The 144,179-nt window shown below is 46.8% G+C and overlaps 1 protein-coding gene and 1 non-coding gene across 3 annotated transcripts; both read right to left on the bottom strand.

Moving 5' to 3' along the window:
* Positions 1-40,075: 40,075 nt before the first annotated feature.
* On the bottom strand, positions 40,076-96,742 carry acadm (acyl-CoA dehydrogenase medium chain). Of its 2 annotated transcripts, XM_078219022.1 has the most exons (13): positions 96,591-96,693; positions 95,347-95,661; positions 85,645-85,750; positions 80,525-80,622; positions 71,436-71,505; positions 68,161-68,261; positions 59,414-59,494; positions 59,185-59,315; positions 53,069-53,177; positions 52,637-52,777; positions 51,500-51,595; positions 45,337-45,585; positions 40,076-40,467 (listed from the first exon to the last, which is right to left on the bottom strand). In XM_078219022.1, the coding sequence occupies exons 2-13, from the start codon at positions 95,347-95,349 to the stop codon at positions 40,396-40,398; spliced, it is 1,257 nt and encodes a 418-aa protein (XP_078075148.1). In that variant the 5' UTR covers positions 95,350-95,661; positions 96,591-96,693; the 3' UTR covers positions 40,076-40,395. The 2 variants fall into 2 exon arrangements, with proteins under 2 accessions (XP_078075148.1, XP_078075147.1); XM_078219021.1 differs by lacking the exon at positions 95,347-95,661 and having other exon boundaries at positions 96,591-96,742.
* On the bottom strand, positions 68,603-68,690 carry trnay-gua (transfer RNA tyrosine (anticodon GUA)). The gene is given in 2 exon segments: positions 68,603-68,638; positions 68,654-68,690. It is a non-coding gene; the product is annotated as a tRNA-Tyr (tRNA).
* Positions 96,743-144,179: the final 47,437 nt, after the last annotated feature.

The following is a 144,179-nucleotide window of genomic DNA, read 5'->3' on the forward strand; positions in this document are numbered from 1 at the left end:
AAGGTCCTGTACAGTTGCAGCATAACCCCACGGCTCTTAAACTCCAACCCCCTGTTAATAAAAGCTAACACACTATATGCCTTCTTCACAGCTCTATCCACTTGAGTGGCAACCTTTAGAGATCTGTGGATATGGACCCCAAGATCTCTCTGTTCCTCCACAGTCTTCAGAACCCTACCTTTGACCCTGTAATCCACATTTAAATTAGTCCTACCAAAATGAATCACCTCACATTTATCAGGGTTAAACTCCATTTGCCATTTTTCAGCCCAGCTTTGCATCCTATCTATGTCTCTTTGCAGCCTACAACAGCCCTCCACCTCATCCACTACTCCACCAATCTTGGTGTCATCAGCAAATTTACAGATCCACCCTTCAGCCCCCTCCTCTAAGTCATTAATAAAAATCACAAAGAGCAGAGGACCAAGCACTGATCCCTGCGGCACTCCGCTCGCAACCTGCCTCCAGTCCGAAAATTTTCCATCCACCACCACCCTCTGTCTTCGATCAGATAGCCAGTTACCTATCCAATCGGCCAACTTTCCCTCTATCCCACACCTCCTTACTTTCATCATAAGCCGACCATGGGGGACCTTATCAAACGCCTTACTAAAATCCATGTATATGACATCAACCGCCCTACCTTCATCAACACACCTAGTTACCTCCTCAAAAAATTCTATCAAATTTGTGAGGCACGATTTGCCCTTCACAAATCCGTGCTGACTATCCCGGATTAATCCGCATCTTTCTAAATGGTCGTAAATCCCATCCCTAAGGACCTTTTCCATCAATTTACCAACCACCGAAGTAAGACTAACCGGTCTATAATTACCAGGGTCATTTCTATTCCCTTTCTTAAACAGAGGAACAACATTTGCCACTCTCCAGTCCTCTGGCACCATCCCCGTGGACAGTGAGGACCCAAAGATCAAAGCCAAAGGCTCTGCAATCTCATCCCTCGCCTCCCAAAGAATCCTAGGATACATTTCATCAGACCCAGGGGACTTATCGACCTTCAGTTTATTTAAAACTGCCAATACATCCTCCCTCCGAACATCTATTTCCTCCAGCCTATTAGCCTGTAACACCTTCTCTTCCTGAAAAACATGGCCCCTCTCCTTGGTGAACACTGAAGAAAAGTATTCATTCATCACCTCGCCTATCTCTACTGATTCCATACACAAGTTCCCACCACTGTCCTTGACCGGCCCTAACCTCACCCTGGTCATTCTTTTATTCCTCACATAAGAGTAAAAAGCCTTGGGGTTTTCCTTGATCCGACCCGCCAAGGACTTCTCATGTCCCCTCCTAGCTCTCCTCAGCCCCTTTTTCAGCGATGTGATCCATCAGCCTTTGGAATAGGACTGGTGTCCAAAAGGTAACCTTGAAAGAGACCTTTATGAGTAATGATGGTAAGCGATGGTTGAGATTTAGTGGCTACATTCATCTGTAAACATGTTTATGAAAGATAAATCTTACTAAATTTCTGCTCACCTGATAATCCAGCAAACATATTTTCAATTAAAGGAAGCAGATATTAATCAGCACACAACACTAGATTTACGATTGTTTTAAAATCATCACAAATATGAACTGAACCATTTGGTTTCGTGACAGGTACGATGAGGGTAACCCAGTCACTCATTGTAACCAGCTCTAACACACCAGTTCTAACAAATCGTACTAACTCTTCTTCAACCTTGGAACAAATTGAACATGGCACCGCTCTTGGTTTGAGACATTTTGGTTGACTATTAGGCTTTATCTTGAGTTTCACTTGAACTCCCTTCATTGAACCCAGTGTCTCTTCAAATGCACTCTTTTATTTATCCAGAAGGTGCTGTAGATCTGTTTTGACTCCAACCAATCTGTTGACATCACTCCAGTTAAATGTAATCTTCTCCAAGTAAGATCTCCCAATTTGAAGTGAAAAATGACCACAGACCACATGGAGAGACAACTCCACTCTTTGTCCACTCAACACTACCTTGACCATAATGTAACCTTTTAACGGCACAATCTCTTCCATATATGTCCTTAAAATCACACCAGCTGGTTTTAAAGGGAAATGCTTCTTCTGTGGCAATGTAGTCTCAGGAATTAATGATACAGCAGAATCATTATCAACCTCCATCCTAATATGTTGTACACTTAACTTCAGAATCACTCAGAATCAATGTGATTCACTCTATATGGATAAGACATTCAGTCAGAGCTCTTCATCATATTTCTGGACATTCTCTTCTTCACAGTTGTAATTATTTTCCTCCATGTTGTAAATTCTTTTTGTAGAATACGACTTGTTCTTCTCCTTGAACGTACCCAGAGTCTTCTTCTGAATATTCTCCTTGGGGAAGCCGGTTGATCCCCAACAAGCTATTGCAATGTGACCCATTTTGCCACATTTCTTGCCTTGACTATCCTTGCTCCAATATTTACTCACCGAATGGCCAATTTGAGCACATCTGTGTCATGCTTGTTTCTGTTTTGACTTCTTATTGGTAGTTACCAACTTGTGGATCTTCATTCCTGCAGCAAGTTGTGAAGCCTCTTTAGCAGCCAGTTCCATCCACACTGCGATTTCTACTGTTGTCTTTAAAGTCAAAGCACATTCAGTAAGCAATCCTCTTTGGATAGCCTCATTTTGAGGTCCACAAACTAGGCGATCTCGAAGAATATCTTCGAACAACTCATCAAACTCGCAATGTTGTGCCAGCCTATTTAAGGTTGCCACAAACTGAGCACTGCTTTCACCTTCCATTTGATTCCTTTGGTGGAACCTGACCCGTTCTGCGATGGTCAGTGGCTTTGGCGAGTGATGCTCCTCAAGGAACTTTGTCAAGTCATGGCAAGTTTTGGTTCCTGGCTTTGTTGGATGAATTAAGGTCTGGAGCAAATTAGAACATAGAACATAGAAAAACTACAGCACAAACAGGCCCTTCGGCCCACAAGTTGCACCGGTCATGTCCCTACCTACCTAGGCCTATACATAGGCTTACCTATAACCCTCAATCCTATTAAGTCCCATGTACTCATCCAGAAGTCTCTTAAAAGACCCTATCGAGTTTGCCTCCACCACCATTGACGGCAGCCGATTCCACTCACCCACCACCCTCTGAGTGAAAAAATAACCCCTGACATCTCCCCAGCACCTTAAACCTGTGTCCTCTCGTAGCAGCCATTTCTACCCTGGGAAAAAGCCTCTGAGAATCCACCCGATCTATACCTCTCAACATCTTGTACACCTCTATCAGGTCACCTCTCATCCTTCGTCTCTCCAAGGAGAAAAGACCAAGCTCCCTCAACCTATCCTCATAAGGCATGCCAACCAATCCAGGCAACATCCTTGTAAATCTTCTCTGCACCCTATCAATAATTTCTACATCCTTCTTGTAATGAGGCGACCAGAACTGAGCACAGTACTCGAAGTGGGGTTTGACGAGGGTTTTATAAAGCTGCATCATTATCTCCCGACTCCTAAACTCAATCCCTCGATTGATGAAGGCCAGCACACCATACGCCTTCTTAACCACCTCCTCTACCTACGAGGATGATTTAAGAGTCCTATGGACCCGGACCCCAAGGTCCTTCTGATCCTCTACACTGCTAAGAGTCTTACCCTTGATATTATACTCCTTCATCCCATTTGACCTGCCAAAATGGACCACTACACATTTATCCGGGTTGAAGTCCATCTGCCACTTCTCCGCCCAGTCTTGCATCCTATCTATGTCACGCTGCAGCTTCTGACATCCCTCCAAACTATCCACAACACCACCAACCTTCGTGTCATCGGCAAACTTACCAACCCATCCCTCCACTTCCTCATCCAGGTCATTTATGAAAATGACAAACAGCAAGGGTCCCAGAACAGATCCCTGGTGCACACCACTGGTGACCGACCTCCATTCAGAAAAAGACCCATCTACAACCACTCTCTGCCTTCTGCAGGCAAGCCAGTTCTGGATCCACAAGGCAACAGTCCCTTGGATCGCATGCCCTCTCACTTTCTCGAGAAGTCTTGCATGGGGGACCTTATCGAACGCCTTGCTGAAGTCCATGTAAACCACATCTACCGCTTTTCCTTCATCAACGTGTTTAGTCACATTTTCAAAGAACTCCACCAGGCTCGTAAGGCACGATTTGCCTTTGACAAAGCCATGTTCATAAATCCTGTCCCTCAGGATCTTCTCCATCAACTTACCAACCACTGAGGTTAGACTCACCGGTCAGTAATTTCCTGGGCTATCCCTATTCCCCTTCTTGAAAATAGGAACCACATCCGCAATCCTCCAATCCTCCGGAACCTCTCCCGTCTCCATCGACGACGCAAAGATCATCGCCAGAGGCTCTGCAATCTCTTTCCTCGCCTCCCACAGTAACCTGGGGTACATCCCATCCGGTCCCGGCGACTTATCTATCTTGATGCTATTCAAAATTTCCAACACATCCTCTTTCTTAATGTCGACAAACTCAGTCTTCTCAGTCCGCCGCAATCCTGTAGTACAACCACCCAGGTCTTTTTCCACCGTGAATACCGAGGTAAAGTATTCATTAAGCACCTCTGCTATTTCTTCCGGTTCCGTACAGACTTTCTCACCCGTCACATTTTATAGGTCCTATTCCTTCACATCTCATCCTTTTACTCTTCACATATTTATAGAACGCCTTAGGGTTCTCCTTAATCTTACCTGCCAAGGCCTTCTCGTGACCCCTTCTGGCTCTCCTAATTTCCTTCTTAAGTCCCTTCCTACAAGCCGTATACTCATCTAGATCCCCATCATCGCCTAGCTCTCTGAACCTATTGTACGCTTTCCTTTTCCTTTTGACTAGGTTCAGCACAGCTTTCGTGCACCACGGTTCCCATAACCTATCAAACCATTGATGGTTTTACTTTCTATTCTACCAAAAAAAGCTGGTATGAGCAACTCATTTGCAATTTTTAAATATTGAAACCACTCTATGTAGGAACTCCATGATTCATTTTCTTCATTGACACGTCCCATGATCCTATTTGGCCTCTTGCAGGCAACTAGCAACTCAATATATATTTTTACTGTCTTCCCAGAACTTTTTAATCTGGAGTCTGTTGACTTGTTGCATTCTTAATTTTCAAATGGCCCCAGCCGTACCACAGAGAATCCACTCTTGTTAAGTGTGCCAGATACTGCCCAGAACCATCCTTCACTGATCAGAAAAAAAGTCCCTCTTAATACCACACAGAGCTTTTTCTTATTTGTGTTCCTGCACTGACACTTCAATCTTTAAACCTGTTGTTGCTTCCGCCCAGCCTTCTTATATTGGAAGTGTGAGGATTTCGTCTCGACCTGAGGATGTTCTCAATCAAACAAAATCCCCACTCGTCGCCAATTTTCTTTTTCTAAGACCTGCTGAGATTTTCCAGCATTTTCTGTTTTTGTTTCTTTTTCTAATGTTCTGACGATGAAAGGAGTTGTGGAATTTAACAAAAAGATGTGGTTTGCACATATAGCTTCCAACTAACAACAACAGGTTTATTCTGGGAGCTCTGACCTGTACAGAGTACAAACTACAGCCTGTGCAAACACCCCAATGACATCACCATCAAATCATGTGATCAGCTCTTGGCACGATGGCCCAGTGGTTAGCACTGCTGCCTCACAGTGCCAGGGACCAGGGTTCAATTCCTGGCTTGAGTCACTGTCTGTGTGGAGTTTGCACATTCTCCCCGTGTCTGTGTGGGTTTCCTCCGGGTGCTCCGGTTTCCTCCCACAGTCTGAAAGACGTGCCGGTTAGATGCATTGGCCGTGCTGAATTCTCCCTCAGTGTAAAATGTGAAATTGTCCATCTTGGCAGGAAGAAGAAAAAAGTAGCATTTTATCTCAATAGAGAGAGATTACAGAGTTTTTAAAAATCCTTCCCTCTTCATCATCTGTATCCCAATCATTTATGGTATGAACTAAACTTATTTACACAATCAACTATAGGGCCTGTGATAAATCTATCCTGGATAACTGTCAATGTAAAGTTTATTTATTAGTCACAAGTAAGGCTTACATTAACCATGAAGTTACTGTGAAATTCCCCTAAGGAAGGGACAGTGAGGGACAGTGCAGAGCAGCTGGAGATGGTTAATAAGATGCCTAGGTAGTCATGACATCTTCATGTCAATCTACTCACTCGGAACTAAATAACATTTTGCACAATTACTGGATTCTACAGATGAGAGAGGATAGTCCCACCACTGTCAAAATTTCTGGCGAGACACGTGGCACAGCGGTTAGCATTGCTGCCTCACAGCGCCAGGGGCCCGGGTTCGATTCCCGGCTTGGGTCATTGTCAGTGTGGAGTCTGCAAGTTCTCCCCGTGATTGCGTGGGTTTCCTCCGGGTGCTCCGGTTTCCTCCCACAGTCCAAAAGACGTGTTGGTCAGGTGCATTGGCCATGCTAAATTCTCCCTCAGTGTACCCGAACAGGCGCTGGAGTGTGGCGACTAGGGGATTTTCACAGTAACTTCATTGCAGTGATAATGTAAGCCTGCTTGTGACACTAATGAATAAATTTTACTTTACTTCACTTAAAGCAATTTGCAAATACTTAAATACATAACATAGTCAGAGGGGGAATGGGTGACCACCAATCAGAGGAAGGGAGGCAGGCAAGGAGCAAGGAAAGCCCCAGAGTGCATCTCACTCAAGAACCAATTTTCTGTGTTGGAAAATGATGAGCGTGATAGTTTCTCTGTTTCCTCAGAAGGAACTCTTCAGAAATACAGATACGAAAATACAACAAAACTTACTCCAACTTATAAATCAAAGAAAGGCTTTAATAAAGAAACATCATTACTCCAAACTTGGGGCCTCACCCTGGGCCACTCCAAGCTCCCCACAATTCTACATAGTTCCTTATTTATAGTGAGTCAGCTGGTCAGCTGACTATTACATCACTCTGCAATTGGTTCCATGGTTTACTGGGTCAGCTGCGCCTTACATCTTGCTCCCATTGGTCACATTACATCCAATACAAAGTTGTCACCGCTTACATTCCAACACCCTTTGGGGATACAGCCCCAGTTCATGGCACTGTGGGTGACTCGGCTGTACAAGAGGGGGCAGGAGTAAGAGTGAATGAGCAGTAATGATCGGAGACTTGATAGTGAGGGGAGCAGATAAGCATTTCTCCAGCTGCAGACGTGACTCCAGGATGGTGTGTTGCCTCCCTGCTGCCAGGGTCAAGGATGTCACTTAAGAGCTGCAGAACATTTGGAAGAACTTGTGGTTCACAATAGTACCAACGACATCGACAGAAAGAGGGATGAGGTCCTGCAGCGAGACTTTAGGGAGCTGGGGAGGCGATGGCCTCATGCTTTTATCACTAGACTATTAATCCAGAAACTCAGCTAATATTCTGGGGACCTGAGTTCGAATCCCACCACGGCAGATGGTGGAGTTTGAATTCAATAAAAAATATCTGGAATTAAGAATCTACTGATGACCATGAAACCATTGTGAATTGTTGGAAATACCCATCTGATTCACTGTTTCCTTTAGGGAAGGAAATCTGCCATCCTTACCTGGTCTGGCCTACATGTGGCTCCAGAGCCACAGCAATGTGGTTGACTCTCAACTGCCCTCTGAGATGGCCTCGCAAACCATTCAGTTTCAAGGGCAATTAGGGATGGGCAATATATGCTGGCCAGCCAGCGACACCCATGTCCCACGAATGAATAAATAAAAAGATAGCAGATTGAAAAGCAGGACTTTAAAGTTTGTAATCATTGGATTACTCCCGGTGCCATGTGCCAGTGAGTATAAGAATAGGAGGATAGAGCAGATGAATGTGTGGCTGAAGAAATGGTGCAGGCAGGAGAGCTTTAGTTTATTTATTAGTGTCACAAGTAGGCGTACATTAACACTGCAATGAAGTTACTGTGAAAATCCCCAGTCGCCACACTCCGGTGCCTGTTCGGGTACACTGAGGGAGAATTTAGCATGGCCAATGCACCTAACCAGTCTTTTGGACAGTGGGAGGAAACGGGAGCACCCGGAGGAAACCCACACAGACACAGGGAGAACGTGCAGACTCCACACAGACAGTGACCCAGTCCGGGAATCGAACCTGGGTCCCTGGCGCTGTGAGACAGCAGTGCTAACCACTGTGCCACCGTGCCGCCCAGTTTCCTGGATCAGTGGGTCCATTTCTGGAGAAGGTGGGGCCTGTACAAGTTGGACAGCTTGCACCTGAATTGGAATCCTTGCATGGAGGTTTCTAGTGCTGTTGGAGGGAGTGGGGGAGTGGGGGGTCGGGGGAGTGGGGGGTCGGGGGGGGGGCGGCGGGGGGTTGTTAACCTTTGACTGGGGAATGAGTCCCAGTGTGGAGGTACAGTAGGGGGTAATGCAGAGCCAAATATAGAAGAAAGACCAAGTCAGTCTGGAAGGCAGAGTGACGATAGACAAGTTAACGCACAGGGGAATACGACAAGGCTGAATGACATTTATTTTAATGCAGGCAGTGTTACGGGTAAGGCAGATGAACTGAGGAGTGTGATATTATTGCTGTCACAGAAACATAGAACCAGAGAAAATTACAGCTCAGAAACAGGCGTTTTGGCCCTTCTTGTCTGTGCCGAACCATTTTATGCCTAGTCCCACTGACCTGCACTTGGACCATATCCCTCCACACCCCTCTCATCAATGAGCCCGTCCAAGTTTTTCTTAAATGTTAAAAGTGACTCCGCATTTACCACTTTATCCGGCAGCTCATTCCACACTCCCACCACTCTCTGCGTGAAGAAGCCCCCCCTAATATTCCCTTTCAACTTTTCTTCTTTCACCCTTAACCCATGCCCTCTGGTTTTTTTCTCCCCTAGCCTCATCGGAAAAAGCCTGCTTGCATTCACTCTATCTATACCCATCAAAATCTTATACACCTCTATCAAATCTCCCCTCAATCTTCTACACTCCAGGGAATAAAGTCCCAACCAATTCAATCTCTCTCTGTAACTCAGCTTCTCAAGTCCCGGCAACATCCTTGTGAGCCTTCTCTGCACTCTTTCAACCTTATTTACATCCTTCCTGTAACTAGGTGACCAAAACTGTACACAATACTCCAAATTCGGCCTCACCAATGCCTTATATAACCTTATCATAACACTCCAACTTTTATACTCAATACTCCAATTTATAAAGGCCAATGTACCAAAGGCACTCTTTACGACCCTATCCACCTGTGACGTCACATTTGGGGAATTCTGTACCTGTATTCCCAGATCCATCTGTTCAACTGCACTCTCCAGAGTCCTACCATTTACCCTGTACGTTCTTCTTTGGTTTGTCCTTCCAAAGTGCAATATCTCATACTTGTCTGCGTTAAATTCCATTTGCCATTTTTCAGCCCATTTTTCTAGTTGGTCCAAATCCTTCTGCAAGCTTTGAAAACCTTCCTCACTGTACACTACACCTCCAATCTTTGTATCATCAGCAAACTTGCTGATCCAATTTACCACATTATCATCCAGATCATTGATATAGATGACAAACAACAATGGACCCAACACCGATCCCTGCGGCACACCACTAGTCACAGGTCTCCACTCAGAGAAGCAATCCTCCACAACCACTCTCTGGCTTCTTCCATTGAGCCAGTGTCTTATCCAATTTACTACCTCCCCATGTATACCTAGCGACTGAACCTTCCTAACTAACCTCCCATGAGGGACCTTGTCAAAGACCTTGCTGAAATCCAGGTAGACAACATCCACCGCCTTCCCTTCATCCACTTTCCTGGTAACCTCCTCAAAAAACTCTAATAGATTGGTCAAACATGACCTACCACGCACAAAGCCATGTTGACTCTCCCTAATAAGTCCCTGTCTATCCAAATATTTGTAGATCCTATCCCGTATCACACCTTCCAATAACTTGCCCACCACCGACGTCAAACTTACTGGCCTATAATTTCCTGGATTTCTTTTGGAACCTTTTTTAAACAACGGAACAACATGAGCCACCCTCCAATCATCCGGCACCTCCCCTGTGAATACTGACATTTTAAATATGTCTGCCAGGGCCCCTGCAAGTTCAACACTAGCTTCCCTCAAGGTCCGTGGGAATGCCGTGGGTATATCACAAAGCACAGATACAGCTTTGCTACTGAGCGGTATTTACAAATACATTAACTGCTGTATTCGAAACACTGCAGGCAATTTACACAACTTCCCACAAACAGCCCTTCGAAAATAACTGGCTTCATTATATTCACCGATGTGGTCTGACAGGTCCACCTGGCCCAGAGAGAGCGAGAGAGAGGAACATTACTGCAGCCTTGGCCTCCAAGAAGTTGGTGGCCCTCACGGACAGGAAAAGGCTCCGGTCACACAGGCCAGCCCCCTCTGTATCGCCTCTATCCTGAACGTTGCCGCTAAGTAAACTGGATTTAATTCCCACAGACACAGCCAGCATCTGTACCTAGACCTGGTGTGTTTCACTGTAAATCTACCTCTGATTATGAGGGACATAGATTGGGTAGAAAGGAAAAAACTTTTCTCCTTAGCAGAGGGGTCAATAATCCTAGGGCGGCACGGTGGCACAGTGGTTAGCACTGCTGCCTCACGGCGCCAGGGATCCGGGTTCAATTCCGGCCTTGGGTCATTGTGTGGAGTCTGCATGTTCTCCCCGTGTCTGCGTGGGTTTTCTCCGGGTGCTCCGGTTTCCTCCCACAGTCCAAAGACGTGCGGGTTAGGTTGATTGGCCTTGCTAAATTGCCCCTACTGTCAGAGGGGTTAGGAGGGTAAATATGGGGGGTTAAGGCGATGGGACTGGGTGGGATTGTTGTCAGTGCAAGTTCGATGGGCCAAATGGTCTCCTACACTGTAGATTCTATGATTCGATGATTTAAGGTCAGGGGTGGGAGATTTTGAGGAAAAACACCTTCACCCAGAGGGTGGTGGGAATCTGGAACTCACTGAGTGAAAGGGTGGTAGAGGCGGGAACCCACACAACATTTAGAATCATAGAATCATAGAAACCCTACAGTGCAGAAGGAGGCCATTCAACCCATCGAGTCTGCACTGACAACAATCCAACCCAGGCTCTTTCCCCGTAACATAAGAACTAGGAACAAGAGTAGGCCATCTGGTCCCTCGAGCCTGCTCCGCCATTCAATAAGATCATGGCTGACCTTTGCATGGACTCAGCTCCACTTACCCGCCCGCTAACCATAACCCTTAATTCCTTTACTGTTCAAAAATGTATCGATCCTTGCCTTAAAAACATTCAATGAGGGAGCCTCAACTGCTTCACTGGGCAGGGAATTCCACAGATTCACAACCCTTTGTGTGAAGAAGTTCCTCCTCAACTCAGTCCTAAATCTGCTCCCCCTTATTTTGAGGCTATGTCCCCTAGTCTAGTTTCACCTGCCAGTGGAAACAACTTCCCTGCTTCTATCTTATCTATTCCCTTCATAATCTTATATGTTTCTATAAGATCTCCCCTCATTCTTCGGAATTCCAGTGAATATAGCCCCAGTCTCTCTATATTAGCCAACCCTCTCAACTCCGGAATCAACCTAGTGAATCTCCGCTGCACCCCCTCCAGTGCCAGTATATCCTTTCTCAAGTAAGGAGACCAAAACTGTGCACAGTACTCCAGGTGTGGCCTCACCAGCACCTTATACAGCTGCAACATAACCTCGCTGTTTTTAAACTCCATCCCTCTAGCAATGAAGGACAAAATTCCATTTGCCTTCTTAATTACTTGCTGCACCTGCAACCCAACTCCTTGAGATTCCTGCACAAGGACACCCAGGTCCCTCTGCACAGCAGCATGCTGCAATTTTTTACTATTTAAATAATAGTCCATTTTGCTGTTGCTCCTACCAAAATGGATGACCTTACATTTACCAACATTGTACTCCATCTGCCAGACCCTCGCCCACTCACTTAGATTATCAATATCCCTTTGCAGACTTTCAGCGTCCTCTGCACACTTTGCTCTTCCACCCATCTTAGTGTCATCTGTGAATTTTGACACACTACACTTGGTCCCCAACTCCAAATCATCTGTGTAAATCGTAAACAATTGCGGTCCCAACACTGATCCCTGAGGCACACCACTAGTCACTGATCGCCAACCAGAAAAACACCCATTTACCCCCACTCTTTGCTTTCTGTTAGTTAACCAATCCTCTATCCATGCTAATACATCACCCGTAACACTGTGCACCTTTATCTTATGTAGCAGTCTTTGGTGCGGCAGCTTGTCAAATGCCCTCTGGAAATCCAGATACACCACATCCACAGGTTCCCCATTGTCCACTGCCAATGTAATGTTCTCAAATAATTCCACCAAATTAGTCAAACATGACCTGCCCTTCATGAATCCATGATGCGTCTTCCCAATGGGACAATTTATATCCACATATTTACTCAGTTAATCCCTCTAACCTTCGCATCCAGTTAGATGAGTGCTTGAAATACCATAGCACAGAAGACTACGGACCAAGTGCTGGGAAATAGGATTAGAATAGGTAGGTATTTGGTGGCTGGCACAGACATGATGGGCCAAATGTCCTCTTTCTATGCTGTAAAAACTCTGACTATCGCTGCTGATATAATTTTGACAGAAGAAAATATTTATTAAACAAGAGAAGTGTATTATGTTACACCACTCCTTCACCCTGGCTATACCTTTACAGATATATAAAGATGGCCTTGATCTTATTGAATACAAAGTCTGGTCGAGGGGCCGAATGGCCTACTCCTGCTCCTACCTCTCACTTCTTCAGAAAAGCTGTCACTGGGCCACGTGGAAGATGTTGGGACAGGTGAGAAAAATCTTGGTGAAAGATTTGGGTTGTAAGGCAAGAATCGCACTGAGGCAGCAGCGAGGCTTTCGACACGGACAAGGTGGGAGATAGGAATGTCTGTTGTTGATACAGGCACCAGAACAGGCGTGTGGTTCATGCAGTAAAGATCGAATGAGATAAAACATTAAAGACAAGCACAATAAATGATGGAAGTTAATCCTTATGCTGAAAGATCGTGACTGGAATAACAGGATACACACAGATTGTGATGACATATGGTACTCGCAAATGCCCTGCAGGATTTATGACAATATCCTGTAATACCCCAATAAGGAGGTATGACCCAACACGCAGGGATGTGGTGAGCCCACGACATTCCAACCTGCAATCCAAACTTCCTAATTACAGGGAGAGGTTTTAATCGGAACTCCTGAAGGAACTCCTGAAGGAAGCTCCAGGGTCCCGGGTTCGATTCCCGGCTCGGGTCACTGTCTGTGTGGAGTTTGCACATTCTCCTCGTGTCTGCGTGGGTTTCCTCCGGGTGCTCCGGTTTCCTCCCACAGTCCAAAGATGTGCGGGTTAGGTTGATTGGCCTGGTTAAAAATTGCCCCTTAGAGTCCATAGATGCGTAGGTTAGCGGGATTAGCGGGTAAATATGTGGGGGTAGGGCCTGGGTGGGATTGTGGTCGGTGCAGACTCGATGGGCCGAATGGCCTCCTTCTGCACTGTAGGGTTTCTATGATTTCTATGAAGTCCCCAGAGCTATTTAAATCCAAAATCCTCATTCAAAATAAACTGTGTTGTCAGCACAGTGAGGCACCCACTCACTCAAACAGCAAACATCTGCCCCTTGAATAATTTCTGGTGGGTGTAAAGAGGTTCAAAGCTCTGGAATCGTTGAAGAAACAGTGGAGAGGAAATGGATGCAGCGATTGAAATCGGCCAGTTGAGTCCAAAACCCATTGACTCTGTCTACACTTCCCACTGCCCCGGCAAAGCAGCCAGCATAATCAAGGACCCCACGCACCCCGGACATTCTCTCTTCCACCTTCTTTCTTCGGGAAAAAGATACAAAAGTCTGAGGTCACGTACCAACCGACTCAAGAGCAGCTTCTTCCCTGCCGTTGTCAAACTTTTGAATGGAGTTACCTCACATTAAGTTGATCTTTCTCTATACCCTAGCTATGACTGTAACACCACATTCTGCACTCTCTCCTTTCCTTCTCTATGAACGGTATGCTTTGTCTGTGTAGCACGCAAGAAACAATACTTTTCACTGTATGTTAATACACGTGACAATAATAAATCAAATAAAAACCCATCTTTATCTGTTCCCACATTGTATTGGGAACTGGAGGAAGCCATTCAGCCCCTCGAATCTGCTCTATCACTGAGACCAGAGATTATCTGCACCTCAATTCCATTGACTCACCTTTGCTCCACATCTTCTAATGCCCTCAACCAACAGAAATCTGTCCATTGCAGTTTTGAAATTTCAATTTCGAATCCCGGGATTTTATTGCAGGGGCACAAGTTCCATATTTCCGCATCCCTTTGTGTGAGGAAGTGCTTCAGGCATCACACTCAATGGCCTGGTTCTCGTTTTAAGGTTTGCCTTGATGGAACCTGCCCCCACCACAGTGTGTTCCCAGGTCCTAACCACCTGCTACGTAAAAAGCTTTGTCTCATTTCACCTCCAGTTCTTTGGCTTTAAATTGGTGCCCTCTGGTTCTCAAACCTCAGAGAGGATCACCAAGGTGTACAGAATATTGGGAAAGATAGATAGCACTGAGCAGTCTCTTCTCATGAAGTACAAATTGTTGTCCCCTTTATATTTGGCATTCTTGCAAATTATCCTGATGTGTGCAAGACAAAAAACTTTGACAAGATGTCTTTTTTCTGTAATACTCAAGAATAGGAGGTGTACGAGGCAAATCTTTTCACACAGAGGGGGGTGGGTGCCTGGAACTCGCTGCCGGGGGAGGTAGTGGAAGCGGATACGGTAGTGACTTTTAAAGGGTGTCTTGACAAGTACATGAATAGGATGGGAATAGAGGGATATGGTCCCCGGAAGGGTAGGGGGTTTTAGTTAAGTCAGGCAGCATGGTCGGTGCAGGCTTGGAGGGCCGAAGGGCCTGTTCCTGTGCTGTAATTTTCTTTGTTCTTTGTTCTAATAGGGAATAATAAGTTAATAGGTGGGCTGACAGTAAAGGAGAAAGTAATAAAGTCTGAATCAAGGTTACTGTGCATGTTTATGAAGTAAGAGTGTTAACAACACCAGGTTAAAGTCCAACAGGTTTATAGAACCATAGAAAATTACAGCTCAGAATCAGGCCTTTTGGCCCTTCTTGTCTGTGCCGAACCATTTTATGCCTAGTCCCACTGACCTGCACTTGGACCATATCCCTCCACACCCCTCTCATCCATGAACCCGTCCAAGTTTTTCTTAAATGTTAAAAGTGACCCCGCATTTACCACTTTATCCGGCTGCTCATTCCACACTCCCACCACTCTCTGCGTGAAGAAGCCCCTCCTAATATTCCCTTTAAACTTTTTCTCCTTTCACCCTTAACCCATGCCTTCTGGCTTTTTTCTCCCCTAGCCTCAGCAGAAAAAGCCTGCTTGCATTCACTCTATCTATACCCATCAAAATCTTATACACCTCGATCAAATCTCCCCTCAATCTTCTACGCTCCAGGGAATAAAGTCCCTGCAAGCTTTGAAAACCTTCCTCACTGTCCACTACACCTCCAATCTTTGTATCATCAGCAAACTTGCTGATCCAATTGACCACATTATCATCCAGATCATTGATATAGATGACAAACAACAATGGACCCAACACCGATCCCTGCAGCACACCACTCGTCACAGGCCTCCACTCAGAGAAGCAATCCTCCACAACCACTCTCTGGCTTCTTCCATTGAGCCAGTGTCTTATCCAATTTACTACCTCCCCATGTATACCTAGCGACTGAACCTTCCTAACTAAGCTCCCATGAGGGACCTTGTCAAAGGCCTTGCTGAAATCCAGGTAGACAACATCCACCGCCTTCCCTTCATCCACTTTCTTGGTAACCTCCTCGAAAAACTCTAATAGATTGGTCAAACATGACCTACCACGCACAAAGCCATGTTGACTCTCCCTAATAAGTCTCTGTCTATCCAAATATTTGTAGATCCTATCCTTTATCACACCTTCCAATAACTTGCCCACCACCGACGTCAAACTTACTGGCCGATAATTTCCCGGATTTCTTTTGGAACCTTTTTTAAACAACGGAACAACATGAGCCACCCTCCAATCATCCGGCACCTCCCCCGTGAATACTGACATTTTAAATATGTCTGCCAGGGCCCCTGCAAGTTCAACACTAGCTTCCCTCAAGGTCCGTGGGAATACCCTGTCCGGTCCTGGGGATTTATCCACTCTGATTTGCCTCAAGACAGCGAGCACCTCCTCTCCTTTAATCTGTAAAGGTTCCATGGCCTCCCTACCAGTTTGCCCTATTTCCGTAGACTCCATGCCCGTTTCCTCAGTAAATACGGATGCAAAAAAACCATTTAGTATCTCCCCCATCTCTTTTGGTTCCATACACAGTCTACCACTCTGGTCTTCAAGAGGACCAATTTTATCCCTCACTATCCTTTTGCTCCTAACATACCTATAGAAGCTCTTTGGATTTTCCTTCACTCTGTCTGCCAAAGCAACCTCATGTCTTCTTTTAGCCCTCCTGATTTCCCTCTTAAGTAGCTTCTTGCACTTTTTATACTCCTCGAGCATCTGATCTGTTCCTTACTGCCTGTACATTTCATACAACTCTCTCTTCCTCTTAATCAGTGTTACAATCTCCCTCGAGAACCAAGGTTCCTTATTCCTATTTACTTTGCCTTTAATCCTGACAGGAACATACAAACTCTGCACTCTCAAAATTTCTCCTTTGAAGGCCTCCCACTTTCCATTTACATCCTTACCAGAGAACAGCCTGTGCCAATCCACACTTCCCAGATCCCTTCTCATTTCATCAAATTTGGCCTTTTTCCAGTTCAGAACTTCAACCCGAGGACCAGATCTATCCTTATCCACGATCAGGTTGAAACTAATGGCATTATGATCACTGGATCCAAAGTGTTCCCTCACACTCACATCCATCACCTGCCCTAACTCATTTCCCAATAGGAGATCCAATATCGCATCCTCTCTAGTTGGCACCTCTATATACTGATGTAGAAAATTCTCCTGAACACATTTTACAAACTCTACCCCGTCTAAACCTTTAACAGTATGCGAGTCCCAATCTATATGTGGAAAATTAAAATCCCCTACTATCACAACTTTGTGTTTCTTGCAGTTGTCAGCTATCTCTCCGCTGATTTGCTACTCCAATTCTCGCTGACTATTGGGTGGTCTATAATACAAGCCCATTAATGTGGTCATACCTTTCCTGTTTCTCAGCTCCACCCATAGGGCCTTTGTAGACAAGCTCCCTAATCTATCCTGCCTGAGTACCGCTGTAACATTTTCCCTCACCAACAATGCCACCCCCCCACCTTTTATCCCTCTGCCTCTATCCCGCCTGAAACATTGGAACCCTGGAACATTGAGCTGCCAGTCCTGCCCCTCCTGTAGCCAAGTTTCACTAATGGCTATTATGTCATATTTCCATGTGTCTATCCACGCCTTCAGCTCATCTGCCTTCCCCACAATACTCCTGGCATTGAAATAGACACACCTCAAAAGATTATTTCCACCACACTCTACCCTTCCATTTGTGATTTTGCTTGAACTAACCTGTCTTTTTACCCCTGCTCCACTATCTGCTCTGGCACTCTGGTTCCCACCCCCCTGCAAACCTAGTTTAAACGCTCCCCAATAACACTAGCAAATCTCCCTGCAAGTATATTGGTCCCCTTGTAGTTTAGGTGTAACCCGTCTCTCTTGTACAGGTCCCACCTGCCCCAGAAGAGGTCCCAATGATCCAAGAATTGGAAACCCTGCCCCCTGCACCAGTTCCTCAGCCACGTGTTCATCCGCCCAAGCATCCTACTCCTGCCCTCACTGGCATGTGGCTCAGGTAGCAATCCTGAGATTACTACCCTCGGGGTCCTGCTTTTTAACTTCCTTCCAAGCTCTTTGTACTCACTCTTTAGGACCTCCTCACTCTTCCTTCCCGCGTCATTGGTACCGATGTGTACCACGACATCTGGCTGATCATCTTCCCACTTTAGAACGCTGTGCACGCGATCAGAGACATCGCTGACCTTGGCACCTGGGAGGCAACAAACCATGCGGGAGTCTCTGTCCCGACCACAGAACCTCCGGTCTGTACCTCTGACCATTGAGTCCCCTATCACTACTGCTCTCCTCTTCTTCATCCCACCCTTTTGCGCTGTAGAACCAGACTCAGTATCAGAGTTCCGGCTGTCACAGCTTGTCCCAGGTAAAGCATCTCCCACAACAGTATCCAATTCAGTATACCTGTTGTGGAGGGGTATGGCCACAGGGGAACCCTGCTCTGTCTGTCCTTTCACACTGCCATTTCCTCTCCTTACAGTAACCCAATTTCCTGTGCTCTGCTGCTTAGGTGTAACTATCTCCCTAAAGCTACTGTCTATAAACTCCTCATTCTCCCGAATTAGATGGAGGTCATCAAGCTCCGTCTCCAGTTCCCTAACACGCTTTGCTAGCAGCTGCAGCTGAATGCATCTTTTGCAGGTGCTGTCGTCAGGGATACCGGAGGTCTCCCTGATCTCCCACATCCTGCAAGAGGAGCATTCCAACATCTTGCCTGGCATATTTTTTTTACTCTGGGGAAATACAGATTTGGTAGCAAATACCATTAGCTTTCGGAGCGCTGCTCCTTCGTCAGATGGAGTGGAAATCTGCTCTCAAACAGGGCACAGAGACACAAAATCAAGTTACAGAATACTGTATACTCCATCTGACACAGTATTCTGTGACTTGATTTTGTGTCTCTGTGCCCTGTTTGAGAGCAGATTTCCACTCCATCTGACGAAGGAGCAGCGCTCCGAAAGCTAATGGTATTTGCTACCAAATAAACCTGTTGGACTTTAACCTGGTGTTGTTAAAACTCTTACTGTGTTTACCCCAGTCCAATGCCGGCATCTCCATATCATGTTTATGAATGCAGGGAATGTGGTAAATAAGATGGTTGAATCACAGAAGCAGATGGCATTGTGAAAATATGACACTGTGGCAATAACACAGATCAGGATCAAGGAAACGCAGGACTGGGTGTTAAGTGAACTGGTGAACTGGTGCAGCAACAATAATCTCTCCCTCAATGTCAACAAAATGAAGGAGATTGTCATCGACTTCAGGAAGCGTAAAGGAGAACATGCCCCTGTCTACATCAACGGGGACAAAGTAGAAAGGGTCGAGAGCTTCAAGTTTTTAGGTGTCCAGATCACCACCAACCTGTCCTGGTCCCTCCACGCTGACACTATAGTTAAGAAAGCCCACCAACGCCTCTACTTTCTCAGAAGACTAAGGAAATTTGGCATATCAGCTACGACTCTCACCAACTTTTACAGATGCACCGTAGAAAGCATTCTTTCTGTTTGTATCACAGCTTGGTGTGGGCTCCTGCTCTGCCCAAGACCGCAAGGAACTACAAAAGGTCGTGAATGTAGCCCAGTCCATCACGCAAACCAGCCTCCCATCCATTGACTCTGTCTACACTTCCCGCTGCCTCAGCAAAGCAGCCAGCATAATCAAGGACTCCACGCACCCCGGACATTCTCTCTTCCACCTTCTTCCGTCGGGGAAGAGATACAAAAGTCTGAGGCCATGTACCAACCGACTCAAGAACAGCTTCTTCCCTGCTGCCGTCAGACTTTTGAATGGACCTACCTCGCATTAAGTTGATCTTTCTCTACACCCTAGCTATGACTGTAACACTACATTCTGCACTCTCTCCTTTCCTTCTCTGTGAACGGTATGCTTTGTCTGTATAGCGCACAAGAAACAGTACTTTTCACTATCTGTTAATACATGTGACAATAATAAATCAATTCGAAAAAAAGAATTCCTGAGATGTTCAGAAAAGATAGGAAATGAGGAGGGTTGGCGGTATTGGTTAAGGAGAACATTGCAGTTCTGGAGAAATAGAATGTTCCAGGGGTTTCAAGGACAGAATCAGTTTGATCAGAGCTAAGGAACAAAAAGAGTGCAAATACATTGCTCGGTGAAGTTTATAAACTGCCAACCAGTGAGGAGGATGTAGTGGAATAAATTTGCAAGGGAACCACAGAGAGATGCACACATTATGAGGTAGTTATAATGGGGGCTTTATTTATTCATATATGACTTGGAGTGTACTGGTGTAAACCTATAAAATACTTTAAGGGCTATCATAGAATCCTACAGTGCAGAAGGAGGCCATTCAGCCCATCAAGTCTGCATCGGCCACAATTCCATCCAGACCCTATCCCTATAACCCCATGCATTTACCCTAGCTCGTCCCCCTGACACTAAGAGGCAATTTAACATGGTCAATCCACCTAACCCGGATATCTTTGGACTGTGGGAGGAAACTGGAACACCCGGAGGAAATCCGTACAGACAAGGGGAGAATGTGCAGACTCTGTACAGACAGTGACCCAAGTCAGAAATTGAACCTGGGTCCCTGGTGCTGTGAGGCAGTGGTGCTGCCACACTGGTTAGCACTGCTGCCTCACAGTGCCAGGGAACAGGGTTCGATTCCTGGCTTGGGTCACTGTCTGTGCGGAGTCTGCACGTTCTCTCCGTGTCTGCGTGGGTTTCCTTCAGGTGCTCCGGTTTCCTCCCACAGTCTGAAAGACGTGCTGGTTAGGGTGCATTGACCCGAGCAGGCACTGGAGTGTGGCGACTAGGGGAATTTCACAATATCTTCATTGCAGTGTTAATGTAAACCTTACTTGTGACTAATAAATAAACTTTTTAACTTTTTAACTTAAACTTTTGTGCCACCATAGACAGGGTAGATGCAGGTAAGGTGTTTCCCTTGGTTGGGGGAGTCTAGAACCAGGGGGCACAATTTCAAACTAAGGGGGAAGTTTGAGATGAAGTGAAATGTCTTTACTCAGAGGGTTGTGAATCTTCGGAATTCTCTACCCCAATGAGCTGTGAAAGCTCCGTCATTGAGTAGGTTTACAGCAGAGGTTGACAATGTCTAAATTCCAATGACATAAAGGGAAAGGGGGATGGTGTGTAGGGAACAGGCATTGAGTTGGATGATCAGCCATGATCATAATGAATGGCAGAACAGGCTCGATGGGCTGAATGGCCTCCTCCCATGTCCCATGTTCTAAAAGCTGGAAAAGGTAAGAGTTCCTAGAGTGCGTTCAGGAAAATCGTCTTCAACAGTATGTTCCTAGTCCAACGAGTAAGGATACACTGTTGGACCTGGTTCTTGGGAATGAGGTAGGCCAACTCGGTCAAGTGTTGGTAGCAGAACATTGATAGGGCGGTGATCATCGTCTCACAAGGTTCAGGATGACTGGAAAAGAACAAAGAGCCATCCAGAGTTAGAATAATCAACTCGAGGAAAGCCAACTTCAACTTGGGGTAAGAACAGAGCTGGGCTGGGTCAAATAAATTGGAGGTAAAGGCCAGCAGGGAGAAATGGTCACTCAACAATGGGCTGCCTTCACAGGAGAAGTAACTCGGGTGCTGTCGAGGTAGATTCCCTCGAAAGGGAAAGGTCGGGCAAACAAATCCAGAACTCCCTGAATGGAAAAGGAGATAGAAAATAAAATTCAGAACAAAATCTTCTGCTTAGAAGAACCCAACAAATGGATATTGATAAGTTAGGAGAATGGGCAAAATGTGGCAGACGGAGTTTAACATGGATAAGTGTGAAGTTTGTTAGCAAAAATGGGAAGGCGACTTATTATCTAAATGGGGAGACACCATCCCCCTTTCCCTTTATGTCATTGGAATTTAGACATTGTCAACCTCTGCTGTAAACCTACTCAATGACGGAGCTTCCACAGCTCATTGGGGTAGAGAATTCCGAAGATTCACAACCCTCTGAGTAAAGACATTTCACTTCATCTCAAACTTCCCCCTTAGTTTGAAATTGTGCCCCAACTTGCAGGTTGAGTCCGTAATTAAGAAAGCAAATGTAATGTTGTCATTTATCTCAAGAGGCTTGGAATACAAAAGCAGGGATGTACTTCTGAGGCTTTATAAAGCACTGGTTAGGCCCCATTTGGAGTACTGTGAGCAATTTTGGGCCCCACACCTCAGGAAGGACATACTGGCACTGGAGCGGGTCCAGCGGAGATTCACACGGATGATCCCAGGAATGGTAGGCCTGACATACGATGAACGTCTGAGGATCGTGGGATTATATTCATTGGAGTTTAGGAGGTTGAGGGGAGATCTGATAGAAACTTACAAGATAATGAACGGCTTAGATAGGATGGACGTAGGGAAGTTGTTTCCATTAACAGGGGAGACTAGGACGCGGGGGCACAGCCTTAGAATAAAAGGGAGTCACTTTAGAACAGAGATGAGGAGAAATTTCTTCAGCCAGAGAGTGGTGGGTCTGTGGAATTCATTGCCACAGAGGGCTGTGGAGGCCGAGATGTTGAGCGTCTTCAAGACAGAAATTGATAAATTCTTGATTTCTCGAGGAATTAAGGGCTATGGGGAGAGAGCGGGTAAATGGAGTTGAAATCAACCATGATTGAATGGTGGAGTGGACTCGATGGGCCGAATGGCCTTACTTCCGCTCCTATGTCTTATGGTCTTACGGTTCTAGACTCCCCCAACTCCGGTGCAGAGGGATCTGGGTGTCCTCGTTCATGAGTCACAGAAAATAGCATGCAGGTGCAGCAGATAATAAAGAATGTGAATGGAATGTTGGCATTTATAGCTAAAGGAATAGAATATAACGGTAAGGAAGTATTGCTGCAACTATACAAGGCATTGGTGAGGCCGCACCTGGAGTATTGCACACAGTTTTGGTCCCCTTATTTGAGGAAAGATGTAGTGACATTGGAGGCAGTTCAGAGGAGGTTCACTAGATTGATTCCAGAGATGAGGGGTTTGTCGTATGAAGAGAGATTGAACAGTTTAGGCCGATACTCTCTGGAATTTAGAAGAATGAGGGGAGATCAAATTGAGGTATACAAGATGATAAAAGGTATGGATAAAGTAGACGTGGAGCGGATGCTTCCTCGTGTGGGGCATTCTAGGATGAGAGGTCACAGTCTTAGGATAAGGGGCAGCAAATTTAAAACAGAGTTGAGGAGAAACGACTTCTCCCAAAGGGTTGTGAATCTGTGGAATTTGCTACCCCAGAGTGCGGTGGATGCTGGGAGAGTGAGTAAATTTAAGGAAGAGTTAGACAGATTTTTAATTGGTAATGGGTTGAAGGGTTATGGGGAGAAGGCAGGAAAATGGGGATGAGGAGCATATCAGCCAGGATTGAATGGCGGAGCAGACTCGATGGGCCGAATGGGCTAATTCTGTTCCGATATTTTATAAACTTATGAAATTATGACAGATGTCAGGTAAAGGACACAATAGAGAACCAGACTGGATATAAAGGGCAGAATATTCCCATCCCACCCATTATGGGAATCATAGCATGCGGGACACAGACCGTGCAAAGGTCCGTTGAACTTGGGTGAGTTTTTCCTGCCTTCGGGCAAGTGCAGCTGGAAAATCCCATCCAGAATGTTTAGAGGAGAGGTGAAAACAAACTGAGAAGCTAAGAGGGAGGATGAACAGAAACTGGCAGCTAATTTAACAAAATCCCAAAGTTCCTGATAGTTATATAACTAGTAAAAGGCTGGTAAAAGGAGCAGAGGGGCTGATTAGGGACCAACGAGGAGATTTACACATGGAGGCTGAGGTATACAATTAATACTTTGCATCCATCTTTACCAAGGAAGCAGATGCTACCCAGACAACGGTGAAAGAGAAAATAACTCAGATACGAGGAGGTTTATAATTGATAAGGAGGAGATATTGGATAGGTTACTAATCTTAATAAGGCACTGGGACCGGATGAGACATATCCAAGGATACTGAGGGAAGTGAATGTAGAAATTGCAGGGACACTGACCATAACCCTTCAGTCTTCTTTAGCATCAGGGGAGTGCCAGAGAACTGGGGAATTGCAAATATTATACCCTCATTCAAAAAAGGGCATAAGGATAAACCCAGCAATTACAGGCCAGTCAGCCTCACTTTATTGGTGTAGAAACTTCAAGAAATAATTATCCTGGACAAAATTAATAATCATGTGGCCAAATGTAGATTAATTAAGGAAACACAGGATGGATTTGTTTAGGGACAATCATGTTTCACTAACTTGCTGGAGAGTTTTAGGACGAAACAGAGAGGGTCGGTGAGGGTAATGCTGTTGATGTGGTGTGCATGGACTTTCAGAAGACATTCGATACAGTGCCACACAACAGACGTGTTAGAAAAGTTACAGTTCATAGAATAAAAGAGACAGTAGCAACACGGAAACAAAACTGGCTGAGTGACAGGAAGCGGCGTAATGGTCAATAGATTTTTTTGGGGAGGGAGGAAGGTTTGTAATGGAGATCCCACAGGAGTCAGAGTTGGGAATCTTACTTTTCCTGATGTATATTAATGGCCTTGATGTACAGAGGACAATTTTAAAGTTTGCGGACAATACAAAACTTGGAAGCATTGTGAACTGTGAGGAGGATGGTGGAGAACTTCAAACAGACCCAGACAGGGTGGAGTGGGCTGACAGGCGACAGGTGAAGTTCATTGCGGGGAAATGTGAAGTGATTGATTTTGAAAGGGAGAACATGGAGAGGTAATACAAAATAAAGGGGACAATTCTAAAGGAAGTGCAGGAACAGAGGGACCTAGCGGTCACCCATCTATCTACCTCCACCTTGGGTGTGACCACAGTGCTAAAACTCTTCATTCTCCAAAGTGCATCCAACTGCTGCTCCAACCTATCCATGCGGTCTGTAGGGAGCTGCAATTGGGTGCACTTCCTGCAGATGTTTGTTCTATTTTAGTGTAATCTTCAATCTGTTGATCAGAACTCTGACCTCAAGGACTGCGATAGCTCACCAAAGAGGTTTGTTCATTTGCACTGTTAAGAATTCAGAAGCCGACAGTCAGTGTGCAATACCATCACATGCCTCCGGATGTCCCTGTTGTACATCATAACACAGTAAGAAGTTTAACAACACCAGGTTAAAGTCCAACAGGTTTATTTGGTAGCAAAAGCCACACAAGCTTTCGAGGCTCTGAGCCCCTTCTTCAGGTGAGTGGGAATTCTGTTCACAAACAGAACTTATAAGACACAGACTCAATTTACATGAATAATGGTTGGAATGCGAATACTTACAACTAATCCAGTCTTTAAGAAACAAAACAATGGGAGTGGAGAGAGCATCAAGACAGGCTAAAAAGATGTGTATTGTCTCCAGACAAGACAGCCAGTGAAACTCTGCAGGTCCACGCAACTGTGGGAGTTACAAATAGTGTGACATAAATTCTGATTCTAGGATCGCATGATAAAGACTCAGGAGGAAAAAAGCAGAAATATTTATGTGAAATAGTGTGACATAAACCCAATATCCCGGTTGAGGCCGTCCTTGTGTGTGCGGAACCTGGCTATCAGTTTCTGCTCCGCGACTCTGCGCTGTCGTGTGTCGCGAAGGCGACATAACCACATCATAACCACATCAATACTCGTGTGAGTGAAACATGACCAGAATTTTCACACAAACTTCTGAAAAGTAGGCCATTCGGTCCCTCAGACCAGCTCCGCCATTCAATAAGATCTTCAACTCATCATTAAATGAGGGAATAAGCCTCCTCCTGTCCATTTGTTCCCAGCATCCAGTTTTTACCAATTATACTCTCATCTGTAGAATCCAGTAATTGTGTGAAATGTTATTTAATGAATAACTCTGCATCTTGTTAACCTTCTCCAGCTGTCTACCTCACATTGACAATTATCCAGGATAGATTTATCACAGGCCCTGTAGCTGATTGATGTGTTGATGAATATCCTTCATGCCATAAACGATTGGGATACAGATGATGGAGAGGAAAGGATTTTTAAAAACTCTGTAATCTCTCTCTATTGAGATAAAATGCTACTATTTTCTTCTTCCTGTCAAGATGGACAAGTTCACACTTTATGCCGATTTGCCAGATCTTTGTCCACGGTAGCTGGGACCTGAATATACCAGGGTACGTGACATTGAGGAAGGACAGGAGGCTGGGGAAAGCTGGTGGGGTAGCTCTGTTAATTAAAGTAAGCATTGGCACTGTCGTGAGCAATGATTTTACTTCGAAAGATTAAGATGTAGAATCAGTTTGGGTGGAACTAAGAAACAGCAAGGGGCAGAAAAGATTGGTGGGAGTTGTTTACAAGTCGCCAAACATCAGTGGCAACGTAAATCACAGTATAACTCAGGAAATTAGAGGTGCATCCAACAAAGGTAATCTTGAGGAATTTCAATCGACATATAGCCTGGGCAAACCCAATTTACAAAAGGGAAATCACGCTTGACGAATCTATTGATTTGGGCGGCTCGGTGGCAGAGTGGTTAGCACTGCTGCCTCACAGCACCAGAGACCCGGGTTCAATTCCTGGCTCGGGTCACTGTCTGTGTGGAGTTTGCACATTCTCCTCGTGTCTGCGTGTGTTTCCTCCGGATGCTCCGGTTTCCTCCCACAGTCTGAAAGTCGTGCTGATTAGGGTGCATCGACCCGAACAGGCGCTGGAATGTGGCGACTCGGGGAATTTCACAGTAACTTAATTGCAGTGTTAATGTCCTTACAAGCCTTACTTGAGACTAATACTTTAACTTTGGAATTCTTTGAGGATGTAACTAGTACACTTGACCATGGAGAACCAGTGGATGTGATTTATTTAGACTTTCAGAAGGGTTTCGACAAGATCTCACATAACAGACTACTATGTAAAGTTAAAGCAGATGGGATTGCAGATGTCTTGAGATGGATAGAAAGCTGGTTAGCAGATAGGAAACAAAGAATTGGCATAAATGGGTCCCTTTTCTGATTGGCAGTCAGTGACTAGTGGGGTTCCACAGGGATCTGTGCTAGGACCCCAACTGTTACTATAGAACCCTACAGTGCAGAAGGAGGCCATTCGGCCCATCGAGTCTGCACCGACCACAATCCCACCCAGGCCCTACCCCCACATATTTACCCGCTAATCCCTCTAACCTATGCCTCTCAGGGGCAATTTTAACCTGGCCAATCAACCTAACCCGCACATCTTTGGACTGTGGGAGGAAACCGGAGCACCCGGAGGAAACCCACACAGACACGAGGAGAATGTGCAAACTCCACACAGACAGTGACCCAAGCCGGGAATCGAACTCGGGACCCTGGAGCTGTGAAGCAGCAGTGCTAACCACTGTGCTACCGTGCCGCCCCGTTCACATTATATATTAATGATTTGGAAGAGGGAGCTGAATGTATTATCTCCAAATTTGCAGATGATACAAAGTTGGGTGGGAGAGTGAGCTGTGAGGAGGATGCAGAGATGCTTCAGCGTGATTTGGACAGGCTGAGTGTGTGGGTATCTGCATGGCAAATGCAGTATAATGTGGTTAAATGTGAGGTTATCCACTTTGGGAGCAATAATAGGAAGACAGATTATTATTTGAATGGGTGTAAATTGCGAGGGGTGGATACTCAGCAAGACCTTGGTGTCCTCATGCATCAGTTGCTGAAAGTAAGCGTGCAGGTACAGCAGGCAGTAAAGAAGGCAAATGGTATGTTGGCCTTCACAGTGAGAGGATTTGAGTATCGGGATAGGGATGTTTTGCTGCAATTGTACAGGGTGTTGGTGAGGCCACACCTGGAGTATTGTGTGCAGTTTTGGTTCTGAGGAAGGATGTTCTTGCTATAGAGGGAGCACAGCGAAGGTTTACCAGGCTGATTCCTGGGATGGCAGGTCTGTCACGTGAGGAGAGACTAAATCAGTTAGGATTATATTCACTGGAGTTTAGAAGAGTGAGAGGGGATCTCATAGAAACTTAGAAAATTCTAACAGGGTTAGACAGGGTAGATTCAGAAAGAATGTTCCCGATAGTGGGGGAGCCCAGAACTAGGGGTCATAGTTTGAGGATAAGGGGTAAACCCTTTAGAACTGGGGAGAGTCACAGAACAAAGAGATCTAGGGGTACACATTCATAACTCCTTGAAAGTGGAGTCACAGGTGAACAGAGTGGTGAAGAAGACATTCGGCATGCTTGGTTTCATCGGTCAGAACATTGAATGGAGGAGTTGGGACGTCTTGTTGAAGTTGTACAAGACATTGGTAAGGCCACACTTGGAATACTGTGTGCAGTTCTGGTCACCCTATTATAGAAAGGATATTATTAAACTAGAAAGAGTGCAGAAGAGATTTACTAGGATGCTACCGGGACTTGATGGATTGAGTTATAAGGAGAGGCTGAATAGACTGAGACTTTTTTCTCTGGAGTGTAGGAGGCTGAGGGGTGATCTTATAGAGGCCTATAAAATAATGAGGGGCACAGATCAGCTAGATAGTCAATATCTTTTCCCAAAGGTAGGGGAGTCTAAAACTAGAGGGCATAGGTTTAAGGTGAGAGGGGAGAGATACAAAAGGGTCCAGAGGGGCAATTTTTTCACACAGAGGGTGGTGAGTGTCTGGAACAAGCTGCCAGAGGTAGTAGTAGAGGCGGGTACAATTTTATCTTTTAAAAAGCATTTAGATAGTTACATGGGTAAGATGGGTATAGAGGGATATGGGCCAAATGCGGGCAATTGGGATTAGCTTAGGGTTTTTTAAAAAAGAAAGGGTAGCATGGACAAGATGGGCCGAAGGGCCTGTTTCCATGCTGTAAACCTCTATGATTCTATGACTCTGTAACTGAGGTGAGGAGAAATTTCTTCACCCAGAGGGTGGTGAATGTGTGGAATTCACCGCCACAGAAAATGGTTGAGGCCAAAATGTGTGATTTCAAGAAGAAATTAGATTTCGCTCTTGGGGCTAAAGGGATCAAGGGATATGGGGGAGAAGGGGTGATCAGGATATTGAATTTGATGATCTAAATGAATGGTGGGGCAGGCTTGAAGGGCCGAATGGCCTCCTCCTGCTTCTGGTTTTCACATGTCTATGATTCAGAGCATGTTAGAATTCTGCAAAGGAGAACATGAAAAAGGTGGCGGAAAGGTAAATAGAATGAGTGTAAACGAGTGATAAACAAAAATAAACTGTAACAGCTTCCATCGGTAAGAAAGAAGCAAAAAGGAACAAAATACAAAGAAAATTACAGCACAGGGACAGGCCCTTCGGCCCTCCAAGCCTGCACCGTCTGACTGAACTAAACCCCCTGACCCTTCCGGGGACCATATCCCTCTATTTCCATTCTATTCATAGAATCATAAATATAATCATAAAATCCTACAGTGCAGAAGGAGGCCATTTGGCCCATCGAGTCTGCACTGGCCACAATCCCACCCAGGCCCTATCCCCATAACCCCATGTATTTACCCTGCTAGTCCCCCTGACACTAAGGGGTAATTTATCATGGCCAATCCACCAATCCCGCACATCTTTGGACTGTGGGAGGAAAACGGAGCACCCGGAGGAAACCCACGCAGACACGGGAAGAATGTACAAACTCCACACAGACAGTGACCCGAGCCGGGACTTGAACCTGGGTCCCTGGAGCTGTGAGGCAGCAGTGCTAACCACTGTGCCACCGAGCCGCTTCATGTATTTGTCAAGACATCCCTTAAAACTCACTATCGTATCTGCTTCCGCTACCTCCCCCAGCAGCGAGTTCCAGGCACCCACCATCCTCCGTGTAAAAACTTGCCTCGTACATCTCTTTTAAACCTTGCCCCTCGCACCTTAAACCTTTGCCCCCTAGTAATTGACTCTTCCACCCTGGGAAAAAGCTTCTGACTATCCACTCTGTCCATGCCCCTCATAATCTTGCAGACTTCTATCAGGTCACCCCTCAACCTCTGTCGTTCCAGTGAGAACAAACCAAGTTTCTCCAACCTCTCCTCATAGCTAATGCCCTCCATACCAGGCAACATCCTGGTATATCTTTTCTGTACCCTCTCCAAAGCCTCCACATCCTTCTGGTAGTGTGGCGACTAGGATTGAACACTATTGAACAAAAGGTTAAATCTCAGGGGATAAAAGGTGAGCTAGCTAGATGGGTGGAGAACTGGCTTAGCCATAGAAGACAGAGGGTAACAGTGGAAGGGTCTTTTTCCGGTTGGAGGTCTGTGACTAGTGGTGTTCCGCAGGGCTCTGTACTGGGACCTCTGCTGTTTGTGATATATATATAAATGATTTGGAGGAAGATGTAGCTCGTGTGATCTTTGCGGATGACACAAAGATTGCTGGAGTTGCGGATAGTGATGAACATTGTCAGAGAATACAGCAGGATATAGATAGGCTGGAACATTGGGCGGAGAAATGGCAGATGGAATTTAATCCAGGTAAATGCGAAGTGATGCATTTCGGTAGATCTAATGTAAGGGGGAGCTATACAATAAATGGCAGAACCTTCAGGAGTATAGACACACAGAGGGACCTGGGTGTACAAGTCCACAGATCCTTAAAGGTGGCAACACAGGTGGAGAGGGTGGTGAAGAAGGCATATGGCATGCTTGCCTTTATTGGACGGGGCATAGAATATAAAAGTTGGCATATGATGTTGCGGCTGTATAGAACGTTGGTTAGGCCACATTTGGAATACTGCGTCCAGTTCTGGTCGCCACACTACCAGAAGGACATGAAGGCTTTGGAGAGAGTGCAGAAAAGGTTTACCAGGATGTTGCCTGGTATGGAGGGTCTCAGCTATGAGGAGAGATTGGGTAAACTGGGGATGTTCTCCCTGGAAAGACGGAGGATGAGGGACGACCTAATAGAGGTGTATAAAATTATGAAGGGCATAGATAGGGTGAACAGTGGGAAGATTTTTCCCAGGTCGGAGGTGACGAACACAAGGGGTCACAGGTTCAAGGTGAGGGGGGCAAGGTTCAACACAGATGTCAGGGGGACGTATTTTACACAGAGGGTGGTGGGGGCCTGGAATGCACTCCCAAGCAAGGTGATTGAGGTGAACATGCTGGGATCGTTTAAGGCTTATCTAGATAGCCATATGAACAGACTGGGAATAGAGGGATACAAACGAATGGTCTAGTTGGGCACATGAGCGGCGCAGGTTTGGAGGGCCGAAGGGCCTGTTCCTGTGCTGTATTGTTCTTTGTTCTTTATATCCCAAGTGCGGCCTAAATAACGTTCTATAAAGCTGCAACATGACTTTTAACATGCCATTAGCTTTCGGAGCGCTGCTCCAAATCCACTCCATCTGAGGAAGGAGCAGCGCTCCAAAAGCTAATGGCATTTGCTACCAAATAAACCTGTTGGACTTTAACCTGGTGTTGTTAAAACTCTTACTGTGTTTACCCCAGTCCAACGCCGGCATCTCCACTTCTTTGACCGAGCCAGTTTTGTATCCATCTTGCCAGCTCACCTCTGATCCCATGCGATTTTACCTTCTGCACCAGTCTGCCATGAGGGCCTGGGCAAAGGCCTTACTGAAGTCCATGTAGACAACATCCACTGCTCTACCCTCATCAATCATCTTCGTCATTTCCTCGAAAAACTTGATCAAGTTACTGTGACACGACCTCCCTTTCACAAAATCACATTGCCTTTCACTAATACGTCCACTTATTTCCAAGTGGGAATAAATCCTGTCTCGAAGAATCCTCTCCAATAATTTCCCTACCACTGATGTAAGGCTCATCAGCCTGTAATTACCTGGATTATTCTTGCTACCCTTCTTAAACAAAGGAACAACATTGGCTATTCTCCAATCCTCTGAGACCTCCCCTGTGGCCAGTGAGGATACAAACATTTCTCTCAAGGCCTCAACAATTTCCTCCCTTGCCTCTCTCAGTATTCTGGGGTATATCCCATCAGGCCCTGGGGATTTGTCTACCTTAATGTTTCTCAAGAACCCCAATACCTCCTCCTTTTAGATCTCAACATGACGCAAACTATCTACACACCCTTTCCCAGACTCATCATCCACCAAGTCCTTCTCTTTCGTGAATACTGACGCAAAGTACTCATTTAATACCTCGCCCATTTCCTCTGGCTCCACGCATAGATTCCCTCCCCTGTCCTTGAGTGGGCCAACCCTCTCCCTGGCTACCCTCTTGCTCTTTATATATGTAGAAAAAAACCTTAGGATTTTCCTTAATCCTGCTGGCCAATGACTTTTAGTGACCCCTTTTAGCCATCCTTACTCCTTGCTTAAGTTTCTTTCTACTTTCCTTGTATTCCACACTTGCTTCGTGTGTTCCCAGCTTCCTAGCTTTGACAAATGCTTCCTTTTTCTCTTTGTCTAGGCTCACAATATCTCTCATTATCCAAGGTTCCTGAAACTTGCCATACTTATCCTTCATCCTTACAGGAATGTGCCGGTCCTAAATCCCTATCAATTTACACTTGAAAGCCTCCCACATGCCAGATGTTGATTTGCCCTCAAACATCTGCCCCCAATCTACATTCTTCAGTTCAAAGAACAAAGAACAGTACAGCACAGGAAACAGGCCCTTCGGCCCTCCAAGCCTGTGCCACTCCTTGGTCCAACTAGACCAATAGTTTGTATCCCTCCATTCCCAGGCTGCTCATGTGACTATCCAGGTAAGTCTTAAACAATGTCAGCGTGCCTGCCTCCACCACCCTACTTGGCAGCGCATTCCAGGCCCCCACCACCCTCTGTGTAAAAAACATCCCTCTAATATCTGAGTTATACTTCGCCCCTCTCACCTTGAGCCCGTGACCCCTCGTGAACGTCATTTCTGATCTGGGAAAAAGCTTCCCACCGTTCACCCTATCTATCCCCTTCATAATCTTGTACACCTCTATTAGATCTCCCCTCATTCTCCGTCTTTCCAGGGAGAACAACCCCAGTTTACCCAATCTCTCCTCATAGCTAAGACCCTCCATACCAGGCAACATCCTGGTAAACCTTCTCTGCACTCTCTCTAACGCCTCCACGTCCTTCTGGTAGTGCGGCGACCAGAACTGGACGCAGTACTCCAAATGTGGCCTAACCAGCGTTCCTGTCTAATATTGTTGTAATTAGCCTTCCCCTTGTTTAGCACCTTAGCTTGAGGACTACACTCATCTTTATCCATCAGTACCTTAAAGCTTACTGAATTGTGGTCACTGTTCCCAAACTGCTCCCCTACTGAAACGTCGACCATTATGAGCCTTGTCAAAAAGGATACAGAGGCTTTCGTGAGGTCTAAAATCCAGAAAATTATAGGCCAATGAGCCTTAGATCAGTAGTAGGCAAATTATTGGAAAAGATTCCTGGGACAAGACTTACTCACATTTGGAAACAAATAGACTTACTAGTGATAGACAGCATTGTTTTGTGAAGGGGAGGTCGTGCCACACTAATTTGATTGAGTTTTTCAAGGAAGTGACGAAGATGATAGATGAGGAAAAGGCAGTGGATGTTGTATACATGGACTTCAGTAAAACTTTTGACAAGGGACCTCTTGGTAGACTGGTACAAAAGGTGAAGTCACACGGGACCAGAGGAGAGCTAGCAAGATGGATACAGAACTGGCTTGGCCATAGAAGACAGTAGAGGGGTGCTTTTCTGAATGGAAGGCTGTGACTAGTGGTGTTCCACAGGGATCAGTTCTGGGATCTTTGTTGTTCGTAGTATATATAAATGATTTGGAGGAAAATGTAGCTGGTCTGATTAGTAAGTTTGCAGACGACACAAAAATTGGTGGAATTGCGGATAGTGAAGAGGATTGTCAGAGGATACAGTAAGATATAGACCAATTGGAGACTTGGGCGGAGAAATGGCAGATGGAGTTTAACTCGGACAAATGTCAGGTAATGCATTTTGGAAGGTCCAATGCATGTAGGAATTATACAGTAAATGATAGAACCTTTAGGAGTATTGACAGGCAGAGAGATCTGGGCGTACATGTCCACCAATCACTGAAAGTGGCAACGCAGGTGGATAAGGTAGTCAAGAAAGCATAGGGCATGCTTACCTTCATCGGTCGGGGCATTGAGTATAAAATTTGGCAGGTCTTGCTGCAGCTGTACAGAACCTTAGTTAGGCCTCATTTGGAATATTGTGTACAATTCTGGTCACCACACTACCAGAAGGATGTGGATGCTTTGGAGAAGGTACAGAAGAGGCTGATCAGGATTTTGCCTGGTCTGGAGGGTATTAGCTGCGAGGAGAGGTTGGAGAAACTCGGTTTGTTCTCACTGGAACAACGGAGGTTGAGGGGTGACCTGATCGAGGTTTACAAGATTATGAGTGGCATGGACAGAGTGGATAGTCAGATGCTCTTTCCTAGGGTAGAAAATTCAAGTATTAGGGGACATAGGTTTAAGGTGTGTGGGGAAAAGTTTAGAGGAGATGTGCGGGGCAAGTTTTTTTAAAACAGAGGGTGGTGAATGTCTGGAACTACTGCCCAGGGAAGTGGTGGGAGCAGGTTCAAATCCTGCCATGGTGGGACCCGGGTTCAAATCCTGCCACGGCAGATGGTGGAAGTTGAATTCAATAAAAAAAATCTGGAATTAAGAATCTACTGATGACCATGAAACCATTGTCGATTGTCGGAAAAACTCATCTGGTTCACTCATGTTCTTTAGGGAAGGAAATCTGCCCTCCTTACCTGGTCTGGCCTACATGTGACTCCAGATCCACAGCAATGTGGTTGACTCTCAGTTGCCCTCCAAGGGCAACTAGGAATGGACAATAAATGCTGGCCCAGCCAGCGATGCCCATGTCCCACAAATGAATTTTTAAAAAGGTGCGATAGCGGCATTTAAGGGGTAACCAGACGAATACATGAATAGGATGGGAATGGAAGGATAAGGAATCTAAGTGCATATGGTTTTAATTTAGGCAGGCATCATGATCGATGCAGGCTTCGAGGGCTGAAGGGCCTGTTCCTGTGCTGTACTTTGTTCTTTGACTTAGAACTGGTTAAGGGACTGAATGATGTGGAGATGCCGGTGTTGGACTGGGGTGAACACAGTAAGAAGTCTCACAACACCAGGTTAAAGTCCAACAGGTTTATTTGGTAGCAAAAGCCACTAGCTTTCGGAGCATAGAAATCATAGAAACCCTACAGCACAGAAAGAGGCCATTCGGCCCATCGAGTCTGCACCGACCACAATCCCACCCAGGCCCATATCCCTACATATTTGCCCACTAATCCCTCTAACCTACACATCTCAGGACACTAAGGGCAATTTTAGCATGACCAATCAACCTAACCCGCACATCTTTGGACTGTGGGAGGAAACCGGAGCACCCGGAGGAAACCCACGCAGACACGAGGAGAATGTGCAAACTCCACACAGGCAGTGACCCAAGCCGGGAATCGAACCCAGGTCCCTGGAGCTGTAAAGCAGCAGTGTTAACCACTGTGCTACCATGCCGCCCTGTTCACTTCTGTGCCGACTTCTGTTCACATACAGGGCATATAAAGACACAAACTCAATTTACAAAATAATGGTTGGAATGCGAGTCTTTACAGGGAATCAATTCTTAAAGGTACAGACAATGTGAGTGGAGAGAGGGTTAAGCACAGGTTAAAGAATGTGTATTGTCTCCAGCCAGGACAGTTAGTGAGATTTTGCAAGCCCAGACAAGTCGTGGGGGTTACAGATATTGTGACATGAACCCAAGATCCCGGTTGAGGCCGTCCTCATGTGTGCAGAACTTGGCTATCAGTTTCTGCTCAGCGACTCTGCGCTGTCGTGTGTCGTGAATGCCGCCTTGGAGAACACTTACCCGAAGATCAGAGGCCGAATGCCCATGACCGCTGAAGTGTTCCCCAACAGGAAGACAACACTCTTGCCTGGTGATTGTCGAGCGGTGTTCATTCATCCGTTGTCCTAGCATCTGCATGGTCTCCCCAATGTACCATGCCTCGGGACATCCTTTCCTGCAGCGTATCAGGTAGACAACGTTGGCCGAGTTGCAAGAGTAGGTACCGTGTACCTGGTGGATGGTGTTCTCACATGAGATGATGGCATCCGTGTCGATGATCCGGCACGTCTTGCAGAGGTTGCTGTGGCAGGGTTGTGTGTTGTCGTGGTCACTGTTCTCCTGAAGGCTGGGTAGCTTGCTGCGGACAATGGTCTGTTTGAGGTTGTGCGGTTGTTTGAAGGCAAGTGGGGGTGTGGGGATGGCCTTGGCGAGATGTTCGTCTTCATCAATAACATGTTGAAGGCTCTGGAGAAGATGTCATAGCTTCTCCGCTCCAGGGAAGTACTGGACGACGTAGGGTACTCTGTCCGCCGTGTCCCGTGTTTGTCTTCTGAGGAAGTCGGTGTGGCTTTTCACTGTGGCGCATCGGAACTGTTGATCGATGAGTCGAGCGCCATATCCTGTTCTTATGAGGGCATCTTTCAGCGTCTGGAGGTGTCTGTTGCGATCCTCCTCATCCGAGCAGATCCTGTGTATACGGAGGGCTTGTCCGTAGGGGATGGCTTCTTTAAGTGTTTAGGGTGGAAGCTGGAGAAGTGGAGCATCGTGAGGTTATCCGTGGGCTTGCGGTACAGTGAGGTGCTGAGGTGACCGTCCTTAATGGAGATGCGTGTGTCCAAGAATGCAACCGATTCCGGAGAGTAGTCCATGGTGAGTCTGATGGTGGGATGGAACTTGTTGATGTCATCATATAGTTGTTTCAGTGATTGTTCACCATGACTCCAAAGGAAGAAAATGTCATCGATGTATCTAGTGTATAGCATCGGTTGAAGGTCCTGTGCGGTGAAGAGGTCTTATTCAAACCTGTGCATGAAGATGTTGGCATATTGAGGTGCGAATTTCGTCCCCATGGCTGTTCTGTGTGTCTGGATGAAGAACTGGTTGTTGAAGGTGAAGACATTGTGGTCCAGGAGGAAGCGGATGAGTTGTAAAATTGCATCTGGAGATTGGCAGTTGTTGGCGTTGAGTACTGAGGCAGTTGCAGCAATGCCATCGTCATGGGGGATGCTGGTGTAGAGTGCCGAGACCTCAATTGTGACGAGGAGTGCTCCTGGTTCAACTGCTCCACGTGTGCCGAGTTTCTGTAGGAAGTCCGTCGTGTCGTGACAAAAGCTGGGGGTTCTTTATACAATGGGTTTCAGGATGCCCTCGACATAGCCGGAGAGGTTCTCGCACAGGGTCCCATTGCCCGATACGATGGGACGGCCGGGTGTGTTTGCCTTGTGTATCTTCGGGAGGCAGTAGAGATCTCCAACCCGGGGAGTACGTGGGATGAGAGCACGGAGGGTGCTCTGAAGGTCGGGATGAAAGGACTTGATCAGTCTGTTGAGTTGACGGGTGTGTTCTTTGGTCGGATCTGCGGGTAACTGTCTGTAGTGTTCCTCGTTGTTCAGTTGTCAATATACTTCTTTGCAGTAATCCATTCTATTTAGTATGACGATGGCCCCTCCTTTGCTGGTTTGATGACAATGTTGCGGTTGGTCTTGAGAGTGTGGATGGCATTGCGAAGTGCTTGGGTGATGTTCGGGGCTGTCTTGTGAGTGCCGCTGATGAATCTGGTGTTGACGCACCTCCTGACGGCTTGGGCATACATATCAAGTCGAGGGCAGCGGCCTTCCGGAGGAGTCCAATTCGACTCTTTCCTCTTCAGTTGCTGCACTGCGGACCTCTCTGTCAGCTGTTCCGGTTTATTGGCTGTCTCATTGTGTTCGCTGTTGGCCTCTTGGGGTTTGTGGAAGAACTCCCGCAGCCTCATTCGCCTGATGAATTCCTCTGTGTCCACTGCGAGACTGATGGGGTCTATTTTGGTGGTGAGGCAGAAATTGAGCCCTCGGCTGAGAACTTTGATTTCATCTGGTTAAAGTGTGTAGTCCGACAAGTTGACAATGGACTTCCCTGCAGTGGTACTGTTTTCTACTGTGGTACCGGGGGAGGCTTGGTTGCTGCTGGTGGTGATGCCGAGTTTCTCAAGTTTCCTGTTCTTGGTGTGCATGTAGATGGCGTAGTTCCTTTGTCTCGTCTGCTTGGCAAAGTTTTGCAGCTGGTCTGCGTCCTGAGCGCAAGTTGAGAATATGGATTCGATCTTGGTTTCCAGGCTGCGGCGTTTGCTGTAGAGCTGGTGTATGAGGTGGTTGAGGAGTGTGAGAGAGGTGCGACGGCAAAGTCTCTCAGTGTAGTCTGTGTTATAGGTTGACCTGAGTGGGTTCGTGATCTGTAGTCCTTTTGGTATCTTGTCTGCTTTCTTGCATCTTTGTAGAAACTTGATGTCTGTGTCGATATGCACAATCTTCTTGGAGATCCTCTCCACTTGGAGCCGGCAGTTTGCGGTGTCGATGGTAGCCATGATATGGAGATGCCGGCGTTGGACTCGGGTAAACACAGTAAGAAGTCTCACAACACTAGGTTAAAGTCCAACAGGTTTATTTGGTAGCACCTTCAACATGTCATTGATGAAGACGAACATCTCGCCAAGGCCATCCCCACATCTTGCCTTCAACTGCACAACCTGAAACAGACCATTGACCGCAGCAAACTACCCAGCCTTCAGGAGAACAGTGACCACGACACCACACAACCTTGCCACAGCAACCTCTGCAAGACGTGCCGGATCATCGACACAGATGCCATCATCTCACGTGAGAACACCATCCACCCGGTACACAGTACATACACTTGCAACTCGGCCAACGTTGTCTACCTGATACGCTGCAGGAAAGGATGTCCCGAGGCATGGTACATTGGGGAGACCATGCAGACGCTACGACAACGGATGAATGAACACCGCTCGACAATCACCAGGCAAGAGTGTTCTCTTCCTGTTGGGGAACACTTCAGCGGTCACGGGCATTCGGCCTCTGATCTTCGGGTAAGTGTTCTCCAAGGCGGCCTTCACGACACACGACAGCGCAGAGTCGCTTAGCAGAAACTGATAGCCAAGTTCCGCACACATGAGGACGGCCTCAACCGGGATCTTGGGTTCATGTCACACTATCTGTAACCCCCACGACTTGCCTGGGCTTGCAAAATCTCACTAACTGTCCTGGCTGGAGACAATGCACATCTCTTTAACCTGTGCTTAACCCTCTCTCCATTCACATTGTACCTTTAAGACTTAGCTGTAAAGACTCGCATTCCAACCATTATTTTGTAAATTGAGTTTGTGTCTTTATATGCCGTTTGTGAACAGAACTCCCGCTTACCTGATGAAGGAGCAGCGCTCCGAAAGCTAGTGGCTTGTGCTACCAAATAAACTTGTTGGACTTTAACCTGGTGTTGTGAGACTTCTTACTAAGGGACTGAAGACAGTCGGAATAAATGTGCCATTTTCAGGTCAGCAGGCTGTGAGTCGTGGGGTACTGCAAGGATCAGAGCTTGGACCCCAACTATTCACAATATCTATCAATCATTTGGATGCGAGGATTTAATGTAATATTTAATGTAATATTTCTAAGTTTACACATGACACAAAACTAGGTGGAAGTGTGAGTTGTGAGGATGCAAAGATGCTTCAAGGAGATTTGAAGAGGTGAAACGAGTGAGCAAAATTTGGCAGATGGAATACAATGTGGAGAAATGAGGTTTCTGCTTCGGGAGGAAAAACAGAAATGCAGAGTATTTCTTAAAATAAATGGTGGGAGCCACGGAAGTGTTGAATTTCAAAAGGACTTTGGTGTTCTTGTTCATGAGTCACTGAAAGCCAACCTGCAGGTACAGCAAGTAATTAGAAAGGCAGATAGTCTGTTGACCTTTATTTCCAGAGGTTTGGAGTACAGGAGTGAAGATTTCTTACTGCAATTGTATCGAGCCTTGGTGAGACTGCACCTGGAGTATTCCCAGCAGTTTTGTCCTCCTTACTGCAGATGTACTTGCCATAAGGGGAGTGCAGCATGGGTTGACTAGAATATAATTCCAGGGGTGGAGGGATTGTTCTATGAGGAAAGATTAAATAGACTGAGCATTTATTCCATAGAATTTAGATGAATGAGAAGTTGAGACTTATAAAATTCTGACAAGAGGTGACAGTGTGGATAAGGGGGTGGGAGGTGACTCATGTGGAGCATCAACACCAGTATGGACGGGGTTGGGCCGAATGGCCAGTTTCTGTGCTGTACACCTGATGCAGTTTGATATGGAGTCAAGTCTTGCATGTGAGAAGCATGGGTAGGTTGGTGAGATATTTTCCAGCGAGCAGGGCACTAGGTAAGGAAGAACAACTGCTTAAAAAAGCCAAACGATTTAGAGACCAAACAGACATTTTACTGATGATTTTATTTTAAATTATTTGTATCTAGATTATTATTTGATTGTAGTCCACCCCTAAATTCACAGTTCCAAAAAGCCTGGAGTGCCCCATCTTTGAAAATTGCCTAGACAGCTAGACAATGTTAGCAGATATAAAATAAAGGCTTTGGTCATCGGCAAAATCAACTTCAATTGGGCGGCAAGGGGTTTAACCCTTTCCCCTGTTGCATAGAAAGAAAACTGGGGTTGTGTGGGGAGTAGTGGGAATTGCATTGTTAACCATTGAAACGATATGTGGTTAGATTACAGTATTGAACACGCGGCTCCTTCACTGCTTGTATTTCTCAATATGTTCCCGTGCAATGATCAGTCTCTGGATCTGGGCAGTGCCTTCGTAGATCTGGAAATATAATTCACAGTCTGTTTTAAATGATCAGAAATTGCAGTAAGATGATTTACTTCACACAATGCCACAGAACAATGACGATCAAACAATAAATGATTCATTGTAAGAACTTAATGCATGAGGAGCAATAAACTGTCATAAACAACTTGCTTTGTATAGCACCTTAAATGCAGTGAGACACCCCAAGGTGATCCATTGGGAAATAAATTGGACAAAACTTGACTGCAAAATATGTTAGGTTTTCAGCAGTTTCTAAACAGCTTGCTCGTTTTCTTAAAAGCCAATACTTGCTCGTCAAGTTTTTTAAAATTCATTTGTGGGCGTCGCTGGCTGGCCAGCATTTACTGCCCATCCCTAGTTGCCCTTGAGAAGGTGGTGGTGAGCTGCCTTCTTGAATCGCTGCAGTCCATGTGCTGTGGGTTGACCCTCAATGCCGTTAGGGAGGGAATTCCAGGATTTTGACCCAGCGACTGTGAAGGAACGGTGATATATTTCCAAGTCGGGATGGTGAGTGGCTTGGAGGGGAACTTGCGGGTGGTGGTGCTCCCATGTATCTGCTGCCCTTGTCCCTCTAGATGGTAGTGGTCATGGGTTTGGAAGGTGCTGTCTAAGGATCTTTGGTGAATTGCTGCAGTGCATCTTGTAGATAGTACACACTGCTGCTACTGAGTGTCGGTGGTGGAGGGATTGCATGTTTGTGGATGTGGTGCCAATCAAGCGGGGCTGCTTTGTCCTGGTTGGTGTCGAGCTTCTTGAGTGTTGTTGGAGCCACACCCATCCAGGCAAGTGGGGGGTATTCCATCACACTCCTGACTTGTGCCTTGTAGATGGTGGATAGACTCTGGGGAGTCAGGAGGTGAATTACTCACTGCAGGATTCCCAGCCTCTGACCTGCTCTTGTAGCCACTGTGTTCATGTGGTGAGTCCGGTTGAGTTTCTGGTCAATGGTAACCCCAAGGATGTTGACAGTGGGGGATTCAGTGATGGTAACACCATTGAATGTCAAGGGGCGATGGTGAGAGTGTCTCTTATTGGTGTTTGTCATTGCCTGGCATTTGTGTGGCACGAATGTTACTGCCACTTGTCAGCCCAAGCCTGGATATTGTCCAGGTCTGGCTGCATTTGAACATGGACTGCTTCAGTATCTGAGGAGTCGCGAATGGTGCTGAACATTGTGCAATCAGCGAACATCCCCACTTCTGACCGTATGATGGAGGAAAGGTCATTGATGAAGCAGCTGAAGACCTGAGGGACTCCTGCAGAGATGTTTGAATGTGGAGATGCCGGCGTTGGACTGGGGTGAACACAGTAAGTCTCACAACACCAGGTTAAAGTCCAACAGGTTTATTTGGTAGCAAATACCATAAGCTTTCGGAGCACTGCTCCTTCGTCAGATGGAGTGGAAATCTGCTCTCAGTGCAAACAGACAGAATCAAGTTGCAGAATACTGATTAGAATGCGAATCCTACAGCCAGCCAGGTCTTAAATGTTTGAAGCCATAATTTGAATGTCATCTTTTTTTTATTCTTGGGCCATAGGCATCGCTGGCTGGCCAGCATTTATTGCCCATCCCTAGTTACCCTTAAGGTGGTGGTGAGTGTCTCGCTCGGCCATTTCCGAGGGTAGTTGAGTCTCAACCACATTGCTGTGGCTCTGGAGTCACATGTAGGCCAGACCGGGTAAGGACAGCAGATTTCCTTCCCTTGCATCAGGCGCAGGGACGGACGGGATGTTAAACTAACTGCTCCCAAATTGTCATGGTCGATTTTAATCCCTCAGCCATTGGAATGGCGTGTCCATCTCTGTTCATCAAACTATCAGAAGCCAAGGTCTTGGGAAGGAAGCAGAAGTTATTTATTAGAATGGGACCAGGGATGAGGGCATTCAGTTATGGAGAGACTGGGGCAGATAGAAATCTCGAGAGAGGCAGTGAGGATCAGCCACAACTCTCGAGGGAGGCGGCTGAGGAGCAGTCACTCTGTGAAACAGGAAGGAATCTTTTTAAAAAATCCTTTAAATCCCAAAATGGTCCATCAGAGTGGGGTCCGAGAAAACCCCCAGCTTCGTGATTCAGCTATTTTCTAACAACTTAAATTTATAATTTATCAGACAATTAATCAGATCTGGGGAGATAAAATTAAAATGAACTTTAATAGTGGGTGTTAATGTTTAAGGACTCCACATTTTTATAAAGCTCCAGCCCCTTCATATTAACTGAAGTCCCGTGTCCCCGTAACCATTCGAATAAAACATCTACTCCGTCCCCATTATTCAGTTAAAATCTGACATGTCGATAAGTTAAATAAATAATAAAGCAAAGGGACAGATAAACAGGGAGTGGAAGTGAGACAGCAGCTTTTTTTAAAAAAAAGTCCCTAATTATTAATTGAATAAATAAAACACAGGTCATCAGGACAGGTGGTGTGCCACAACTGCAGAACGGTGGTTAGCGCTGCTGCTTCACAGCGCCAGGGAGCTGGGTTCGATTCCCGGCTTGGATCACTGTCTGTGTGGAGTTTGCACGTTCTCCCCGTGTCTGCATGGGTTGCCTCCGGGTGCTCCCGCTTCCTCCCACAGTCCAAAGTTGTGTGGGTTAGGTGGATTGGCCATGCTAAATTGCCCCTTAGTTTCAGGAGGACCAGTTAGGGTAAATACATGGGGGATATGGGGATAGGGCCTGGGTGAGATTGTGGTTGGTGCTGTCTCGATGTGCCGAATGGCCTCCTTCTGCACTGTAGGGATTCTATGATTCATTTGGGAGTTTGTGGACAGCATTGTGACCCCAGACAACCACATCTGTGGTAAGTGGCTGCATTGTCAGGAAATTCAGCTCCGAGTTGCTGATCTGGAGTCTAAAATGTAGATATCATTGGGTGTCAGGGAGGGGAGGGTTACCTGAACACTGATCCAGCAGACAGGTTACATACATCCCTTAGGTGAAGCAGCGGGAGAGGTCCGGTTAGTGACTATGGACAGGTGACTGGAGCAACCAGAGCAACCAGTAGTGCAGGTGCCCCAGCCTTGACCCTGATCCAACAGGTACAACGTGCTGGCTGCCAGTTTAGGGCAAACTCTGGAAGATGGGAAAGCGGCCATTGGACTGTCAGCACTGAAAAGCAATGTTTCAGTGCCAGACTTTTGAATTTGATTTGATTTATTATTGTCACATGTATTAACATACAGTGAAAAGTATTGTTTCTTGCGCGCTATACAGACAAAACATACCGTTCATAGAGAAGGAAACGAGACAGTGCAGAATGTAGTGTTACAGTCATAGCTAGGGTGTAGAGAAAGATCAACTTAATGCGAGGTAGGTCCATTCAAAAGTCTGAGAGCAGCAGGGAAGAAGCGGTTTGGGCGGGGGCAGTGAGAGGGGGGGGGGTGTGGGCGGCGGGGGCACGAGGGGGGCCGGGAGCACGTGTGTGGGGGAGGTGTGCATGGGGCGATTGGGTATGGGGCCTAGTGAGGTGCAGCTGGGATGTCATGAGGGAGTCCGTGGGGGACCAGGAACAGTATTCGAGGGTGTGCAGGAGTAGTTGTGTTGTGGGGTGGTTGGGGGAGGATTAGTCTGAAGTTCAGAAGGGTGGTCAGGGGGTCCATGGGGGATTCTGTTGGGGTTAGGGTGGGATTTGATACTAAAACTCAGACAGAGGGAAAGCTATATTTCTGGGGTTTGCAGCCACACTCCGGAATTCCTAAGTGCTTGCTGCACTGTGACAGGGTATTTACCTTGGATAAGAGATGGGAAAAATGAAGAGTTGTGGCAGTGTTGATAATAGAGTATGTGATAAAGACAGGAAAGAAAAATAATTTTAGTTCCACCCAAATGGATTCTACTTGATCTTGAGTTGAGCTACCCCGATCTAAAGGAATTCTAGAATCATTCAGTGCTGAAGAGGCCCTTCAGCCCATCGAGTCTGCACCAACTTGCGAGAAACACCTGAATTCCCACCCAATCCCATCTGCCAGCTCTTGGCCCATTGCCCTGAATGTTCTGGTGCACCAAGTGCTCTTTCAGGAGAAAAAAACATTGTGAGGAATTGTTTACAGGCCCCCGAACAGTCAGAGGGCAGAGTATAAATCGGGAAATGAGGGGCAGATGTAACAGGATAATACAGCAGTCTTACAGACTCTCATCTTTATCCAAACTAGGCACATCAGATTTGCAGCAATAGTGCAGAGGTCAGCTCATGGAATGCATTCAGGATTGTTTTCTGGAGGGGGGGGGGGGGAGTCAAGGAACCAATCAGGAAAGAGACTATCTTGTATCAGAGTTAATCTTGTCCTAAAGGGGCCTCCAGGGAAAGACTGATGAGATGCAAAGGGTAACAGTGGATCTGAGTCATGTAGCTAAGTCCAAAATTAGGATTTTAAATCTGAACAAAGCAAACTACAGAGGTATAAGGGGTTGGGTCACCGTCTGTGTGGAGTTTGCACGTTCTCCCCATGTCTGTGCTCTCCTCCGGGTGCTCCGGTTTCCTCCCACATTCTAAAGACGTGCTGGTTAGGGTGCATTGACCCGAACAGGTGCTGGAGTGTGAGGACACGGGGAATTTCACAGTAACTTCATTGCAGCGTTATGTAAGCCTTACTTGTGACTAGTAAAGAAAACTTAACTTAGCATCCCTCAACCAAGGTCATTTTAAAAACCGAGATTGTCTGGTTATCATTGCTGCTTACTAGAGCTTCCTCCGTGCGAATTGGGCTGCCATGTTCCTACATTACAACAATGAATACGCATAAAAGAAAACATTTCACATCAGTAAAACACTTTGGAGAATCCAGAGGTTGTGAAGAAATGCAAGTTCTCCCTGACGATGACACCGATATTTCCGTGTGAAGATTGGACTTTGTCTTCCTTACCTGGTAGATTTTAGCGTCTCTCATCAGTTTCTCCACCGGATATTCACTGTTAAACCCATTCCCTCCCAAGATCTGGACAGCGTCACTGGCAGCCTGATTGGCGATGTCGCCTGCAAAGGCCTTTGCTATGGAGGCGTAGTAAGTATTCCTCCGCCCCTGGTCCACTTCCCAGGCTGCTCTCTGGTAACTCAGCCGGGCTAATTCCACCTTCAGAGCCATTTCCGCCAGTAGAAAGGAAACCGCTTGATGCTGCACGGGGATACAGAGAGAAACCAGACACAGCTGAGGCAGGAGTTCAGATTCCCCAACCTCACTACCACCCCATACTGTTATCATTGAGTCCCTCCAATGCAGAAGGAGGCCATTCGGCCTATCGAGCCTGCACTGACCACAATACCACCCAGGCCCTACCCCCACAACCACTTGCATCTACTCTAGCCAGTCCCCTGACACTAAGGGGCAATTTAGCATGGCCAATCCACCTAACCCGCACATCTTTGGACTGTGGGAGCACCCAGAGGAAACCCACGCAGACATGGAAGAACGTGCAAACTCCACACAGTCACCTGAGGCTGGAGTTGAACTGGTTCCTTGGCGCTGTGAGGCAGCAGTGCTAACCACTGTGCCACCATGCTGCCCACCGGTGGAATCACAGAATCATACAGGATGTGGAGGCCACTGTGTCTATGTCGGAGTCAATTAGATACACTCCACCTGCCCTTTGCCCGAAGCCCTGCAAAGCTTTCCCTTCAAATATCTATCCAATTGCCTTTTGAATGTGACTATTGAATCCGCCTTTTACACAATACATTCCAGAACACAGAAACTCACAGTGTCCTCACTTCTCCCTCTGGCTTGTTTGACAAGCACCTTAAAGCGGTCTTCTCTGGCCCACGAGCCATTGGAAAGAGTTTCTCCTTGCCAACTATCTTCAGGAACTCAATCAGTGAATGTTACAGCAGAGAAGGAGGCCATTCGGCTTAGTACACCTGTGCTATCTTTATGGACAAGCTTTCCGATTAGTCCAACTCTCCTGCTCTTCCCCTCAGCTCTGCCAATGCTCCCTTTTCAGATTCTCGGTACTCTCGACCTTAACTCGCTGCACACAAAAACATTCTCATCTCCCTTGTTGGATCTTTCGCCAATTATCTGAAATGCGTGTCACCTGGCTGCTGAGCTTCTTCACTCTTTCAAAATCCCTCAATGACAAGTAGCTGTATCGAATTTCACTTAAGCTTTCTCTATAGGGAATTATGGAAGCAGATTTCTGTGTACAGGAGCTAAGGGCCAGCATCATTAACACTGTGGTGTTATTGGCCTGGGCCTGTTTCTGCTGTACCCTGGTGACTTGCTACTTCAATGCATCAAATCTCTCGGGACACCTTACACATGTTCTATTTCAGGTGCTGAAGGTTAGAACTGCAGCTTAATATTTCCATATGTAGAATTCTTTACTTGCAGAGACACAGATTAACACTTGCATTTCTAAACTCAACAACCGTGGTTTCAGTTACCCTGTACGGAAGCACAAGTGAATACCCCCAGTCAATGCGCACAACTGAACACAACCATCCAGAGGAGACCCTAGTGACCAAAGACAGAAGCTTGAGACTGGGAGGGGGAGGAGCAGAGTGGAGCAGAGGGGTTTCAGGAGAGCAATACACTGTTTGTAGGGAGTTTGCACGTCCCCCCCCCCCGCCTGTATGGTGTCCTCCAGTTTCCTTTCACAGTCCAAAGGAGTGTAGGTTAGGTGGATTAACCATGGTAAATGCACAGGGTTGGTGGGGGAGGCGGTGAGCCTGGATGGGATACACTTGCGGACAGTCAGTGCACGCTCAGTGGGTCGAGTGGCCTCTTTCTACACTATAGGGATTCTGTGGTTCAGGGTGAGGTGGTTAAAGGCTCTTGCACAAGCTGCGGGTGGGGTGAAGTGGTGAGAATTCACAGAAGGCCAGAGTCAGAAGGGCGGTGTCTCTGAACTGGGAAAGGAAGAGGTTGTCTAAATCTGACAGCTTTTGCACTCATTCCTTCTGGGCTCCAAACCACAAATTACCACCGAATTCACTCGAGCAATTAATCATCCTGGAATTTTAACTCCACGGCCTCTGCGGTTAGTCTAGTGTACAATAAATTCAGCACGAGGTTCCTTAACCAAGATGGTCCGAATGCTGCTCGGGAGAGAGTTCCAGGGTTTTGTTTCAGCCGCAGTGAAGGAATGGATATATTTTCAAGCCAGGATGGTTTGTAGGTAGCAGTGCTCCCATGCTCCTGCTGCCCTTGTCCTACCAGATGGCAGAGGTTGCAGGTTTGGGCTCATCACAAAGCTTATATTTCGGGAATATAATTAACCAGTGCTCAGCAGCTGCAGTTGTCACTGTCTCTAGGACTTTGTGGGGAGGTCCAAATGCTGGAGGAGCGACAGTAGGAATTTACTGGAAGGCAGGTTTTTAATGATAACAACTTGCATTTATATTTTGTCTTTAATAGAGTAAAATCTCCCAAGTTGCTTCATGGACAAACTGTGACACACAGCCAGCCAGATATTAGGACAGGTGATTCAGTCAAAGAGGTGGGTGATAATGGAGGAGAGGGAGGAAGAGACACAGAGAAGGGGGGAATTCCAGAGTTAGAACCATAGAACATTACAGCACAGAAACAGGCCTTTTGGCCCTTCTTGCCTGTGCCGAACCATTTTTGTGCCTAGTCCCACTGACCTGCACCTGGACCATATCTCTCCACACCCCTCTCATCCATGTACCTGTCCAAGTTTTTCTTAAATATTAAAAGTGAGCCCACATTCACCACCTCATCTGGCAGCTCATTCCAAACTCCCACCACTCTGTGTGAAGGAGCCCCCCCGAATATTCCCTTTAAACTTTTCCCCCCTCACCCTTAACCCATGTCCTCTAGTTATTTTCTCCCCGAGCCTCAGTGGAAAAAGCCTGCTTGCGTTCACTCGTATCCATACCCATCATAATTTTATACACCTCTATCAAATCTCCCCTCATTCTTCTACGCTCCAGGGAACAAAGTCCTAACCTATTCAACCTTTCTCTGTAACTCAGTTTCTCAAGTCCCGGCAACATGCTTGTAAACCTTCTCTGCACTCTTTCAACCTTATTAATATCCTTCCTGTAATTAGGTGACCAAAACTGCACACGATACTCTAAATTCAGCCTCACCAATGTCTTATCCAACCTCACCATAACTTTCCAACTCCTATACTCAATACTTTGATTTATAAAGACCAAAAGCACTCTTTACGACCCTATCTACCTGTGACACCACTTTTAGGGAATTATGTATCTGTATTCTCAGATCCCTCTGTTCTACTGCACTCTTCAGTGTCCTACCATTTACCTTGTATGTTCTACCTTGGTTTGTCCTTCCAAAGTAAAATACCTCACACTTGTCTGCATTACGTAAGGACATAAGAAATAGAAGCAGGAGTAGGCCATCCAGCCCCTCGAGCCTGCTCCGCCATTCAATAAGATCATGGCTGATCTGATAGTGGGTTCAGTTCCACTTACCCGCCTGCTCCCCATAACCCTTAATTCCCTTATTGGCTAAAAACCTATCTATCTGTGACTTAAACACATTTAATGAGGTAGCTTCTACCGCTTCATTGGGCAGAGAATTCCAAAGATTCGCTACCCTCTGGGAGAAGAAGTTCCTCCTCAACTCTGTTCTAAATTGGCTCCCCCGTATTTTGAGGCTATGCCCCCTAGTTCTTGTTTCCAATGTAAGTGGAAACAATCTCGATGTTTCTACCCTGTCTCGCCCCTTCATTATCTTATATGTCTCTATAAGATCTCCCCTCAACCTTCTAAACTCCAAAGAGTACAGGCCCAGTCTGCTCAATCTCTCCTCATAAGCCAACCCCCCCCATCTCCAGAATCAACCTGGTGAACCTTCTCTGCACCCCTTCCAAAGCCAATACATCCTTTCTTAAATAAGGGGACCAAAATTGTACACAGTACTCTAGGTGCGGCCTCACCAGCACCTTGTACAGTTGCAGCAAGACCTCCCTGCTTTTATACTCCATCCCTCTCGCGATAAAGGCCAACATTCCATTTGCCTTCTTGATCACCTGCTGCACCTGCAAACTGTGTTTTTGTGATTCATGCACAAGGACCCCCAGGTCCCTCTGCACAGAAGCATGTTGTAATTTTTCACCGTTTAAATAATAGTCCCTTTTCCCATTATTCCTTCCAAAGTGGATAACCTCACACTTACCAACGTTATACTCCATCTGCCAGATCCTCGCCCACTCACTTAGCCTATCCAAATCTCTCTGCAGACTCTCTGTGTCTTCCACGCAATTTGCTTTCCCACTCATCTTAGTGTCATCCGCAAACTTTGTTACCCTACACTCAGTCCCCTCCTCCAGATCGTCTATGTATATGGTAAATAGTTGAGGCCCCAGCACCGATCCCTGCGGCACGCCACTAGTCACGGATTGCCAACCAGAAAAGCACCCATTTATACCTACTCTGTTTTCTGTTAGATAGCCAATCTTCAATCCACGCTAACACTTTACCCCCAACTCCGTGCACCTTTATCTTTTGCAGTAACCTTTTGTGAGGCACCTTATCGAAAGCCTTCTGGAAATCCAAATACAATACATCCACCGGTTCCCCCCTGTCAACCGCACTCGTCACCTCCTCAAAAAACTCCAGTAAATTAGTCAAACATGACTTTCCCTTCCTGAATCCATGCTGCGTCTGCTTGATTGAACCATTCTTATCCAGATGTCCAGAAGCATTAAACTCCATCTGCCATTTTTCAGCCCATTTTTCTAGCTGGTCCAAATCCCTCTGCAAGCTTTGAAAACCTTCCTCACTGTCCGCTACACCTCCAATCTTTGTATCATCAGCAAACTTGCTGATCCAATTTACCACATTATCACCCAGATCATTGATATAGATGACAAACAACAATGGACCTAGCACCGATCCCTGTGACACACCACTAGTCACAGGCCTCCACTCAGAGAAGCAATCCTCCACTACCACTCTCTGGCTTCTTCCATTGAGCCAATGTCTAATCCAATTTACTACCTCTCCATGTATACCTAGCGACTGAACCTTCCTGACTAACCTCCCATGCGGGACCTTGTCAAAGGTCTTACTGAAGTCCATGTAGACAACATCCACTGCCTTCCCTTCATCCACTTTCCTGGTAACCTCATCGAAAAACTCTAATAGATCGGTTAAACATGACCTACCACGCACAAAGCCATGTTGATTCTCCCTAATAAGTCCCTGTCTATCCAAATATTTGTAGATCCTATCTCTTAATACTCCTTCCAATAATTTACCTACTACTGACGTCAAACCTACCGGCCTATAATTTCCCGCATTACTTTTTGAGCCTTTTTTAAACAATGGAACAACATGAGCTATCCTCCAATCATCCGGCACCTCTCCTGTGGATACCGACATTTTAAATATATCTGCCAGGGCCCCTGCAATTTCAACACTAGTCTCCTTCAAGGTCCGAGGGAATACCCTGACCGGTCCTGGGGATTTATCTACTCTGATTTGCCTCAAGACAGCAAGCCTTTAATCTGTATAGGTTCCATGACCTCCCTACTTGTTTGCCTTATTTCCATAAACTCCATGCCAGTTTCCTTAGTAAATACGGATGCAAAAAACCCATTTAATATCTCCTCCATTTCTTTTGGTTCCATACATAGCCGACCACTCTGATCTTCAAGAGGACCAATTTTATCCCTTGCTATCCTTTTGCTCTTAATATACCTGTAGAAGCTCTTAGGATTATCCTTCACCTTGTCTGCCAAAGCAACCTCATGTCTTCTTTTAGCCCTCCTGATTTCTTTCTTAAGTAGTTTCTTGCACTTTTTATAACTTCTCAAGCATCTCATTTGCTCCCTGTTGCCTATACATGTCATACATCTCTCTCTTCTCCTTGATCAGAGTTCCAATATCCCTCGAGAACCAAGGTTCCTTATTCTTATTCACAAGAATTGTTTAGAAACAAGGTCCCTGAATGGCCACCGATGGTGGAGGGATTCAAATCGGGGGATGCTCAATAAGAGGGTGTAGGACCGGAGGAGCTGAGTGAGATGGAGAGGGACAAGGATTTGAATGCAAGGATGAAAATTTTAAATTTAAGATATTGTTGTAATTCTTAGCCTTACCTCTGCAAGTAATCTTCCAAAGGTCTTCCTTTCCAAAGCATACTTGGTAGCTTCATCCAGAGCTCTCTGAGCTAAACCAACTGCTCCAGCAGCCACCTATAATGACAATCAGACTCTAATTACCAAGCACTGTGGACTGATGAATGCCATACCTTTTCTTGCACTTTGCGAGCCAGCATGCATCTTAAGTACATTTGGCTCAATGAGTAGCACTTTCATCATTGAGTCAAATCATGGGTTTACATTGTGTTCCAGGGACCTGAGGATAAAATCCAGGCTCCCAATGCAGTACCACACTCTTGGAGGGAGCAGTACTGAGGGAGTGTGCACTGGCAGTGCAGGCAATGAGGGAGCATTGCACTGTCGTAGGAAGCGGTGCTAAGGGAGGGCTACACAGCAGGAGTGAGTGGAATTGATGGAGTACATAGTTAAAGGACGAGTGTTAAACCAAGGTTTCATCTGCTTTCTAAGGGGGATGTAAAAGACCAGTATTAGCAGTGTGTTGTTGAGGGCGTGTTTTCTTCATATGTGCACCAACGTATGGGCCCCAACGTTTATAAATCCGAGCGCTTGGTAATATTTTGAACATTTCTCAGGGTTGAAACTGTTTAATTGAAAAATCTTTAGTTTGGGGCTCTTTACCTGTTTTATGAGACGCAACAATGCAAGAAAATAAATTTATTTTCGTTATTCCTTTTGCAGGGTTGTCCTGCACCTTTTCTTATTATAAGGTTTACTTACTTACCATTTTAGGAGGCACCGCGCTATTATTAATAGGTTATTACTCTAGATTGCAACTGCATACACTAATCCTTTTCATTCACTCCTGTACTGACATTTATTGGTAAATAGGAAATTTAGCCTCGCTCAACACCAACCGCTAAGAACTCAGGATCCTGTTAATTGAACATTTACATAGTAGCCCCTTATAACATCAAGCACATCCCAGGTACAGCTTTACTTAACTCAGCTGGTCAGAGAATATAGTTGTCAGCAGGGGGTGACATTACCATTGGTCACTCCAACAGATCCAATGTTATTAATGGTTACATTCTAACATGTCAAAGTGTCAAACATGCCCTAAAATGGTCCTTCGCAATACCCGAAAAATGTAATCGTGCAGAAACCTTCACTCACCGGTGGTCTGGTTTTATCAAACGCTCCCATTGCAATTTTGAAGCCAGCCCCCTCTTCAATGAGGACATTCTCCTTGGGCACTCGCACATCTTCAAAGACAATGCCTCTGGTATCTGAGCACCGCTGACCCATGTTCATCTCCTAGCTCAACAACAAACACCTCATTATTAACAAGACTTCATCTTCCTGTTGTCCCAATTTATGGTCATGTTTCTTAAAATTGTTAAGAGGGAGGATGGCCGGGGGGGGGGGGGGGGGGGGGGGGGGGGGGGGTGAACATTCTGGGAGGATGAGTTCAAAGGTGTTGAAAGGCCTCTCCGTTCAATCCTGGCTTATCACTGATCTACGGTTACACGTGCCCAACAATTACACGGCTCAAATCATTGCAACAAAATCATGACGTTTCTACATGAGCTAAATTTCACCAAATACCTTTCTTCCAATCTGGATTCCAGGGGAGTTGGCATCCACGATGAACCCGGTGAAGGCCTTGCCAGCAGAAGCTTTGGGATCTGGATTCGAGCGGGCCAGGAGGAAAAACCTCGAGCAAAACAAACGTTTCAAAATTACTGTTCACGTGCAAAATTATCCACTTCCAATTTTAAAAAGTTATCCGCATCAGTTATGAGGATGTAGTTTGTCGTTTTTAGTCTCCCAAATGCTACAGGGCACCTAGCGCCTGCTTTAGGCCCCAGTCAATCCTCTCCTGAGCCAGTTACGAGGTGGAGATGCCGGCGTTGGATTGGGGTGGGCACAGTAAGAAATCTCACAAGACCAGGTTAAAGCGCTGCTCCGAAAGCTCATGATTCCAAAAAAAGGCTGTTGGACTTTAACCTGGTGTTGTGAGACTTCTTACTGAGCCAGTTACTAAGAGATACAGCACTGACAACCCAGCCTCAGATTGTTCACTTGGATCCCTGTGCTACCAGCTACCACCCACACAGCTCTCATTGGGCAATGCCAACCGAAGAGCTCCCCAAATCGGCTATTTGATGTTACAATTGGAAATACAGTTTGCAGTTTAATTTGGAGCCCCATTCATATTCTTTCAAGTTAACACAGAAATTTAAACATTTATCAATCACTGGTTAGACCCCCAGCTGGAGAATAGTGTCCAGTTCTGGGCTCCACACTTTAGGAGGGATGTCAGAGCCTCGGAGAGGGAGCCTTACCCTCCTTACCTAGTAAGGAGACTTACTAGAATCTCTAGAATGAGACCAAGGATGATGCGGAGAGGGGAGAAACTGCAATTGTTCTCCTTAGAGCACAGAAGGTTAAGGGGAAATTGAATGGAGGTGTTTCAAATCATAAAGGGTTTTCATAAGAATGAATGAGATTGTTTCCAGAGGCAGAAAGGTCAGTAACCAGAGGACTGTGGTGCAGAGGCGATGGCCTACCACCAGCCTATTAGTCCAGAAACTGGATTTCCTTCCCTAAAGGACATCAGTGAACCAGTTGTTTTTTTCCGACAATCGACAATGGTCTCAGTAGAATGAAATGGAATCAGTAGATTCTTAATTCCACATTTATTTTTACTGAATTCAAATTCGACCATCTGCTGTGGCAGGATTCGAACCCAGGTCCCCAGAACATTAGCTGAGATTCTGGATTAATAGTCTTGTGATGAAACCACAAGGCCTTTGCCAATAAATAATTTCTGAGATGTAGTCACCATGTAGACAGTGGGTTCCCTCAAACAGAAATGAAGAAATGGAGGTCGGTCACCAGTGGAGTGCCCCAGGGATCTGTTCTGGGACCCTTGCTGTTTGTCATTTTCATAAATGACCTGGATGAAGAAGTGGAGGGATGGGTTGGTAAGTTTGCCGACGACATGAAGGTTAGTGGGGTTGCGGGTAGTCTGGAGGGATGTCAGAAGTTACAGAGGGACATAGATAGGATGCAAGACTGGACGGACAAGTGGCAGATGGACTTCAACCCAGATAAATGAGTAGTGGTCCATTTTGGCAGGTCGAATGGGATGAAGGAGTACAATATAAAGGGAAAGACTCTTAGTACTGTAGAGGATCAGAAAGACCTTGGGGTCCGGGTCCATAGGACTCTAAAATCGGCCCCGCAGGTGGAGGAGGTGGTTAAGAAGGCGTATGGTGTGCTGGCCTTTATCGATCGAGGGATTGAGTTTAGGAGTCCGGGGATAATGATGCAGCTATATAAGACCCTCGTCAGACCCCACTTGGAGTACTGTGCTCAGTTCTGGTCGCCTCATTACAGGAAGGATGTGGAAAAGATTGAAAGGGTGCAGAGGAGATTTACAAGGATGTTGCCTGGATTGAGTGGCATGCCTTATGAGGATAGGCTGAGGGAGCTCGGTCTTTTCTCCTTGGAGAGACATAGGATGAGAGGAGACCTAATAGAGGTATATAAGATGTTGAGAGGCATAGATCGGGTGGACTCTCAGAGGCTTTTTCCCAGGGTGGAAATGGCTGCTACGAGAGGACACAGGTTTAAGGTGCTGGGGGGTAGGTACAGGGGAGATATTAAGGGGAAGTTTTTCACACAGAGGGTGGTGGAGTGGAATTGGGTGCCGTCAGTGGTGGTGGAGGCAAACTCAATAGGGTCTTTTAAAAGACTCCTGGATGAGTACATGGGACCTAATAGGATGGAGGGTTATAGGTAAGCCTAAAAGGTAAGGATATGTTCGGCACAACTTGTGGGGCCGAAGGGCCTGTTTTGTGCTGTAGTTTTTCTCTGTTTCTATGTTTCTTTCTAAGAAACAAAGCAACAGACAATGTGTTTTTTAAAAAAATATTCCGATTCAAAACAGTGCTGTGGGATTTCTTGAATAAGCGTCTCATCTGAAGGACAACACCTCCACTAGTGCAGCGCTCCCTCAGTACTGCCCCTCTGACAGTGCGGCACTCCCTCAGCGCTGACCCCCTGACAGTGCGGCACTTCCTCAGCACTGACCCTCTGACAGTGCAGCACTCCCTCAGCACTGACCCTCTGACAGTGCAGCACTCCCTCAGCACTGACCCTCTGACAGTGCAGCACTCCCTCAGCACTGACCCTCTGACAGTGCGGCACTCCCTCAGCACTGACCCTCTGACAGTGCGGCACTCCCTCAGCACTGACCCTCTGACAGTGCGGCACTCCCTCAGCACTGACCCTCTGACAGTGCGGCACTCCCTCAGCACTGACCCTCTGACAGTGCGGCACTCCCTCAGCACTGACCCTCTGACAGTGCGGCACACCCTCAGCACTGACCCTCTGACAGTGCGGCATTCCCTCAGCACTGACCCTCTGACAGTGCGGCACTCCCTCAGTACTGACCCTCTGACAGTGCGGCATTCCCTCAGTACTGACCCTCTGACAGTGCGGCACTCTCTCAGTACTGACCCTCTGACAGTGCAGCACTCCCTCAGTACTGACCCTCTGACAGTGCAGCACTCCCTCAGTACTGACCCTCTGACAGTGCGGCATTCCCTCAGTACTGACCCTCTGACAGTGCGGCATTCCCTCAGTACTGATCCTCTGACAGTGCAGCACTCCCTCAGTACTGACCCTCTGACAGTGCGACCCTCCCTCAGTACTAACCCTCTGACAGTGCGGCATTCCCTCAGTACTAACCCTCTGACAGTGCGGCATTCCCTCAGTACTAACCCTCTGACAGTGCGGCATTCCCTCAGTACTAACCCTCTGACAGTGCAGCACTCCCTCAGTACTGATCCTCTGACAGTGCAGCACTCCCTCAGTACTGACCCTCTGACAGTGCGACCCTCCCTCAGTACTAACCCTCTGACAGTGCGGCATTCCCTCAGTACTAACCCTCTGACAGTGTGGCATTCCCTCAGTACTAACCCTCTGACAGTGCGGCATTCCCTCAGCACTGACCCTCTGACAGTGCGGCACTCCCTCAGTACTAACCCTCTGACAGTGCGGCATTCCCTCAGTACTAACCCTCTGACAGTGCGGCATTCCCTCAGTACTGACCCTCTGACAGTGCAGCACTCCCTCAGTACTGACCCTCTGACACTGCGGCACTCCCTCAGTACTGACCCTCTGACACTGCAGCACTCCCTCAGTACTGACCCTCTGACAGTGCAGCACTCCCTCAGTACTGACCCTCTGACAGTGCAGCACTCCCTCAGTACTGACCCTCTGACAGTGCAGCACTCTCTCAGTACTGACCCTCTGACAGTGCAGCACTCTCTCAGTACTGACCCTCTGACAGTGCAGCACTCTCTCAGTACTGACCCTTTGACAGTGCGGCACTCCCTCAGCACTGATCCTCTGACAGTGCGGCACTCCCTCAGTACTGACCCTCTGACAGTGCGGCACTCCCTCAGTACTGTGGACATTCTCTCTCCTCAGACTCTCTGATAGTCCAGGAATCTATTGATCTCAGACTGGAATACACCGACTGAGTGGACAAACGCAGCCAGATTCACAACGGAAAGGGCAGTGGAAACAGATTCAAAAATAACTTTCAAAAAGGAAATTGATTGAATGTTTGAAAAGGAAACAATTTGCAAGGCTGTGGTTAGAGGCGGAGAACAGCGGGGGCAAAGATAAAAGCAAAACACCGCAGATGCTGGAATCTGAAACTAAAACAGAAAATGCTGGATAGTCTCAGCTGGACAGAGAACAGCACCAATGTTTCAAGTCTAGATCACCCGCTCTGATAAAGGGTCATCCAGACTTAAAACGTTGGCGCTGTTCTCTCGCCACATATGGTGTCAGACCTGCTGAGATTTTCCAGCATTTTCTGTTTATGTTGGCACACTGGGACTAATTGGAAAGCTCTTTCTCTCCCACAGAAAGCTGTTGGGGGCAGTTTGTTAGATATGTTCAAGAGGGAGCTGGACGTGGCTCTTGTGGCGAAAGAGATCAAAGGATATGGAGAGAGAGCGGGAGTGGGATATTGAAAGTGCATGATCAACCATGATCATATTGAATAATCATGATTCAGATTCCTTTGACAAGGTGCCACATAGGAGAATGTTAAATAAGTTAACAGCCCATGGTGTTAAGGGTGAGATCCTGGCATGGATGACTGGCAGAAGGCAGAGTGGGGATAAAGGGGTCTTTTTCAGGATGGCAGCCGGTGACTAGTGGTGTGCCTCAGGGGTCAGTGCTGGGACCACAACTTTTCACAATATACATGAACGATTTGGAAGAAGGAACTGAAGGCACTGTTGCTAAGTTTGCAGATGATACAAAGATATGTCGAGGGACAGGTAGTATTGAGGGAGCAGGGGGGTTGCAGAAGGACTTGGACAGGTTAGGAGAGTGGGCAAAGAAGTGGCAGATGGAATACAATGTGGAAAAGTGTGAGGTTATGCACTTTGGAAGGAGGAATGGAGGCATAGACTATTCTCTAAATGGGAAAATGCTTAGGAAATCAGAAACACAAAGGGACTTGGGAGTCATTGTTCAAGATTCTCTTAAGGTTAACGTGCAGGTTCAGTCGGCAGTTAGGAAGGCAAATGCAATGTTAGCATTCATGTCGAGAGGGCTGGAATACAAGAGCAGGGATGTACTTCTGAGGCTGTATAAGGCTCTGGTCAGACCCCATTTGGAGTACTGTGAGCAGTTTTGGACCCCATATCTAAGGAGGGATATGCTGGCCTTGGGAAGAGTCCAGAGGAGGTTCACAAGAATGATCCCTGGAATGAAGAGCTTGTCGTATGAGGAACGGTTGAGGACTCTGGGTCTGTACTCATAGAATCATAGAAACCCATCGAGTCTGCACCGACCACAATCCCACCCAGGCCCTACCCCCATATCCCAACATATTTACCCACTAATCCCTCTAACCTACACATCTCAGGACACTAAGGGCAATTTTTAACCTGGCCAATCAACCTAACCCGCACATCTTTGGACTGTGGGAGGAAACCGGAGCACCTGGAGGAAACCCACGCAGACACGAGGAGAATGTGCAAACTCCACACAGATAGTGACCCAAGCCGGGAATCGAACCTAGGTCTCTGGAGCTGTGAAGCAGCAGTGCTAACCACTGTGCTACCGGGCCGCCCTCGTTGGAGTTTAGAAGGATGAGGGGGGATCTTATTGAAATTTACAGGATACTGCGAGGCCTGGAAAGAGTGGACGTGGAGAGGATGTTTCCACTCGTAGGAAAAACTAGAACCAGAGGGCACAACCTCGGGCTGAAGGGACGATCCTTTAAAACAGAGATGAGGAGGAATTTCTTCAGCCAGAGAGTGGTGAATCTGTGGAACTCTTTGGCGCAGAAGGCTGTGGAGGCCGGGTCATTGAGTGTCTTTAAGACAGAGATAGATCAGTTCTTGATTAATAATGGGATCAGGGGTTATGAGGAAAAGGCAGGAGAACGAGGATGAGAAAAAAATATCAGCCATGATTGAATGACGGAGCAGACTCGATGGGCCGAGTGGCCTAATTCTGCTCCTATGTCTTATGGTCTTATGGAATGGTGTGCAGGCTCGAAGCACCTGCACCTATTTTCTGTGTTTCTTTCAAAGAACCTGCACAGGCACGATGGGCTGAATGGCCTCCTTCGCTGATACAGATCACTAAGTTGCCACAACTCAATAGCATTCGAAACATACCAATTGGCCTTGCCTCCATTCGTGATCCACATCTTCTGACCATTGATAATGTACTCGTTGCCCTTTTTCTCTGCTCTGGTTTTGATCCCAGCCACATCGGATCCGGCACCTGGTTCAGTCACACAATAGGCCTGAGCAGAGAGAAGAGCTCCATTAGCCACGGCTTTGTGCTGTGGGGATTTTTGCTGCATTGAATGATCTTGTATCCATTACTTTTAGCTGCACTCACACACATCAGTGGCTCCTCAGTCATTCGTCCCAGGTACTTTTTTTTCTGTTCCTCACTGCCTGCGAGGATGACTGGCATTTGCTTGAAATGAGAAAGGTGAGAAGTTAAAGGTCGCGGTGTGCCGCAACGTTAAAAAAACGGACTCGCTGCTGAGCCAATTTTAAACTCGCTAAAGAGACAATAAACTATTCAAAACAGTCTCCACATCAAGAGGATCACTTCATTCTTAACCCCCTGCAACCGGAGAGAGTTTATTCTTCGTTCACAGGATAAGGATGTTCACGGAATACTACAGTGCAGAAGAGGCCCTTCAGCCCATCGAGTCTGCATCGCCGCATGAAAGGCCCTGACCCGCCTAATCCCACTTGCCTTGAATGTTATGTGCCAAGTACTCATCCAGATACTTTTTAAAAGGATGTGAGGCATCCCGCCTCCACCGCCCTCCCATGCAGTGCATTCCAGACCGTCACCACCCTCTGAGTAAAAAAGGTTTTTCCTCACATCCCTCCTAAACTTCCCACTCCTCAGTTTTAACTTGTGTCCCCTCGTAACTGACCCTTCAACTAAGGGTAACAGCTGCTCCCTATCCATCCTGTGCATGAAGTCCAGGATTTGTCACCCATCCCTTCAGTCAGGGCTGGTGAGCGTCCTTCTTGAACCACTGCATTTCCTGTAGTGTAGGTACACCCACAGTGCTGTTAGGAAAGGGATTCCAGGATTTTGACCCAGCGACAGTGAAGGAACGGTGATATATTTCCAAGTCAGGATGGTGTGTAGCCTGGAGGGGAACTGGCGGGTGGAGGTGTTCCCAGGTATTTGATGCCTTTGTAGAGGTGGTGGGTTCAGGAGGCAAGATAATTAGCAAAAGGACTGGGGGGGGGGGGGGGGGGGGGGTTAGAAGGATGAGGGAAAAGATGAGCTTTTTTTTTTAAACCTAATGAGTTATGATCTGGAATATTCTGTCCAAACAGGTGATGATGGAAGCAGATTCAATGGTAACTTCAAGAAGGAATTTGAACTGCTCGTTGAAAAGGGCTATGGAGAAACAGGAGGCATTGGGACTAATTGGACCAACCTATAAAAAAGCTGGCACAGGCTCAATGGGCTGAATGGCCTCTTGTGCTGTTAATCCCCTAATAGTTCAGCTGGTAAAATGGCCTCTTGTGCTGTTAATCCCCTAATAGTTCAGCTGGTAAAAGGTGGGTTTTATTATCAGAAGCATCAAAAGTCAGATTGCCAGTCTAGGCTGGTATGAGGGGGGTAATAATTGTTGCTGTGGAGAAAGGCAGAGCTGTGACTGGTGACAGGATTTTTGGGGTAAGAATTAGTTTTAAGTACTTTTCCGCGGGTGTTATTTATTTATTTAATTTAGTTTTAAATTTTGGCGCGCAACCGGCAGTGGCCGCGGGGTTTACTGGGAAGGGTCTCTTGAGTTTTTTTTTAGTGCACAGGAGGTTTAAAAGGCAGGTCCCACTATCTAGCGGGCAGCGTTGGGAGCGGGCAGCGGAGTGAGACGGAGCTGAGTGAGAACTGAGGGGCTTTGGCTCATCGGGCTTGAGTGAGACGGAGCTGAGTGAGAACTGAGGGGCTTTGGCTCATCGGGCTTGAGTGAGACGGAGCTGAGTGAGAACTGAGGGGCTTTGGCTCATCGGGCTTGAGTGAGACGGAGCTGAGTGAGAACTGAGGGGCTTTGGCTCATCGGGCTTAGGCAGAAAGGGCGAGCAGGGGTGAGTTTCTTATTTTTAAAAAATTTTATTTATAAGTTACTTTTCTCCGGGTACCTTGGTAGAAATAATTTGGAACAGAGAGGAATAATCTTCATTCACTTTTTTCCCTGTGTTTAAAAGGGCAAGTATGACTGTCAGGCCAGTATGTTGTTCCCAATGTAGGATGTGGGAGGTCCTGGAGGCTCCTAGCCTCCCAGACGACCATATCTGTGCTGGGTGTGTTGAGCTGCGGTTCCTAAGGGACCATGTTAGGGAACTGGAATTGCAGCTCGAGGACCTTCGCCGGGTTAGGGATAGTGAGGAGGTCATTGACAGGAGCTATCGGCAGGTGGTCACACCGGGACCACGGGAGGAGGGTAACTGGGTAACAGTGAGGAAGGAGAAAGCTCGGGTGATGGTGAGCACCCCGGTGGATGTGCCCCTTAATAATAAGTACTCCTGTCTGAGTACTACTGGGGTGGACAGCCCACCTGGGGGAAGCAGCGGTGGCAGTGTCTCTGGAGCTGAGCCTGGCCCAGTAGTGCAAAGGGGTAAGGAAAGGAGGGTAGTGCTAATTGGGGACTCTACGGTGAGAGGGTCAGATAGGCGTTTTTGCGGACACAGACGGGACTCTCGGATGGTGGTTTGCCTCCCTGGTGCAGGGGTCCGGGATGTCTCTGGTCGAGTCCCAGAAATCCTGAAGGGGGAGGGAGAGGAGCCCAAGGTCGTGATGCATATAGGTACTGCTGACATAGGTAGGAAGAGGGAAGGGGTCATGAAAAGAGAATATAGGGAGTTGGGTAGACAGCTGAGAAAGAGGAATGCAAAGGTAGTAATCTCGGGATTGCTGCCTGTGCCGCGGGAGAGTGAGAACAGGAATCGGTGGAGAATGAATGCGTGGCTGAGGGACTGGAGCAAGGGACAAGGATTTGGGTACTTGGATCATTGGGACCTCTTTAGGGGCAGGTGTGACCTGTTTAAAAAAGACGGGTGGCACTTGAATCCCAGGGGGACCAATATCCTGGCGGGAAGGTTGGCTAAGGCTACTGGTGAGACTTTAAACTAGAAAGGTTGGGGGGAGGGAATCGAAATGAGGGGACTGAGAGCGAGGAGGTTAGCTCGCAAATAGATAAGGAATGTAGACAGGGTAAGAGGGAGGTTAGACGAGTGAGGGAGAAGGGAAGTGCTCAGGCTGAAGGTCTGAGATGTGTCTATTTTAATGCCAGGAGTGTAGTGAATAAAGTGGATGAGCTTGGAGCGTGGATTGCTGCTTCGAATTGTGATGTGGTGGCCATTACGGAGACTTGGATGTCTCAGGGACAGGACTGGGTGCTTCAGGTGCCGGGTTTTAGATGTTTCAGGAAGGACAGGGAGGGAGGCAAGAGAGGGGGGGGGAGTGGCACTGTTGATCAGGGATAGTGTCACGGCTGTAGAGAAGGTGGACGCCGTGGAGGGACTGACTACGGAATCTCTGTGGGTGGAGGTTAGGAACAGGAAGGGGTCGGTAACTTTGCTGGGTGTTTTCTATAGGCCGCCCAATAGTAACAGAGATGTTGAGGAGCAGATGGGGAAACAGATCCTGGAGAGATGTAGGAATAACAGAGTTGTCGTGATGGGAGATTTTAATTTCCCAAACATAGATTGGAATATCCCTAGGGCTAGGGGTTTGGATGGAGAGGAGTTTGTTAGGTGTGTCCAGGAGAGTTTCCTGACACAGTATGTGGATAAGCCTACTAGAGGAGAGGCTGTTCTTGATCTGGTGCTGGCTAATGAACCTGGACAGGTGGAGGATCTCTCGGTGGGTGAGCATCTTGGGGATAGCGATCATAATTCTATCTCCTTCACGATAGCATTGGAAAGAGATAGGGTCAGGCAGGCTAGGAAAGTGTTTCTCTGGAGTAAAGGGAAATACAGTGTCATCAGGGAGGAAATTAGACGGGTAAATTGGAAGGAGGCATTCTTGGGGAAAAGTACCGAAGGAAAGTGGAGGATTTTCAAGGAATGTTTGTCTGGAGCTCTGCATGACAACGTTCCGATGAGACAGGGGGGTGTTGGTAGGGTACGGGAACCGTGGTGCACGAAGGTTGTGATGAACCTGGTGAATAAGAAAAGAGAGGCGTACAGAAGGTTCAGAGAGCTAGGAGGTGTTAAGGATTTAGAGGAGTATACGCGATGTAGGAAGGAGCTTAAGAAGGAAATTAGGAGAGCGAGAAGGGGTCATGAGAAGACCTTGGCGGGTAAGATTAAGGAGAATCCCAAGGCTTTCTACAAATATGTCAAGAGTAAAAGGATGAGATGTGAAGGCATAGGACCCTTAAAAGGTGAAGGGGGAAAAGTTTGTGCGGAACCGTTAGAAATGGCGGAGCTGCTTAATGAATACTTTACCTCGGTATTCACGGTGGAAAGGGATCTGGGTGGTTGTACTGCTGGATTGCGGAGGACAGAAAGGATCGAGCATGTGGACATAAAGAAAGAGGATGTGTTGGAACTATTGAATGGCATCAAGGTTGGTAAGTCGCCGGGACCGGATGGGATGTACCCCAGGTTACTGTGGGAGGCGAGGGAGGAGATTGCGGAGCCTTTGGCGATGATCTTTGCATCGTCGATGGAGACGGGAGAGGTTCCGGAGGATTGGAGGATTGCGGATGTGGTCCCTATATTCAAGAAAGGGAACAGGGACAGCCCGGGAAATTACCGACCGGTGAGTCTAACCTCAGTGGTTGGTAAGTTGATGGAGAGGATCCTGAGAGACAGGATTTATGATCATCTAGAGAAGTTTAGTATGATCAAAAGTAGTCAGCACGGCTTTGTCAGGGGCAGGTCGTGCCTTACGAGCCTGGTTGAGTTCTTTGAAAATGTGACCAAGCACATTGACGAAGGAAGAGCGGTGGATGTGGTCTATATGGACTTCAGCAAAGCGTTCGATAAGGTCCCCCATGCAAGACTTCTTGAGAAAGTGAGAGGGCATGGGATCCAAGGGGCTGTTGCCTTGTGGATCCAGAACTGGCTTGCCTGCAGAAGGCAGAGAGTGGCTGTGGAGGGGTCTTTCTCTGCATGGAGGTCAGTGACCAGTGGAGTGCCCCAGGGATCTGTTCTGGGACCCTTGCTGTTTGTCATTTTCATAAATGACCTGGATGAGGAAGTGGAGGGATGGGTTGGTAAGTTTGCTGACGACACCAAGGTAGGTGGTGTTGTGGATAGTTTGGAGGGATGTCAGAAGTTGCAGCGAGACATAGATAGAATGCAAGACTGGGCGGAGAAGTGGCAGATGGACTTCAACCCGGATAAGTGTGTAGTGATCCATTTTGGCAGATCCAATGGGATGGAGCAGCAGTATAAAATGAAGGGTACCATTCTTAGCAGTGTAGAGGATCAGAAGGACCTTGGGGTCCGGGTCCATAGGACTCTTAAATCGGCCTCGCAGGTGGAGGATGCGGTCAAGAAGGCGTATGGCGTACTAGCCTTCATTAATCGAGGGATTGAGTTTAGGAGTCGGGAGATAATGCTGCAGCTTTATAGGACCCTGGTTAGACCCCACTTGGAGTACTGCGCGCAGTTCTGGTCACCTCATTACAGGAAAGATGTTGAAGCCATTGAAAGGGTGCAGAGGAGATTTACAAGGATGTTGACTGGATTGGGGGGCATGCCTTATGAGGATAGGTTGAGGGAGCTTGGTCTCTTCTCCCTGGAGAGACGAAGGATGAGAGGTGACCTGATAGAGGTTTACAAGATGTTGAGGGGTCTGGATAGGGTGGACTCTCAGAGGCTATTTCCAAGGGCTGAAATGGTTGCTACGAGAGGACACAGGTTTAAGGTGCTGGGGGTAGGTACAGGGGGGATGTCAGGGGTAAGTTTTTCACTCAGAGGGTGGTGGGTGAGTGGAATCGGCTGACGTCGGTGGTGGTGGAGGCAAACCCGTTGGGGTCTTTTAAGAGACTTCTGGATGAGTACATGGGATTTAATGGGATTGAGGGCTATAGATAGGCCTAGAGGTGGGGATGTGATCGGCGCAACTCGTGGGCCGAAGGGCCTGTTTGTGCTGTGGCTTTCTATGTTCTATGTTCTATGTTCTATAATTGCTCTTGGATTCTGAATTTGGAAAGAAGAATTATGAGAGATAAGGTTCCTGCTCGCAATGACAATCCAGTGGCTCTTGCTGGGACTGGCACAAGTGTGAACATCTAGTTTAGCCCGATATTCCCCGCAGCCTCCTCACAGTCAATGCCAAAGTTCACAACTCTCAAACCCAGCAGAACAAGCACAACAAGTGCATGGGAACTCCAGCACCTCGAAGATCCCGAGACTCTCACCATCCCAACCGATCCCCACATATTTGAGGGAGGAGATATATTTGCATTTGAGATGGTACAGCAAAGCTTCACTAGATTGGTCCCCGAGATGAAAAGGTTGTCCTCTAATGAGAGGCTGAGTAAATTGGGTGGATATTCTGTAAGAATGAGAGGTGATTGCATTGAAACCCATAGATGCTGGATAACAGGGTAGGCACTGAGAGGCTATTTCCCCTGATTGAAGAATCTAGCCATGGGCACCATCTCAGGAAAAAGGCTGATCATTTAGGACTTAAACGAAAATAAATTCTTCATTCCAAGGGTTGTAAAATCTTTGGAATTCTCTTTAGAATTGTGGATGCTTCATTATTGAATATATGTAAGTCTGGGAAAGGCAGATTGTTCTCTCGATATTGGATATGGGAGTGGGCGGGAAAATGGAGTTGAAGCCCAAAATCAGCACCGCCTGTAACTGTGATCACTTACAATCTCTCTCCAGTGGCTGGGGAACTTGGACATACTTCACGCATTGTGGCTTTTGGTGCGTGTCTGTGGCAGCCATTGTTTCAATATCCAATACTTTGCATTTTTAATGACAATTACAAGTTTCAATGGGTGTCTGGATTATAGGAAATGTCTCTCACTTCACATTCCCTTCAGGATGCATTGTTTGTTTCTCAGCTTCACCCCGGAATCTGGGCTTGTATTTTTAATGTTGTGGAGATGCCGGCGTTGGACTGGGGTAAGCACAGTAAGAAGTCTCACAACACCAGGTTAAAGTCCAACAGGTTTATTTGGTAGCAAATACCATAAGCTTTCGGAGCTTGCTGCTCCTTCGTCAGATGGAGTGGTCTCTGTTCTCCAACAGTGCACAGACACAGAAATCAAGTTACAGAATACTAATTAGAATGCAAATCTCTACAGCCAGCCAGGTCTTAAAAGGTACAGATAATGTGGTTGGAGGGAACATTAAACACAGGTTAAAGAGATGTGTATTGTCTCCAGACAGAACAGCTGGTGAGATTATGCATGACCAGGGGCAAGCTGTGGGGGTTACTGATAATGTGACATAAATCCAACATCCCGGTTTAGGCCGTCCTCATGTGTGCGGAACTTGGCTATCAGTTTCTGCTCAGCGACTCTGCGCTGTCGTGGGTCGTGAAGGCTGCCTTGGAGGACGCTTACCTGGAGATCCAAGGCTGAATGCCCGTGACTGCTGAAGTGCTCCCCCACAGGAAGAGAATAGTCTTGACTCCAAGTCTTGACATTTTCTTCCTTTGGAGTCATGGTGAACAATCACTGAAACAACTATATGATGACATCAACAAGTTCCATCCCACCATCAGACTCACCATAGACTACTCTCCGGAATCGGTTGCATTCTTGGACACACGCATCTCCATTAAGGACGGTCACCTCAGCACCTCACTGTACCGCAAGCCCACGGATAACCTCATGATGCTCCACTTCTCCAGCTTCCACCCTAAACACGTTAAAGAAGCCATCCCCTACGGACAAGCCCTCCGAATACACAGGATCTGCTCGGATGAGGAGGATCGCAACAGACACCTCCAGACGCTGAAAGATGCCCTCATAAGAACAGGATATGGCGCTCGACTCATCGATCAACAGTTCCGGCGCGCCACAGCGAAAAACCGCACCGACCTCCTCAGAAGACAAACACGGGGGACAGAGTACCCTTCGTCGTCCAGTACTTCCCCGGAGCGGAGAAGCTACGGCATCTCCTCCGGAGCCTTCAACATGTCATTGATGAAGACGAACATCTCGCCAAGGCCATCCCCACACCCCCACTTCTTGCCTTCAAACAACCACACAACCTCAAACAGACCATTGTCCGCAGCAAACTACCCAGCCTTCAGGAGAACAGTGACCATGACACCACACAACCCTGCCACAGCAACCTCTGCAAGACGTGCCGGATCATCGACACGGATGCCATCATCTCACGTGAGAACACCATCTACCAGGTACACGGTACCTACTCCTGCAACTCGGCCAACGTTATCTACCTGATACGCTGCAGGAAAGGATGTCCCGAGGCATGGTACATTGGGGAAACCATGCAGACGCTACGACAACGGATGAATGAACACCGCTCGACAATCACCAGGCAAGACTGTTCTCTTCCTGTGGGGGAGCACTTCAGCAGTCACGGGCATTCAGCCTTGGATCTTCAGGTAAGCGTTCTCCAAGGCGGCCTTCACGACACACGACAGCGCAGAGTCGCTGAGCAGAAACTGATAGCCAAGTTCCGCACACATGAGGACGGCCTAAACCGGGATGTTGGATTTATGTCACATTATCAGTAACCCCCACAGCTTGCCCCTGGTCTTGCATAATCTCACCAGCTGTTCTGTCTGGAGACAATACACATCTCTTTAACCTGTGTTGAATGTTCCCTCCACCCACATTATCTGTACCTTTTAAGACCTGGCTGGCTGTAGAGATTTGCATTCTAATTAGTGTTCTGTAACTTGATTTCTGTGTCTGTGCACTGTTGGAGAACAGAGACCACTCCATCTGACGAAGGAGCAGCGCTCCGAAAGCTTATGGTATTTGCTACCAAATAAACCTGTTGGACTTTAACCTGGTGTTGTGAGACTTCTTCTTGTATTTTTAAGCAGTTTTCTCAGTCTCACTTCAAATTACAAAACTTGCAGTCAGTGAAAAATCAAAAGTCAAGGCTCATAGCCTCATGACAATAGGCTGTAAATAAACAAGGCAAACCTACCCCCAGTGAGTTGGCCTCGATTGCAGTCTGAATGCCGGTACAGCCATATGCTATTTCCTCAGTTATGAGACAGGAATCGAAGATGCCGAGCCCCATTCCACCTATCGATTAAACACAAAGTGCAAAGAGCAAAAATTATTGAGACAATTTGAAACAACAGAGTAGAGTCATAGTGCTATTATGACGCAAATAGACCATTTGGCCCAATGAGTCCATGCTGTCTCTCTGTTGACCAATTCATCCAGTCCCATTCACCCATTCTATCTTCATCCCTGCAACTTTATTTCCCTCAGATGCCCATCCAATTTCCTTTTGAAATCACCCAGATCCCCCTGTCTATCAATACTCCTAAGGGTTCTGCTATTTACTGCATATTTCCTATCTGTATTAGACCTTCCAAAATGCATTACCTCACATTTGTCCGGAAAGTGAACTTTGGGCTTCCTTCGAACCGGAATTGAACCAGCGACCTAAGGATGTCATTTTGAATCATCTACAGTCCTCCGCTCTACCAGCTGAGCTATCGAAGGGGAGCACATACTCAAGCTTAGTCAGTGCAATTGTCGTCAGGATTTAACCCCATTAATGGAGCCTAACAGTCTCATAGAATCAGTAGAGGTTTATAAAATAATGAGGGGCATAGACAAGGTAGATAGTCAATACCTTTTCCCAAAAGTAGGGGAGTCTAAAACTAGAGGGCATGGGTTTAAGGTGAGAGGGGAGAGATACAAAAGTGTCCAGAGAGGCAATTTTTTCACACAGAGGGTGGTGAGTGTCTGGAACAAGCTGCCAGAGGTAGTAGTAGAGGCGGGTATAATTTTATCTTTTAAAAAGCATTTAGATAGTTACATGGGTAAGATGGGTATAGAGGGATATGGGCCAAATGCGGGCAATTGGGATTAGTTCAGGGATTTAAAAAATAAGGGCGGCATGGACAAGTTGGGCCGAAGGGCCTGTTTCCATGCTGTAAACCTCTATGACTCTCATCGTAGAATCCACACAGTGCAGGAGGCCATTCAGTCCATCGAGTCTGCATCGACAACAATCCCACCTAGCCCCATCCCGGTAACCCCACATATTTACCCTGCTAATTTCCCTGATGCTAAGGGGCAATTTACCATGGCCAATCAACCTAACCCGCACATCCTTGGACTGTGGGAGGAAACTCGAGTACCCGGAGGAAACCCACGCAGACACGGGGAGAATGTGCAAACTCCACACAGTCACCCAAGACCGGAATTGAACCCAGGTCCCTGGCACTGAGAGGCAGCAGTGCTAACCACTGTGCCACCAAGGCGCCCTTATCATAAATTTCCTTGTGTGACAGATACATGGTAATTATAGCAGAGATACAACACAGTCCATTCAATGTGGTGTTTAACTCTACATCCCCCTTTATCTAAACCTATCCTTATCCTTCTATTCCTTTCTCTAATGTGTTCAGTTTCACAAGAAAACATCACAGAATAGAATCCCTACAGTACAGAAGGTGGCCATTCAGCCCGTCGAGCCTGCCCCGACAACAATCCCACCCAGGCCCCATCCCCATAACCCCATGCATTTACCCTGGGGTCTATGACTGCAAAAAGTCATCATTTCAGGTTGTCCCAGTTTAAGGTTTGTACTTGATTCAAGTAACATCGAGTTTTCTTTTAAATCCTTCAGGCGTCCAAAACCAGGGTTGTTTTGTCAAGCAAGAAGTTAAATTCAAATTTTGGAGTTTCAGTTCTGTGTGCTGTGGGTTTTAAACAGCCAGTCAGTGCTGGCAGCATGCCTGCTGCTGCAAAGAAAGCTCGAAAAACCACCAGCCGAACAGCGAGACTAGATTTTCTACAACATTGAGGCTGGAGAGTGTAATCTAGCTGCAATTTATACAGGACCTCTTTTATATTTGGTGATTTATTTTATTTTGCAAGTTTTTAAAAACTCATTTGTGGGACATGGACGTCGCTGGCTGGGCCAGCATTTATTGCCCATCCCTAGTTGCCCTTGGAAGGCAGTTGAGAGTCAACCACATTGCTGTGGCTCTGGAGTCACATGTAGGCCAGACCAGGTAAGGACGGCAGATTTCCTTCCCTAAAGGACATTAGTGAACCAGGTGGGTTTTTCCAACAATCGACAAAGGCTTCGTGGTCATCAGTAGATTCTTAATTCCACCACCTGCCGTGGCGGGATTCGAACCCGGGTCCCCAGAACATTAGCTGAGTTTCTGGATTAATGGTCTAGCGATAATCCCACTAGGCCATCCAGCCAGAAGTGCACGGTGCTGCACAGGAATGGTGCAGTATTTCAACTTGTACACGGTTTTGTTCTGGGCGAGGAATGTCCAAAGGAATCCAATCTCAGCAGTAACATTGATTCCGACGGGAACCCATGATTCACAAAGTAGTTTTCCTGAAAATTGCAATTTCCAGGAATGAAATCGTAACTTAAAACTTACTGTATTTGTCTCAACAAACCAGTGTGGTAGCAAGTTACACCTTTTGCAACATTCTTTTTATCTGATATTTATCACTGCTAATTCTGGTCTGTCCAACAACTGGAAACTTCTCTACACCTATTCTATCAAACCCTTTTATCATTTTAAAGCCCTCTATCCAATCACACACAGCCTTCTCTTTTCTACAGAAAGGAGCCTCACCTTGCTCAAGCTTTCCTCTACATTCTTTTTATAATATGGAGGCCTAACTCTCAACTACAAACTTTGTTTTATTCTTTCATGGGATGTGGGCATCGCTGGCAAGGCCAGAATGTGTCACCCATCTCTCTATTGAGTTGGATGATCAGCCATGATGGTGATGAATGGGGGAGCAGGCTCAAAGGGCCAAATGGCCTCCTCCTGCTCCTATCTTCTATGTTTCTATTCCCTTGAACTAAGTGGCTTGCTAGGCCATTTCAGAGGGCAGTTTGGAGTCAACATGCAGTCATGGAGTCACATGTAGGCCAGACCAGGTAAGGAAGGCAGATTTCTTTCCTCAAAGGACATTAGTGAACCAGATGGATGTTTACAACAATTGGTGATAGTTTCCAGGTCACCATCAGCTGCCATGGTGGAATTTGAACCCATGTCCCCAGAGCCTTGGCCTCTGGTTTCCAATCCAATGGCATGATCATGACACCACCATCTGCCCCTTCTTTCCTCTCCTCCCTGTTCAGCTTATAAAAGGTCTCACTCATGTCACAATTTAAAGTAAAGAATGTTTAAAAGAAAAGAACTCGACTGCTGTGCATTCCCGATAGTTTCCAGGTTTTTAATTTCACAACCCTCTGCTTACCGCAATTCACAGGAATGTGTGTGTTCATCAGGCCCAGCTCCCACGCTCTCTTAATGAGTGGAACCGGATACTGAAAAGAGAGAGGAGTATCATTGACAGAGGGTGTCACACTATAAACCTCCCCCAACCACCAAGATCACAACAGCTCATTTCTCCTTTATCCGAATCATATACTGACCCCTCGCTCTTACTGATTCTTCCTCATGCATTCTTGTGGAATCTTTCTGCTGTTCATATTGGCTACAGCCTTCCATTGCTATTTCCCAGTGGATAATCTAACACCTTCATCATTTTCAATGTATATCGACTGGAGTCCTCCATTCTGCAGATTGGAGTCAGATCTTCACCCTGTCCAGTCACGATTCCCATTGTAAAACCATATGTAGGGTTCATTAATCTGCTTTTTACAAGGCCTTCTAATGGAACACTTTAAAGTTAAAAGGGTTTTGATCAAGTAGGTGTACAGAAGATGTTTCCACTTAGAATCATAGAATCCCTACAGTACAGAAAAAGGTCAAGGACAGTAGTGGGAACTTATGCATGGAGTCAGTAGAGATAGGCGAGGTGGTGAATGAATACTTTTCTTCAGTGTTCACCAAGGAGAGGGGCCATGTTTTTGAAGAAGAGAAGGTGTTACAGGCTAATAGGCTGGAGGAAATAGATGTTCGGAGGGAGGATGTACTGGCAGTTTTGAATAAACTGAAGGTCGATAAGTCCCCTGGGCCTGATGAAATGTATCCTAGGATTCTTTGGGAGGCAAGGGATGAGATTGCAGAGCCATTGGCTTTGATCTTTGGGTCCTTGCTGTCCACGGGGATAGTGCCAGAGGACTGGAGAATGGCGAATGTTGTTCCTCTGTTTAAGAAAGGGAATAGAAATGACCCTGGTAATTATAGACCAGTTAGTCTTACTTCGGTGGTTGGTAAATTGATGGAAAAGGTCCTTAGGGATGGGATTTACGACCATTTAGAAAGATGCGGATTAATCCGGGATAGTCAGCACGGATTCGTGAAGGGCAAGTCGTGCCTCACAAATTTGATAGAATTTTTTGAGGAGGTAACTAAGTGTGTTGATGAAGGTAGGGCAGTTGATGTCATATACATGGATTTTAGTAAGGCGCTTGATAAGGTCCCCCATGGTCGGCTTATGATGAAAGTGAGGAGGTGTGGGATAGAGGGAAAGTTGGCCGATTGGATAGGTAACTGGCTGTCTGATCGAAGACAGAGGGTGGTGGTGGATGGAAAATTTTCGGATTGGAGGCAGGTTGCTAGCGGAGTGCCACAGGGATCAGTGCTTGGTCCTCTGCTCTTCGTGATTTTTATTAATGACTTAGAGGAAGGGGCTGAAGGGTGGATCAGTAAATTTGCTGATGACACCAAGATTGGTGGAGTCGTGGATGAGGTGGAGGGCTGTTGTACGCTGCAAAGAGACATAGATAGGATGCAAAGCTGGGCTGAAAAATAGCAAATGGAGTTTAACCCTGATAAATGTGAGGTGATTCATTTTGGTAGGACTAATTTAAATGTGGATTACAGGGTCAAAGGTAGGGTTCTGAAGACTGTGGAGGAACAGAGAGATCTTGGCGTCCATATCCACAGATCTCTAAAGGTTGCCACTCAAGTGGATAGAGCTGTGAAGAAGGCCTATAGTGTGTTAGCTTTTATTAACAGGGGGTTGGAGTTTAAGAGCCGTGGGGTTATGCTGCAACTGTACAGGACCTTGGTGAGACCACATTTGGAATATTGTGTGCAGTTCTGGTCACCTCACTATAAGAAGGATGTGGAAGCGCTGGAAAGAGTGCAGAGGAGATTTACCAGGATGCTGCCTGGTTTGGAGGGTAGGTCTTCTGAGGAAAGGTTGAGGGAGCTAGTGCTGTTCTCTCTGGAGCGGAGGAGGCTGAGGGGAGACTTAATAGAGGTTTATAAAATGATGAAGGGGATAGATAGAGTGAACATTCAAAGACTATTTCCTCAGGTGGATGGAGCTATTACAAGGGGGCATAACTATAGGGTTCGTGGTGGGAGATATAGGAATGATATCAGAGGTAGGTTCTTTACGCAGAGAGTGGTTGGGGTGTGGAATGGACTGCCTGCAGTGATAGTGGAGTCAGACACTTTAGGAACATTTAAGCGGTTATTGGATAGGCACATGGAGCACACCAGGATGATAGGGAGTGGGATAGCTTGATCTTGGTTTCAGATGAAGGTCGGCACAACATCGTGGGCTGAAGGGCCTGTTCTGTGCTGTACTGTTCTATGTTCTAGTCCATCAAGTCTGTACCGACCACCATAGAACCATAGAAAATTACAGCTCAGAAACAGGCCTTTTGGCCCTTCTTGTCTGTGCCGAACCATTTTTTGCCTAGTCCCACTGACCTGCACTTGGACCATATCCCTCCACACCCCTCTCATCCATGAACCCGTCCAAGTTTTTCTTAAATGTTAAAAGTGACCCCGCATTTACCACTTTATCCGGCAGCTCATTCCACACTCCCACCACTCTCTGCGTGAAGAAGCCCCCCTAATATTCCCTTTAAACTTTTCTCCTTTCACCCTTAACCCATGCCCTCTGGTTTTTTTCTCCCCTAGCCTCAGCGGAAAAAGCCTGCTTGCATTCACTCTATCTATACCCATCAAAATCTTATACACCTCGATCAAATCTCCCCTCAATCTTCTACGCTACAGGGAATAAAGTCCCAACCTATTCAATCTCTCTCTGTAACTCAGCTTCTCAAGTCCCGGCAACATCCTTGTGAACCTTCTCTGCACTCTTTCAACCTTATTTACATCCTTCCTGTAACTAGGTGACCAAAACTGTACACAATACTCCAAATTTGGCCTCACCAATGCCTTATATAACGTTATGATGTGGCGATGCCGGCGTTGGACTGGGGTAAACACAGTAACAAGTTTAACAACACCAGGTTAAAGTCCAACAGGTTTATTTGGTAGCAAAAGCCACACAAGCTTTCGGAGCTCTAAGCCCCTTCTTCAGGTTCTTCTGTTTGTGAACAGAATTCCCACTCACCTGAAGAAGGGGCTTAGAGCTCCGAAAGCTTGTGTGGCTTTTGCTACCAAATAAACCTGTTGGACTTTAACCTGATGTTGTTAAACTTCTTATTATATAACGTTACCATAACACTACAACTTTTATACTCGATACTCCGATTTATAAAGGCCAATGTACCAAAGGCACTCTTTACAATCCTATCCACCTGTGACGTCACTTTTAGGGAATTCTGTACCTGTATTCCCAGATCCCTCTGTTCAACTGCACTCTTCAGAGTCCTACCATTTACCCTGTACGTTCTACTTTGGTTTGTCACAACTCCACCCAGGCCCTATCCCCAAAATCCCGATACATTTAACCTGCTAATCCCCTGACACTAAGGGGCAATTTAGCATGGCCAATCAACCTAACCCGCACATCTTTGGACCGTGGGAGGAAACTGGAGGATCTGGAGGAAACCCTCGCAGACACGGGGGGAACGTGCAAACTCCACACAGACAGTGACCCAAGGCCGGAATTGAACCTGTGTCCCTGGTGCTGTGAGGCAGCAGTGCTAACCACCGTGCCACCATGCCACCCAGAGACAACCAGCCTAAATATAAGATGATCACTGCTAAATCCAATCAGATAGGAAGTTTTTTTTACGCAGAGGGTGGTGGGTGCCTGGAACTCGCTGCCAGGAGAGGTAGAGGAAGCAGATATAATAGTGACTTTTAAGGGGCGTCTTGACAAATACATGAATAGGATGGGAATAGAGGGATATGGTCCCCGGAAGGGTAGGGGGTTTTTCGTTCACACGGGCAGCAAGGTCGGTGCAGGCTTGCGGGGGGTGCCAAAGGGCCTGTTCCTGTGCTGTAATTTTCTTTGTTCTTGAGTTCAGGGAAAACTTCTTTGGCACGATAATAGTGAGAAATGGAACTCATTACCACAGGGAGGGGTGAAGGTGAATAACAAAATGTATTTATTAGGAAGGCAGAGAAACACAAAGGCAATGGAATAGAAGGATGAGATGAAGAGGGGTGGGAGAAGGCTTGCGTTTGGACCAGTTGTATCGAATGGTCAGTTATTACACTGTGAATTCTACAGCATTAATTTGAAGAGTAGGTGACCTGCACAATGTTCAAACCTTTCACGATGCTCGTTTTTGTGAGAACACAAAAGGAGGGAATGCAAATAGGGTAGACATGAGGTGAGAGGGTGCCAGGAATGGAGTGCTTGAGGAGTGAAAGCAAGGTTACAAACACATGAACAAACAAATTAGGAGTAGGCCACTCAGCCCCATGAGCCCAGCAGCAGACAGGAAGCAGAGAGGGGGACTAAACGGGTCCTTTTCAGAGTGGCAGGCAGTGACTAGTGAGGTACCGCAGGGTTCAGTGCTGGGACCCCAGTTATTCACAATATACATTAATGATTTGGACGAAGGAATTGAATGCAATATCTCCAAATTTGCAGACGACACTAAGCTGGGTGGCAGTGTGTGCTGTGGGGAGGATGCTAAGAGGCTGCAGGGTGACTTGGACAGGTTGGCTGAGTGGGCAAATATTTGGCAAATGCAACATAGCGTGGATAAATGTGAGGTTATCCATGTTGGTGGCAAAAACAGGAAGGAAGATTATCTGAATGGTGGCAATTTAGGAAAAGGGGAAGTGCAATGTGACCTGGGTGTCATGGTGGAACAGTCACTGAAGGTTGGCATGCAGGTACAGCAGGCGGTGAGGAAAGCTAATGGCATGCTGCCCTTCATAGCAAGAGGATTTGAGTATAGGAGTAAGGATGTCTTGCTGCAGTTATACAGGGCCTTGGTGAGGCCACACCTTGAGTATTGTGTGCAGTTTTGGTCGTCTAGTCTGAGGAAGGACATTCTTGCTATTGAGGGAGTCCAGCGAAGGTTCACCAGACTGATTCTTGGAATGGCAGGACTGACATATGAAGAGAGATTGGATCGACTGGGCTTGTACTCACTGGAATTTAGAAGAATGAGAGGGGATCTCGTAGAAACATATAAAATCCTGATGGGACAGGACAGGCTAGATGTGGGAAGAATGTTCCCGATGTTGGGGAAGTCCAGAGCTAGGGGTCACAATCTAAGAATAAGGGGTAAGCCATTCAGGACTGAGATGAGGAAGAACTTGTTCACTCCGAGTTGTGAACCTGTGGAATTCTCTACTACAGAAAGCTAGTGGTGGCCCAAGGGCAAGGTGTTGGATTGGGGGAAGGCTAACTTTAGTGGGATGAGGCAGAAATTGGCAGCTCTTATTGGGAGAGGCTGTTTGAGGGTAAATCCACAGCGAGGTGGGGGAGTAGCAGTATTAGTTGGAGAGCATATTACAGCGGTGCAGAGGGAGGACAATTCAGAGGGGTCGTGTAACGAGTCACTCTGGGTAGAGCTTAGAAACAGGAAGGGCGCAGTCACTAAGTTGGGGGTATACTACAGGCCCCCCAACAGCTCAAGGGAAGTGGAAGAACGGATATGTCAGGAGATACTGGATAGGTGCAGGAAAAATAGGGTTGTTGTAGTGGGAGACTTCAATTTCCCTGGTATAGACTGGAAATCGCTGAGAGCAGGGACTCTGAATGGGGAGGAATTTGGAAAATGCGTACAGGAGGGTTCTTTGGAACAATATGTAGATAGCCCGACTAGAGAGGGGACTATACTGGACCTAGTACTGGGGAATGAGCCCGGTCAGGTCTTCAAAGTTTCGGATGGGGAACATGTGGCAAATAGTGACCACAATTCTGTTAGCTTTAGGATAGTGATGGAAAAGGATGAGTGGTGCCCCAAGGGTAAGGTGTTGGATTGGGGGAAGGCTAACTTTAGTGGGATTAGGCAGAAATTGGCAGCTCTTGATTGGGAGAGGCTGTTTGAGGGTAAATCCACATCTGGCATGTGGGAGTCTTTTAAGGAACAGTTGGTAGGGCTACAGGACAGGCATGTGCCTGTAAAAAAGGATAGGAAGGGTAGGATTCGAGAACCATGGATAACCAGGGAAATTGAGGGACTGGTTAAAAAGAAAAGAGAGGCGTATGTTAGGTCCAGGCAGCTAAAAACGGAGGGAGCTCCGGAGGAGTACAAAGAAAGTGGGAAAGAACACAAACGAGGAATTAGAAGGGCAAAAAGGGGTCACGAAATGTCCTTGGCAGACAGGATTAAGGAGAATCCCAAGGCATTTTATTCATACATTAGGAACAAAAGGGTTGTCAGGGAAAAAATCGGACCTCTCAGGGACAAAAGTGGGGAATTATGCTTGGAGCCCAAAGAAGTAGGGGAGATCCTAAATGAATACTTTGCATCGGTATTCACAAAGGAGAGGGATGTGTTGACTGGGAGTGTCTCGGAGGGGAGTGTTGAACCGTTGGAGAAAATCTCCATTACAAGGGAGGAAGTGTTAGGTTTGTTAGAGAATATAAAGACTGACAAATCCCCAGGGCCTGATGGAATCTATCCAAGGCTGCTCAGGGAAACGAGAAATGAAATCGCTGGGCCTCTGACGCAAATCTTTGTCTCGTCACTGGACACAGGTGAGGTCCCAGAGGATTGGAGGATAGCTAATGTGGGCCCGTTATTTAAGAAGGGTAGGAAGGATAACCCAGGTAATTATAGGCCGGTGAGCTTGACGTCCGTGGTGGGGAAGTTGTTGGAGAAGATTCTTAGAGATAGGATGTATGCGCATTTAGAAAGGAATAAACTCATTAACAATAGTCAGCATGGTTTTGTGAGAGGGAGGTCATGCCTCACTAACCTGGTGGAGTTTTTTGAAGAAGTGACTAGAATGGTTGACGAGGGACGGGCCCTGGATGTCGTCTATATGGACTTTAGTAAAGCGTTTGACAAAGTCCCTCATGGTAGGCTGGTGAAAAAGGTTGGATCTCATGGGATAAAGGGGGAGGTGGCTAGATGGGTGGAGAACTGGCTTGGTCACAGAAGACAGAGGGTGGTAGTGGAAGGGTCTTTTTCCGGCTGGAGGCCTGTGACTACTGGTGTTCCGCAGGGCTCTGTACTGGGACCTCTGCTGTTTGTGATTTATATAAACGATCTGGAAGAAGGTGTAACTGGGGTGATCAGTAAGTTTGCGGACGACACAAAATTGGCAGGACTTGCAGATAGTGAGGAGCATTGTCAGAAGCTACAAAAGGATATAGATAGGCTGGAAATTTGGGCAAAGAAATGGCAGATGGAGTTCAATCCAGATAAATGCGAAGTGATGCATTTTGGTAGAGCTAATGTAGGGGGGAGCTATACGATAAATGGCAGAACCATAAAGGGTGTAGATACGCAGAGGGACCTGGGTGTGCAAGTCCACAGATCTTTGAAGGTGACGTCACAGGTGGAGAAGGTGGTGAAGAAGGCATATGGCATGCTTGCCTTTATAGGACGGGGCATAGAGTATAAAAGTTGGGGTCTGATGTTGCAGATGTATAGAACTTTGGTTCGGCCGCATTTGGAATACTGCGTCCAGTTCTGGTCGCCACACTACCAGAAGGACGTGGAGGCTTTGGAGAGAGTACAGAGGAGGTTTACCAGGATGTTGCCTGGTATGGAGGGGCTTAGTTATGAGGAGAGATTGGGTAAACTGGGGTTGTTCTCCCTGGAAAGACGGATGATGAGGGGAGACTTAATAGAGGTGTATAAAATTATGAAAGGCATAGATAGGGTGAACGGTGGGAAGCTTTTCCCCAGGTCGGTGGTGACATTCATGAGGGGTCATAGGTTCAAGGTGAAGAGGGGGGAGGTTTAACACAGATATCAGAAGGACATATTTTACACAGAGGGTGGTGGGGGCCTGGAATGCGCTGCCGGGCAAGGTGGTGGAGGCGGACACGCTGGGAACGTTTAAGACTTATCTAGATAGCCATATGAACGGAGTGGGAATGGAGGGATACAAAAGAATGGTCTAGTTTGGACCAGGGAGCGGCACAGGCTTGGAGGGCCGAAGGGCCTGTTCCTGTGCTGTATTGTTCTTTGTTCTATTGGGGGCAGTTTGTTAGATATGTTCAAGAGGGAGCTGTACGTGGCCCTTGTGGCTAAAGGAATCAAGGAGTATGGAGAGAAAGCGGGAGTGGGATACTGGAAGTGCATGATCAATCATGACCATATTGAATGATGGTGCAGGCTCGAGGGGCTGAATGGCCTCCTCCTGCATCTATTTCTATGTTTCTATGTTTAAAATGCCCGTTTAATTCATCTGCCACAGCCCTACTTTTTATTATCAATTCCCAGACATACTTTCTATCGGACCAACATTCACATTGTTAACTCTCCTTATTTAAGAATTTTTGGAAACTTACGATACATTTTTATTTAATTGGCTCGCTTTACTTTAGCTAGCTCTGCTTTCTTGTCCTCGCAATTGCCCTTATTCAAGTTGAAAATACTAGTCCTGGAATCACTCTTCTCTCCCTCAAATTGAATCTAAAATCACTGTTACTGAAGGGTGCCTTCACTATGAGGTTATCAATTGATCCTATTTCATTGCAGCATGCTTGTTTAGTATAGCCTGCTCTCTGGTTGGCTTTACAATGTGCTGTTCTAAGAACTATCCCGAAAACATTCCATGAACTCCTAATCTACACGACCTTTGCCCGTCTGATTTTTCCAATCTTTATGTAGGTTAAATTCCCCCATGATTATTGCGATACCTTTCCGGCAAGCTGCTATTATCTCTTATTCATGCTCTATCCTACAGTGTAGTCACAATTAGGGGGCCTGTGCACCACTCCCACAAGTGACTTTGCCTTTCTCATCTCAACCTAAACAGCTTCTACATCCTGATTTCCTGAACTCAGGTCATTCCTCTCTGATGTGCTCTAATCATTATTTAACAGAGCCACCCACTCTCCCTCCCCCCCCCCCCCCCCCCCCCCGCCACCTTTTCTCATCTTCCTGTCCTTCCTAAATGTCACACATTTTTCAATATTCCAGTCTCAGGGTCTGTCATCCTGTAACAGTGTCTCTGTAATGCCTCGTAGATCATACATATTAATTTTTATCTGCGTTATCAGTTCATGCAGGTGAAGATATGCTGTGCTCTGCGTGAGTGAGCGACGCAGGTGATGAACTGCCATCAGTACAGGTCACTGACCTCTCCACTCCTGTCATACTCAGCAGCTGCAGGAACCACCTCTTCCCGAGCAAATTTCCGTGCTGTGGCCTGGAACTCTTTCTGCTCATCTGTAAATTCTGTAACATTTGGGAAAAGAAGAACAATGATGGGTCTTCTCACTTCTCATCATAATGCAAAGAAGTTCCCTCACCCTCAACAACTTGCATTCAAATATTACACAACCAGGACAACAGTGACCTCCATAGAGGAGGACAAAGGTTTTAGCCTACGGAACTGCTGTCACCACCCTTCTATATGGCAGTGAGGCTTGGATAATTACAAATGGATGTGCACAGGTGAAGCGAGTGATCTAAAGTTTGGCAGATGGAATTGAGCATGAAGAAGTGTGAGGTTATCCAGTTTGGTCAGAGGAATGACAAGGCAACTTATTCTCTAAATGGAGAGAAACTTCAAAATGCTTCAGTGCAGAGGGATCTGGGTGTCCTTATGCAAGAGTCGCAGAAGCTTAGTATGCAGGTGTAGCAGAAAATAAGGCAAATGGAATTTATTGCTAAAAGAATAAGGATTAAAAGTAGGGAAATGCTGTTACGTTGGTTATTGGTGAGACTCCATCTGCAGTATTGCGCACAGTTTTGGTTCCCTTACTTGAAGGAGGATGTAAATGTATTTGAGGCAGTTCGGAGAAGGTTCATTAGATTGATTCCAGGGATGAAGGACTTGCCTTATGTTGAGGGATTGAGCAGTTTAGGGCGATACTCGCTGGAGTTTAGAAGAATAAGAGGAGAACTAATTGAGGTACAGAAGGTGCCAAAGGGGATTGACAGGGTAGATGTAGAGCAGATGTTTCCGCTTGTTAGACATTCTAGAATGAGAGGCTATAGTTTTAGGCTAAGGGCTGGAAAAATTAAAACAAATAGGAGGAATTGCTTTACTCAAAGGGTTGTGAATCTGTGGAATTCTCTACCTCAGAGTGCAGTGGACACCGGAACACTAAACAAATTGACGGAGGAGATGGATAGATATTTAAATCGTAGAGAAATGAAGGGTTATGGGGAGTGGGCAGGAAGGTGGAGATGAGGCCGAGATGAGATAAGAATTATACAGGGTCTTGGTAAGGCCACACCTGGAATATTGTGTGCAGTTTTGATCTCCTTATCGGAGGAAGGATGTCCTTGCTTTAGAGGGAGTGCAGAGAAGGTTTACCGACTGCTTCCTGGGATGGCGGGACTAATGTATGAGGAGAGATGGAGTTGGTTAGAATTATATTCGCTGGAGTTCAGAAGAATGAGCCGGGTTGTTGGGGGGGGGGGGGGGGGTGGGTGGGGTGGCGGCGGCGTGTGTGGAGGAGAGGATCTCATAGAAACCTAAGCAGGAATAGACAGGGCAGATGCAAAAAGGATGTTCCCAATGGTGGGGTGTCCAGAACTAGGGGTCACAATCTGAGCATACAGGCAACGTTTAGGACAGAGATGAAGAGAAATTTCTTCACCCAGAGGGTGGACTGCCTGTGGAATTCATCACCACAGAAAGTAGTTGAGGCCAAAACATTGAATGTTTTCAAGAAGCAGATAGATGTAGCTTGAGGCGAAGGGGATCAGAGAGTAGGGGGAAGGCAGGATCAGGCTATTGAGTTGGATGATCAGCCATGATCATAATGAATGGTGGAGCAGGCTCGAAGGGCCGAAAGGCCTCCTCCTGCTTCTATTTTCTATGTTTCTATGAGATCAATTATGGTCTTATGTATTGAATGGTGGAGCAGGCGCGAGGGGCTGAATTGCCTACTCATGCTCCTTATGTTCTTAAAGGCTTTGTAAATGCATGGGGTTAGGGGGATAGAGCAGTGGGGAAGGGCCTGGGTAAGATAGTCTTTGGAGAATCAGAGCAGACCCGATGGGCTGAATGGCCTCCTCCTGCACTGTAGAGTTTCTATGATTGTATACATCTCCAGGCATGGGAGAATTTCCACTCGTGGTATCTGGACAGGATATTCAAAGTGGAATGGGAAGACAGACAAAATCCAACATCCTCCCTGAAGTGGGGAAAAATATAAAGATGGGGACATGACACATGGCTGCCTGGCACATAAACAGTCGCCTGGGAAAGATACATTCAACTCGCAACGACTTTTAGCGCAGACAGTTACTTGAATTTAAAACATGAAGGACAGACAGTTATTTAAAGTTAAACATGCAGGAATCAGATACTGCAGGAAGCCAGCCAGGGCTTGGGGCACTTTAAGATAAGGACAATAGGGTCTGATAAAGAGATTAGCCACAGATGGGAATGGGAATACATAAATGCAGGGAAACCAATTACTGTATGTACAGACCGAAACTAAATCACTGAAAGAGGAAATGTATCCATTCTATGAAACAACGCAACGTTAAAAGCCAATGTCTGTATATGTCTGGCTGTAACAATGTGTTAACTATCGATCCTACTCAGCTAGAACGATGTGTTAAATGGCTAATGTCCGGACTATCCATTGTCTGAAGTATAAAAATGAACCACTCCTATTGTATCATTGAGAGAAGGTAGCTGCCTGGTGTACTGCGGAGTGCCAGTGCCTTTCTCCATGAAGCTTCGTCAAATAAAACTGTATTGTTGAACCTCCAGTCTGACTCCGGTGGTTTTCCCACAACACTCCCTGAAGCCAATTCCTCCTACATTGCAATGGTGACAGTGCAGAATCAGCTCGGGCATCGTGAACACTGCACCCACAAGGCAAATAGTCAGTTTCCAAAGCAAATCCTCTTCACAAAAAGAAAAGTAAAATGCTGCAGACGCTGGAAATCTCAAACAACACTCTACGATTAAGGTTATAACCTTCCATTTTGATTCTCAGATGAAGGGCGGCATGGTAGCACTGTGGTTAGCACAGTGGTTAGCACTGCTGCTTCACAGCTCCAGGGACCTGGGTTCGAATCCCAGCTCGGGTCTGTGTGGAGTTCGCACATTCTCCCTGTGTCTGCGTGGGTTTCCTCCGGGTGCTCCGATTTTCTCCCACAGTCCAAAGATGTGCGGGCTAGGTTGATTGGCCATTCTAAATTGCCCCTTAGTGTCCTGAGATGCATAGGTTAGAGGGGTTAGTGGGCAAATATGCAGGGATATGTGGATAGGGCCTGGGTGGGATTGTGGTCGGTGTAGACTCGATGGGCCGAATGGCCTCTTTCTGCACTGTGGGATTCTATGAAATAACTTCTCTGAATTCTTACAACATCCTAAATGCCTCGATTTGATCTCACTCTCAATCTTCTATTCTCAAGGGAATACAATTTAAGCAGATTTAGATTATCGTTTAGCTGGCATTGGGATAACAGGATAGCTTTGAAAAACGGCACATTGAATGTCAACCATTCTGGACCATGTGACATGAGTGTATCATAGAATCCCTACAGTACAGAAGGAGGCCATTCAACCCATCAGGTCTGCATTGACCATAATCCCACTCAGGCCCTATTCCTGTAACCCCACATATTTACCCTGCTAATCTCCCTGACACTAGGGTCAATTTAACATGGCCAATCCACCTAACCCACACATCTTTGGACTGTGGGGGGAAACCAGGGCACCCGGAGGAAACCCACACAGACACGGGGAGAACGTGCAGACTCCACACAGACAGTCACCCAAGGCTGGAATTGAACCCGGGTCCCTGGCGCTGTGAGGCAGCAGTGCTAACCCACTGTGCCACCATGCCGCTCCTTTAAGAGTTTTTTAAAAAATCTTGTTCCTCAGCTCTCATTGTTGCCGGGCTGTCTGTAGGAGTCCTTCTATTGCTCCCTCAGTGGTTTAAATAGGATTTGTTTATTTTTACTTTCTGGGATTGGTTTTCTGGCCCTCCATTGTTAGGGGGAAGGTCATGGGTTCTGGTCAGGTTTTTTTCCTTCCTAGGGAATTCAAGATTTCATTTTCTGTTTTTGGCTGGCAGCAGTGTTTAGTTTAGAAGCGAGTGGACTTCAGGCAGAAAGCAGTGTCTCTTTCCCTGGGTTTTGGAAATTCTGCTGGTTAGCTGAAAGCAAGACTTCCTGCCTTCCTGCAGTAGAGAATCTGCTGTCGGTGGCTCGACCAGAGTCTCTCCCTGGTGTTCTGGGAAGTTGTTCTGACTTTAAACTGTTCCTGAGTGTATCAAGAGAACTGCAGCATTCATCCAAAGGACTCAGTTCCAGTATCACGTGAACATTTGTCTTTGCTGTGTTAAACCTGTGGAAAGGGTTTTGCTTATGGGATTGGTTTGATTGGGACATCTTGGATATATTTGTTAGAGTTCATATATTATTGTGGTTGTTTTGTTTCATTGATAATTGATAGCAGTTATTGCTAATATTCTTACTATACATGTTAACTAAATTCTTAAATAAACTTTGTTTAGTGGGTCATTTGAATCACCCCTGAAGTGAAACCTATCATGCTTATCAGAGCCAAATTCAAGATGCAAAACTAATGATCCAAATGGACTCCATGAAACACTCAGGTTCCAGACCTGAAGCATAACAACTTGAGATGTGGGATGTTTCTTCATGAAGAGGGTGTGAATGCTTGGAATTCCTTAGAGCTAAGGATGCTGTTGTTGAGTATATTTAAGACCAAGATTGATAGATTTTTGGATATGGAGTGGATCGAGGGAAATGGGAGGGGGGGGGGGTGAAGAATGAAGCTGAGGTGGAAGATCATGGCAGCACGGTGGCACAGTGGTTACACTGCTGCCTCATAGCACCAGGGACCCCGGTTCGATTCCAGCCTTAGGTGATTGTCCGTGTGGAGTTTGCACGTTTTCCCTGTGTCTGCGTGGGTTTCCTCCGGGTGCTCCAGTTTCCTCCCATAGTCCAAAGATGTGCAGGTGAGGTTGATTGGCCGTGCTGAATTGCCTCTTAGTGTCGGGGAAATTAGGGAAATACGTGGGGTTATGGGGATAGGGCCTGGATGGAATTGTCAGTGGTGCAGGCCCGATGGGCCACATGGCCTCCTTCTGCACTGTAGGGATTCTATGATTCTACGATTAGCCTGATTGTACTGAATGGTGGAGTAGGTTCAACAGGCCGAATGGCCGATTCCGCCTCAGAGTCTAGCACAGCAGGTCAGTTAAGTATAAAATATAAGTATGAAGCTAGCTGGTTGGCTTTTGGAAGCCAGCTTACCAAAGTTGAAGCCAGGTGCTGATTGGCTTGCCTTCAGTGCAGCTGCTGAAGCCCTGTTGGTTGACTGAAATCGCAAACCCACTCGGACACTGGCCCTCGCCGCACACTTCAAACAGAAGAGAGAAAATCTGATTACACCCACGCTGCCTCAATACTGACAAAGGCAGAATGAACCTGCGCTTCACACGGAGCCATTCACAACCTGACAGGCAATGAAGTATTTTTGAAGTGTAGTCACGGATGTAATACAGGAAACACAGCAGCCAATGTCAACACACGGGGCTGCCTTCAGCTGCCTGCACCCAAAGCTCTGGAAGTTCCTCCCTAAACCTCACCTTTTTGGAAAAAGCTCCAGAAAAAATCTCTTTCCACGACTCAGCTTATAGCCATTTGATATCTTGTCAAGAAACAGAGGTAATTTTAAGTAAACTATATTTGTAATTATGGGTATTAGAAACAAGGTATAGATTTAGGTGAGTTCAAATGTGTGTTTCTGTAAAAGAAAGGGTTAAACCTTTACTTAGGTTCATATTAGACAAAGTTGCGTGCATTTATTGGGGTTTTGGTTTCATTTCAATCTGTGCCTGCATCGTGATTAGAGTTTACAACATGAAAACTAACAAGTGTTCAAGAAAGCCTAGGCAGTTGCTTAGTAACCAAGGGCCAATTTAGGTTAGAAAGAATTTTATGAGTTTAATTTTAAGCAGGACCCAGTGGCAGTTGGAACTAGCTACCTAGTTCCAACTGCCACTGGGTCCTGCTTAAAATTAAACTCATAAAAATTTTTCTAACCTAAATTGACTCTCCAGGTAGCTGGAGGGGATGCAACCCTCACAGAAGTGGCCAGGAGAGAAGCAAGTCCCAGGAGCTAAAGAACAGAAAGTTCCAGAATTCAGGGAACAAAAAGTCCCAGGAAGACTGAAGTCAAAGGGACAAAGGAACTGGAAATTAAACAAGGTACTGGTCACTGAAGATAAAGAAAGGGGCAGAGAGAGACTCCCAGTTACAGACAGGGGTGATAGTGAAGTTGGCTAGCGAACAGCTAGACAATTGAAGTAATCCTAAAGTTGGTGACCCGAATACAGCCTGTGAAGCATTGGTGTCCTGTTAGCATGGCTGCATACCTGAGAGATTGTGTGGAAGCCTGAAGAAGTCACACGTGGCAATCCAAGGCAGAGGAATACTGATAGGAGAGATTGAAATCCTGGAAGTGGATCCATGGTGAAGCATCTGAGAGAAAGCGTTGGCTGGGAGAATATTCTTAGATTCATAGAATCCCTACAGTGCAGGAGATGGCCATTCAGCCCATCCAGCCTACACTGACAACAATGCCACCAGGCCCACGTATTTAAGCTGCTAATCCCCCTGACACTAAGTGGCAATTTATCATGGTCAGTCCACCTCATCCCGCACATCTTTGGACTACAGGAGGAAACCGGAGCACCTGGAGGAAATCCACGCAGACACGGGGAGAACATGCAAATTCCACACACAGTCACTCAAGGCCGGAATTGAACCCGGGTCCCTGGCGCTGTGAGGCAGCAGTGCTAACCACTGTGCTGCCCTTAAGGCATGTTTTGTCAAGAGTGGAGTTTGGAAACACTGGTGTGAAAATCGTTAGCCCGAGATGCTACATATCTGCTCTGGAGTTGGAGTTGCTACAAAACACACAAATCACAAGCAGGAAGCTCTCCAGTGTCCTGACCAATGTTCTCCCTTGATCAGAAACATCAAAAAACAGTCCTGAAAGATCATCAACTTGAAAAGTTCTTCTCTCCACAGTTGTTGAAAGACCTGCTGAATATTTCCAACATTTTCCTATTTTTACTACAGATTAAATTAGCAGTTGAATTCATTGCTGGCTGTAAACTATAAGTGTGTACAAAATGTCTACCCACTCAACAACAATTATTTGCATTTGTACAGCACCTTTAACAGAGTAAAATGCCACAAAGTGTTTCATAAGAGTGATCATACAGAATCTGACACCACACAAAGCACACAAGTAGATAATGGGCCAGGTGACAGAAAACATGGTCAGAAAGGTCTTTTTGAAGCAGCATCTTAAAGGAGGACAAGTACGTGAGGTGGAGAGGTTTGAGGAGGAAAAAAAAAAGCAGCCCTACACCCCTCTATTCTGGTAAAATATCACTCCATCGCAAACCTCTCTTTGCTTTCCAGATTTCTTGATCGGTTTTCTTGGTATCACGGTGGCACAGTGGTTAGCGCTGCTACCTCACAGCGCCAGGGACCCGGGTCCGATTCCAGCCTCGGGTCACTGTCTGTGTGGAGTTTGCACGTTCTCCCCGTGTCTGCGTGGGTTTCCTCCGGGTGCTCCGGTTTCCTCCCACAGTCCGAAGATGTGCGGGTTAGGTGGATTGGTCATGCTAAATTGCCCCCTAGTGTTAAGGGGATTAGCAGGGTAAATGTGTGGGATTACGGGGATAGGGCCAGATTGGGATTGTGGTTAGTGCAGACTCGATGGGCCAAATGGCCTCCTTCTGCACAGGGTGGTGGGGGCCTGGAATGCGCTGCCAAGTAGGGTGGTGGAGGCAGGCACGCTGACATCGTTTAAGACTTACCTGGATAGTCACATGAGCAGCCTGGGAATGGAGGGATACAAACGATTGGTCTAGCTGGACCAAGGAGCGGCACAGGCTTGGAGGGCCGAAGGGCCTGTTTCCTGTGCTGTACTGTTCTTTGTTCTTTGTAGGGATTCTATGATTCTGTGTTGTCACTAAATCCATGCCCATGATTCCTGGAACTCCATGCCTGAACCCCTTCGTTCAGGTTTCTCTGTCACTGTACTCAAACTGAATCAGTCACAGATAACATCCCATGTGACTGTGACAAAGGTAAACTCTCTATCTGCAGCCTTTGACACAGTCGGCCAAATATTATCCTCTACAAACTTAATGTTATCGAAAACTCTGCTATCCATGTCACATCAAATCCCATTCACCTTCACCCCAATGATCCCGACACTGGCTCCTGCTGAAGCAACATCCTGATCTCAAAATTCTCATTCTTGTTTTCAAATCCCTCCATGGACTCGCCCCCCCCCGCAATCCCCTCCAGCTCCACAACCTTTACTCTCATTCAGGCCTCTTGAGCAACACCGACTATTTGCTCTGGCAGCCTCCCTTTACCCTCCCTAAACACATCCTCCTCATTCCCTGCTTTAAGGCGCTCTTTATCTGAAAGTTTTTGATTAACTCTGATATTTCTTTGTATGACTTGGTTTCTCGTAAGGTTCCTGTGAAGTACTCTGGGATGTTTTTGTACGTTAATGGCAGTTTATTATTGTTCATTGGAATATACAAAACCCTGAGGGCTCTTGATAGAATCGATGTGGAGAGGATGTTTTCTCTTGTCGGAGAACATAGAAGTGGGGGATGGGGGGGGTCATTGCTTGAAGACAAGGCAACGCCCATTTAAGACAGAGGTGACAAGGAGAAATGTTTTCTCAGAGCTGAGAGTCTTTGGAACTCTTCCTCAAAAGGCAGTGCAAACAGAGTCTTTGAATATTTTTAAAGCAGAGGTGAACAGATTCTTGGAAAGCAAAGGAGTGGAAGGTTAAGTATGGAGTTGAGGTCAGCATGATCTTATTGAGCAGTGGAGCAGGTTCGAGAGGCTGAGTGGTCTACTCCTGCTCTTAACTCATGTTATAGAGACTCTTCGTTAACTTCCTTTCTTTTGCACTCTATTTATAAAGTTCAGGATTCCGTGTGCTTTATTAACCTGCTCTATTATCTTCAATGATTTTTCAACCTGTACCATCTTTTTATTCATTTACGGGATGTGGGCATCACCGGCTAGGTCAGCATTTATTACCCATCCTAGTTGCCCCTTAAGGAGGTGGTGGTGAGCTGCCTTCTTGAACAGCTGCAGTCCCGGAGTCGTAGCTACATCCACAATGTTGTTAGGGAGGAAGTTCAGGATTTTGACCCAGTGGCAGAGAAGGAACGGTGATATATTTCCAGGATGGTGAGTGACTTGGAGGGGAACCTCCAGGTGGTGGTGTTCCCCATGTGTCCACTGCCCTTGTCCTTCTAGATAGAAGAGGTGGAGGGTTTGGAAGATGCTGCATAAGAAGCCTTGGTGAGTTCCTGTAGTGCATCTTGTAGATGATACACATGGCTGCCATAGTTTGTCATTGGTGGAGGGATTGAATGTTTGTGGAAGGGGTAGCAATCATGCAGGTTGCTTTGTCCTGGATGGTGTCGAGCTTCTTGAGTGTTGTTGGAGCTGTACTTATCCAGGCAAGTGGAGAGTATTCCATTACACTCCTGACTTGTGCCATGTAGAGGGTGGACAGGTTTTGGGGTGTCAGGAGGTGAGTTACTCGCTGCAGAATTTCCAGCCTCTGACCTGTTATGTAGTCACAGTATTTATACGGCTGGGTCCAGTTCAGTTTTTGGTCAATGGTAACCCCAAGGATGTTAACAGTGAGGGAGTCAGCGATGGTAATGCCATTGAATGTCAAGGGGCGGTGGTTAGATCCTCTCTTGTTGGAGGTGGTCATTGCTTGGTACTTGTGTGGTGCGAATGTTTCTTCCCACTTGTCAGCCCAAGCCTGAATATTGTCCAGGTCTTGTTGCATTTTGGACATCAACTGCTTCAGTATCTGAGGAGTCGCGAATGATACTGAACATTGTGAAAAGAGCTATTTTCAAGAACAGAGGGAGACAGAAAGCAGGAAATTATAGGACAGTTCACTTAACATTTGTTGTAGGGAAAATGCTGGGATCGATCACGGAGGTTATAGTGAGGCACTTAGAAAATCTCAATGGAGTCAGGAAGAGTCAGCATGGTTTTGTGAAAGGGAAATGTTGTTTGACTAATTTCTTGGAGTTCTTTGAAGAAGTAACAAGCAATGTGGATAAAGGGGAACCTGTGGATGTGCTGTACATAGATTTCGAGAAGGCATTTGACAAGGTGTCACATCAAAGGTTACTACACAAAGTGAGAGTTCATGGTGCAGGGGGTAACATGTTGGCATGGATAAAGAACTGATTACTTAACAGGAAAGAGTGAGCATAAATGGGTAATTTTAAGGTTAGTAGGATGCAACAAGGGGAATGCCACAGGGACCAGTGCTGGGACCTCAACTATTTACAATCTATATCAATGGTTTGGATGAAGGGACCAAATGTGTAGTTGTTACATTTGCTGATAACACAAAGATGGGTAGAAAAGTCAGTTATGAAGAGGAGATGGTGTGCAAAGCAGAAGATAGGTGATGGGAGGGTAATGTAGGAAAATGTGAACTTGTCCACTTTGGCAGGAATAAAAAGGCATCATGTTATTGAAGCGTAGACAGAATGTCTCGTGTGATACAGAGGGCTCTGGGTGTCCCGGTACATGAATCACAAGGTGTGCAGCTACAGCAAGGCAAATGGAATGCTACAGTTCACAGCGCACACCTGGACTATAGGGACGGCACGGTGGCACAGTGGTTAGCACTGCTGCCTCACAACACCAAAGATGTGCAGGTTAGGTTGATTGGCCGTGCTAAATTGCCCCTTTAGTGTCAGGGGGACTGGCTAGGGTAAATGCATGGGGTTATGGGGATAGGGCCTGAGTGGGATTGTGGTCAGTGTAGACTCGATGGGCTGAATAGCCTCCTTCTGCACTGTAGGATTCTACGAAGAAGTATTGTGCACAGTTTTGGTCTCCTTATCGAAGAAAGGTCATAATTGCATTAGCACTTCAGAAAAGGTTAACTCAACTGATAAGATAAACCCCTCATCATCCCAGGTATGAGGCAAACTCAAACAGTTTGGGCCTGTAATTATTGGAGTTGAGAAGAATGAGAGGTGATCAAGTGAAACATATAAGACCCTGAGGGGGCTTGACTGGGTGTATTCAGAAAGGATGTTTCCCCTTGTGGGAGAGACTGGGACTAAAGCATACGGTTTACAAATAAGGGGTCGACTATTTGAGGCTCAGATAAGGAGAAATCTTTTCTCAGAGAGTCCTGTATTTGTGGAACTCACTTCCCTGGAGTGGCAGAGGCAGGGGTCATTCAATATTGTGAGAGATTGTCAGGATCTAAGGGTTCCATCGCATGAACAAATAAAAAGATTGATGTATCGCCCTAACACGTGACACCCTGTCGTGTGCAAATAGCAAACTGACAACGTATTGAGCTGATTTATTGTACAGGAATTCTGAAGATTGTTAGTTACTAGCTACTGCGTGACTGATCTGTTATCACAGCCTGTTTTGAACCTTGCCCTGTATGATTCAGCACATTGACAGGTGGTGTGTTTACATACTGCCTTTTGGAGAACTGTAAACTTTTATGTTCTTTTAAGTCTTGACAGCAAGTGTTTTGATGAGATAAAGCTGAGTTCAAAACCAATCACTAATATGGCTGAAAGCCAACATAGTTTAAGAAAAGGACCTGCATTAACAGAGTATCTGGCGCTGGTATAATAAGGTCAAAGGTTAGGAATCCGGCAGCGAGGAGCTCACCACCTGACACCCCAAAGCCTGTCCACCATCTACAAGAGACAAGTCAGGAGTGTGATGGAATACTCTGCACTTGCCTGGATGGGAGCAGCTCCAACAACACTCAAGAAGCTCAACACCATCCAGGACAAAGCAGCCCCGCTTGATTGCTACCCCTTCCATAAACATTCATATTGGCAGCCGTATGTACCAGCTGCAGGACGCATTGCAGGAACTCACCAAGGTTCCTTTGGCAGCACCTTCCAACCCATTGCCACTGCAGTCAAGGACAAGGGCAGCAGATATCCGGGAACACCACCACTTGGCATTTCCCCTCCAGTCACTGAACTTCCTGACTTGGAAATGTATCGCTGTTCCTTCACTGTCACAGTCTCAAAATGCTGGAACTCCCTCCCTAACAGCACTGTGGTGTACCTACAGCACAGTGACTGCAATGTTTCAAGAAGGCGGCTCACCACCATCTCCTCAAGAGCAACTAGGGATGGGCAATAAATGCCGGTGAGACAACGGCACATATTCCACAAATGAATTGAAAAACTGCGGAAAAGTGCTGCCTCTGTGCTGTGAACAACCTGCCCGTTCCCCCCGCCCCCGCCGCCCCAATCATCCGCAGTGTGCGGTGAAAACAAAATTCAAAATGATTACAAATTCTTGTAACTAAACAAAATTAAATTTAGTTTTCAGCTCTGAGTTTGGCAACCCCAAGACCTGATGAAGCTCAGGCCTCCCGCGGATGCTATCCCAGTCTCCATCAGGATAATTAATCCCCATTATAACTATCCCAGTCTCCATCAGGATAATTCTTAGACTTCCGACAGTGCAGGAGGGGGCCATTCAGCCCATCGAGTCTGCACCGACCACAGTTCCAACCAGGCCCATCCCCTTAACCCCATCTATACAAGAACTAAGAACAAAGAAAATTACAGCACAGGAACAGGCCCTTCGGCCCTCCAAGCCTGCACCGACCATGCTGCCCGACTGAACTAAAACCCCCTACCCTTCTGGGGACCATATCCCTCTATTCCCATCCTATTCATGTACTTGTCAAGACGCCCCTTAAAAGTCACTACCGTATCCGCTTCCACTACCTCCCCCGGCAACGAGTTCCAGGCACCCACCCACCACTCTGTGTAAAAAATCTGCCTCGTTCATCTCCTTTAAACCTTGCCCCTCGCACCTTAAACCTGTGCCCCCTAGCAATTGACTCTTCCACCCTGGGAAAAAGCTTCTGACTATCCACTCTGTCCATGCCTCTCAATCTTGTAGACTTCTATCAGGTCTCCCCTCAACCTCCATCGCTCCAGTGAGAACAAACCAAGTTTCCCCAACCTCTCCTCATAGCTAATGTCCTCCATACCAGGCAACATCCTGGTAAATCTTTTCTGTACCCTCTCCAAAGCCTCCACATCCTTCTGGTAGTGTGGTGACCAGAATTGAACACTATATTCCAAGTGCGGCCTAACTAAGGTTCTATAAAGCTGCAACATGACTTGCCAATTTTTAAATTCAATACCCCGGCCGATGAAGGCAAGCATGCCGTATGCCTTCTTGACTACCTTTTCCACCTGCATTGCCATTTTCAGTGACCTGTGTACCTGTACACCCAGATCCCTTTGCCTATCAATACTCTTAAGGGTTCTGCAATTTACTGTATATTTCCTATCTGTATTAGACCTTCCAAAATGCATTACCTCACATTTGTCCAGATTAAATTCCATCTGCCATCTCTCCGCCCAAGTCTCCAACTGATCTATATCCTGCTGTATCCTCTGATGGTCCTCATCGCTATCCGCAAATCCACCAACCTTTGTGTCTTCCACAAACTTAACCAAACCAGTTACATTTTCCTCCAAATCATTTAAATATATTACAAACAGCAAAAGGTCCCTGCACTGATCCCTGAGGAACACCACTTGGCACAACCCTCCATTCAGAAACGCACCCTTCCACTGCTACCCTCTGTCTTCTTTGACCGAGCCAGTTTTGTATCCACCTTGCCAGCTCACCTCTGATCCCATGCGACTTCACCTTCTCCACCAGCCTGCCATGAGGGACCTTGCTAGTCCCTCAAACACTAAAGGGCAATTTAGCATAGCCATTCCACCTAACCTGCACATCTTTGGAGTGTGGGAGGAAACCAGAGCACCCAGAGGAAACCCACGCAGACACGGTGAGAACATGTAAAATGTAAACTCCACACAGACAGTGACCGGAGGCCGGAATTGAACCCGGGTCCCTGGTGCTGTGAGGCAGCAGTGGTAACCACTGTGCCACCATGCCGCCCATTTATTAACTATCCCAGTCTCCATGGGAATAATTTATCCCCATTATCAGTCTCTAATCACGATAATTAGAACAAAGAACAAAGAAAATTACAGCACAGAAACAGGCCCTTCGGCCCTCCAACCTGCACCGACCATGCTGCCTGACTGAACTAAAACCCCCGACCCTTCCGGGTACCGCATCCCTCTATTCCCATCCTATTCATGTATTTGTCCAGACTCACTATTGTATCTGCTTCCGCTACCTCCCCCAGCAGCAAGTTCCAGGCACCCACCACCCTCAAAAACATGCCACGTACATCTCCTTTAAGCCTTGCCCCTCGCACCTTAAACCTATGCCCCCCAAGTAATTGACTCTTCCGCCCTGGGAAAAAGCTTCTGACTATCCACTCTGTCCATGCCCCTCATAATCTTGTAGACTTCGATCAGATCATATGCAAGCAGGCTTTTTCCGCTGAGGCTAGGGGAGAAAAAAACCAGAGGGCATGGGTTAAGGGTGAAAGGAGAAAAGTTTAAAGGGAATATTAGGGGGGGCTTCTTCACGCAGAGAGTGGTGGGAATGTGGAATGAGCTGCCGGATAAAGTGGTAAATGCTTTTAACATTTAAGAAAAACTTGGACGGGTTCATGGATGAGAGGGGTGTGGAGGGATATGGTCCAAGTGCAGGTCAGTGGGACTCGGCAAAAAATGGTTCAGCACAGACAAGAAGGGCCAAAAGGCCTGTTTCTGAGCTGTAATTTTCTATGGTTCTATCACCCCTCAACCTCCGTTGTTCCAGTGAGAACAAAACTTTGTCAATTAATCCATATTATAACTATCCCAATCTGTATCAGGATCATTTATCCCTATGATAACTATCCCAGTCTCTATGGGGATAATTAATTTGATTTGATTGATTGTTGTCCTATGTATTAGCATGCAGCACTAAACACACAAAGCATACCATTCATAGAGAAGGAAATGAGAAAGTGCAGAATGTAGTGTTACAGTCACACCGAGGGTGTAGAGAAAGATCAACTTAATGTGAGATAGGTCCATTCAAAAGTCTGATGGCAGCAGGGAAGAAGCTGTTCTTGATGTAGTTGGTACGCGACCTCAGACTTTTGCATCTTTTTCCCGATGGAAGAAGGTGAAAGAGAGAATGTCCGGGGTGCTTGTGGTCCTGAATTATGCTGGCTGCTTTGCCGAGGCAGTGGGATGGACTGGGCTTCGTTCACGACCCTTTGTAGTTTCTGGATAGAACAGGAGCCATATCAAGCTGTGATACAAACAGAAAGAATGCTTTCTTTGGTACATCTGTAAAAGTTCGAGAGAGTTGTAGCTGGCATGCCAAGTTTCCTTAGTCTTCTAAGTAGAGGCGTTGGTGTTGGCACAGGGGAACCAGGACAGATTGTTGGTGATCTAGACACCTAAAAACTTGAAGCTCTCGACCATTTCTACTTCGTCCCCATTGATGTAGACAGGGGCATGTTCTCTACGTTTCCTGAAGTCGATGACAATCTCCTTCATTTTGTTGACATTGAGGGGGAGATTATTGTCGCCACACCAGATTCTTTCATTCCTGTACTCTGTCTCATCAATGTTTGAGATCTGACCCACTACGGTGGTGTCATCAGCAAACTTGGAAATTGAATTGGGGGGGAATTTGGCCGCAGTCATTGGTGAATAAGGAGTATAGCAGGGGGCTGAGAACACAGCCGCATTATAACTATCCCATCTCTATGGGGATAATTAATAACCATTTATGCCTCGGCAAAACAGCCGGCAGAATCAAGCACCCCACACACCCCGGACATTTTCTTCCTTTGGGGAAAAGATACAAAAGTCTGGGGTCACCCACCAACCGACTCAAGAGCAGCTTCTTCCCTCCTGCTGCTGTCAGACTTTTGAATGGACCTACCTTGCATTAAGTTGATCTTTCTCTACACCCTAACTATGACTGTAACACTACATTCTGCACTCTCTCCTTTCCTTCTCTATGAACGGTATGCTTTGTCAGTAGAGCGCGCAAGAAACAATACTTTTCACTGTGTTAACACATGTGACAATAATAAATCACTCCAGCCTGTGTGGGATAATTAACCCCCATTCTCACTCTCCCACTCAGGGACGGGCTGCAGTCTCCGCTCCATTCCCACACCCCACTTCCCGGGCCCAGTCCGAGCCGCTCCGCCCGCGAACCCTTACCTCAGCCCGGAGCCACATCGCAACGTCCACCCGACAGCAGGCCCAAATCAGGCCCCGCCCCCTTCACAGGCCCCGCCCCCTTCAATGGACCCGCCCACTGGCCGCGCGTCCTGCACAGGCGCCGCCCCTTCACAGGCACCGCCCCCTTCAGTGGACCCGCCCACCGGCCACGCTGCCTGCACAGGCCCCGCCCCCTGCACAGGCCACGCCCCCTGCACTGGGCCCGCCCCCTGCACTGGGCCCGCCCCCAGCACTGGGCCCGCCCACCGCCCCCTGCACTGGGCCCGCCCCCTCCACCCGCCCCTTGATCTGGGCCCCCCCACCCGCCCCCTGAAATGGGCCCGCCCACCGGCGACGCTGCCTGCACAGGCCCCGCTTCCTGCACTGGCCCCGCCTCCTGCACTGGGCCCCGCCCCCTGCACCGGATCCGCCCTCCGGCCACGCTGCCTGCACAGGGCGCGCCCACACTGACAGCCCCACCCGCTGCTCAAACAGCTCCCACCGGCCCCACCCCCAGAATGAAACCCGGCCTCAGCATAGGCCCCGCCCTCTCCGGCAGCCCCGCCCCCAGGATCGCAGCCGCTCCCACCGGCCCCGCCCCGCAGGATCAGAGACCCGCCCCCTGTACAAGCCCCCCCCCCCCCCCCCCCCCGCCTGAAAAAGCTCCTCCCACCGATACGCCTCCTGAATGAAACCCGACCAGCGCAGTCCCCGCCCACTCAGACATCGCCCCGCCCCCAGGATAGCAGCCCCGCCCCCAGGTTAGCAGCCCCGCCCCCAAGATAGCAGCCCCGCCCCCTGACCAACCTCCGCCCCCTCCCCCCCACCATCTCTGGATTCCCACAACCACGGCGGTTAAAGCAGCTTCAGATAAAACTGACCCTCTGACAGTGCGGCACTCCCTCAGTACTGACCCTCTGACAGTGCGGCACTCCCTCAGCACTGACCCTCTGACAGTGCGGCACTCCCTCAGTACTGACCCTCTGACAGTGCGGCACTCCCTCAGCACTGACCCTCTGACAGTGCGGCACTCCCTCAGTACTGACCCTCTGACAGTGCGGCACTCCCTCAGTACTGACCCTCTGACAGTGCGGCACTCCCTCAGTACTGACCCTCTGACAGTGCGGCACTCCCTCAGCACTGACCCTCTGACAGTGCGGCACTCCCTCAGTACTGACCCTCTGACAGTGCGGCACTCCCTCAGTACTGACCCTCTGACAGTGCGGCACTCCCTCAGTACTGACCCTCTGACAGTGCGGCACTCCCTCAGCACTGACCCTCTGACAGTGCGGCACTCCCTCAGTACTGACCCTCTGACAGTGCGGCACTCCCTCAGTACTGACCCTCTGACAGTGCGGCACTCCCTCAGTACTGACCCTCTGACAGTGCGGCACTCCCTCAGTACTGACCCTCTGACAGTGCGGCACTCCCTCAGTACTGACCCTCTGACAGTGCAGCACTCCCTCAGTACTGACTCTGTGACAGTGCAGCACTCCCTCAGTACTGACCCTCTGACAGTGCGGCACTCCCTCAGTACTGACCCTCTGACAGTGCGGCACTCCCTCAGTACTGACCCTCTGACAGTGCGGCACTCCCTCAGTACTGACCCTCTGACAGTGCGGCACTCCCTCAGTACTGACCCTCTGACAGTGCGGCACTCCCTCAGTACTGACCCTCTGACAGTGCGGCACTCCCTCAGTACTGACCCTCTGACAGTGCGGCACTCTCTCAGTACTGACCCTCTGACAGTGCGGCACTCCCTCAGTACTGACCCTCTGACAGTGCGGCACTCCCTCAGCACTGACCCTCTGACAGTGCGGCACTCCCTCAGTACTGACCCTCTGACAGTGCGGCACTCCCTCAGTACTGACCCTCTGACAGTGCGGCACTCCCTCAGTACTGACCCTCTGACAGTGCGGCACTCCCTCAGTACTGACCCTCTGACAGTGCGGCACTCCCTCAGCACTGACCCTCTGACAGTGCAGCACTCCCTCAGTACTGACCCTCTGACAGTGCGGCACTCCCTCAGTACTGACCCTCTGACAGTGCGGCACTCCCTCAGCACTGACCCTCTGACAGTGCGGCACTCCCTCAGTACTGACCCTCTGACAGTGCGGCACTCCCTCAGTACTGACCCTCTGACAGTGCGGCACTCCCTCAGTACTGACCCTCTGACAGTGCGGCACTCCCTCAGTACTGACCCTCTGACAGTGCGGCACTCCCTCAGCACTGACCCTCTGACAGTGCGGCACTCCCTCAGCACTGACCCTCTGACAGTGCGGCACTCCCTCAGCACTGACCCTCTGACAGTGCAGCACTCCCTCAGCACTGACCCTCTGACAGTGCAGCACTCCCTCAGTACTGACCCTCTGACAGTGCAGCACTCCCTCAGTACTGACCCTCTGACAGTGCGGCACTCCCTCAGCACTGACCCTCTGACAGTGCGGCACTCCCTCAGTACTGACCCTCTGACAGTGAGGCACTCCCTCAGTACTGACCCTCTGACAGTGCGGCACTCCCTCAGTACTGACCCTCTGACAGTGCCGCACTCCCTCAGCACTGACCCTCTGACAGTGCGGCACTCCCTCAGTACTGACCCTCTGACAGTGCCGCACTCCCTCAGCACTGACCCTCTGACAGTGCCGCACTCCCTCAGCACTGACCCTCTGACAGTGCGGCACTCCCTCAGTACTGACCCTCTGACAGTGCAGCACTCCCTCAGCACTGACCCTCTGACAGTGCGGCACTCCCTCAGTATTGACCTCCTGACAGTGCCGCACTCCCTCAGTACTGACCCTCTGACAGAGCAGCACTCCCTCAGTACTGACCCTCTGACAGTGCAGCACTCCCTCAGTACTGACCCTCTGACAGTGCGGCACTCCCTCAGTACTGACCCTCTGACAGTGCGGCACTCCCTCAGTACTGACCCTCTGACAGTGCGGCACTCCCTCAGTACTGACCCTCTGACAGTGCGGCACTCCCTCAGCACTGACCCTCTGACAGTGCGGCACTCCCTCGGTACTGACCCTCTGAGTGCAACACTCCCTCAGTGCTGACCCTCTGACAGTGCAGCACTCCCTCAGTGCTGACCCTCTGACAGTGCGGCACTCCCTCAGTACTGACTCTCTGACAGTGCGGCACTCCCTCAGTATTGACCCTCTGACAGTGCGGCACTCCCTCAGTATTGACCCTCTGACAGTGCGGCACTCCCTCAGTACTGACCTCCTGACAGTGCCGCACTCCCTCAGTACTGACCCTCTGACAGAGCAGCACTCCCTCAGTACTGACCCTCTGACAGTGCAGCACTCCCTCAGTACTGACCCTCTGACAGTGCGGCACTCCCTCAGTACTGACCCTCTGACAGTGCGGCACTCCCTCAGTACTGACCCTCTGACAGTGCGGCACTCCCTCAGTACTGACCCTCTGACAGTGCGGCACTCCCTCAGCACTGACCCTCTGACAGTGCGGCACTCCCTCGGTACTGACCCTCTGAGTGCAACACTCCCTCAGTGCTGACCCTCTGACAGTGCAGCACTCCCTCAGTGCTGACCCTCTGACAGTGCGGCACTCCCTCAGCACTGACCCTCTGACAGTGCAGCACTCCCTCAGCACTGACCCTCTGACAGTGCAGCACTCCCTCAGTACTGACCCTCTGACAGTGCAGCACTCCCTCAGTACTGACCCTCTGACAGTGCGGCACTCCCTCAGCACTGACCCTCTGACAGTGCGGCACTCCCTCAGTACTGACCCTCTGACAGTGAGGCACTCCCTCAGTACTGACCCTCTGACAGTGCGGCACTCCCTCAGTACTGACCCTCTGACAGTGCCGCACTCCCTCAGCACTGACCCTCTGACAGTGCGGCACTCCCTCAGTACTGACCCTCTGACAGTGCCGCACTCCCTCAGCACTGACCCTCTGACAGTGCCGCACTCCCTCAGCACTGACCCTCTGACAGTGCGGCACTCCCTCAGTACTGACCCTCTGACAGTGCAGCACTCCCTCAGTACTGACCCTCTGACAGTGCGGCACTCCCTCAGCACTGACCCTCTGACAGTGCGGCACTCCCTCGGTACTGACCCTCTGAGTGCAACACTCCCTCAGTGCTGACCCTCTGACAGTGCAGCACTCCCTCAGTGCTGACCCTCTGACAGTGCGGCACTCCCTCAGTACTGACCCTCTGACAGTGCGGCACTCCCTCAGTACTGACCTCCTGACAGTGCAGCACTCCCTCAGTACTGACCCTCTAACAGTGCAGCACTCCCTCAGTACTGACCCTCTGACAGAGCAGCACTCCCTCAGTACTGACCCTCTGACAGTGCAGCACTCCCTCAGTACTGACCCTCTGACAGTGCGGCACTCCCTCAGCACTGACCCTCTGACAGTGCGGCACTCCCTCGGTACTGACCCTCTGAGTGCAACACTCCCTCAGTGCTGACCCTCTGACAGTGCAGCACTCCCTCAGTGCTGACCCTCTGACAGTGCGGCACTCCCTCAGTACTGACCCTCTGACAGTGCAGCACTCCCTCAGTACTGACCCTCTGACAATGCAGCACTCCCTCAGTACTGACCCTCTGACAATGCAGCACTCCCTCAGTACTGACCCTCTGACAATGCAGCACTCCCTCAGTACTGACCCTCTGACAGTGCAGCACTCCCTCAGTACTGACCCTCTGACAGTGCAGCACTCCCTCAGTAGTGCACTGTTAGTATCAGCTTAAATATTGTGAGTTTTCACAGTGGGGACTGAATCCACAAAGCTGTGGTACTGCTCCACCCACTGACCTGTCATTGGAAGCTTCGTTGTGGAAATCACCATCACATCCAAGCCTTAAAATAATCTGAGTGGAATGTGTCCAGTATTTAGTTTCCCTGTCACTTATCTGATATTCCCAGTCTCCCGTGCGATCACAGAATCCTAACCTTTGCCGGGAGGGTATGCTGGCACGGTTGGCAAAAAGTCAAGGTTTCAATCGCATTGTGTTACTGGTACAGTTTACACAGCTGAATAATTTTTCTGACAGCCCTCAGGCTGTTCTGCAAGACGCCCAGTCTGTGTGAAAGCAGTGGTGAGTCAGTGTATAAGAATAGTCTGTGACCATGTGCTGACATTCCCTCACTGCGCAGCTGTTATTCCCCCCCGAATGTCACTCTGAATTGATCTGTAAGGGTCACTGTGACTTCCCCTGGTCTCACAAGCATCAAAACCAAACAAGTGCCTCCGCCTCGTGCACTGGGACATTTCCTAATACACACAGTGCAAAGCACTGAAGCAGGCCATTCGGCCCAACTGCTCCGTGCTGGTATTTATCCTCCACACAAGCCTCCTCGCACTCTTTCTTCATCTCAGTCCCTTCAACATCGCCTTCTATTCCTTTCTGCCTCATGCGTTTATCCAGCTTCCCCCTTAAATGTATTACCTCGACCACTCCCTGTGGAGCGAGTGGAGCAGCATCGTGGCACAGTGGTTAGCACTGCTGCCTCACAGCTCCAGGGACCTGGGTTAAATTCCAGCCTCGGGTCACTGTCTGTTTTGAGTTTGCATGTTCTCCCCATGTCTGCATGGGTTTCCTCCAGGTGCTCCGGTTTCCTCCCACACTCCAAAGATGTGTAGGTTAGGTTGATTGGCCATGCTAAATTGCCCCTTAGTATCAGGAGGATTAGCAGGGTAAATACATAGGGTAATGGGGATAGGGCCTGGGTGGGATTGTTATCGGAACAGACTTGATGGGCCAAATGGCCTCCTTCTGCACTGTAGGGATCCTATGATTCCCCCCACTCCCTGTGGGAGCGAGTCCCACATTCTCCCCACTCCCTGTGGGAGTGAGTCCCACATTCTCCCCACTCCCCGTGGGAGCGAGTTCCACATTCTCTCCACTCCCCGTGGGAGCGAGTTCCACATTCTCCCCACTCCCTGTGGGAGTGAATTTCACATTCTCCCCACTCCCTGTGGGAGTGAATTTCACATTCTCCCCACGCTCTAGGCGAATTCTCCCGAATTCCTGATTGGATTTATTACTGAGTTCTCTTTAGGTTTACATTGCACAGAATGAAGCTACTGTTGTGCTTTTGGATGGGGTGGAGAGCCTTGTGGGTGCAAAGAACTGTTTGTAAAGGTTAGTTTGGCATGATTTAGCATTTCCTGTTTGTGCTGGGGTCACTTGTTGTTTAAGGGTTTAAGGCTTCCCATTAGATGATTTAATCACCCTTATTGATTTGCCAAAAGAATCAATGCCGTCTATTTGGCCCCATTCGTCTGTACTGACCCGAATACTCCATACTGCCTCCTCCCGACCTGAGTATAAAGCATTCCCATGAATTCCCTGTTGGATTTATTCATGATCATTTTATAATGTTCCACTTATTTTTGTCTCAGCCACAAGTGAAAATATTTACCTCTGTCTATCCTAATTTTAAAGCCCTCTATCAGGGCATCGTTCAGCCTTCTCTGAAGAGCATCAGCCTGTTCAAACTTTCCTGGCAGTCATAATGTCTCGGGACCAGAACCATTTTCGTAAATCTATTTTTACACCTTTTCCTGGATTGTGTTGTGAAGCTGAGTTTGTAGAGATGTAAAGAATGTTTATAAAGATATAAAAGAATTGTAAAAAAAATGCGAGAAGAAATAAATCAGTGTGGGGTCCCTTGAAAAGCTGTTCTTGAGTTAAAATGCAGAGTGTACACACACTGCAGCTTGCGATATTTGTTTCAAAAGGACCAAAAGCATCAGGGTTGCCTTGGTAACCGGCTCTGCAGGCTTTTTGCATTTTGTTAGCCTATGAGTTTAAAGAAGACACTCAACTATTAAGAGCTTATCAGATTTGAATTTACTGTCAACCTCAAGCCAATCCGAGTACAGGAATGTTGATTGGTCATAAGAATTATAAAAGAGGAACTCAACTGCCTTGAGTTCAGTTCCATCAGGAGCTCAGCCAGCAGCAGGGCCCAATCACCTGAAGCAGTTAAAGGCAGTTAGATCAACTGGAACAGTTAGAACAAAGAACGGTACAGCACAGGAACAGGCCCTTCGGCCCTCCAAGCCTGCACCGATCACAATGCCTGCCTAACCTGAAACCGTATGCACTTACGGAGTCCGTATCCTTCCATTCCCATCCTATTCATGTATTTGTCGAGTTGCCCCTTAAATGCCGCTATCGTACCCGCTCCCACCCCCTCCCCGGGCAGCGCGTTCCAGACATTCACCACCCTCTGTGTAAAAAACTTGCCTCGCACATCTCCTCTAAACTTTTCCCCACGGACCTTAACCCTATGTCCCCGAGTACTTGACTTTTCTACCCTAAGAAAGAGCATCTGACTATCCACTCTGTCCATTCCACTCAGAATCTTGTAAACCTCTATCAGGTCACCCCTCAACCTCCATCGTAGTTAGTTCTTAACTCTGCTAGCTTCAGACAAATCTTGAGATAAATCACCCTCTAACTAGCCAAAAGTGCCAAATCAGACAGCACTTAGAGAGAGTGGACAACTGCCGAAGAACTCCAAATCTTTTCCAAGCCATCAGACATGGTTTGCTAGTGCAGTTCGGGTGGGTTTAAACAAATATGGCAGGGGGGGGTGGGGATCAAAACATTATGTCTACAAGTGTAGAGGCTGGGGACGAGCTTGGGGCCAGGACAAGGCTGGCAAAGAAGAAGAGCACTCTGGGGGAGGATGACCTCACTGGGCCTGGAGGTCTGGACTGCATCTACTTCAATGCAAGGAGCGTAGCAGGTAAGACAGACAAACTTAGGGCCTTAATGCTGACGAGGAATTTGGATGTGGTTGCGGTGACAGAGACTTGGTTGAAAGAGGGACAGGACTGGCAGCTGAATATTCCGGGATACAAATGTTTTAGGCGAGACAGAGGAGGGGCCAAAAGAGGTGGGGGAGTAGCAGTATTAATTAGAGAGCATATTACAGCGGTGCAGAGGGAGGACAATTCAGAGGGGTCGTGTAACGAGTCACTGTGGGTGGAGCTCAGAAACAGGAAGGGCGCAGTCACTATGTTGGGGGTATACTACAGGCCCCCCAACAGCCCAAGGGAAGTGGAAGAACGGATATGTCAGGAGATAATGGATAGGTGCAGGAAAAATAGGGTTGTTGTAGTGGGAGACTTCAATTTCCCTGGTATAGACTGGAAATCGCGTAGGGCTGGGAGTCTGAATGGGGAGGAATTTGGAAAATGCGTACAGGAATGTTCTTTGGAACAATATGTAGATAGCCCGACTAGAGAGGGGGCTTTACTGGACCTCGTACTGGGGAATGAGCCTGGTCAGGTCTTCAAAGTTTCGGTAGGGGAACATGTGGCAAATAGTGACCACAATTCTGTTAGTTTTAGGATCGTGATGGAAAAGGATGAGTGGTGTACCAAGGGTAAGGTGTTGGATTGGGGGAAGGCTAACATTAGTGGGATTAGGCAGAAATTGGCAGCTGTTGATTGGGAGAGGCTGTTTGAGGGTAAATCCACATCTGGCGTGTGGGAGTCTTTTAAGGAACAGTTGTTAGGGCTGCAGGATAGGCATGTGGCTGTAAAAAAGGACAGGAAGGGTAGGATTCGAGAACCGTGGATAACCAGGGAAATTGAGGGATTGGTCAAAAAGAAAAGAGGCGTACGTTAGGTCCAGGCAGCTAAAAATGGAGGGAGCTCTGGAGGAATACAAAGAAAGTAGGAAAGCACTCAAACGAGGAATTAGAAGGGCAAAAAGGGGTCACGAAATGTCCTTGGCAGACAGGATTAAGGAGAATCCCAAGGCATTTTATTCATACGTTAGGAACAAAAGGGTTGTCAGGGAAAAAATCGGACCTCTCAGGGACAAAAGTGGGGAATTATGCTTATAACCCAAAGAAGTAGGGGAGATCCTAAATGAATACTTTGCGTCGGTATTCACAAAGGAGAGGGATGTGTTGACTGGGAGTGTCTCGGAGTGGAGTGTTGTCCGTTAGAGAAAATCTCCATTACAAGGGAGGAAGTGTTAGGTTTTTTAGGGAATATAAAGACTGACAAATCCCCAGGGCCTGATGGAATCTATCCAAGGCTGCTCAAGGAGGCGAGAGATGAAATTGCTGGGCCTCTGACGCAAATCTTTGTCTCGTCACTGGACACAGGTGAGGTCCCAGAGGATTGGAGGATAGCTAATGTGGTCCCGTTATTTAAGAAGAGTAGGAAGGATAACCCTTGAAATTATAGGCCGGTGAGCTTGACGTCCGTGGTGGGGAAGTTGTTGGAGAGGATTCTTAGAGATAGGATGTATGCGCATTTAGAAAGGAATAAACTCATTAACGATAGTCAGCATGGTTTTGTGAGAGGGAGGTCATGCCTCTCTAACCTGGTGGAGATTTTTGAAGAAGTGACTAGAATGGTTGATGAGGGAAGGGCCGTGGATGTCGTCTACATGGACTTTAGTAAAGCGTTTGACAAAGTCCCTCATGGTAGGTTGGTGCAAAAGGTTGGATCTCTTGGATAAAGGGGGAGGTGGCTAGATGGGTGGAGAACTGGCTTGGTCACAGAAGACAGAGGGTGGTAGTGGAAGGGTCTTTTTCTGGCTGGATGCCTGTGACTAGTGGTGTTCCGCAGGGCTCTGTATTGGGACCTCTGCTGTTTGTGATTTATATAAAAGATCTGGAAGAAGGTGTAACTGGGGTGATCAGTAAGTTTGCAGATGACACAAAAATGGCTGGACTTGCAGATAGTGAGGAACATTGTCAGAGGCTACAGAAGGATATAGATAGGCTGGAAATTTGGGCAAAGAAATGGCAGATGGAGTTCAATCCAGATAAATGCGAAGTGATGCATTTTGATAGAACTAACGTAGGGGGGAGCTATACGATAAATGGCAGAACCATAAAGGGTGTAGATACGCAGAGGGACCTGGGTGTGCAAGTCCACAGATCCTTGAAGGTGACATCACAGGTGGAGAAGGTAGTGAAGAAGGCATATGGCATGCTTGCCTTTATAGGACGGGGCATAGAGTATAAAAGTTGGGGTCTGATGTTGCAGTTGTATAGAACGTTGGTTCGGCCACATTTGGAATACTGCGCCCAGTTCTGGTCGCCACACTACCAGAAGGACGTGGAGGCTTTAGAGAGAGTGCAGAGGAGGTTTACCAGGATGTTGCCTGGTATGGAGGGGCTTAGTTATGAGGAGAGATTGGGTAAACTGGGGTTGTTCTCACTGGAAAGACGGAGGATGAGGGGTGGCCTAATAGAGGTGTATAAAATTATGAAAGGCATAGATAGGGTGAACGGTGGGAAGCTTTTTCCCAGGTCGGTGGTGACGTTCACGAGGGGTCGTAGGTTCAAGGTGAGGGTGGGAGGTTTAACACGGATATCAGAAGGACGTATTTTACGCAGAGGGTGGTGGGGGCCTGGAATGCGCTGCCGGGCAAGGTGGTGGAGGCGGACACACTGGGAACGTTTAAGACTTATCTGGATAGCCACATGAACGGAGTGGGAATGGAAGGATATAAAAGAATGGTCTAGTTTGGGCCAGGGAGCGACGCGGCCTTGGAGGGCCTGAAGTCGGTAAAAATACCTCTTGAGGCTGGTATGAGTCAAAATACAGTCAGGCTTTATTCTCACAAGCTTGAGGGAGAACCTGACCCCTTGAAAGCGGAAGCCAAAGTTCTCTCTGAACACAAGAAGCATGGACATTTATACATCAGCGTTCCCAATACAAGCCATAAAGCAAAGTCCAGTTGACAGTCCTTGATCATAAATTATACTCCCTTTAACAGCTTCTGATACACTCTGGATTATGGTTAGAGACTATCTGGTATCCTTGGGTCATAAAGCACAATTCTCCTGGTAGTTGTAGTCAAGATGCAACCTCTGGTCCCCCTGCTCTTCCCACGGCCTTTCCTTTGAAGTGACTGTGTGCGATTGCAGCTGTCCCAGTGGGAGTCCTCCTTCAAACGGCCATTCTCGCACTCTACCATTTGGTAGCTGCTTCCTTTGTTTAAATCATAGACAAGCCTACGGGAAAGAAAGACTTACAACCCAACATCTATATTTAACTGTCTGTTTTCTCAGAATGATATAAACAAGCGAGGGAACCATGAACAAATGGCTTATACGACTAAAAGTAAAAGATGAAACCAAGACCAAATGGCCTATACTACTACCAGGAGCAATATAAACAAAGGGGAGACTAGCCATAAGGAAGGGTTATGTTTGTGATACATACCAGGTACAAAGTTCAACTTTTTAAGTACAAAAAACATTAACCCTTTCCCTTCTTCAATCCCCCCTTTTGGTCAGAGGCCAAGTGCAAACATGGCCCCATGACCAACTCAGAGCCAAATGTTACCAATATATAAAGGCCTACCTCCTTCATCAGAAAGTCTGCCCCTTCTGCCTGCACACTTGCACTCGGCATAATTCGGGCTGTTCGTTCAATACTGTCATACAAATACAACAAGCAACAACAATGACAATTAATACAATTAACCCATGCATCAGGTATGATCCCCACGACCCAAACCATTGCCCCAGCCATCCCGGAGGGTTATAATTATGATATTGGTTCCCTGCATCTTGTATTGTCATCGCCACTTGTTTGATACGATCTGCCTAACGACTTATATTTTCCAAAACATCTGGGATATACGTGCAGCATTCGGATTCAATTATAGCGCACGTTCCTCCCTGGAAAGCCAACACATAATCAAGTGTCAATCGGTTCTATAAAGCAACAGTCCGGATAGCTACAACCTCGGCTGATACTTCAGAGAAGGCTGTGCTCACCTCCTCAAACCCGTCTCTAGTTTCATTCACAATGCTCTCTAAGGTCGAGGCCATATGTATAAGCTCCTGTGCTGCTTTTGCTGTCCCGTAAAGTGGGAAAGCTATCATAAAGAACCGTTCTGTCTCACTAATGGTGAATATAGGGTACCACATCTGCTAAATAACACGATCCCCAATCCCAAGGAAGCCATGGGTAGGCATTGTTTCCACAGATACAACAGGTACCGTTATATGCAGCCATGCTGCTCAAATAAGTCGAGGAGAGGCTGACCAGGACATCAGCAGTGGGGCAATGGATTGTAATCTGTTGCACCAAAGCCCAGGCACCACTGGTGACATTAACCTGCTGGGTGCAGTAGCTACGGCCCACAGGTATGGTTCCATTTCTTACCAAGCAGATAGATCCCCCTTGTTGATTTTCCACAACGAAGTGGGGTGGGGAATCTGATCTATCATAGCTAGGCTGGTAATGGTTCGTAAAGGCTGATAGAGTGCATCCTCCGCCTCCTAACCCCGAAACAGCATCGCTGTTGCTGACATTGAAAGTACTTGCATAGTAGTACCTGATGGGGTTTTAAATGCCACTTTCCTTGTCCCGTTCTGGGTTCCATTCTGATTCAAAACCCACTCCACCATTTCCGGAGTTGACAAAGGGATAGGGAATAAAGGACTTCCCTCCTTTCCTCCGTGCGTGGGAATGTGTGAGCAGACCCAGCGGTTGCTCAAATTTGACTGTAATGCATACAAGTGAGACATATACATGAAAGTGTTCACAGGATGGGGCCTGATTTTAGAGGATTGGTACAATGAGCGCTTGGATCGGCCAAATCTCGTGTTACTGTACTCATCCTCCCGAGCCTTCCGCTGATGCCGGGTACAGGTTGATCCCAATCCCTCAGCCAAACACCGAAAATTCCAGATACACCAAGTTACATTGCATGGGAGACCCCAATCACTTTGCCCCTCCAACAGAGTTGGCAACATGGTATGGTTAAGAAATCCCGAGCAGTGGTCCCTACGGGTAACCTCCCAGGGACCTATTCCATGTGTCGGAAGGTTACAATAGACAGAGCCGTTGTTACAGAGAAGCTTGCGATGCTCTGCCCCCAAGTCTACACAATTCCACCTGTACTTCCCCTCCGTAACTAGCAGGGCAAGGGTCGTGAGAAGCAGCAAGAAAATCATCCTATCGCTTAACTAATAACCCACGCGACCGTTATACAATGGTCCAAAGGCTATACCGCCCGCGCGCCACTGCCCGCGAACCCGTTCAGCTTGCTTGGAGGTCAACCGTCTCACATATCTGTGAATTAAGCACATCACACAATTTTAACCTCATAGGGCCCTTCCATTTAGGGGCGAACCCTGGTTTGTCAAGTAGTGCTGTTACTAGGCTGCAACTTCCCGCCCGTCAGGGAGCATTTCAAGCTCTCTCTCTCTCTGTGTCTCTTTGTTCTGGATTGTCTTTTACCAATTTGCGCATCCCTTTTAGTTGGGTGCTTAGTTCCAACACATATCTCCTGAATTCATCTTTTAGTGAATCTACATCATCGCCCATTCTGTCATTAATTCATAAGGGGTTAATCCGGTTGTCCGGTTTGTGGTAATTCTTAATCTCATCAGTATAGTGGGCAATATCTCTGTCCACAATTTCCCGATATCTGTATGGCTTTAGCTAGTACATTATACAGTTAACTACACACCCCCCTTCCATAGAAAGCTTAGTATGAATTAAATAACACTTTACACTGGTTTTTGGCTGCAGTTGAACATCCATTCATTTGTATATAATCTCATCAAAAAACATTGCATTCCCCATTAAAATCACATACCATACAGCTCCAATCTTTACATAATGTACCCCGACATTATCTCTAATTTAATCATTTGTATGGCGAGGAAAACAGGAAGCTCCTACAGAATTATGTTTTATCAATACACAACATATAATATATAACTATATTATACAAAATTGGGAAAGGTTTTTCAGGATTTTATTTTATTTCCGGGTCTATATAGCAGTGCTAAACTGTATAATAAAAATAATCAAGCAGCAGTTATATCATACCACTTTACACATCATAACTGTGATATCCAAACCCTTTTAATCCAAGCCGTTTCCAATTTTAAACTGAGCTCCAGATCAAACCCCCGCACTCGAGGAAAACAACAGGCACCAAATCAAAACCAAAGTAGGTACAATACATACTAGTTAATTCATCAGTAACATTTTGGTTTGATTTTAACTAGCTAGATTTTAAGCTTGACAGTGCTCAATATTTGGCAAACTTTGAACAATAGATAGCACATAAAATTCCAATGGCAGTACATAATTTTAACCAGTTACAGAATATTAAACTATCAGACATTTGCAAGGGCAATTTGCATTGGCAACTAGGATTTAATTGATTAATCTCCTGCTGGAACTTGAAATAAGCAGAATTACAATTCATTTCACTAACTTAACATATTTTAATGTTCTTGCTTATCTACTTTCCATAAAATTGCTTAATTTCTTCTCCCAATTTCTCAACTAACTCTCTCATAATCTTCACTTTAAGACAAAGGAGCGAGCACATGGTTCCCTCCAAGGTTTAAATCCTTTCTTAACAAAATTCAAACACAGGTTTAATCAAAATTCAAATTGGCTATTTCCAACTTCAATTTATGTACTTTGATTTTGAAATTTCAATTTACTTTCTAATTTTATCTAAACTCTGTATCAAACCCACAGTTGTAAAATCACATCAAAACAAACAACTCTGTTAAACACACACAGACACACATGGAAGCTTCCAACACTCATTCAAACTTAACATCTTAAACTGAGATGTAAGTAAAACATTTAAAAGAATACAGAATTTGGATTAAGACAGTCACTTTTATTCTTCTTTCTTCCAAACTGTAATTAAAACTCAAAACAGAAGTAAATTCAAGAAATCTTATCACTTTAATCTTTAACAGTCTTAACACCTCCCCAGCTCTCCTGAGGCTAAACTAAGGTCATTTCTTACCCGCAATAAACACTCCACAAGAACAAACAAAGGCTTCAACAATTCCTGCTCTCAATTTAATACGACAACAACCACCTACATTCGACTAACAACCAGATCACACAAACACACTGAAATACAAAAACTAAGATCTCTCCTATCCACCTCCAGGTATGCCATTAGCCCATTCTACCAACTCATCATAGTTCGGGGTACTGAGAATTCCCATTTTAAGGATTTTTTGGTGAACACTAAAGAATTCATCCTTAAAAGCCTGGATGAACACTCGATCTCCTTGGCCTGGGTTTCCTTGTCCGGAGCACTCCTGATGTACCTGGGACAACCACCCCCCACATTCAGAAGCTCCTTCCCCTTTTAGCTGTTTCGTTGTGGTCATTCTGCTCCAGTTAGTAGGAGCATTCCCTACCACTCTCAGAATTTCTACCTTAAACTGGGTGAAGGGTGTCTGTTGGGCATCTATCTCTGTCATCTGCTATCTGCCTCCACTTACCCGCTGCACAGGCTGCCCTTACCAGCTGGTGTACATCTCTCAGGTGTCCTACCCAGATTGTGTCTAATTCTTCCCAGAATTTAGTGTTTGCGCTTCTAGGTTGTAATTTGCCCAGGGAAGCCATTATCTGCTGCCTCTCACCTGGGGTGAAGGGTTCGTAATTTACTTTTGGCTGCGCATCTGTTCCCCCTTGGGTTACTGGCACTAAGTTGTATTCTACTGCTTCCCATTCCTCTGGAAGAGCGTTTAGTCCCTGTTGTGTGGACTCATAAGGAGGTAGAGGAACGGTTTCCCCTCTCCATAGCTTTTCTTCTAATACTTGGTTTTGTTTCTCCAGTTCCCTTACTCTAGATTCTAACTCCCTAATCCTTTCTTTATCCTCACTCCACTTCTTAGTAGAGGCAACTACTTGTTCAGTTAGTCCAGCTAACTGATGTATTAACAATACTCCTATTTTCTTTGTCATGTTTCTCTTTTCTTTATCCAACCACTTATGCTGTTGGCCCAGAGGGTAGGATAAGTTCCACCCCCCTTTTCTCATCTGTTTAATGAATTTGTTCCTCTCAGTCATACACTCATTTATCAGGGATTCCGGAGGTCCCCACTGTCCTTGTGCTTGTGATCCCGCCATAATACAGATAAGTTTTATACTCACCACCTGGAGCCTTCTATTCTCCCTTCTCGCTCTCCCACTCCTCGGTCGCTCTTATCGGAGTCCGGTGTTACCTGTCGGGGGTGATCAAATCCCTCCGTACCACTGCTTACACTATTAAGCTTACATTAATCTTACTTCATTCAGCTGGCTTTTACTCCGGTGATCACTCAGACAGTGTCTTTCTCACTCAGACAGTTTCTCTTTCTCACTCACGTCTGAACATCACACCTCAGGCACCTTTTCTCCAGTCTTTAGACTCACTTGAGTATTAAAGACAAATGCCTCCTTGTCCGGATGTGTTCAGTTCAGACGTCTTTCACTCTCACACTCTCTCATCACATATGATCAGCCCACTGTAGTTTGACTCACCCTATTAGGTTCAGAACTCTATTCCAGTACCCAGGTTGTGGCCATTCAGCCTGAGCCCGCAAACAGAGTCCCGCAAACAGATCCCGGGGGTCTCCCGGGTTTTGGCACCAAATGAAGTCGGTAAAAATACCTCTTGAGGCTGGTATGAGTCAAAATACAGTCAGGCTTTATTCTCACAAGCTTGAGGGAGAACTTGACCCCTTGAAAGCGGAAGCCAAAGTTCTCTCTGAACACAAGAAGCGTGGACATTTATACATCAGGGTTCCCAATACAAGCCATAAAGCAAAGCCCAGTTAACAGTCCTTGATCATAAATTATAGTTCCTTTAACAGCTTCTGATACACTCTGGATTATGGTTAGAGACTATCTGGTATCCTTGGGTCATAAAGCACAATTCTCCTGGTAGTTGTAGTCAAGATGCAACCTCTGGTCCCCGGCTCTTCCCACGGCCTTTCCTTTGAAGTGACTGTGTGCGATTGCAGCTGTCCCAGTGGGAGTCCTCCTTCAAACGGCCATTCTCGCACTCTACCATTTGGTAGCTGCTTCCTTTGTTTAAATCATAGACAAGCCTACGGGGAAGAAAGACTTACAACCCAACGTTTATATTTAACTGTCTGTTTTATCAGAATGATATAAACAAGCGAGGGAACCATGAACAAATGGCTTATACTACTACCAGGAGCAATATAAACAAAGGGGAGACTAGCCATAAGGAAGGGTTATGTTTGTGATACATACCAGGTACAAAGTTCAACCTTTTAGGTACAAAATACATTGAGTACAAAAAAACATTAACCCTTTCCCTTCTTCAGGGCCGAAGGGCCTGTTCCTGTGTTGTATTGTTCTTTGTTCTTTGTTGGCTGTATAATTTCTTTGAGAGTGACTCAAATTTCGGTAGTAGAAAAGATTTAGTCGGATGCGACAGGGAATTGATGGTTTGAGTTACAAGGAGAGGCTGGATCGACTGGGACTCTTTTCCCTGGAGCCTATTTGTGCCTCTCACTCTACACCCTGTGCTTTGTGTACATCTTCATGCAGAGCCACACAGGAATGGACAAGACTTTGAAAGAAAGACAGAGTAAGCCTCTCTCCACCACCACATACCCGAAGATGAGCTGTAGTCGGCCTGGACAACAGACTGTATTTCCGTACCAGCTCCAATGTTCCAATGTGCTTCATAGGAGTTACTATCAGATTAAACTGAACCGCAATAGAGTATAAAAGTTGGGGTCTGATGTTGCAGTTGTATAGAACGTTGGTTCGGCCGCATTTGGAATACTGCGTCCAGTTCTGGTCGCCACACGACCAGAAGGATGTAGAGGCTTTGGAGAGAGTGCAGAGGAGGTTTACCAGGATGTTGCCTGGTATGGAAGGGCTTAGTTATGAGGAGAGATTGGGTAAACTGGGGTTGTTCTCCCTGGAAAGACGGAGGATGAGGGGAGACTTAATAGAGGTGTATAAAATTATGAAAGGCCATAGGGTGAACGGTGGGAAGCTTTTCCCCAGGGCGGTGGTGACGTTCACGAGGGGTCATAGGTTCAAGGTGAAGGGGGGGAGGTTTAACACAGATATCAGACGGACATATTTTACACAGAGGGTGGTGGGGGCCTGGAATGCGCTGCCAGGCAAGGTGGTGGAGGTGGACACACTGGGAACGTTTAAGACTTATCTAGATAGCCACATGAACGGAGTGGGAATGGAGGGATACAAAAGAATGGTCTAGTTTGGACCAGGGAGCGACGCGGGCTTGGAGGGCCGAAGGGCCTGTTCCTGTGCTGTATTGTTCTTTGCTCTTTGCTCTTTGCATCATTTTTCCATATGCCCTGATAACATTTTCCTTATGGCAGACATTAAGCTAAGTGGCCTGCAGTTTCCTGCTTTCTGTCTCGAATCCAGGGAATTTTGGAAAACTAAATCCAATGCATCAACGATCTCATTAGCCATTTCTTTCAAGACCACAGGGTGAAGTCCATCAGCACCCGGGGATTTATCAGTTGACAGACCCAACAGTTTTCCCAGTATCACTTCCCTGGCGATTGTAATTTTCCTGAGTTCCTCCCTCCCTTCCATTTCCTGATTTACACCTATTTCTAGGATGTTACTTGTATCCTTTATCCGATGCAAAATATCTGTTCAATTCTCCTCTCACCTCCTTATTTTCCATCATTAATTATATTCCCCAAGGAGAGGACCCACCATCCGTGGTTAAAGACAGCCTCCAACATCAAGAAAAATCATATAATTGTGCAAAGATGGCTGGCAGGCCAGAAGATTGGACAGAATATCTTTTAAAATGCAATGACGAAAAGACTCACTTCCTATTGGGCCAACGCTGGCTTTGTTAATTCCTTTCTAAGTAGCTACAGAAACTCTAACTATCTGTCTTTCTATTTCTAGTAAGAAGTTTAACAACACCAGGTTAAAGTCCAACAGGTTTATTTGGTAGCACGAGCTTTCGGAGCGCTGCTCCTTCATCAGGTGAGTGGTTTACATTATCCCCATCCCCGTGCACTCTCCTGATGAAGGAGCGACACTCCAAAAGCTCGTGATTCCAAATAAATCTGTTGGACTTTAACCTGGTGTTGTGAGACTTCTTACTGTGCCTGCCCCAAAAACCATCTTTGCACAATGATATGATTTTTCTTGATGTCGGAAGCTGTCTGTAACTATGGATGGTGGGTCCTCCCTTCGGGAATATTCTTTCTCATTGGAATGTATCTATTATGTGCATTCTGAAATATCCCTTTAACTGTCTGCCGCTTCATTCTTATCCCTGTCCCCTCACCTCATTCCTCGGTTTACTTTAGCTATTTCTCATCAATGAATCCATCTCATTCCACAACACCGGGTCTAGCCTATCCTGCTGTCGAGGGACACCAGAACCTGCTGTCGAAGAAACTCTCCCGCAAACATTTCTTAAAATCCTCATCCGGGCTGCCTTTGCCCATCTGGATTTTCCAGTCAGATGTGCTGATTGGGTGAGAGGTGAGGTGGGAGGAGCCTTTCACGGAGCAGAAACGCTGGCTTCGATGAGTGAGGCTGGTTTCTCTGCTGTGACCTCCAAGGTTGAGAAACATCAATCAGTAACTTGACTGCTTTTTGTTCGCTCCAGACTCAACTATTTCAACACCCTTCTCCCCCTGAAAGTTTCAGCTCATTCAGAACCCTGCTGCCCCGTGTTCTAACTCATGTCAAGTCCCGTTCACCCACCACCCCACTGCTTGCTGGCCTACCCTGCTTCCGGACCAGTTTAATCTCAACTTTGTATTCACATCCCACCATGGCCTCACCACCGCCCACCAGTGTCCAGCAATGCCCAGCAGTACCAAGCAGTACCCCGCAATGCCCAGTGATTGGGGTGGCACAGTGGTTAGCACTGCTATCCCACAGCGCCAGGGACCCAGGTTCAATTCCGGCATCGGATCACTGTGTGGAGTTTGCACATTCTCCCCGTGTCTGCGTGGGTTTCCTCCGGATGCTCCGGTTTCCTCCAAAGGTATGTGGGTTAAGTTGATTGGCCATGCTAAATTGTCCCGAGTGTCATGAGATTAGCAGGATAAATATGTGGGGGTTACAGGAATAGGGCCTGGGTGGGATTGTGGTCGGTGCAGACTCGATGGGCTGAATGGCCTTCTTCTGCACTGTAGGGATTCTATGATTTTGTGATGCCCAGCAATGTCCAGCAATCAAAAGAGAAAGTGCTGGATAATCGCTGCAGGTTTGGCAGCATCTGTAAGGTGAGGAAGGAGCTGACGTTTCGAGTCCAGATGACCCTTTGTCAAAGCTAGCTTTGGACTGGAAACGTCAGCTTTCTCTCCTTGCAGATGCTGCCAGACCTGCTGAGATTTTCCAGCATTTTCTCTTTTGGTTTCAGATTCCAGCATCCGCAGTAATTTGCTTTTATCCAATGCCCAGTAATATCCAGCAATACACTTCAGTCATTCCAGTATTGGTAGATGTGGGTGGCATGGTAGCACAATGGTTAGCACTGCTGTCTCACAGCACCAGGGACCTGGGTTCGATTCCCAGCCTAGGTCAATGTTGGTGTACCTTTAAGAAATGTTTTTTTTAAAATCATGTTCTCTGTAGCTCTCCCAGCCTCAGCTTATGTCATTGTTGCCGAGTTTATTGCTCCTTCATTGGTTTAAATGGGGTTTATTTATTTTCACTCTGGGTTGTTTTATGACCTTGCATTGTTAGGAAGAAGGTCATGTGTTTTGGACAGTTTTTTTTCCTTCCTCGGGAATTTAAGGTTTCATTTTCTGTTTTGGTTGGCTGCAGTTTGGTTTTAGAAGGGACATCAAGCTGAAAGCAATGTCTCTCTCTCTCTCTCTCTCTCCCTGGTTTTGGAAGTTCTGCTGGTTAGCTGAAAGCAAGGCTTCCTGCCTTCCTGGAGTAGAGAATCTGCTGTTGGTGGTTTGAGCAGAGTCTCTCCCTGGTGTTCTGGGAAGCTGTTCTGACTTCAATCTGTTCTGAGAGTATCCAGGGGGCTGGTGGCTGAGAAGTCAGAGTTTCAATTCTCCAACCAAAGGACTCAGTTCCAGTATCACGTGAGCATTAGTCTTTGTTGCGTTAAACCTATTTTGAAGGGTTTTGTCTATAGGAAGTTTTGTTTGATTGGAACATTTTAGATATATTTGTTGAGGGTTATACATTATCGTGGTTGTTTTGTTTTTGTTTGTAATTGATAAAAGTTATTGCTAATTTTCTTTCTATACACGTTAACTATATTCTTAAATAAACTTTGTTTGATATAAGCTCCATTGCGGGTCACTTGAATCATACCTGAATTGGAACATATCATGCTTATCCTAGCTCAATTCAAGATGCAAAACTTATGATCCAGGTGGGCTTCATAAAACACTTTGGAATTTTTGACCTGAAATATAACAGTGGAGTCCGCACATTTTCCCCATGTCTGCATGGGTTTCCTCTGGGTGCATCGGTTTCCTCCCGCAATCCGAAAGACGTTCTGGTCAAGTGCATTGGCCGTGCTAAATTCTCCCTCAGTGTTACCCGAACAGGCGCTGGAGTGTGGCGACTAGGGGATTTTCACAGTAACTTCATTGCAGTGTTAATGTAAGCCTACTTGTGACTAATAAATAAACTTTAAACAATGCCCAGCAGTGTCCAACATTAGACCACAAGTAATGTGGTATTTTTCATAACCTCAGCATTAAGTGTTTTACAGCTACTGAGATGTTGTTGGTGTAATTCATGGCAATGTGTGCCAGGATACTCTGGTCTCGCACCTCCCGCTATCGCTGCCGGTGAGAATGGAGAATTTGGAGCTCAGCTAAATCTCTGTTCACAGCAGTGGGACTGGATAATCCCAGCCGCGGGCGAGGTCAGAGATTTCCAGCTGTGGAAAATCGTTCTGCATACAGATCATCTGTTTTTAATGATGTTAGTCGAGGGCCCAAGACCGTTCTTCTTTGAAATAGTGCCACGGGATCTTCCACATCCACCTGAGGCAGCCGGCAGCTAGGGCTCTCGTTTGCTGTTGCAATCAAAAAGCAGCATCCTCTCGTCACTGGACTTTATGTCCATGAGTTTGGAGTGGGCTTTGAACCCACTGCTTCCTGACGCCTGCGCAAATAGCAGCGACCGATCAGATCTGGGACTTTGCTCGGTCTGTAGAACCTGGAGATAAAGGCCTCACTGGGGTAAAGGGCAGCCTCTGTTGCCAGCCTCTGAGATCCAACAAGTATTTCTCTCGACAATACCTCGATCCAACAGCCAGCATGACATTACAATGTTATTGGAGGTTAAGTATTCATGCTGCGGTTAATCTGCAGATTTCTCTCTTTAGTGTAATTGCATCAAATTACTGAAGTTAAAAGCACATTCTTTCAGTCTTGAAACTGGTGCTGTGCTGGGCATCTGCATTCCAACGTAGGCGGAAAGGAAATTGAATAGTGATAATAATCAGCTTTCTGGAAGCTCTGAAATACTCCACTGTCCAACACCACATTGACACAGCCATATTACTGTCAGTGTTCAGTGCTGCAGACTGCAAGAAGCTGAAATCTCAGAATCGTTCTCATTGACCTTCTCAGAACGAAGAATGAAGTGTAATCCTATGGTGATGTCAGAACTGAGGGGTTGTATCAGGAAAGAGAGGAGAGATTGAACTAGGAGAGGCTCATTTCTCTCGAAAACAGCAGACTGAGAGGTGACCGTAAGAGATATTTAAGGATTTGATCGAGTGTCGACAGAGAGATGTTTCCACTTGTGGTAGAGACCAATATCAGACAGACACCACAAAATCCAATCGGGAATTCAGGAGAAACATCTTTACCCAGGGAGTGGAGAGCATGTGGGATTTGCTCTCATGGGGAGTGGGGAGAATGTGGAACTCGCTCCCACAGGGAGTGGGGAGAATGTGGGACTCGCTCCCACGGGGAGTGGGAAGAATGTGGGACTCGCTCCCACGCGGAGTGGGGAGAATGTGGGACTCGCTCCCACGGGGAGTGGGGAGAATGTGGGACTCGCTCCCACGGGGAATGGGGAGAATGTGGGACTCGCTCCCACGGGGAGTGGGAAGAATGTGGGACTCGCTCCCACGGGGAGTGGGGAGAATGTGGGACTCGCTCCCACAGGGAGTGGGAAGAATGTGGGACTCGCTCCCACAGGGAGTGGGGAGAATGTGGGACTCGCCCCCACAGGGAGTGGGGAGAATGTGGGACTCGCTCCCACAGGTAGTGGGGAGAATGTGGGACTCGCTCCCACAGGGAGTGGGGGGAATGTGAGACTTGCTCCCACAGGGAGTGTTTGAGGTGAATAGTATCGATACATTTAAGGGGGAAGCTGGACAAATACTTGGAGAAAGGAATAGAGGAGATGCTGATAGAATGAGAGGAAGAGGGGGTGGGAGGAGGCTCGTGTGGAGAATAAACATCGACCAGGATCTGTTGGGCCAATCAATCTGGTTCTGTGCTGTAATTCCCTTGTAATACTCGCTGCTGAATATTTTGACTGACTGAGTGAGTCCCAGAAGGTGCCAAACCAGCTTGAGGAGGATATCAGTTACATCGAATTGGTGCCTGCGTTTCCTTTGTGGGAATCACTTCAACAGGTACATTCAACCTTACGTCACTCCGGACAGAGGGACCAAAGTGATAACCTGTGTGGACCCAAAAGTCACACCGGGAACCCAGGGGCTCCTGCTACACATTCGTTCTGGCAGTCATGATTGGTACCTCTGTCGTATCTTAAACATTCACCCCCTCCACCAGCAACACACAGTAGCAACCATGTGTACTATCTATAAGGTGCACTGCAGCGACTCACCAAGGCTCCTTCAACAGCACCTTCCAAACCTGATTTTTGATTTGTTGATTTGGTTTATTATTGTCACATGTATTAGTGCACAGTGAAAAGTATTGTTTCTTGCGTGCCATACAAACAAAGCATACTGCTCATAGAGAAGGAGCAAGGACATGTGGGAACACCACCACCCGCAAGTTCCCCTCAAAGTAATCCATAAGTAGACTTTTGCATGAACCAATAATGTTTCTGAAAAGGTGCAGAACAGAACCATTGATCAGAGCTTCGAGAAATGATTTTTCCAGTCCTTTGAACATGTGGAAGAAAGTAGTCTATGTAATCATGGTTAGATTTTCACGACCCAACTGTGAATGTGTACGGAATATTGTGTCCGGTTTTGGACATCGCTCTTGAGGAAAGATTCAGGGCTTTGGGGATGATGCAGAGGAGATTTATTGGAATGGTACCAAGAGGAACTTCAATAATGTGGAGAAATGAGAGAAACTGGGATGTCTCTCTGTATGCAGGCAAGGCTAAGGGGACATTTAACAAACATGTCTGATAGAGTAAATAAAAAGAAACTGTTTCCAGTGACAGGAGGGTCAGCGGATTGGGGGAAGGCTGATTTTGATAGGATGGATACAGGATCTGGCGAAAGTGGACTTGGAGCAGCTACTTGTTGGAAAATCGACATCAGAGCAGTGGGAATCATTCAAAAAGGAAATAGAGAGAGTTCAAAGCCAACATGTTCCCGTAAAGTGTGGGCCCAACAAGTCCAGAGAGCCCTGGATGTCAATTGATATACAGGATTGAATAAGGGAAAAGTAGGGAGGCTAACGGCAGATACAGGGGGCTCAAAACAGTGGAAGCATGAGAGGAGTATAAAAAGTGTAGAGTGAGCTTAAAAAAGAAATTAGGAGAGCAAAGGAGCGGTAGGGGTGGGGGTGCATAGAGAAAACACACTGGCAGGCAAAATGAAGGAAAATTCCAAGGTTTCTTTTAAGCATTTTAAGGGTGAGAAGGTAAGCAGGAAAAGAGTAGGGCCCATTAGGGACCAAAGTGAGAACCTGTGTGGACCCAAAAGACGGAAAAAATAAAGTCACCATAGTCGCAGGTGACCATAGGCTGACGGTAATGATTTTATGGAAATTAAGTTACAACAACAATGGCAGGCAACACTGTCAGCAAAGAAAAAATGGGTAAAGCTTATTATCAAACAAGGCCTCATTTGAGGTCAGCGGTTGCGTATTCAGGAAAGAGACTGATCTAACTTTGTGTCAGTTTGCGGTACGGTAGCACAGTGGTTAGCACTGCTGCTTCACAGCTCCAGGGACCTGGGTTCGATTCCCGGCTTGGGTCACTGTCTATGTGGAGTTTGCACGTTCTCCTCGTGTCTGCGTGGGTTTCCTCTGGGTGCTCCGGTTTCCTCCCACAGTCCAAAGATGTGCGGGTTAGGTTGATTGGCCGTGCTAAAATTGCCCCTTAGTGTCTTGAGATGGGTAGGTTAGAGGGATTAGTGGGTAAATATGTAGGGATGTGGGGGTAGGGCCTGGGCGGGATTGTGGTCGGTGTAGACTCAATGGGCCGAATGGCCTCTTTCTACTCTGTAGGGTTTCTATGATTTCTATGAGTTTCATAAACACTGCATTCCCAGCCTTGGCCACAGGATGGAATCAAGACAAGTTACCATGACAAGTACCAAAAAACAAGATATGTTGACATATTATGCTAATGAAGGAGACGGTTTTCTACTAGGTAAGAAAGGACAAAAAGCTTTGCTGTGATTGGTGGGCTATATATGTAAATAAAGGATTAGAAAGTTGCTCCTTTCTCATTTGCTGTAATTAACTATAACTGGTAATTATCTGTATGAATCGGGAGAACACGTTGCAACACCATTGCGCTGAATGTGTGTTCTCCTTGCTAGCAAGTAATAAGAGCTTGGAAGGTTGAGTACTCTTAGTGCCTAGTATCGATTGTACCCAAGTCGATGACAATTTAACCTGAGAATCGCCACACCTCAGGCGAGGGGCAAGGTTGAGAAGGCTGGGCCTTCATGAACAACCTGAGCTGGTACGGGAATTGAACCCATGCTGGTGACATCACTCTGCGTCACAAACCAGCCATCCAGCCAACTGAGCTAACCAGAATTAATCTCCACTTGGAGAAGCAAGGATAGTCAACATGGCTTTGTCAAGTGGAGATCGTGTCCAACAAATTTGATTGAATTATTTGAAGAGATGACTAGGTGTAAATGATCTAGGCAAACAAGGCTACGCACTATGTGCTAGAAAATGCAATTTGGATGGATAGGTTCTTGATGGGCAGCACATTTACAATGGGCAGAAGGGTCTCTTTCTCTGCTGTAAAACTCTCTGACTCTATGACTAACGAGAGGGACTCAGATTGAAGAGAATCAGAAGAACCAGAGGGGGAGATGAGGAAACAGCTTTTCACACAGTGAGTTATGATCTGGAATGTGCAGAATCAATAACAAACTTATAAAAACTAAATGAACAGTATTGGAAGGAGATACAATTGCAGGACTCCGAGGAAAGAGCAGGGGAGTTGTACTAATCGGAAAATTGAAAAGAAAGACTTGAATTTATACAGGGCCTTTTGGTAGGGTGCAACGCTCAGAGGGTCATGTGACCAATTTGGCCAATCAAACAAGAGCATGTGTATCCTGGGCTCAGTGTGGGTTTTCCTTGCCAGTTAGAAATCTGGAGTTGTGGAGTACAGTCTTTATGTCACTTTGTACATAGTTACTTACCTTAATAAACTGCTCATTCATTAATCTACTTGGTGGTCACCTGGCTTTGCAAGATACTACATTTGGAGACGAGGATCGATCGGAGTGCTTCCTGACTGCCGCAGACATCGTGTGGAAGCCTTTTTGAAGCAAACCCTTCAGCTGTCTGTGAACGTCAAAATGTCTCTTTTTGACAACTAGGCCCATTCGACCCTAACACTGAGCAGCGGGTGCAATATGTTGAATGCCTGCGTTATTTTTAAGGGCAATGATATTGGGGGAAGGGGAGAAGAGAAGCAGTGAATAATCCTACTAACAGCCTGTGGGGCTCCAACCTTTAGCCTGATAAGGAGTCTGACTTCTCCAAATGCCCTCAGCTCCAAACCTTTCGAGGAGCATGTGGAATTAGTCATGGGACATTATCACCCAAAACTCTCAGTGAGAATGCAGCAATGCAAATTACATTTGATAGCAAAAGCCCCAAGGGAGCTTGTTGCGGCATTCATGGCGCGCCTAAGAAAAATGGTTTAACAGTGTGATTTCGGGTCTGCACGCAATGTCATGCTGAGAGACAGGATAGTCTGTGCTGTTAACAATACAACTATCCAAAATAAATTACCAGCAGAGGCAGAAATTACTTTAAATAAAGCACTAGATGTCGGCCAGGCTGATGGGAGCCGATGGAGCAGCAAAGCGTGCAAGCAGGCGAGGTCCACCAACTTCAGCAGCAAGCCTCTGGTAGTCAAGACACTCGGGAGGAAGGTACAGGAAGCAACGGGCAAAGAAGCTCAGAGCAAAAGGGAATGCAGAGGTACAGGGAATTTGGTTTATAGACCAGGAACTATGGAGAATGCTGCCAGTGTGGGGGAGATCACCCCCAGGAGAGATGTAAATTCAGGGAAGCTACATGTTATGCGTGCAACAGGAGGGGGCGCATTCGCAGCAAATGCAAGACCAAGCAGAGCCCACTGGGGACAGCAAGAAAAAAGTCCTGACTCCAGTGCACAGTGTTGAGAATAAACCTGGAAACAATTCTGAAGCATACAGGTTAAACAACATTAAGATGGCACCAATTATGATCGTGTTGATGGTAAACGGTCAGCCAGTTAGAATGGAGGTGGACACGGGAGCCTCCACTGCAGTTGTAGAAGAACAAATGTTTCATTATTTACAAAGAGGGGTTCAGCCCCTACAGCTAAGAAGCATGACAGCCAGGCTAGCAACATATACTGGGGAAGCTTTAAAAACCCTCGGAACAACAGGCCTGTAACCTACTGACATTAGTCAGCTCAACTACCTCGAATAGTCGTAGAGGGAAAAAGGCTAAGTTGATGGGCCAGGATTGTTTCAAAGTTTTAAAGTTTATTTATTAGTGTCACAAGTGTAACAATATGCTTCGTCTGTATAGAACACAAGAAACAATAGAACATAGAACATAGAACATAGAAAGCCACAGCACAAACAGGCCCTTCGGCCCACAAGTTGCGCCGATCACATCCCCACCTCTAGGCCTATCTATAGCCCTCAATCCCATTAAATCCCATGTACTCATCCAGAAGTCTCTTAAAAGACCCCAACGAGTTTGCCTCCACCACCACCGACGTCAGCCGATTCCACTCACCCACCACCCTCTGAGTGAAAAACTTACCCCTGACATCCCCCCTGTACCTACCCCCCAGCACCTTAAACCTGTGTCCTCTCGTAGCAACCATTTCAGCCCTTGGAAATAGCCTCTGAGAGTCCACCCTATCCAGACCCCTCAACATCTTGTAAACCTCTATCAGGTCACCTCTCATCCTTCGTCTCTCCAGGGAGAAGAGACCAAGCTCCCTCAACCTATCCTCATAAGGCATGCCCCCCAATCCAGGCAACATCCTTGTAAATCTCCTCTGCACCCTTTCAATGGCTTCAACATCTTTCCTGTAATGAGGTGACCAGAACTGCGCGCAGTACTCCAAGTGGGGTCTAACCAGGGTCCTATAAAGCTGCAGCACTGTATACCTTGCACTGTATACCAATACATGTGACAATAATAATTAATCAATACAACACAGAGAAGGCCCTTCAGCCCAGCCAGTCTGCACCGACAATACCTACCACGAAAGGCGCACCAATCCCATCTTTCTACACTTGTCCTTGGTTGAATGTTTCAAGTGCTCATCCAAATGTTTTTTGAAGGTTGTAAGGTTTCCAGCCTCCCTAAGAAAAATGGTTTAACAGTGTGATTTCGGGTCTGCACGCCTTCCCAGCAAGGGCAACGCCTCCTTGTGGTCAAAGGGAAGGGTCCAGGTTTATTGGGGTGTGACTGGCTCAGCAAAATTCCATTCCCAGATTTGCCATCCAAGGTATTGTGTCCTGCCGAGACAATGTCCTTACTCAAGAGACCTGCATGTTCTCCAGTGAGTGCAAAGCGAGATTAGGCAACAGATGGACAGAGGTCCTATTCTGTCACAAGTTAAAAGATTTCTGATGCAAGGATGGCCAACTATCACAGAGGTGGATGAGCTGAACCCTGATGTGAAGCGTGGGGATGAGTGAAGAGTGCAGGATGGGCACACACTCTGGGGGTCAAGAGTGGTTGTTTCATCCCCTGGTCAGTCGCGAGTCATGGATGAAGGTCATGAGGTTCATCCAGGTGCCTTTAGAATGAAAAGTTTAGCCAGGTCGTATGGTTGGTGGTCCAATACGGATCAGGACTCGGAGAACAAAGTGAGATCCTGGGGGTGATTTTATCATTTTGATTCTCAGTGCTGAATCTGGGTGTGATTTATATCCGACTTGGAAACCTTTTCTCAGGCTTTAAATGTAAATGCATATAAATTGATGTTGTGCCCGTTTCGGGTGCGGTTCGGATCGCAGCCATTTTCAGGCCTTGATAAAGTGGAAATCTGCGGGGGTGCGGGTGTGGATCGCGCTATTCATCTCACACCCGACTTTATCAAGTTTTCACACCTGAAAATGGGCACAACGCAATGGTAAAATCATGTCCCCTGTTCCAGAACTGCCCTAATGCTGTTCCACCAGAAGATGGCGCCACCAGCACCACTTCACAGAAACATAGACACATAGAAGATAGGAACAGGAGGAGGCCATTTGGCCCTTCAAGCCCGTTCCGCAATTTATTTTGATCATGGCTGATTGTCCAACTCAATAGCCTAATCCTGCTTTCTCCCCATAACTTTTGATCTCATTCACCCCAAGTGCTATATCCAGCTGCCCCTTGAATACATTCAATGTTTTAGCATCAACTACTTCCTGTGGTAATGAATTCCACAGGCTCACCACTCTTTGGGTGAAGAAATGTCTCCTCACCTCCGTCCTGAATGGTCTACCCCGAATTCTCAGACTGTGACCCCTGGCTCTGGACTCCCCCACCATCGGGAATATCCTCCCTGCGTCTACCCTGTCTAGTCCTGTTAGAATTTTATCAGTGTGGTGAACCATCGTTGGTTCCCACCAGGTAGTGCTGAGCCAGGGTCTGGCCAGTACTATGAGTCTGTATATATGTTGCTGTTGGGGTTAGGGTTGGGTTGTTCTACTTGTTACTGTTGGGGTTAGGGTTGGGCTGTTCTACCTGTATTATAGTTATTATGGTACATCCCAGTCGGGCTCCGCCTCCTGGGAGAGGTATAAAGGTCACTGCTCTGTCTGGGACCCCTCAGTCTGGGATCGTGTACTATACATGGTAGCTTCATTGTAATAGTAAATAAAAGCCTTTATTTCCTTGAACATCTCTAGCCTCGTGAGTTATATCGTGCATCAATCAGTCTCTGAGGTCCACCCTCATTCGTCTAAACTCCAGTGAAAACAATCCGAATCTAGTCAGTCTCTCCTCATACATCAGTCCCGCCATCCCCAGAATCATCCTGGTAGACCTACTTCATCCTTGGGAGTTTCCTGATAGGTGCGGACTGCATGTGGACTTTGCGGGACCTCTCATGTATTGTTGGTGGTCACAGATGTGTGTTCGAAGTGGTTGGAAGCCGGTATTGTGAGTAATATTACATCTCCTGTGCTGATTGAGAAGTGACGCCAAATTTTCACAACTCATGGTTTACCAGATTCGCTTGATTCAGATAACAACACTACATTTACACGTGAGTTATTTCAATAGTTCATGCAAAAGAATGGTAAACACCGTGTGCAGACTGCACCGTTTCATCCGGATTCGAATGGTTTGGCGGCGTGAGCTGTTTAAACTCTGAAGGAGGGATTGAAGATACTTGGCGAACAAATTTCTCCAGATTTCTATTCCAGTATCATGTCACGCCACAATCCACAACCGGACTCTCTCCAGCGGAATTATTGTTGGGTAGAAGGTCAAAGTCTCACTTGGATCTGCTTCATCCAGATCTTAGAGTGAAAGCGAGCAGGAGGCAAGAAGAGCAGAAGGAGAGACACGGTTACCACCCCAAAGAGAGGCAGCTCAAACCGGAACATCAAATTTACATCAGGAACTTTGGGAGTAACCAGAAGATGTTATCGGGAATAATTTTAGACCAAAGATGTCCAGTATGTTGAGTCCTGAGACTGTGGAACGGAAGAGCGGTTCGTAAACGCCAAGACCACATTCGCTTGTGGTATGACCCCGAGTCAGGAAAAGTTTCAGAGTCAGCAACCATTACTGGGAACATGGCAGCACATTGCTGTGTTCCTGTGGACCCCACCATGAGAAACAGCAGCCCCCCCCCTCCCCGCAATACCCCACACTCCTGCAATGAATTCACACCACAAGTTGCACCGTCAAGGAGTCTCTGCATATGATTATATACCCATAAAGTCCATGGCTCACTTTGCCTGAAAGTGGCTCGACAGTCTAATTATAAAAGGATCATCTTTGTGTTTGCTCATTTCTCTTACTCCAGAAAATGCTGATCCACATCCGATAATAGAGCTGGTTTGAATATCACGTGCCGAATGTGAATCCACCATACCAACAGCAATGGAAATCTAATATTCTCAATTAATTCTATCTTGCAAAGCAGTTTACACAAAGCACAACGATAAACGGGCAGTGTTACAACTGAGACTCAACAGTTTGTGTTGGAAGAAGCACTGGGGAATGTTTTACTGAAAAGAGAGACACATTGTCAAATCTTTCCGTTTTGCACCCATCAGGACAAATGCCAGTTGGAAACTGTTTACAGCAGCTGTCTACTTCTAAACAATATTCATGTCCTGGATTGACAGGGAGGTCTTTTGGGGATATATTTCCTGTTGTAAGTTATTAATGTGCGGAATTCTTTAAGAACATAAGAACATAAGAAATAGGAGCAGGAGTAGGCCATCTAGCCCCTCGAGCCTGCCCCGCCATTCAATAAGATCATGGCTGATCTGAAGTGGATCAGTTCCACTTACCCGCCTGATCCCCATAACCCCTAATTCCCTTACCGATCAGGAATCCATCTATCCGTGATTTAAACATATTCAACGAGGTAGCCTCCACCACCTCAGTGGGCAGAGAATTTCAGAGATTCACCACCCTCTGAGAGAAGAAGTTCCTCCTCAACTCTGTCCTAAACTGACCCCCCTTGATTTAACCCAGCGAGGAGTTCAGATTTTCTTAACTCAGTTCATAAATGTTTAAACAACAACAAATTGCATTTCTGCAGCGCCTTTGGAATTGTAAAACATCCAGGGTACTTGGCAGGAGCAATTAGCAAACTGAGTTTGACACTGAGGGAAAGAAGGCCAGAGAGTTAGGTCTGAAAGAACGTTTTTAATTTTATTTATTCGTCCAGGAGATAGAACCATAGAAAATTACAGCTCAGAAACAGGCCTTTTGGCCCTTCTTGTCTGTGCCGAACCATTTTATGCCTAGTCCCACTGACCTGCACTTGGACCATATCCCCCCACACCCCTCTCATCCATGAACCCATCCAAGTTTTTCTTAAATGTTAAAAGTGACCCCGCATTTACCACTTTATCCGGCAGCTCATTCCACACTCCCACCACTCTCTGCGTGAAGAAGCCCCCCCCCTCATATTCCCTTTAAACTTTTCTCCTTTCACCCTTAACCCATGCCCTCTGGTTTTTTTCTCCCCTAGCCTCAGCGGAAAAAGCCTGCTTGCATTCACTCTATCTACACCCATCAAAATCTTATACACCTCTATCAAATCTCCCCTCAATCTTCTACGCTCCAGGGAATAAAGTCCCAACCTATTCAATCTCTCTCTGTAACTCAGCTTCTCAAGTCCCAGCAACATCCTTGTGAACCTTCTCTGCACTCTTTCAACCTTATTTACATCCTTCCTGTAACTAGGTGACCAGAACTGTACACAATACTCCAAATTCGGCCTCACCAATGCCTTATATAACCTTACCATACTCCGATTTATAAAGGCCAATGTACCAAAGGCACTCTTTACGACCCTATCCACCTGTGACGTCACTTTTAGGGAATTCTGTACCTGTATTCCCAGATCCCTCTGTTCAACTGCACTCTTCAGAGTCCTACCATTTACCCTGTACGTTCTACTTTGGTTTGTCCTTCCAATGTGCAATATCTCACACTTGTCTGCGTTAAATTCCATTTGCCATTTTTCAGCCCATTTTTCTAGTTGGTCCAAATCCCTCTGCAAGCTTTGAAAACCTTCCTCACTGTCCACTACACCTCCAATCTTTGTATCAGCAAACTTGCTGATCCAATTTACCACATTATCATCCAGATCATTGATATAGATGATAAACAACAATGGACCCAACACCGATCCCTGCGGCACACCACTAGTCACAGGCCTCCACTCAGAGAAGCAATCCTCCACAACCACTCTCTGGCTTCTTCCATTGAGCCAGTGGCTAATCCAATTTACTACCTCCCCATGTATACCGAGCGACTGAACCTTGCTAACTAACCTCCCATGAGGGACCTTGTCAAAGGCCTTGCTGAAATCCAGGTAGACAACATCCACCGCCTTCCCTTCATCCACTTTCTTGGTAACCTCCTCGAAAAACTCTAATAGATTGGTCAAACATGACCTACCACGCAGAAAGCCATGTTGACTCTCCCTAATAAGTCCCTGTCTATCCAAATATTTGTAGATCCTATCCCTTATCACACCTTCCAATAACTTGCCCACCACCGACGTCAAACTTACTGGCCTATAATTTCCCGGATTTCTTTTGGAACCTTTTTTAAACAACGGAACAACATGAGTCACCCCCCAATCATCCGGCACCTCCCCCGTGAATACTGACATTTTAAATATGTCTGCCAGGGCCCCTGCAAGTTCAACACTAGCTTCCCTCAAGGTCCGTGGGAATACCCTGTCCGGTCCTGGGGATTTATCCAGTCTGGTTTGCCTCAAGACAGCGAGCACCTCCTCCCCTTTAATCTGTAAAGGTTCCATGACCTCCCTACCTGTTGGCCCTATTTCCGTAGACTCCATGCCTGTTTCCTCAGTAAATACGGATGCAAAAAAACCATTTAGTATCTCCCCCGTCTCTTTTGGTTCCATACACAGTCTACCACTCTGGTCTTCAAGAGTACCAATTTTATCCCTCACTATCCTTTTGCTCCTAACATACCATAGAACCATAGAAAATTACAGCTCAGAAACAGGCCATTTGGCCCTTCTTGTCTGTGCCGAACCATTTTATGTCTAGTCCCACTGACCTGCACTTGGACCATATCCCTCCACACCCCTCTCATCCATGAACCCGTCCAAGTTTTCCTTAAATGTTAAAAGTGACCCCGCATTTACCACTTTATCCGGCAGCTCATTCCACACTCCCACCACTCTCTGCGTGAAGAAGTCCCCCCTCATATTCCCTTTAAACTTTTCTCCTTTCACCCTTAACCCATGCCCTCTGGTTTTTTTTCTCCCCTAGCCTCAGCGGAAAAAGCCTGCTTGCATTCACTCTATCTACACCCATCAAAATCTTATACACCTCTATCAAATCTCCCCTCAATCTTCTATGCTCCAGGGAATAAAGTCCCAACCTATTCAATCTCTCTCTGTAACTCAGCTTCTCAAGTCCCAGCAATATCCTTGTGAACCTTCTCTGCATTCTTTCAATCTTATTTACATCCTTCCTGTAACTAGGTGACCAAAACTGTACACAATACTCCAAATTCGGCCTCACCAATGCCTTATATAACCTCACCATAACACTCCAACTTTTATACTCGATACTCCGATTTATAAAGGCCAATGTACCAAAGGCACTCTTTACGACCCTATCCACCTGTGACGTCACTTTTAGGGAACTCTGTACCTGTATTCCCAGATCCCTCTGTTCAACTGCACTCTTCAGAGTCCTACCATTTACCCTATAGAAGCTCTTTGGATTTTCCTTCACTCTGTCTGCCAAAGCAACCTCTGTCTTCTTTTATAGAAACCCTACAGTACAGAAAGAGGCCATTCGGCCCATCGAGTCTGCACCGACCACAATCCCACCCAGGCCCTACCCCCATATCCCTATATATTTACCCACTAATCCCTCTAACCTACACATCCCAGGACACTAAGGGCAATTTTTAGCATGGCCAATCAACCTAACCCACACATCTTTGGACTGTGGGAGGAAACCGGAGCACCCAGAGGAAACCCACGCAGACACGAGGAGAATGTGCAAACTCCACACAGACAGTGACCCAAGCCGGGAATCGAACCCAGGTCCCTGGAGCTGTGAAGCAGCAGTGCTAACCACTGTGCTACCGTGCCGCCCTTTTAGCCCTCCTGATTTCCCTCTTAAGTAGCTTCTTGCACTTTTTATACTCCTCGAGCATCTGATCTGCCCCTTGCTGCCTGTACATTTCATACAACTCTCTCTTCCTCTTAATCAGTGTTACAATCTCCCTCGAGAACCAAGGTTCCTTATTCCTATTTACTTTGCCTTTAATCCTGATAGGAACATACAAACTCTGCACTCTCAAAATTTATCCTTTGAAGGCCTCCCACTTTCCATTTACATCCTTACCAGAGAACAGCCTGTGCCAATCCACACTTCCCAGATCCCTCTCATTTCATCAAATTTGGCCTTTTTCCAGTTCAGAACTTCAACCCGAGGACCAGATCTATCCTTATCCACGATCAGGTTGAAACTAATGGCATTATGATCACTGGATCCAAAGTGTTCCCTCACACTCACATCCATCACCTGCCCTAACTCATTTCCCAATAGGAGATCCAATATCGCATCCTCTCTAGTTGGCACCTCTATATACTGATGTAGAAAATTCTCCTGAACTCATTTTACAAACTCTACCCCATCTAAACCTTTAACAGTATGCGAGTCCCAATCTATATGTGGAAAATTAAAATCCCCTACTATCACAACTTTGTGTTTCTTGCAGTTGTCAGCTATCTCTCCGCTGATTTGCTCCTCCAATTCTCGCTGACTATTGGGTGGTCTATAATACAAGCCCATTAATGTGGTCATACCTTTCTTGTTTCTCAGCTCCACCCATAGGGCCTCTGTAGACAAGCTCCCTAATCTATCCTGCCTGAGTACCGCTGTAACATTTTCCCTGACCAACAATGCCCCCCCCCCCACCTTTTATCCCTCTGCCTCTATCCCGCCTGAAACATTGGAACCCTGGAACATTGAGCTGCCAGTCCTGCCCCTCCTGTAGCCAAGTTTCACTAATGGCTATAATGTCATATTTCCATGTGTCTATCCACGCCTTCAGCTCATCTGCCTTCCCCACAATACTCCTGGCATTGAAATAGACACACCTCAAAAGATTATTTCCACCACACTCAACCCTTCCATTTGTGATTTTGCTTGAACTAACCTGTCTTTTTACCCCTGCTCCACTATCTGCTCTGGCACTCTGGTTCCCATCCCCCTGCAAATCTAGTTTAAACGCTCCCCAATAACACTAGCAAATCTCCCTGCAAGTATATTGGTCCCCTTGTAGTTCAGGTGTAACCCGTCTCTCTTGTACAGGTCCCACCTGCCCCAGAAGAGGTCCCAATGATCCAAGAATTGGAAACCCTGCCCCCTGCACCAGTTCCTCAGCCACGTGTTCATCCGCCCAAGCATTCTACTCCTGCCCTCACTGGCATGTGGCTCAGGTAGCAATCCTGAGATTACTACCCTCGGGGTCCTGCTTTTTAACTTCCTTCCAAGCTCTTTGTACTCACTCTTTAGGACCTCCTCACTCTTCCTTCCCACGTCATTGGTACCGATGTGTACCACGGCATCTGGCTGATCACCTTCCCACTTTAGAACGCTGTGCACGCGATCAGAGACATCGCTGACCTTGGCACCTGGGAGACAACAAACCATGCGGGAGTCTCTGTCCCGACCACAGAACCTCCTGTCCGTACCTCTGACCATTGAGTCCCCTATCACTACTGCTCTCCTCTTCTTCATCCCACCCTTTTGCGCTGTAGAACCAGACTCAGTATCAGAGTTCCGGCTGTCGCATCTTGTCCCAGGTAAAGCATCTCCCACAACAGTATCCAATTCAGTATCCCTGTTGTGGAGGGGTATGGCCACAGGGGAACCCTGCTCTGTCTGTCCTTTCACACTGCCATTTCCTCTCCTTACAGTAACCCAATTTCCTGTGCTCTGCTGCTTAGGTGTAACTACCTCCCTGAAGCTACTGTCTATAAACTTCTGGGTGGTCGCTGGCTGGGCCAGCATTTACTGCCCATCCCTTATTCCCCTTGAACTAAGTGCCTGGCTCAGCCATTTCAGGAGCAGTTCAGAGTCAAGCACATTGCTGTGGCTCTGGAGTCACATGCAGGCCAGACCGGGTAAGGACAACAGATTTCCTTCCCTTAAGGACATTAGTGAAGTAGATGGGTTTTTGACAATTGATGAGACTAGCTTTTCAATTCCAGATTATTTGCTGAGTTTCTCTTTGGAACCTTTCTCCCAGGACAGTGGCTTGGGCTGCTGGCTGGCTAGCCCTGTGACATTACCACTACACCAAGTCCACAGAGCAGAGTAAGATGTAGAGTTAAGGTAAGAGAGTAGGGCGATGCCTCTTTCTCCATTACAAAAAGAAAATGCTTGCATTTATATTGTTCCTTCCAAGATCCCAGAACTTATCAGAGCTCTGAAGAGTCAGCAAAACACTTTGCATTATTATCACTATTTTAACATAGGAATTACCAAATCTGCACACAGAACAGTAATGAGATAAATCACCTGAAAATCTGTTTCTGTGATGTTGGCTGGTTGAGAAATAAGGACTGTCCTGGACACCAGAGACTACGCTAAGATAAAGATAAAATACGGTGGATGCTGAAATCTGAAACAAAAACAGAAAATGCTGGAGAAACTCAGCAGGTCTGACAGTGTCTGTGGAGGGAGAATAGAGCCAACGTTTCGAGTCTGGATGACCCTTCGTCAGAGTTCAAGATAAAAAAAATCAGGCAATGTTTATATTATGAGGATGGTGTGGGAGGGACTGTAATTGGACAAGGGTGGTGATAAAGGCTGAGAAAGGCGCTAAGAGCGTCCATTAAGAAATTGGAATGTGTGAATGGCAGAACAAGGGTACAGATTGTTAGGAGGCTACCTGAGGAATGTGGCAGTTGGCCCGGGGTAGGGTTTGGAAGATAAAATGGAGAGTTAGATCTCAGAAGCGGAAGGCGATGGCCTCGTGGTATTATCGCTCGGCTATTAATCCTTGATAGGTATGTTCCTGTCAGGCAGGGAGGAAATGGCCGAGGGAGGGAACCATGGTTCACGAAAGAGGTGGAATGTCTTGTGAAAAGGAAGAGGGAAGCTTATGTAGGGATGAGGAAACAAGGTTCAGATGGCTCGATTGAGGGTTACAAGTTAGCAAGGAATGAGCTGAAAAAGGGGTTTAGGAGAGCTAGGAGGGGACATGAGAAGTCCTTGGCGGGTCGGATCAAGGAAAACCCCAAGGCTTTTTACTCTTATGTGAGGAATAAAAGAATGACCAGGGTGAGGTTAGGGCCGGTCAAGGACAGTGGTGGGAACTTGTATATGGAGTCAGTAGAGATAGGCGAGGTGATGAATGAATACTTTTCTTCAGTGTTCACCAAGGAGAGGGGCCATGTTTTTGAGGAAGAGAAGGTGTTACAGGCTAATAGGCTGGAGGAAATAATTGTTCGGAGGGAGGATGTACTGACAGTTTTGAATAAACTGAAGGTCGATAAGTCCCCTGGGCCTGATGAAATATACCCTAGGATTCTTTGGGAGTCAAGGGATGAGATTGCAGAGCCTTTGGCTTTGATCTTTGGGTCCTCACTGTCCACGGGGATGGTGCCAGAGGACTGGAGAGTGGCGAATGTTGTTCCTCTGTTTAAGAAAGGGAATAGAAATGACCCTGGTAATTATAGACCGGTTAGTCTTACTTCGGTGGTTGGTAAATTGATGGAAAAGGTCCTTAGAGATGGGATTTACGACCATTTAGAAAGATGTGGATTAATCCGGGATAGTCAGCACGGATTCATGAAGGGCAAGTCGTGCCTCACAAATTTGATTGAATTTTTTGAAGAGGCAGCTAAGTCTGTTGATGAAGGTAGGGTAGTTGATGTCATATACATGGAATTTAGTAAGGCATTTGATAAGGTCCCCCATGGTCGGCTTATGATGAAAGTAAGGAGGTGTGGGATAGAGGGAAAGTTGGCCGATTGGATAGGTAACTGGCTGTCTGACCGAAGACAGAGGGTGGTGGTCGATGGAAAATTTTCGGACTGGAGGCAGGTTGCTAGCGGAGTGCCACAGGGATCAGTGCTTGGTCGTCTGCTCTTTGTGATTTTTATTAATGACTTAGAGGAGGGGGCTGAAGGGTGGATCGGTAAATTTGCTGATGACACCAAGATTGGTGGAGTAGTGGATGAGGTGGAGGGCTGTTGTAGGCTGCAAAGAGACATAGATAGGATGCAAAGCTGGGCTGAAAAATGGCAAATGGAGTTTAACCCTGATAAATGTGAGGTGATTCATTTTGGTAGGACAAATTTAAATGTGGATTACAGGGTCAAAGGTAGGGTTCTGAAGACTGTGGAGGAACAGAGAGATCTTGGGGTCCATATCCACAGATCTCTAAAGGTTGCCACTCAAGTGGATAGAGCTGTGAAGAAGGCCTAAAGTGTGTTAGCTTTTATTAACAGGGGGTTGGAGTTTAAGAGCCGTGGGGTTATGCTGCAACTGTACAGGACCTTGGTGAGACCACATTTGGAATATTGTGTGCAGTTCTGGTCACCTCACTATAAGAAGGATGTGGAAGCGCTGGAAAGAGTGCAGAGGAGATTTACCAGGATGCTGCCTGGTTTGGCGGGTAGGTCTTATGAGGAAAGGTTGAGGGAGCTAGGGCTGTTCTCTCTGGAGAGGAGGAGGCTGAGGGGAGACTTAATAGAGGTTTATAAAATGATGAAGGGGATAGATAGAGTGAACGTTCAAAGACTATTTCCTCGGGTTGATGGAGCTATTACAAGGGGGCATAACTATAGGGTTCATGGTGGGAGATATAGGAAGGATATCAGAGGTAGGTTCTTTACGCAGAGAGTGGTTGGGGTGTGGAATGGACTGCCTGCAGTGATAGTGGAGTCAGACACTTTAGGAACATTTAAGCGGTTATTGGATAGGCACATGGAGCACACCAGGATGATAAGGAGTGGGATAGCTTGATCTTGGTTTCAGATAAAGCTCGGCACAACATCGTGGGCCGAAGGGCCTGTACTGTGCTATTATGTTCTATGTTCATCAATCCAGAAACTCAGCTAATGTTCTGGGGACCTGGGTTCAAATCCAGCCATGGCAGATGGTGGAATTTATTCTTGCTGCAGTTATACAGAGCCTTGGTGAGGCCACACCTTGAGTATTGTGTGCAGTTTTGGTCTCCTAGTCTGAGGAAGGACATTCTTGTTATTGAGGGAGTCCAGTGAAGGTTCACCAGACTGATTCCCGGAATGGCAGGACTGACATATGAAGAGAGATTGGATCGACTGGGCTTGTACTCACTTGAATTTAGAAGAATGAGAGGGGATCTCATAGAAACATATAAAATCCTGATGGGACTGGACAGGCTGGATGTGGGAAGAATGTTCCCGATGTTGGGGAAGTCCAGAACTAGGGGTCACAGTTTAAGAATAAGGGGTAAGCCATTCAGGATTGAGATGAGGAAGGACTTCTTCACTCAGAGAGTTGTGAACCTGTGGAATTCTCTCCCACAGAAAGCTGTTGGGGGCCAGTTGGTTAGATATGTTCAAGAGGGAGCTGGACGTGGCCCTTGTGGCGAAAGGGATCAAGGGGTCTGGAGAGAAAGCGGGAGTGAGATACTGAAATGACAAAACTGAATGAGATATTCGGTCAAAATGATAAGTTTGAAACAGCCTCTTAAAGCTGGAGAGAAAGGTATAGATGTATCGAGCTTTATGGAGAGGATTCCAGAACTTTCTGTTTGATGCACGGCTGTCAATGGGCGAGGTGTGAAAATCGGGGGATGCTCAAGAGACCAAAATTGGAGGAGTGCAGCAATCTCAGAGGCTGTATCCCTGGAGGAGGTTACAGAATTCGGGAGGAGTGAGGCTATGGATGGAGTTGAACACAATGATAATATTAAAGTTGAGATATCAGTAGACCAGGAGTTAATGGCCTGCACCTTCTGGCTAAAATCCCGACATCACGGGGATTGTGTAGCACACATGCACATCGGTACAATACGGAAGTCCCGATGGACAGACTTACACGCTGAGATCGCGCCAGGTTTAAACCTCTGATTCTGTTTTTTAAAGCTGTGAGGATTGAAGCTCTGGACTGAAATCTCTGCCGAACATCCGTCACTTACCCCAATGATAGGTGAGTATTTACACTTATTTATTTATACATTTGTTTTCTGCTGGTCTGTGTTACAAAGAACAAAGAACAAAGAACAGTACAGCACAGGAAACAGGCCCTTCGGCCCTCCAAGCCTGTGCCGCTCCTTGGTCCAACTAGACCAATCGTTTGTATCCCTCCATTCCCAGGCTGCTCATGTGACTATCCAAGTAAGTCTTAAACGATGTCAGCGTGCCTGCCTCCACCACCCTACTTGGCAGCGCATTCCAGGCCCCCACCACCCTCTGTGTAAAAAACGTCCCTCTGATATCTGAGTTATACTTCGCCCCTCTCAGCTTGAGCCCGTGACCCCTCGTGATCGTCACCTCCGACCTGGGAAAAAGCTTCCCACTGTTCACCCTATCTATACCCTTCATAATCTTGTATACCTCTATTAGATCTCCCCTCATTCTCCGTCTTTCCAAGGAGAACAACCCCAGTCTACCCAATCTCTCCTCATAGCTAAGACCCTCCATACCAGGCAACATCCTGGTAAACCTTCCCTGCACTCTCTCTAACGCCTCCACGTCCTTCTGGTAGTGCGGCGACCAGAACTGGACGCAGTACTCCAAATGTGGCCTAACCAGCGTTCTATACAGCTGCATCATCAGACTCCAGCTTTTATACTCTATACCCCGTCCTATAAAGGCAAGCATACCATATGCCTTCTTCACCACCTTCTCCACCTGTGTTGCCACCTTCAAGGATTTGTGGACTTGCACACCTAGGTCCCTCTGTGTTTCTATACTCCTGATGACTCAGATGATACAGTATCATCTATGTTATACATCGGCATATCTCATCCGCTAATCCTTTCCTCAGGAAAGCATTGTGTCAGGATGTTCCCAACTCCATGACTGGTTAACATGGTCAGTGGGAAAAATGTTTGGATTGGTGGATTTCGAGCCTCAGGTTGCAAGGTGCCGGTGTGAAATGATTACCTTTCTCTCTGTTTTGTTATCTTTTTGGAAGGTTTAACTGTGACAGCAATAATGTCAATGCTTTTAGTCACAATTCACATACACACACTTTCAAAAATTCACTTCAAAGCATGTTAAAAAGGCATTCATGATTTGAAAACTGCAGAGAGTGTAGTTAACATGTTAATTGGATGACAAACCTATAACAGCTATTTAATCGTACAACCTGTGATTTGTATCTACTTATCATAACTATACACTTTGGAGCTTATCCCAAAATTAATCTGATGTGAAAATTGTGCAGTGCTAGATTCTTCAATAAAAGGTGATTACCGAGTTTGCTTCTATTCATGGCGATTTCGTACTGAATCCCAAATTGACCCAAGGCTGTGAAATGCATGAATAGGGGTGAAACTGAACTCAGCCACAATTTGCATTTATATAGTGCTTTAACCAAGCAATTAAAAAACCTAATGATGATTCACAGGAATGTTATCAAATAAAATTTTGACAATGAATCAAGAGCTTCAAGTTTTTAGGTGTCCAGATCACCAACAACCTGTCCTGGTCCCCCCACGCCATTAACATTACAGTTAAGAAAGCCCACCAACGCCTCTACTTTCTCAGAAGACTAAGGAAATTTGGCATGTCAGTTACGACTTTCACCAACTTTTACAGATGCACCATGGAAAGCATTCTTTCTGCTTGTATCACAGCTTGGTATGGCTCCTGCTCTGCCCAAGACCGCAAGGAGCTACAAAGGGTCATGAATGTAGACCAATCCATCACGCAAACCAACCTCCCATCCATTGACTCTGTCTATACTTCCCGCTATCTCAGCAAAGCAGCCAGCATAATTAAGGACCCGACGCACCCCGGACATTCTCTCTTCCATCTTCTTCCTTCAGGAAAAAAGTACAAAAGTCTGAGGTCACGTACCAACCGACTCAAGAACAGTTTCTTCCCTGTTGCTGTCAGACTTTTGATGGACTTACCTTGCATTAAGTTGATCTTTCTCTACACCCTAGCTATGACTGTAACACTACATTCTGCACTCTCTCCTTTCCTTCTCTATGAATGGTATGCTTTGTCTGTATAGCGTGCAAGAAACAATACTTTTCACTGAATGCTAATACATGTGACAATAATCAATCAAATCAAAATCAAATTTAGAGATCTCAGGACAGGTGACCAAAGGGTTGGTCAAAGTGGTAGGTTTTAATCAGCATCTTAAAGGAGAGAGAGGAAAGGAATGCCAGACAGTAGGGCTCAGAATGCTGAAGGCACAGCTGCCAATGGTGAGGAATAGAAAACTGGGTCACGGGTCAACCTCTCTGACCTTTGTGCCAGATTGTTCAAGTGTTACGATCTGGCAGGTGGTAAGTGTCGTGCAAATCAAATCCCAAAGGGAAACTTGGCAAGCTATCACAACTCTTTCCTTTTTGCATTTTACTGCGGAAAGATATGTGTACCGAAGTCAGGAGCCACAAATTCCATTAACACTTGTGGAGATTTTAAATATTGAATTAAAACATTTATTCATGAAAGAAAAAGAACTTAAACATACAAGATTACATTAACACCATAAAATTAGTCTCACAGAACATTGCCCCAACTGATTCCTACTTGGTTCGAGTCGCAAGTAAACATGTCTTTAGTCAACAGGCCTTATAGATAATAATCTATCAAAACAAAATCCAGCAACATGACTATAAAGCACCCATTATTGTTGTAGGGAAGAGATGCCCCAGGGCATTCACACTGCAACTGTAAAAATTCCCCAGTCACCACACTCCGGCGTCTGTTCGGGTACACTGAGGGAGAATTTAACATGGACAATGCACCTTTCCAGCACATCTTTTGATTGTGGCAGGAAACCGGAGCGCCCGGAGGAAACCCACGCAGACACGGGGAGAACATGCAAACTCCACACAGACAGTGACCCAAGCCAGGATTCGAACCCAGGTCTGTGAGGCAGCAGTGCTAACCACTGTGCCACCGTGCCACCCACGAATGGATATGACGAATGTTGTGTGACAGGGATTAACCCTGGCCCTGCACTCAACCCTGGAAAACCTAGATAACAAGGACACCTATGTCAGACTCCTATTTATTGACTTCAGTTCAGCCTTCAACACCATTATTCCAACAAAATTCATCTCCAAACTCCATGGCCTAGGGCCTGGCTCCTCCCTCTGCGACTGGATCCTAGACTTCCTAACCCACGGACCACAATCAGTAAGGATAGGCAACAATACCTCCTCCACAATCAACCTCAACACCACTGCTCCACAAGGCTGTGTTCTCAGCTCCCTACTATGCTCCTTGTACACCTATAACTGTGCAGCCAAATTCTCCTCCGATTTTCAAGTTTGCTGACGATACTACCATAGTGAGTCAGATCTCAAATAATGACAAGACAGAGTACAGGAAAGAGAGAGAATCTGGTGAGTTGGTGCCATGACAATAATCTCTCCCTTAATGTCAACAAAACGAAGGAGATAGTCATCGACTTCAGGAAGCGTATTGGAGAACAGGGATGAAGTGGAAATGGTCCAGAGCTTCATGTTTTTAGGTGCCCAGATCACCAACAACCTGTCCTGGTCCCCCCATGCCAACACTATAGTTAAGAAAGCCCACCACGCCTCTACTTTCTCAGAAGACTAAGGAAATTTGGCATGTCAGCTACGACTCTCACCAGCTTTTACAGATGCACCATATAAAGCATTCTTTCTGGTTGTATCACAGCTTGGTATGGCTCCTGCTCTGCCCAAGACTGCAAAAAACTACAAAAGGTCGTGAATGTAGCCCAGTCCATCACGCAAACCAGCCTTCCATCCATTGACTCTGTCTAACTTCCTGCTGCCTCGGAAAAGCAGCCAGTATAATTAAGGACCCCATGCACCCCGGACATACTCTTTTCCACCTTCTTCCATTGGGAAAAGGATACAAAAGTCTGAAGTCATGTACCAACTGACTTCTTCCCTGCTGCCATCAGACTTTTGAATGGACCTACCTTATATGAAGTTGATCTTTCTCTACACCCTAGCTATGACTGTAACACTACATTCTGCACTCTCTCCTTTCCTTCTCTATGAACGGTATGCTTTGTACAGCTCACAGGAAACAATACTTTTCACTGTATACCAATACATGTAATAATAAATCAAATGAAATTGTATCAACTCTTTATAATTTATATCAATGATTTGGATGAAGGGGCTGAAGGTACAGTGGCTAAATTTGCTAATGACACAAAAATGGGTTGGAAAGTAAGTTGTGAAAAGGACATAAGGAGGCTACAAAAGGATATAGATACAATAGGACACAGATTTAGCAGATGCAGTGTAATGTTAGAATGGGTGGCTTGTCTTTAAAGAAAGTGTTGGACAGGCTTGGCTTGTGATCGCTGGAGTTTCGAAGAGTAATGGGTGACTTGATTGAAACATGTGGATCCTGTGGGGACTTTACAGGGCGGCTTTGGATGTTTCCTCTAGAGAGAGAAGCAAGAACTTGGAATCACTTTTACAAAATAAAGGGTTGTCTATTTTTGACAGAGATATGGAAAACCAAGGTCTCCCTTTCCTGCCTGACACTTTCTCTCTCCGTTTATCTCTATGTCCCTCTTTCTCTCTTGTCTTTGTCTTTCTGTATTTCTCTCTTTGTCTCTTTGTCTTGTTCTATCTTACCCTATCTCTCTATGTCTCCCTTTCACACTCTCTCTCTCTATCTCCCTCTAGCTGTCTCTCTCTATCTCTGTCTCACTGCCTCTCTCTCTCTCTCTGTCACTGTTTCTCTCTCTCTCTCTGCCTATCTGTCTCTATCTCTCTCTGTCTCTCTTTCTCTCTCCCTATCTGTTTCTCTCTGAACGCTGTGATGTGATTTGGAGATTTTTACATCAACAGACAATTTATTGTGTGTTTTGATATGAGCGTGTGGTGCTGGGGGAGTGCTGTACAGTAAGAAGTCTCACAACACCAGGTTAAAGTCCAACAGGTTTATTTGGTAGCAAATACCATAAGCTTTCGGAGCACAGCTCCTTCGTCAGATGGACCGGAATGTTGGATTTATGTCACATTATCAGTAACCCCCACAGCTTGCCTCCTGGGCTTGTAGAATCTCACTAGCTGTACTGTCCGGAGACAATACACATCTCTTTAACCTGTGTTGAATGCTCCCTCCACCCACATTATCTGTACCTTTAAGACCTGGCTGGCTGTAGAGATTTGCATTCTAATTAGTATTCTGTAACTTGATTTCTGTGTCTGTGCACTGTTGGAGAACAGATATCCACTCCATCTGACGAAGGAGCAGTGCTCCGAAAGCTTATGGTATTTGCTACCAAATAAACCTGTTGGACTTTAACCTGGTGTTGAGAGACTTCTTACTGTACTTACCCCAGTCCAACGCCGGCATCTCCACATCATGAGTGCTGTACACCAGAGAGGCCATTCCTTGGGTAACTGTACAGCAGGACACAAGGGACACCTGGCAACGATTACAATGGAGAACTAGTCAGAGTTTCTCCCTTAAGGACCAATATGAAAATAAAACAAATTCTTTGCATCTCATCTTCATGTTTGACATGGAATCACCTGTCAATCAAATAGGTCACTATCCTCAGGAGTAATTCAATGTGAGAAGCACTTTGAGACAGTTTTACAATGGAAAGACTCCAGTTCCTGTGGCAGGCTGGTCAGTAACCAGGGGACGTGGATTTAAAATAAATGGCAAAAGAACCAGGAGGGGAGACGAGGGGAAATGTTTCACACGAGTTGTTGTGATCTGGAACACGCTGCCCAACGAGAGGGTGGAACGGTGCCGGTGAGTGCAAGTCCAACAACACTGCAGACACACAAAACCATCCACATACCTGGGAACACCACTAGCTGGAGGTTCCCTTCCGAGTCACTCACCATCCTGACTTGGAAGTATGTCCCTGTTCCTTCACTGTCGCTGGGTCAAGAGCCTGGAACTCCCTCCCTAACAGCACTGTGGATGTACCTACACCTCAGGGACTGCAGCGATCCAAGAAGGCGGCTCACCACCACCTTCTCGAGGGGCAGTTAGGGATGAAGAATAAAAATGTTGTTCTTGTCAGCGATGTCCACGTCATGTGAAAGTTCAATAAAAGAAAGCTGATTCAATAATAACTTTCAAAAGCATATTGGATAAATACTTACAGAAGAGGCCCTTTGGCCCATTAGGGGCCATTTTATCATTGTGTTCCGCTGGCCGATGCGTGGGGTGAGTTGGTAAGATCGCGAGAGAGCCGATAAATCAGGTCGGCGCCTGACTTCTTTCCTCTTGCGATCGTACTGGCACCGGATATCCAGCGAGGTCAGCCTCACGTCCATGTCAGGCATGGGGCTGAATAAATTATTTGAATAGAATTTAAACATATTTAGCACTAAATTAACGAGTCCGGGACGTTATCGTCCGGGCTCACCTGCCTCTTTGGCCTCGCTGGGAGAGGTTCCCCCTGGCGAGAATCAGCAACGGGGACCAGACATGATGGCCTTGCCAATAGTACTGAGGGCCACTGAGGCTCCCCCAGGAGGTCAAGGGAAAGGGGGTGCCCCGTGGGCAGTGCCAACCTGGTGCCCTGGCATTGCCCACTGGATACTGGGCA

The sequence above is a fragment of the Mustelus asterias genome, chromosome 8, assembly GCF_964213995.1.
Source record: "Mustelus asterias chromosome 8, sMusAst1.hap1.1, whole genome shotgun sequence".
NCBI classification, from domain to species: Eukaryota; Metazoa; Chordata; class Chondrichthyes; order Carcharhiniformes; family Triakidae; genus Mustelus; species Mustelus asterias.

Coding starts and splice junctions, on each gene's coding strand:
- acadm (XM_078219021.1), bottom strand. Junction 80,623..85,644: donor AGCACCTGGCTTCAACTTTG/GTAAGCTGGCTT, acceptor CAAATGTTACAG/AATTTACAGATGAGCAGAAA. Junction 45,586..51,499: donor TTGGAAGATTACTTGCAGAG/GTAAGGCTAAGA, acceptor ATCCCCGTGCAG/CATCAAGCGGTTTCCTTTCT.